This window comes from Ixodes scapularis, unplaced genomic scaffold (genome assembly GCF_016920785.2).
Source record: "Ixodes scapularis isolate PalLabHiFi unplaced genomic scaffold, ASM1692078v2 PGA_scaffold0__279_contigs__length_252992795, whole genome shotgun sequence".
In the NCBI taxonomy this organism is placed as follows: domain Eukaryota; kingdom Metazoa; phylum Arthropoda; class Arachnida; order Ixodida; family Ixodidae; genus Ixodes; species Ixodes scapularis.
In genome coordinates this window covers 112,657,064-112,801,242 of record NW_024609835.1, presented here as the reverse complement: position 1 = coordinate 112,801,242, position 144,179 = coordinate 112,657,064, and the positions used below count along the sequence as shown (strand labels likewise).

At 47.5% G+C, this 144,179-nt stretch overlaps 2 protein-coding genes across 2 annotated transcripts; one reads left to right on the top strand and one right to left on the bottom strand.

Annotated features, from left to right (window-relative positions):
- The first annotated feature begins 20,507 nt into the window (after window positions 1-20,507).
- On the top strand, window positions 20,508-31,760 carry LOC115313546 (putative nuclease HARBI1). The gene is made up of 3 exons (XM_029972552.3): window positions 20,508-21,166; window positions 26,110-26,251; window positions 29,570-31,760. The coding sequence occupies exons 1-3, from the start codon at window positions 20,609-20,611 to the stop codon at window positions 30,040-30,042; spliced, it is 1,173 nt and encodes a 390-aa protein (XP_029828412.2). The 5' UTR covers window positions 20,508-20,608; the 3' UTR covers window positions 30,043-31,760.
- An 18,564-nt stretch (window positions 31,761-50,324) lies between these two features.
- LOC8025065 lies at window positions 50,325-122,201 on the bottom strand. Its single transcript, XM_029972558.4, has 13 exons — window positions 121,609-122,201; window positions 90,946-91,168; window positions 87,136-87,480; window positions 83,785-84,244; window positions 80,907-82,914; window positions 76,305-76,469; window positions 74,712-74,782; window positions 70,237-70,420; window positions 67,113-67,218; window positions 61,431-61,894; window positions 59,444-59,601; window positions 54,194-54,443; window positions 50,325-52,167 (listed from the first exon to the last, which is right to left on the bottom strand). The coding sequence occupies exons 1-12, from the start codon at window positions 121,784-121,786 to the stop codon at window positions 54,195-54,197; spliced, it is 4,611 nt and encodes a 1,536-aa protein (XP_029828418.3). The 5' UTR covers window positions 121,787-122,201; the 3' UTR covers window positions 50,325-52,167; window position 54,194.
- Between the last annotated feature and the right edge of the window lie 21,978 nt (window positions 122,202-144,179).

The window sequence follows — 144,179 nt, the reverse complement described above, 5'->3', positions numbered from 1 at the left end:
TAACAAACATAGAGGCACTTCAAAATCGCGCAATCAGATTCATTTTTGTTTTTTCAGATTACTCACGAGACACCAGCATCACTTCTTTACGAATGAAATCTAACCTTGATCTGCTCTCCCATCCAGAAGAAAATTATCACCTGTCTTTTTTCACAAGATTCACTATCATAACCATGACATCAGAACTTCACTATTATTCCCAGCCACTCGCATATTTCGTCGCATTAATAACGTCTGTAAAGTTCGCCCAATTTTCGCCTCGTCAGTTTCGTTTCTTAACTCCACCTTGCCATTAACAATAACAGACTGGAATAGCCTGCCTAACAGTATCGTGACCCAGACCCGTATAGAGGAGGCTATGCCCAGACAGATCATAACACATTCATACCCTAACTGACCATCCATCTGCATTTGCACTAATAGCAAAGTCAATTCGTGTTTATAGAAATGTTTTATTTGTGCATTTTTCTGTTTAATCAGCTGTTTTTTCTTAAAAATGTTTTGAGTGTTTATTTGTTCCTGTTTTGTTGCTTTATATAACAATGTTCTCCAGCATGTAACCCACTTTCTGTTTGTTCTTTTATATAACGTTTTTTCAGCAGGTGCCCCCACCTTGTGTAATGCCCGTAAGCAAGGAGATTATAAGAACTAGGAGGGCGCCCATTGCGATATTGGTGAAGCCTAGTCATAAAAAGTTTAAACGATGTTGTGGCCAACGTGACCGTAGATCTTGTGAGATGGGTGGTTGATTGTACAAGGTGATTCAAGGAGAGGCAAGGCTCTTTAATTAAGGCTGTGGTCCCACGGCAGCCATCTTGAACAAAGCGTTAGTTCAACCAATAGATGGCGACACGCAACCGTGGGGTGGCGGAAACATTGGTTCACGAAGGGATGGCTCGAGCACCATCACGTTCCCCTCGTGGCCTTGCTCGCGCCGCTGCCAGCTGTGCTCAGCTGGTTCAAGTAGGGTGGCCTATCAAACTCCCCTGTGCGAAAATGTCAGGCTGGGTATAAATGTATAGTTCGGCGGTTGTCACGGGTTTTTATAATAAATCTTACCAAGAAGGAATCACTTCTTTATTGACGTATCAATATCATATTACTGAAAACTTCTGCAGGAATGCACGCTCAGTAGACTCAATCTTCCAAAATATCAGTGGAAGCGGACGTCAAGTAAACTGCTCCGCGATTTAGGGTACTTAACTCACCATTACAATGACGACTGAAAAGTAACATCACAAAATATTGTGTTTCACGGGATCCGGAAGATGTTGTAAAAGTTGTTACATTATAGGGTTCCCAGAAAACAAACGCCGTTCCGATATTTTCGGAAGTACCGACACACATAATGTTGTAAGTACAGCTTAGGAGGATTATGATGAAAACCATCAGAATAAATAGGAAGACGTTTATTTGCAGTAAAGAGGCTATGAATGAACGGCGTTTAGCGACGGCAAGTTATGAGCGTTCGGTAATTTGTAAGTTGCCGTGATTCCTAACTATGGACATGCGGACAATGAAGATCTGTTCTGTCAGGCGATGGAGTAGCGGTGATGACCTGATATCGGACGACTCGTGGCAGACGAACAAGCAAGTTTCTTCTCAGCGAATGGTAAGCGTCCAGTATGAAGCACAGCACGTGGCTACCGACGTTGTCGACTTTTCGAACACTGCTGGCACCTGGACTATTATAACTTTGTGGAAAGACTCGAAGTCTTCCTCAAGTCCAGCGCCATCATAAAAAGTAATTGAAAACGATTCATTATTCAGTCGGTGGGTGGCGAAACGTATCCGCATTTGCGGAGTCATTGTCGACGCGTACTCTAAGTGGTTGGAAGTTTACACGATGCCTGCCACGACGTCCAAAGGCGTCATTGTCATTCTACGCTCTGTTTTTCCTACTTTTGCCCTACCGAAAATACTTTTCTCTGATAAAGCGACAAATCTTGCTTCAAATCAAATAAACAAGTTTTTGAAAAAAAAAAAAGAAGAAAACCGGCATCAGGCATCACCTTAGTGCACCATACCATCCTCCAACTAACGGGCAAGCAGAACAGATGGTGTGCGAAACGAAGAAAGCGCTCTTGAAGCTTACGGCAGAAGCAGTTCAGTGAAGAATCGCCAGGTTCTTTTTCCAGCAACACGCGACGGTCTCATCTTATACCCCTGTTACACGGGCACAGTTAACCGCGGTTAACTCAACTTAACTGCTGTTTCGCGGAACCACAGGTACCGCACTATACTCTCTGACAGCTATATCACAAGAAGTGAAGAGCGCGAGCGCACTGCTTCGATAGATGCTCAAGATGCTCGAGCGCACGTTAGCCCATAGCTTTGACTGCATAGCCGCAGAATGTTGTCCGCAAGTATTGTGCGCTATCTGTGGCTTAGCGTAACTGCAGTTAAATGTGCCCGTGTAACAAGGGTATTACACGGTAAAAACACCCGCCGAAGCAATGTTCGGCGGACGAAGAGCCACACCCCTCGATCTCATGATACTATGGCCTACGAACGAAGATCGAGAGATTCCCAAATCGGGGGTAATGGCAGTTTATTCGGTCGGACAACTCGTCTACCTGAAGAATTTCAGCGGAAGTCGGGCCTTCCATGTAAAACTTGAGTAGAAAAGGTTCTTTGTTGGTTGATCAGAAGGTGTCATCCCTCTGAATACGTTGGATATCAATGTCCTTCATTGTAAATATAAATAAATCACAAACCCTCTTTGTGTATTGTGTAACTGCCCTTGTATTTGGTAGTAGAAGCTATAGTGGTGATTTGAACCTTTCACACCAAGCTCATTTTTCTTATTTTTCGCCTCATACTCCTTTGTGGTTTCAGCAGCCTTCAAGAATCTTTTGGAACGGGGACACTTTACGTCAACGAAGCTATCTGTTCCAAGCAGTCAATCAGGGAGTGCTGCTAGAAATCCGTCTCTCATATTAACAAAAAGCCGCACTTCTGCACAGTGCAGTTTTCCTGTTCCACATACAGTTGTAAAGCAGCATCGTCATTGATTCTACCATATTCTATTGCGGGTAAAGAAAGGTCTTTGGGTACACGATACTTGAAGCAAGTCTATAGCAATGTACGTTGTGGTTCGACACCCACTAATGCCGTCGTCCTTATAGAGCCTCATCATTTAATTATTACCTCGTCACCTCATATTGCTCTTCATCAACAGTAAGTGCAATAGGCTACCGCTTTATTACAATCCAAGAACTAAAAAATTGAGTCGTTCAGTCCTTCAATATGTTTATCGTTTATATAATGTTATTACGTTATATTACCTCGAGACGATCGACGCCCATCGTCGATCTTCAAATACTTCTACCTGTATATAAATTAGACGCACAAGGGGGGGGGGGGGGGGGGGGGGGGGGATCGGTGGCCGAGTGCATGGTCTATACTCTGTTTCACTTTATGATGTACCGCAGTAAAAGGTACAAGCGCGAGCTCCTTGCTCCTCGGCGGCACAAGCTCTCGTATGTTAACAGCAGCTAGCAACGCTATGAGCTCGCGCTTCTAGCCTTCTCTGCGGTACAACATAAGGTGAAATGGAGTATAGATACTTTACACACGCGCCAAATTACAGCCGCCATTGCTGACCTTCTCCTGTCTTACCGAGATGCCGAGCAACTGAAACGGTAGTTGACGATACTCTACAAAGGCCGATGCCTTAGAAAAGGACACAGTTGAATCTAATATGGCAATTACCAGGCCTGCTATGGTAATGATAAAATGAAATAAACGGAATAAGAGGAAACAAAAACTGAAGGTCAGTTATGGCGGCGTCCATGCACAGCTGCTGCAAAGCGTCTATAGCGCACGCCAGCTCAAAGCACGTGGAGCGAAAGCTCGCACTGCAGAACCCTCCCCGCCCCTGCCCGTTTTGATCTGGAAGAGCATCGTACCGGCGTGCGGTCGTGTATCACTACGGCGTGGTGCACGTTAAACACCCCAGGTTTGCGGTTGTACCGCACTGGCTAAATTTTTCATCTACAGCTGAGACACCAGACGCCCACTAAGGCAGACTACCTTCCGGTTGTATAAACATACCCACAACAATTAGCAATTAGACGCACAATCACAAAGAACACAGCATGCCGCCTCTTTTCTTTGGATCGTATTTTTTAAACCAGCGCAAGCTCGCGCGTTCTTTCTTTTGAGACGGTAAGAACGGTTGCACATAAAACCCGCGTTTTTCCTACCCGGCCGCTTCCTCCTCTCATCATGTGTAGTTGGTTATAACTAAATAGGGTATAATAATAGCGTATTATTCATATTTAGTTTCAGTTTCAGTCAGGGGGAAGGAGATTTGAGGGAAGTAGAGCCAATAAATGAGCTGCGCTTAGAGTATCGGCACTCTCTTCCCCGACAGTATTGTGAACGCCGCCATTTTCGTGCTTGAGCAGAGCATGCAGGCGCAACTGCCGATCGTCATAATTCAAAAGTGCGACATCTTCAGCATTAGATTCGGTGTTAGGAAGCTCATGTAATGTGGCTTTGCTTTGTCGCAAACTGTTTAAAGTGGAGGACGGAAAAGCGTTTCTTGTGATTTCAGATAAAGCTTCAAATAACTGGCAACCATGATTTTAAGCCAAAATATGGCAGGTGTCACTACTCTGAAGCGTAGCTTATTTAATGACACTATTCATGCTCTTGTTCAAGAGGCTTGTAATACCTGGAGGGGCCATGGCGTAAGCCCCGTGGATTCCACAAGCCACTACCTTTTGACACCTGCCTCTTCCTCATTGTTCCCGCTTGTGCCAGTTAATTATCTACGGTTCAGAGTAACGACACTTGGCCATATTGTGGCTTAAAATCATGGTGGCCAGTTATCTGAACCTTTATCTAAAATCACAGGAAACGCTTTTCCGTCCCTCACAAATGTTTAAACAACCCGCGATAGAGCATTGCAATATTGCATCAGCTTCCTAGCACCGCATCGAATGCTGAGGAAGTCGTACTTTTGGATCATGATGATCGGCAGTTGCGTTTGCTCTGAACAAGACCCAAAATGGCGGCGCCCAAAACAATTTTGGGGAACAGAATGCCGATACTAGTGCCACTAAATAAGCTACGCTTCAGAGTAACGACACTTGGCCACATTGTGGCTTAAAATCATGGTTGCCAGTTATCTGAAGCTTTATCTGAAATCACAGAAAATGCTTTTCCGCCCTCCACAAATGTTTAAACTGTTCGCGACAGAGCAAAGCGGTATTACATGACCTTCCTAAAACCGAATCTAATGCTGAGGAAGTCGCACTTTTGAATCATGACGATCGGCCGTTGCGTCTGTTCTGCATACGAGCCAAAATGGCGGCGCCCACAACAATGTCTGGGAACGGAGTGCCGATACTCTTAAGCGCAGCTTATTTAGTGGCTCTAGCCGATACTTTAGAGCTCATTTAGTGACTCTAGGCATGAAGTGAACACAGGTGTATTATTTTCTTCTTCGTCTTTATTGTTTATTGATTTCAATCATATCGAATGATGAACACATTATATCACGCTACGCTTGTGTAATTATTTGTATTAGATTTATTAACCTGACCCAGTACATAAACCATTCAAATATCGATAGTAAATCTTCCAATATATTTTTTAAATGTGAAGGTAAAAAGACACGGAGATTGATGATGATACAGACGCCAACGCCGCCCTCGGAAATTTTTTGAACATTAAAAATCAGCAGCTTGTCTGCCATCCGCCAGGTAGCGCAACAAAACACCCAAACAGTTTTTAATTGTTTTTAAAATTAGCTAAGCTCTATACCTATTAAAAAACCAAAGCAAGATTATTCTGAGAATCTAATACATCGCAATGTATATCTATTCCAAACAATAAATGTTATTAGATGCCAATAAATCTGTTTGATGTCCAAAAAAGATATGCGTCAAAATCTGGTAAGCTTGAAGGGCTCCTGGAGCGTTATGACTTTGAAAATGAAAAAAAGCCATCGTCTACCTCTTGGGCAACCATTGTAGATCTAAATGGTATAAAAGATTTTATCGTAGTATAATTATTTCCTCAGCGGCATTTGAAGTACCATGACTCGAAGCACAAAAAAGTGCTGCGTTTGATATAAAATATCTAAACAAAAAAATTTTACACAACATTAAATTTTTTTTTACATATTACCAATTATAAGCACTACATCTGTAGCTAATTTCATTGTCCTAGTTCTTGTCATTAAAAAACTATTTGTGCTGAAAAATGTCAATTTTAGGGCAATATTTGGAGGGATGAAAAAAAAACGAAGTAGTGCAAATACCAAAAAAGTGTATCGTTACATTCTGCTCCGACATCATCTTAACAAAACTGCTATATTGGAACCGTGTTATCTTTAATGGATCGTTCATAAAACATGAACTAGCGGAACAAGTTAGGGTCCGCGCCATCATATTCGCAACGCTACAAATGCGCATGAACAGTAAACCCCAACACACACATAATATCAAATGAAAGAGGATTGCATTGCCTTCCGAATGACATCAATCCCCCAAAACAGTATTTAAAAGGAGATGAGTAATGACCTGCCAAAAAGTACCTAAACTGCCACATTCAGTGGGACCGTGGCCTTAAATTGACCGCGAAATTCGGTTTCTTAACCTATCGCGCTACGACTTTGTGCAGCGTTGCCCACAAATGGTGCATTCTTTTTTTGTAAAATTGGCAAAGAGCGAATTTACCTGAGGAAAAAGTAAAGAAAGGCTTAGCTCCTATGGAAACACAGCAAAGCCACCGGTCTTCAAACAACACGGCGCCGTTTCGCACGGGAGACAAGAGATGGCGCAAGCGGTCGCGACGCCAACTGACACCAACGAACGAGCGTATACGACGCCGAGAGCCGGCGTCTTTAGCAGACAAGGAACTGCAGTTCCTTGTTGTTACCGCGCCTGTTTTTGTTTCTGCGACTGTCGCCACCTGCGGAACGCGCGCCGCTTTTGAGTCGAAAAGATTGTCTGCTAAAGACGCCGGCTCTCGGCGCCGTATGCTCGTTCGTTGGCGTAAAGCCCCTTGATAAAAGCGTTTTTTACAAGTACCGCCAACCATTGTTGTGGAAGCGCGCGAGACACGTGCCATGAGCGGGTGCTCCGCCGCCATTCGCTTCCAAGGCCCACTCGAGACGTGGGTCTCGTGCACTCGCGCATTTGGCGCTACTTGCACGACTAACGCAAACACATCGAGGGGCTTTACGTTGGCGGCGTCCGTTGCGCCATCTCTTGTCTCCCGTGCGAAACGGCGCCGTGTTGTTTGAAGACCGGTGGCTTCGCGGCGTTTCCATAGGAGCTAGGCCTTTTTTCTTTCTTTACTTTTTCCTCGGGTAAATTCGCTCTTTGCAAATTTTACAGAAAAAAAATGCGCCATCTGTGGGCAACGCTGCACAAAGTCGTAGCGCAATAGCCAGCCGGCGATGGCCAGGCGGCGCCAGCAGGGTGAGAGCGCACGGTTATACCCTGTCTCGTTGTAACTTGGCAAAGGGTAAACGATAAGCCCCACATTGCGTGTCGAAGGCTTCCAAATGCGCGACGTATACGAGCGCAACGCGCACGTATTGGAGCATGACGCACCCAAAAGCCTGATACTTCTCCGGAGTTGAGGCGCGCTCCGGTGATAGGCAGTCACGTTCCGATTGGCCCGCCAGGGCCGTAGCTTCTGCTTCACTGGCACGTTACGCGATCACGGCTTCCTGGGATACCCAGTATTTCTTGCTTCAGACACTAGGCTGAGCGGCGCCACCAGAGTAATAGCTCTCGTTTGAAGAATGCAGCCGCCACTCCCAGGGGTACCCAATATTTCTTGTTTCAGTCGCTAGATGGAGCCAAACCAAACAGCATTGCAGGTTGCCTATAGGTTAAAAACCGAATTTTGCGGTCGATTTAAAGGGGCGGTGCAACGATTTTATGATTAAAAGAATTTGCATCTCGTCATTTTTACGTTGTTTATCGTGTCCCGGAGGATAGAGAAAACACCTCCTTCATTAAAAATGTCGCGATTCCGCTGCTTAATCGCAAAGCAAAAGTCGAGCTTTTTCCCCCACCTGCAGCCCCAAGTGGCAGCCGAAGGAACTACGGCGAAAAGGTTACATGACCTCGCTCGGCTCTAAGCTGCAGCATAACGCCCGCTAATGTCAGCAGAGAGAGGGAGAGAAAGTGTCCTCCGAGATAGCACACGGGAACCTACACGGCAGGGCCGTAACCAGGGGGGGGGGGGGGGGGGGGGGGATAGGGGGTTCTGACCCCCCCCCCCCCCCCCCCCCGAAATTTTTTTCTGGGTACGGCCCTGCTACACGGCACTCTGAACGACGTCACTAGGAGGGGGACCAGGTGTGACCCTGAAGGCTGGGAGTGAGTTGAGGGGTGCCTGAAATGCCAATATTTATCTTTTTTCTTTTTTTTTTTTTACGCAACAACTAAGACACGCAGGCGAAATCGCTTTTCTGTTCTTTACTTCAGAAGTGTCAGAGGGCAACTTCCAGAAATCTTTGACCTTGAATCACCCTGTAGAAGGATTCTTTGCAGGCTTGCGCGCGCTCCGTCCGGTAGGTTTTAGTTTTATCAGATCAAAGGCTAGACGAAGTCTAGCTACGGTCACGTGATGTGGTCACGTTGGCCTGATAAGCGAGGAGAGTAAGGAGGAAGATGAGAAAGAGGCGAGGCGTCAAGGGAGCATGGCTCGTGAAGGCTACGCGGGTGACGTTATGCCCTCTCCTACCCTTCTATCCTCCTTGCGCGTAAGGGCCTTCAACAAGGACGTTTAAACAGACAGAACCCGGCATGACGTCAGCCTGAGTGAAGCCGGAAGAGGCGTTTAATCCCAGACTGCCTTGCGCACCCGTTCCGATTAAAGCCCCTCGATATGTTTTCGTTTGGTTCCGATGAGGTAGCGCACCGGCAGTTCGTCTGCTTTTTAATCTGCTCCGGCGTGTGCTTCACGAGGCTAGCTTTCGATGCAGTCGGCGTCCGCCGTGGGCGTCCACGATGCAAATGCTTTGCAGTGTGAGTGTTTATACTTAGTTCCACATTATGTGCGAGCGAAGTCAGGACTGGAAGCGCGAGCCCGTTGTTCTGTGCGCTCCTGGCTTGCATGCGCGCTCGTGCGATCTGCTGCTGCTGTTTATTAAAAAATGCGTTGCGCACCGCAGTCCTTCACGGTGCGTCATCTAGAGCGTCTCAATAGACCCTTCCTAGGGTGCCTTCATGTGCGCTTTGCTTAGGGTGGAGACATCTGGCCATTTTGTCTCACACTTTTATTTTTTGTTCAGAAGCGCGTGAAAGAACGTGTCCTTGCACGCGCTCGTGGCGCTGACTGTGCTACGGCGACATTTTGTTTTCGTCGATTTCTTTGTATTTTACCCGTGAGCGCGTGCTGTCGGCATCGGGTACCACAAGGGGTGGCATCACCCTAAACAGAAGGACATTGAGGCACCCTAACCCTCCCAGGAATTCAGTGCCATCTGGTGTCTCAAACGGCAGTTTATCTTTTACTATACTAATGGCGGCAATGAAACTGTGGTCTGCAGTATTTAATGGGGTACCGTCACTTTCGCAAGTCAACGGTAAACGAGAATGTGCACTTGGCTACAATTCTTTTCCAATCTCGGTTAGTGTCGATGGCGAAACAAATGCAGCCAGTCGGAACGAAGCGCCAACCCACATAGACGTCTTGATAGAGTTATGTGCATCAAGGGGCTCTGAAGCCGAGTGAGTGCTACTAACAAATTGAATGGGACCGAGTTAGAAATGAAGGCTTACGCAGCCCTTGCGTCTAATTCCTGCTTCACGACGCCCTAACATCGAGAATGTATAGGCCTCGAATCATCTGCTTAGGAGCATCTTCAACTTCTTCCTTCATCAGTAAACGGCATATGCCGTTTTTAGATGATGATGATAGTGATAAAAGTGAGACTGAATTCCGGAAAGGGTCTATTCTAGTCACTTACTTTCTGCTGGGCAACCAGGCGTTCGTTTATAATAATCTCATTCAATTCCGACCATACCGGTTTAAAAGTCTGCCGTTAAGCGCTGTTTCAAATAACAGTGTGTGCCGCCATTACTTTCGGTGCACACAGTCGCGTTGCCACGGAAATGTCATCGCAACGCGGTTGTTTGCACTGAAATTAATGGCGGCGCCCACTCACTAGGCTTCCAATTGGTCAAGAAATGCTCGTTGCGGCTTGTGGCCACGCCTACTTCCGTTATACTTCGCTCCATGCATTGGGGATAGGGACGCCACCTCCTGTCCATTATAGACCTTTGTCCGGAAGTGCTCTTTTTAGCCTCGACCGCAAGGAGCAAAAGCGAACAATAATCTCGAACCCAGACGTTCACGGGGAGGGGGGGGCCAGGGGGGCTGCGTCGGCCTGCGCCGCCGCTTCCCGTTGAGGGCTTCTTCGCTGGTGTGCCGACTGCCGTTTCGCCGGCATCGGTCCTGTTTACCACGTGTGTGAGTACAGTGCCCGTAATGTGAGAGCCGTGTGTCCATACGCCACTTTGCCGCTGTTGGTTTCCATTTAGCCGAGCCAGAAAACATCTCGCGACGAGTTGACCGCGCCGCGAGTGACGAAGAAGCAAACATGGCGACGGTTTGTACGATTGCTTTGGTGGCTCCGGTGTTGAGTGTCTTCGACGTCCTCGTGAGAAGGTTCCCCTGCCCTTCGAAGTTATTGCAAGCACCACGAAAGATGTGGAATCATCGTCTCAACTACAAATAAGCAGGCCTTCACGAGCAACAACGGTGCCGAGCAGGCGCTCGGCACAGTTGTGTCAGGCTCACGCAGCCAGCGGCACAGTTGTGTTGGTTGTGTCGTCAGATGTCCAGCGACGCCGAGGTATTTTCATTTATCATTTGGAATGGCTTCAAGAGTGGTAAATTAATCTATTTCGCGGATTGTTAACGCCGAGGCGAGTGCCCTCCGTTGCAGTGCCGTCGTCGCGCAAAGTGCAGAGAAAACCGGGTGGCGATGGCGGCGGTGCTCTTTGATCTTGCGTCGTCGGGTTCATGAAGTTCGGAGTAAGCGTACGTACGTTCGTCTGCTGGATCGGTGTTTTGGACTCCTCAAAACTCTTTCTCATGCGCATTTCCCTTGTGAAGCTTAGTAGCTCATTACACCTCATCGTCGACTGCGCTCATTTGACTACGACGGACGAGCCTGCGTGATGTGAATTTCACTGCCTAAGATCCTTGGTGTGCTGTAACGAGGGCTAATAAAATATCACCGCGAACTTCTGAACAAACGAGTCGAAGTTTCGTCTGCTATCAAAACTGACCGCCTGTCACAATATTAATCAGTAGCGTTCCTAGACTCCGCCCCCACAGGCACCGTGCTTCGTTGCCCGATAGTAAGTGTCTCCTGGTACCTCGTAGAATTCCAGCTCCCACTTCAAGTAGGTACCATCCTTTAGAACTGGCAATTAATAGTTTCGAACCCAGACGCTCGCAGTGTGTGTTTGTGTGTGTGTGTGTGGGGGGGGGGGGGGGGGGGGGGCGTGTGCTAACATACTCGGAGCCCTCGTTTACGCCGCTTCGCAGCGGCAGAAGGCGCCACATTACAAAAGAAAGCTAATCCGAGCTGTCTATGTAACTAGACCCATTCGCTAGTCATTCGATGAAACGTCGTGGTCTCGTTTTCATTCGCTAAAACGGCGTTCGATCAACTGAACGCCTTCCACTTATTTCGGCTCGGCAGAGCCGCGCTGCCGCAGAAAGGCAAGCAGATCGCGAAAATCGGTCTCAAACGTGCCACGAATGTAATGTCGTATACAAGAAGCCAACAATCAAGGATTTGAACGCTACAAGAGAGCGGTAGCGAAATATTTATTACGGAATGAACCCGGACTGAAACGCGGATGTCAAGGGTCAGCAGACACCGAGAACATTTAAGACAAGAAAGGTTTTTTCTTGTTTTCTTGATCGAGATGGGTTCTCGAATGTTCACGACATCTTATCTGTTGAAGAACGGCTCGCGGAGGCTTCTGGTGAAGACATCGTTCACGATGTGCCGGTGCATTCGGACAGCCTGCCGCATCCAGCTCCCCAAAGCAACGCCGCCAACGCAGCCCCCCCCCCCCCCCTCCTGCCTGCCAGTTCTCTCCGCGTGGTGGCGCGAGCGTAGATAAACATGGCGGCGCCCTGGAATTGGCGCGGACAATAAATGATGATGATGATGATGATGACGATGTGCTCGCAAGCCGCGGAGCTTCTCGCGTTCCGTCAAACCAAAACAATACCGGCGCCATGTTGGACGTACGTTGTTGTTACATTTTCTCCGACCGAACAAAAACAACGAACGGGTTCTAGCTTCCAGCGTACATCGGCGGCACGGCGGCACCTGCACCTTGCCCCCGTTCCCCCCTCCCTCTCCTGATACGCGGCGTATCTTCGACAAGACACACCGGAAGTCGAGACCACTGATCTCTATGACAATTGCTGGATCGCGCTTCCCCGCTTGATCGCTGCAGCGCAAGTGAAGCCACCGGACTAGGGTGCCTAGATGTCTGTCTGTCTCAGGGTGAAGACATCCATTGTTGTCCGGAATGTACCAGCGCGTGACGCTCTCGCGCACTCGGTGCGTGACTTGGGCGGTAAGATGGCGCCTATGCATCAGCCAAAGCTACGCGCTCGAGCTGAGTGACATCGGATTGCGCGCACTTCAAAATACATAAAGAAACGATTGGGCGGAAAAATGGCTGAGATGTCACCACTCAAGCAAAAGCGCGCGTGTGTATGAAGGCACTCTACACCGGACTTCACTCGCTTAGGATACGATTTGCCGTTTTTGCTAGCCTTTGCTGCGGTTTTCCAGCGTGCTGTAGACACGTTTTCTACTCGTTCGTCGTCATTCGCCGAAGAAGTTTTTTGAAGACTCTGTGTATTGTTGAGACTTGCCGTTGTGAACACGTGGAAAATTTTACGAAAGTGCAGTGTCGCAGGAAAAAGGCACAACGCGTCGAAAGGAAGGGCTGGCGGCGTGTTCAAAGCTTCCTTGGCACGCCGAAGTGCCGTGTCTCTGTGCCTTCGCACGCTTGGATACCGACCAAGAACCGACGCCGTGTGTATGTGTCTAGCGAGTGCAATGTGCGTGAAGCTGTTCGTGCCTCTGGATCAGCGTCTTTTCCCCTCGCGGTTTAGGAACGAGCTTTATCCAGCGTCCACTAGCGACGGAAGATGGGGGGAAGGTACGTCTTTTTTTTCGCCCTTAGACGATTTACACGATACCGTGCACAACAGCTCCTCATCACTGATCAGTGCTGGCTTTTATCAACCTACTTAATTGCACTTGACGTTTGAGCGCGGCTCGCCTAATTGTAATTGGTCAACAGATTGCACACGACCATATCGGCCGCGCTTTAAAGATTTTCATTCTCGCCGTCTTGTACTTTTGCTTCCGAAAACCCCCCTGGCTCCACAACGTTGCCCTATTCGTGCTCCCACGGAATCTATTAGAGTAGATTTGGGACATAGCCATGGTTAATATAGTACATAAGAACACGTACAGATCTCCCCCTTTTATTGATAGCAACTCACCGGAACAGCTGGACGATCCAGAACTCCGTGGCCGATATATATAAATGATCTAAAGGCATCTACGCGCAACACACGTTCAGAACTTTGGCGCGGCGTCAATTCTTGACCGGTATCCAAGCGTGCGAAGGCACAAAGATGCATCACTCGGCGTGCCAAGGAAGCTTTGATCACGCCGCGACACCGGCGACACGTTTTCGACGAGTTGTACCTTTTGACACGGCTTCACGCACATTGCACTCGCTAAACACATTCACACGGCGTCGGTTCTTAGTCGGTATCCAAGCGCGCGAAGGCACAGAGACACGGCGCTTCGGCGTGCCAAGGAAGCTTTGAACACGCCGCCAGCCCTTCCTTTCGACGCGTTGTGCCTTTTTCCTGCGACACTGCACTTTCGTAAAATTTTCCGTGTTCACAACGGCAAGTCTCAACAATACACAGAGTCTTCAAAAAACTTCTTCGGCGAATGACGACGAACGAGTAGAAAACGTGTCTACAGCACGCTGGAAAACCGCAGCAAAGGCTAGCAAAAACGGGAAATCGTATCCCAGCGGGGTTGCGTCCGGTGGCTTCACTTGCGGGAGCGGCAAGCGCGATCCAGCAATTGTCATTGAGATCAGTGGTCGAGACGCTGCGTACGTCGTTGAACTCCGCAGCCAAGTCAATACAAGAGCAAATCCAAGAGCGAGGGGCAGGGCCACTGATCTCAATGACAATTGCTGGATCGCGCTTGCCGCTCGCGCAAGTGAAGCCACCGGACCCAACCCTGCTGGGATACGATTTCCCGTTTTGCTAGCCTTTTGCTGCGGTTTTCCAGCGTGCTGTAGACACGTTTTCTACTTGTTCGTCGTCATTCGCCGAGGAAGTTTTTGAGACTCTGTGTATTGTTGAGACTTGCCGTCGTGAACACGTGGAAAATTTTACGAAAGCGGAGTGTCGCAGGAAAAAGGCACAACTCGTCGAAAGCAAGGGTCTGGCGGCGTGTTCAAAGCTTCCTTGGCACGCCAAAGTGCCGTGTCTCTGTGCCTTCGCGCGCTTGGATACCGATCAAGAATCGACGCCGTGTGGATGTGTTTTGCGAGTGCAATGTGCGTGAAGCCGTATCAAAAGGTACAACTCGTCGAAAACAAGTGTCACCGGTGTCGCGGCGTGATCAAAGCTTCCTTGGCACGCCGAGTGATGCATCTTTGTGCCTTCGCACGCTTGGATACCGGTCAAGTATTGACGCCGCGCCAAAGTTCTGAACGTGTGTCGCGCGTAGAAGCCTTTAGATCATTTATATATATCGGCCACGGAGTTCTGGATCGTCCAGCTGTTCCGGTGAGTTGCTATCAATAAAAGGGAGAGATCTGTACGTGTTCTTATGTACTATATATTATCCATGGCTATGTCCCAAATCTACTCTAATAGATTCCGTGGGAGCACGAATAGGGCAACGTTGTGGAGCCAGGGGGGTTTTCGAAAGCAAAAGTACAAGACGGCGAGAATGAAAATCTTTGAAGCGCGGCCGATATGGTCGTGTGCAATCTGTTGACCAATTACAATTAGGCGAGCCGCGCTCAAACGTCAAGTGCAATTAAGTAGGCTGATAATAAGCCAGCACTGATCAGTGATGAGGAGCTGTTGTGCACAGTATAGGTTGTATTCGTGAAGCGGTGCATGCTGGGACCAGCGCCATCTTGCCGTCCTCGAGAGCAGACAGCCGCGCGCGCACTCCCGTAGCGCCCAGCGACAGGTGACGGACGCGTTACGCACGCACCGTTGCAGTGCGACGTATTTATGGTGTTTGCTCGCCCGCTAACGTGAAGATGTCTTCTTCAAGTGGTTGTCCACCGCTGGGTTTATACGGCCTAAGTTTAAGCGGACGGGAACGCACACGTTACGAGGAAAAGGTTAAAATGTGCGGCGCGGATCCGTTCGCGCTGCCGCCGATGGACCTAGTCCGGAACAGCAACCTATGGCCGCAGGTAGAAATGGGCGACATACACAACTACCTGATCCTCAAGACAAGTTTCGTGACGCGCAAGCAGCTAAAAGCGTACAAATCATTAGACGCCCATAATTACCTTACGAGCGGATGGGTCCAGGAGCCGGCAATGAAAGCAGCGAACGCGGACAGCGTGATCATCGTCTCGAAGGTGAGCCTAACTTTTCATGTTTTTGCGGACGCGTATCTTCGCTTAATTTCGTTTGAAACGGCGAAACGGTCTGTTTCAGGAGCGTGTAGTAGCCAGTGATAGTGATAGCGCGAAGGAGATGATGGTGGCCTAGCGCGTCTTAGATCGGAGCACGTGGAAAGCTCGTGCTGCAGGACCCAAACATCGTACCGGTGTGCAGTCGTGCATCGCTACTGCGTGGTGCACCTAGTAAAGACTCCAGGCTAGCGGTCGCGCTGCACTGGCGAAATTTCTCAACAGCGTGCGACATTGTCGCCAAAACCAGACAGTCTGGATCTGTCTAAAACAAGGATCTTTTTTGTTTTAATGCCCGAAATTCACTTCGTCATGCGTGCAGCGTCGGCGGATGTGAGGAATGCAATCGTTTTTTTTTTTTTTTTTTTGTTTTGTCGCGTAGTATGTGCGAATCTAACCAAAGCAAGTAGTATGTGCGAATCTAATCAAAGCTTCAGGAAGTTAATGTCAGAGAAAAACAAACTATGCCGACACTCACCCGAGACGAAGTGGCGTGAGCACACCTTGTACTTGTCGAGGTCAGCGTCCAGGTCTTTTCTGTTGATGCGTTTCAACCATTCTCGCTGTCTCCTCGCGGACAGTGTTCGCGTCGTGTCGCATTCACGAGTCCGTACCTTCGGTATTTTAAAGAACCGAGCGTCTGCGACCTTGCACTCTTTCTTCTTCTTTGACGATTGCGTCTTGTTGTGGCAACCTACCACCACACACGACACCATACCCGAGGCAGAAAGCGCGGCTGCGGCTTCGCCTGAAGTTTGAAAAGGTAGGATGCGGTTGTCCGTACGCGACTGTGCGACTGTCTGCTCCCGAGGACGGCAAGATGGCGCTGGTCCCAGCATGCACCGCTTCACGAATACAACCTATTGTGTAAATCGTCTAAGGACGAAACAAAAGACGTACCTTCCCCCCACCTTCCGTCGCTAGTGGACGCTGGATTAAGCTCGTTCCTAAACCGCGAGGGGAAAAGACGCTGATCCAGAGGCACGAACAGCTTCACGCACATTGCACTCGCTAGACACATACACACGGCGTCGGTTCTTGGTCGGTATCCAAGCGTGCGAAGGCACAGAGACACGGCACTTCGGCGTGCCAAGGAAGCTTTGAACACGCCGCCAGCCCTTCCTTTCGACGCGTTGTGCCTTTTTCCTGCGACACTGCACTTTCGTAAAATTTTCCACGTGTTCACAACGGCAAGTCTCAACAATACACAGAGTCTTCAAAAAACTTCTTCGGCTAATGACGACGAACGAGTAGAAAACGTGTCCACAGCACGCTGGAAAACCGCAGCAAAGGCTAGCAAAAACGGCAAATCGTATCTCAAGCGAGTGAAGTCCGGTGGCTTCACTTGGGCTGCAGCGAACAAGCGGGGAAGCGCGATAGAGATCAGTGGGCAGGGCATACTTCTCCGTCCGCACGGGTCGAAAGAGCGGGAGTTTCAAATGAGGAGAGGTTCTGACCAGGGGCGGATCCAAGGGGGAAAGGGGGGGGGGGGGGGGGGGGGGGGCGACAAGGGCGGCCGTTTTTCCTTCCCCCCAAACAAAGTCAAACTCTCTCCCCCCCCCCTCCAAAAAAAAAAAGAAAAAAAAAACGGAGTTCTGGATTTTCCCCTAATTCTGAGTCCTGTGGCGTAAATATTGCTTTAAAAAAAACTTTTTCGCGGAAGGTTTGTTTTGCTTTGACAGAACACTTTTTCTTTCTTTGCAGCTACCCTTTAGAAGGGCGGGAAGAATCATACGTTTGTCTAGTTAGTTAGTTAGTTAGTTGGCGGTACCTAACCCCTTTGAGACAGGGGGGTCAGCAAAAGTTCAAATTGCCGACTAGGTGGCGCAAGCTGCCGCCCATCACAAAAGTTATAGCCGTTAACATCCATCTATTTATTCACGGGCAGAGCCGTATATGTAGAGAGTTTGGCCATTCGTTGGGAAGTATACACCTTTCCAAAAAACACTCGACCCCAGGGGCAACAAACCATTTGTGAGCCCAGTCACTGAGTTTGAGGCTAGACTCTCACCGGCGTCCCTCCTAACCCTAATTGAGTGGACTGTGATTTCAATAGGCGCAGCCTGCGTAGGTGCAGTTTCAAACGCTGCTGGCGGCTAAATTCTCGTCTTTTCCCGCTATATTTTGTGTTTCATGGTACATGTATGTTCCCGAGGACATTGAGAAAGCATTGTGCCGCATTTAAAAAAACAAAAAAAAAGTAAAAAAAAAAATCTAAACTATTTTTGTTGGGTACACGCGCGACAGAACGAATGCGACTGGAATGAATAGTTCGTTATTTGTTTTTTTCTTGCGATAAGTTTTGACCGCACCGCGGGATTCGCCGCATGTGAAACGACAAAGGGCTTAGCTGTCAAAAATAAATTGCAACAGAAGAGGGCCGAACGGCATGCATTTTTCACGCTCACAAATAACGTGTTTACCGATGGACAGGACACGGACATACAATTGAGGAAGTGTTAACATTCGTACGTACCACACGATGCAGCGTTATCCGAAACGAATTTATTTGAGAAAGATCTCAAATAGCACAGTCACAGTCGACGACAGTCACATCTTGACGATCGGACGGAATCCGGGATGACTTCGTTTTGGGGCACGTCTTGGGGAGAGCTTCCTTTTTTCACAACCGCACCAAGGCAAAGAAACAAACGCGACTGACCCGTTTCTCACCCCAACCCGGACGACTGTTTTTGGAGATGGCTGAGGATTTTACGCGGATTATATCTGGGAGGTGGGAGAACAATGTTCGCAAAATCGCGTCGAGGGTCGTTCGACGTCCTTCACGTCTTTCGTTTCCCGTGAATGTCGAGCAGAAAAGCTTGAATGGCAGGCACTTACCAGCCTTATTTCTCACAATCGAAGATAACACAGAAAGGGTACGCAGCACGCATAAAAAAAATTAAGTGGAAACTTTCAAGAGGGGCGAGAAAACGTTGAATGCAGAACCGCAAAAACGTAGGTAGAGAACCGCGCTGAGCGGGAGTCGCACCAACCGCATCAGCATCAGCAACATGGCGGCGGCCTAGGAGCGGTTTTTGGAAAGGTGTATAGGAGACAAATGAGGACGCGCCATTGGCCAGGGGGGTAAAGGTGGGTGAGGAGGAGTGGCAAATCCCGTGCGCCGACATCCTGGGTCCCGAGTGAACGATCGCAAAAGAGAGCGACAGAACACGAGAGAAAGAAAGCAACGTTGCCATGGTAAACACGAAGAGTGAAAACTCTCAGCAATATAAACAGTGATAATTTAACGTTGTAAACTAAATTCTGAGCTATTCTAACGCTTATAAAAAGCAATAAAGTCATTACGCTGCATTAACTTCCCTTCCGTCGAAATCTCGGAAAGGTGGTGGTTGCGCAGTTTCGTATTCCTCAACCGCGCCCAGCCGCGCCCCACCAGCGAAGCCGGGTATATGGTTTAGTTTAGCGTTAACGCGAGGCCGTACATCTGCGCGCTATGCAAAAAGAAACCTTCGAAAAGAACGCGAGTATCTTTCCACCGGTAAGTTCGTGGATTGTTGAAGTTCACGAAACTGCTCTGCTGATGTAACCGTGTTTGGGACCCAGAGGGTCTGCCTGCATGGTCCGCCGCTTGCGGCAGCCAGAATGTATGGGAAAATGGCGGACCTTTTCCTCTAGATTTAGTATATGATCTCTATGCCATTGGCCGAAAGCGGGCTGGGCGTGTTCCAGGGCGTCTTCAGAAATTCGAATGTGACCAACCAGAAGCCGGAAATAGTACCCTGGCGGTGGTCGCGAGAAACAAACCTGATAACTGCATTAGAGTAACTCTTGATGGCTGAAAATATGATACACGTGATGTACCAATCACGCTCATCAAAAATGATGAGCGTGATTGCCCCACCGTGAGTGAGGCAAATGTCACGTCTGGCAAACAATACAACCAACCAACCAACCAACCGATGGTGGAAGAGTGCGACTAGCGGAACGATCGACATAATCCGTACGCCAAACGCCGAGGGCCGGGAATCTGCCGTCCGAGTGGTCACACTCTGTCCGAGCAAAACAGGGTTGAGCGGCGCATTCGTTTCTTACATCTTTCTGCATCATCATGATCAAAACAATACGTGCACCCTATTTTCAACCACGAAGAGTTACTACACTCCACTCTTACGCACTTATTAGAACCATATACGAACATAGACTTTCGATCAGAACTGTTTCTCGCTACCACCGCTAGGGGATTCTTTTCGGCTTCTGGTTAGTCAAGAGCAGGAGAGTTTGGCCAGTGGGTGTGGCGACGAAGGCGCCGGAGAGGAGAAAAGTAAATGAAAGGGAGGAGAGCGCCGAAGGAGCGAGAGAGAAAGAAGGGAGCAGAGAGGAGACGACCGCCATTTTTTAGCAACGCTGTCGGAGACTGGTCGGAGAAGAGCACTGCTGAGGCTACGCGTCGTCTGCTACCGGCCGACTTCTTTTTCGCCTGAATAAAAGTTTGTGGCCATACGCCCAAAAATCTTCGTTTATTAGCTGTTTAACCCACCGAGGAATAACAGAATGTCATTTTCTTGCCAGAGCCAGCGATATAGAAGGCAATAATCGAGATTTAGATGCCGATCCCACGCATTCCGCCGGGAGAATGATCGAAGATGGCGGCCCTCCCCACTCAGCTGGGAGCAGTCGGGAGTTCACGCGCATGCGCTCATGCCTCTCGCTCTGCGCCGCGTGCTGATTGGCTCACTCGGGAGGAGAGCGTTTCGGCGGCGAGATCGTAGACTGACCAAACTCTCCCTATATACGGCTCTGGTCGAGAGAGCATGCCAAGCCCCCTTTCCGAGTCTGGTGCACGCCCTGGCTCTGCCCGCGCCTCCCATTGACCGAACTCTCTGTTCACGGGTTGAGATATCCATTCATTCGTCAAAACAGCAGAAATGGCGGCCGTGGCGGCTTTTTTTTTGCTTGGCCTGTTTCGTCAGCGACGGCGGTATTTCGAACATGTCAACGCCTTCGACATGCCCAACGAGGAATTCCGGCAGCGTTATCGACTGTCTAAGAACGTAGTACGGTGGCTGTGCAACCAACTTCGAGCAGATCCGGCTCTGAGAAGGCGGCGCCGCGGCCGTACCGTCATGACGGTCGAACAGCAGGTGCTGTGCGCGCTTCACTTCTTCGCCACCGGCAGGTACCAAGGCGAGGTGGCGTGGGACCAGCACTTCGCTGTGCACCAGACGACTGTCAGCGCGGCCATCCGCGCCGTGGCCACGGCAATCGTGAACTGCCTCGGCAGGCAATGGGTGGCCTTCCCGCAGACCGACGAAGAGAAGGCGGCGACCCGGGAGGCCTTCGTTCGACGCGGCTGCCTGCCCGGCGTCGTCGGATGTGTGGACGGCACCTTCGTTGCCATCAAGGCCCCGTCACAGCACGACCGCACAGTGACTAAGGCTCTATATTGGTGTCGTAAACACTACTACGCGCTCAACGTCATGGTGGTAAGTAAAAAAGTCGGACCATTTTCATCGAACGCCCGCGTTCATAATTCGAACGTCAGCGTCTGAACGCCACCGTTCGGCGTTCGAACTTCGCACGCCGTTCCTGCACTAGGAGCAGATGACGCTCTTGCTCGCTCCCTTTGGAAGGTACAGCGGGCAGAGAGAGAAGTCCCTTGTGTTTATTGTCTATTCCCTCTGACGTTCCTGCGCGCTCACATCTCCTTTTCCTCGGTTTCTTTTTGTATTGGCTGTGGCTAGAGTGCCGTCCGACGGCGCTCTTGCGGAGCGTTAAAGTGCCGTCGGAAAGTGTCAAATACAAGTCACGCTTATTCTGACATGCGTTCCATCAGCAGCTCGCCGACAATTTGTTTTACCGTAAAACTCGAGTGAGACAAACGCTGCAGGAGCGAGCAGCATGTTTTCTTATGTATGTTTGTGCCTGCGCTGTACAGGTGCGCGATCTCATCAAGTTTGACGAAGTTGCACTCTCTCGAAGGTTGCGAGTGTGATTTAAAATAAATTTAAGTTCTTCTCGAGTGACGGCAACAACGTTCTCAAGTAACGGCAATACACCTCCCCCTCCCCCTCAAGAAAAAAAAAAAAAAAGGTTCCACTTTTTTTTTTTTTTTTGAGGCAGGCGTACAGACTCCGAAATTTAGTGCCATCTGGTGGCTGAAATGGCGGTTTAACTTTTGCCGTACTAACGGCTGTAATGAACTTGTAGCCTGCAGTATTCTATCGGGCTCTGTCACTTTAGCAAGTCGACGGCTACAAGAATCTGCTCTTCACTGTACAGTTCTTTCTCGATCATTTCTTTCAGTGTTGACTGCCACAAAGATTCAACCAGTCAGAATGAAGCACCAACCCAGATAGACGCCTTGATAAAGTTCTATACATCAAGGGGCTTTCAAGTGGATTCTGGGCTACTAACAGACTGAGTGGGCCCGAGTTATAGAAATGAACGCTTGCGCAGCTCTTGCATTCAATTCCTGCTTCGCAATATGCTAATGCCTCGAATGTATAGGCCTCGAATCCTCAGCTTAGGAGTATCTTCAACATGTTCCTTCCTCGGTAAACAGAAGGCCGCCATTAGTACGACACATATGCCATTTTTTTAGATGATGATGATGATAGTCATCGAAGCGGCCAGACTGAATTTCGGAAAGGAACTATTGAACCTAAACATTTGTGAGACCGGTTACTATTTGTTATGAAAAAAGTTTTATGGAATCTGAGTATAGTCATAATTGGCAAATGTAATACAAGAAAAAAAAAAAAAAGTACTGCTGAGGTGGACAGATTAATTTCGATGATAATGCAATTAAATGCAAAGGCGCATGCGAGCTGGACAAGAGGGAAGAAAATAATCCCGTGGAGAAGGGGGACAAAAAACAAACACAAATCTCTAAACACAGCTAGGTGACTGGTGCACAACCGAAAAAATCCGCCTGGTCCTGGTACCAAATTGGGACATTTCCATTTCCAGTGTAGTGCTCTATGGAGAGGTCCCTCGTTCAATACCAAGACCAGGCGGATTTTTTCGGTCACGCACCAGTCAACTAGCTGCGTTTGTCCTTTGTCTGCCCTGTTCCCCTTCTCCGGAGATTATTTTCGTCATACTAATTTCGGCCACAAAGTGCCAAAACCAAGACATTCTTTGCTAAAGGAAAAGGACGGAATTTGCTCGATAGGGGCATCCTAGGACGGCACTCGAATGTGGGCGCAAAGTGCCGTCGAACAGCGCTTGAACACTCCACAAGAGTGCCGTTAGACGGCACTCTAGACACTGCGTTTTGTATTGGGGGAGGAGATCCGACTGTGGTGCCTTTAGCAGTAAGAGGTTAAGGTCCGCCTGACCGTTGGGAAGTTTGAAGGTATTTAAGCTTATCGAGGAATGCCGTACAGTATTATAAGAGGCACGTTCGGCTTTTGCTTCAATATTTTCAAATCCAATTTTTTCGGCTGCTGGCACTGCATCGAAAAGTCTAAGCAGTCCCTGTTGTGCTACACATATGTGGTAGTACAGGGTTTTTCTTGAAGCCCATCATAATTCCCAGAAAAGGTGTCCTTTTCCTGCATATTTGTAGACACTATGGTTTTTATTTTTTTATTATTTATTTATTTACAGATACTGCATGCAGCAGAGCCGCCCAAGCAGGAGAGGGTTTAATTTTATTTCCATTACTACTAACCCCATTTGGGGTTTGTAGGGTGGTACAGTTTGAAATATTACGAGCAAAAACAATATTCAGCACACATTTTGCAGGTCAATATTCAATGCAAATATGGAAGTCAAGAATGAAAAATTAGTAAATAACTTCAATACAATTGATACATTGCATTTTGAAAAACAGTATAAAATGTAAGTTTTTGATGAAATGTGGGCATCAAAGTAATTGAGAAAGATTTCAATAGAAGAGGAATGAACAACTTTTTGAGGCAGTAGGTTCCATTCGTTAATGGTTTGGAGAAAAGAAGGAGAATTTAAAGCCGTTATTATGAGCAACGTCTTCCTCATAAAGTTTGCCATGGTTGTACCATGTTAATTGTCTGCTTGTGTGGATTAGATAATTTTCTTTTGGTAGGTTAAAATGATTGTTGGCTAATTCGTATAGAAATATAAGTCTAGCCATTTTTGCTCTTTTTTTTCTAGAGAGGAGAAATCCAGTTGGGGGGGGGGGGGGGGGGGGCCTGCAAAGGTCAGAGGGAGAGATGTGCCTACTATATGTATTGCAAATAAACCTCGCTGTCATTTTTTGGCTGTTTCTACCTTATTGATGCCGGAGACTGTGTGGGGGAACCAGACAATGTTGGCGTACTCGAGTTACTACAATTGGGACACTAGCAGACACTCAAGTGATTCAACATTTATGCTTTCAATAAGCAATGGCGGCAAGCAGTTCCACCTTTGAAAAAGTTTAGTTCTGGCAAAATATATGTGTATTACTTTGGTTAATACCCCTGTCAAATGGGCATTTTAAAGGCCTTTAGAACAAGCTTCTTGATAAAATCGGCGAACCAGCTCATGCCGTAGGGCACGTGCTCACTCAACATCGTGAGCAGATTGGACAATTTTATAAAGGAGCTTAGTGAAAAGGATCTTAGAACGCCGTCTGACTTTGGTGTTAGTCTTGTTGATCTGTGCTGATCTGGAAATAAATAGTGTTCACTTCACAGGCCAGAACTGTTATCTGATAGTGAATAGAGAAATTTTAACTTGACGGTGCAGGTGGAGCGGGTTCAGGTCCATCAGTTTAAGCATATTAGTTACGGATGATGATGACCGATAGTCTAATGAAATAAACCTAGCCTCTCAGGATGAGAATGGAATGGAAGTCTTTCAGTTGACCTGCTTCCTACACTTAAACTTCTCACGAGCTTCGACCATGCACGCACAGCAAAAGCATGACAGAAGGCAACGAGCGCGTGCTGGAGTCCGGGCGTCCTATGATAAACGCCCTGCCGTCCTCATCCTGTCTGTGACTATGAAATGTATGCAGTTAACCCTTTGACCACCAAGTTATTTTCGAAAAAAATGTACAATCTTTACCAAATTTTATTTCCACATATTCTTTCTTACGTCGTTCTGATATTGCAAATACATTACTTGATTGGTATTAACACAAAACTTTTAAAAGAAAAAGCTGATTTTTGTGGAAGCTTTCTCTCAGTGCATGTAAGAGTAATAGAATAACACATGCTGAAATGCGCAGTATTTATTTGAACATACGCACTGTAACAAAAGATCAAGTGCCTAGACGTTTCTCCGTACTAGCGCTAACAAATACATCTCAACTTGCGGTTTGCCAACGATTCCTTGCAAAATTATTAGCGCAAGGAACACTATCATCTCTTCGCGGTGCACCGGTTTCCATGAAGAACCCCGCGCTGCTAAATGCGGATCCGCGTGGCGGTTTGTCCCTGTCACAACGAGGTCGACAAGGTCCCAATAAAAAAAAACAACCTCGAACCACCCGAGAATGTCTTTTTTTTCAGTGGGTTGCCGCAGAATCCCAGGCACTGCACAAAACGGGAAACCTCGGAGGCGCAGGTTGTGGGTTTTCAGTGTTTACGCGTTGCCACACTCGAACATTACCCAGCGCGTCGTCTTCTTAGTCACTGTAATCGTCGTCTAAGTCCATTTCGTTTTCAAAATCCATGTCCGACTCACTTCCAGAGGCAAATTCAATGTCTTCATCGTCGCTACTGTTCGAACTGCCGCAAGAGAGAGCCCGTTTCCGAGGGTCGTCACCGGAATCACTCAAGCGTGCTGCCATTTCTGATCACTGTTACAAGGCTAGATACGCGATGGATGGATGGATGGATGGATGGATGGACAGACGAACCTGTCTCGTGTTTGGCAGTGAAAACAAACCCTCATTTTTGGCTGGACGAGTGTGACTAGTCATCGGCGATATTGGTACAACCTTCCATGACGAGTACAGCTCGGGCCGGGTGGTTAAAGGGTTAATGAATATACCAAAATAGAATCGAAAAGTGGCCAAGGAGCCGGCCTGAACGTTTAGTAGCTAGACACGTTCGAAAGTGGCTCGTCGTAGCGATGGAAAAGTCTGGGAATACTTAAGCTCGTCAAGAAAAATTCTACAGTGTCACGAGGGGGGGCATTTATAAAAGTGTATTGAAGAGCATCGATCGATGCCTGCATTGTGTTCAAAGTTGGGGCTGGAACATAGGTGAGGATAACTCCCTCTCTCTTTCTAAATAAAATTAGCGTTAAAAGTAATAAAAAAAAACGCTTGACCTAACGAGAGAAACAGTTTAAATATGGGGGAGGCAGAGTCAGCAAGCCAAAGAGCAAGCTGTTTCTCTCGTTACTTTGATCTCGTCTTCACCTTGGTTTTGGAGTATTTCTTAATAACAACTGCGACCGAGTGCATGACTCTGTTGCCTCCCTCTCAGAGCCGTACCCCTTTTCATTCTAGGTGTGCGACGCCGACATGAGAATCTTGGCCTTCGACCCCTGCATGCCGGGCTCAACGCACGACTCCTTCGTGTGGAGGAGATCTTGGGTGCGCCAAGAGTGCGTCGCCGGCAGACTGCTCGAGGACGGCGAGTACCTGCTCGGTGAGCTTCCTTGAGCTAGTGCTCGAAAGTTCCAGTTGAGGGCAACTTAAATGGGTAGTGCAACGATTTTAATATTGAAAGAATTGACAGTTTGTATTTTTTATATTGTTTATCCAAGCACAAGTGACTAAAAACTCATTGCCTTGCCTTTAAAAAATGCTATTCCGCTGCATAATCGCAAAGAAAAAAACGAATTATTTGCCGATCTGCAACAACAAGTGGCGATTACAGGAACTACGGTGACAGCGTCACTGGGCGATATATCGCAGTCAACAAAAATTTGTCCCCCTCCGCTGCTACACTTGCCGTCAGCCCTGTGGCGAATTGTCTTTTGTGTCAATTGCTCGCCACAATCTTCGACGATGCTAATCCTTTAAAAGTTGACAATCGCGGAGGAAGCGGCTGGGGTCTCTGAAGAGAGAACCCAAGGGGAAACCACCTGGTCCCCCAGAGTACTTCACTCGAAAGGTGACGTGGAGAGTTGAGAGGCACTTTGACCTTTGATTTAATTTCCTAAAATAAAAACTATCACTCGCAAAAAAAAAATCGTTTTCTGTTTTTCATTTTATAGGTGACAGGTGATTAATTTACGCAGTTAATTGGCCGAAGTCTGAAAATCATTGCACCACCTCTTTCACTATCATTCACGCTAACTCAAGTCAAGATTTATTTCCACGTAACCGCCGAAAAGTAGATGGTGCACAAGACACGAACGAGCCAGGTAATGCAGAAAAGCGCGTGGTAGAAAACAGTTCGCCAGTTGGTTCTGCTCTTCTCGGCGCCGAGGAATATTGTGGCGCATGAGGCATCTATTGGCCTCAAGATCGAACTACAGGTGGCGTTGTCGTGCTATCATCATCATCAAAGCGGGGATAGAAGCATGGCCGCCCATAGACCATTCCATTTAGCGCTCTCTGGGCGGCACCATTTTGTTTGAACGCAGCGCCCTCTCCACACATTCGGGAAGTTCAGCGGGTTCGGCGGGTTAAAACGAGAGAGAGGGCACGCGCCCGACTCCGCTAGCAGACAACAAACCGGGAGGTTGCCGTTCTCCATCTTTGGGCTGTATCGGCGGGCTCTACCGAACATCGAACTCTCGCTCGTGGCTGCCGTTGTGAAGTGGTTCGCGTTCTTAGAATAGTTGTGGCTACTCCAAAATCAGCATAGAGCTCTCTGCTGTTCTATTTTGCTAAATGACCAACTAGCTTATCTTTTTTCCGTTGCTTAAATAGCAGTTGAGTCAGCCGGCAGTACTACCCTCAACTACTGCGTGTATTGCGGCAGGAGAGCATGTTTTATTTATTATTTCAGACTTCCACTCATGGTCTCTAAAGTCCTACACCAGTACGAACTTTGTATAGTAAAAAAACGTACAGGAACCGGATTTACTTTTCGACAAAGAAACCGACCAATCTGACACAGTTTTTCCTATTTTTTTTTTTATTTGCACGCAGGTAACAGCGCAATTGGACCCTGTGAGTCTTTTTATCTAGCATAGTATAACACGACAACTGGCATACCAAAATCTGCGCATTCCAAAATGACGCGATTTTAAACAGAGTTTGCACGCCAGCCGGACGCTAGCTACACCCCACTCGGCGGAGCGGACGACACGCGGGGTCTCTTTTACCCTCTCTGCTATGACCCTAATGGAACGGTCTATGGGCTTTCCGCGTTCGCGCGCGAGATGGTGTAGCTCCTTGCATTTATTTTGTTGCACAGTACTGGTGGGAAAACAATTTTAGCGGAAAATGGTGCCGTACCATTCGGTGCTTCAGTGAAGATTGAATCGCGTTACCAGCGTACAACCTAAATTTACATAATGGGTTGTGTGGATGCGCTATCTGCTCTAGGCAAACATTGGGAAGCATAGATCACCACGACGGATGCCTGTCTTTAGGTGAACTGTGCTATGTATGTTAAATATTTGCTTCTTTTAAAATAGGTGAATCGGTTCACCAGCGTGGGAATTCAACAAAACAATAAATTCCAACCTGGATAACATAATAGTGGCACTGTAAGCTTTGAAACAGCAGGTTCTATGCATTTTTGTTTTTGCAACTTTTGGCTTTTGCAGTAATTTAATTATTTAGCATGAAGAGAAGTTAGTGCTGTATCGGAAATTATCGTTCTATTGAATTCTGCTGCAGCCAATGTTTCCCATGGTGTGGGTAAAGTTTTTGGAGTCAGAACAATTCTGCTACGTTGTGATGAAGAGGAAGCGCCTCTTCTAGTTACGATCTGGAAACTGTTGGCAGGACAACTGAAACAAGTGAAACAAACTATTTTAATATATCTGCTACGAGCGGAACAAGCAGGTGTAACTGAGCAACGCGGTAGCATGCGTGTGATTACGGTAGATGTTTTTCTCGATAGTGTGGATTCACTTGCTTCAATTTTCTCAATGAGGGCCGTGGATGTCAAAAGGCTAATATTATAAATTTGAGGCTAAATAATCTTCTATTCATACATAGTAGACTCTGCAACTCCAACAAACGGTCAACCCACACCACAACACAAATGGCGTCGACCGCAGCGAAACTCTTTCACTGATAAGGGCTAGTGACTCTCATGAGACTTGCCGATCACCCTCCGCCCTCACCTAACGCATATTGGGACTGGGAAGTTCATTGATTAACCTTCAGATTATTCAAATAACGCTTTAACTGTGTTTTATTTTATTTTTTTTATATTTGGTATTAGTGTGGGAGAAAGTCAGGAAAAAGTAAGAAAATGCCTGCTTTAATATTTCTGATGTCTTTATTTCTTTTAGGACACAGGCTTGCACGGTAAACCACTTCAGCGTGCTTGTAATTGTCATCAAGGGTGATAATACTGTTCAAATAATGACTTAAGAATTACTTCACTTTAAAAGGCTTCCTGTGTTCATATTTCTGTAGGCATCACAATGTGAAGTTTAATATGGGAATGCAATATGCCATTTGGTTTCAGAGAATTTGGGGTTTTTTTTGGCTTTATTAAAAAGGTATGTGACTCTGCAGCAAAATATTAATTGGGTTGTGTCCTGACACCATATTAAATTGCCTAATAAAAATTTGGGGGGGTGTCAGTGTATCTTTAAAGGCCTCCATCATTCAGTGCATGAGAGCTACAGAAACATAATACACACTTGTAGGTTAGAAATGTTTGTATTACATGGCAAATATTTGATAACGCCCAATTACAGACTAACTGGTTATTGTGGAAACATGCTCACAAAATGAAACATCTGAAGGATGAAGCATAATCAGTAAGGCTGGTGCAAGGCTTAGCGAGTGGTGCACACGTCTAAGAATAGCCTTCCTATTTAATGTGCAGGCGACGAGGCATACCCACTGGAGCCGTGGCTCTTGAGCCCCGTGCCCGGGCGGCCGTCTCTCGACTCCCCGGCCGGGCGTTACAACATCGCCCACGCCTCCACAAGGGCGGTTGTGGAGCGCTGCATCAGGCTGCTGAAGAGCAGGTTCCGGTGCTTGCAGAGGCCCCGGACCCTGTTCCACCACCCGAAGATCGCCGGCACGATTGCGGCAGCCTGCGCGGTGCTCCACAACGTCTGCCTCTGCTCGGAGGAGCCTGAGCCATACCCACCGTCAGACTCAGAGTCCGACAGCAGTTCCGACGACGAGGACGAAACCAGTGACGCAGCTGAGGAGCGGATCTCCGTGCAGTCAAGGTGCCTCTACGCACGGGGGAAGGCTGTGCGAGACCGCCTCGTGCTCACACCCTGCACGAGCCACCTGCGTCGCGTCCGTCGTCGGTTTCATAGCCTTCATCCTCGCCGCCCTCACTAGGGTTGTGGCAGTGGTCTTTTTTTGGAGCCAGTTTTAGACTTCATGAATGTACTGTGATTTGGGCATTCTGCCGGACACTTTTTGGACTCTGTGTGTTCAATGGTATGGTTGGTCTGTGAGAGCCAACTTAAACTCTGTGTGTCTGTGTAGACTTGAATGTTCTGTTAGAGCTGGTTTGGTCTCGTGTGTGTGTGTGTGCGTGTACAGTGACCTGGATGTGTTGCCAGAGCCAGTTTGGACTGTGTGCAAGTGTGTGTTTACAGTGATTTGGATGTTCCGCCAAAGCCAGATTGAACTTTGTATGTGTATGTGTGTGTGCCATGATCTGGATGTGGTGCCAGAGGGAAATTTGAGTATGCACTGTACAGACTCGTGTAGAGTTTTCCAGCATGTTGGAACAATCTTTCTTACCCTGGCCCATAATTGGAGGGTTGCGCAAAGACAGAAGGTTCTTCAGGCTGTCGATAAGCAAACTTCTTGCATGTTTTTCACCTGTCAGTGAAAGTTGAGATATCGGCAGTCATTCTTGGCCAGTACATGAACTTTCGGGCGTTAGACTCGCATTGGTCCAAACCAACACGTCCCTGATTAGTCACTACCTTGTTTTCTTTAAGAAGTACTCCAGTGACCAGTGATCATTCTGCTGTGAACGGCGTCATCTCGCCTTCCACAAGCCTCGGTGATTGCAGGTTGGAAATGACCAACTGGAGAGCAGGATTGCTGGCTGTTGCTAAATGCAAATGGGTTTTTTTCTTTCTTTTTTTTCTGTTTTTTGATGGCAGACAGGGCACCTACCGCATGATCTTCGACGTCTGTCATATCTTCCTCATATGATATGTGAAGTGTGACGCCCAAATATAAAGCTTGTTGCAAAAAATGCATATTCTCACTCACATTTTTCTACAGGGGTCTCAAAGTTAGAAGGAGGCTTTTTTGCAGTCATGTGGGAAAGCCTACTTCTGAACTGTAGCAGACTGCACTCTTCAAAGCAGAACAAAATTCCCTCATGCATCTCTTGATCACTATTATTTAACATGAAGAGAGGGATTCAGGTTTGTTACCCTTCTCATGTTGATGCGACTGTGCCCTGTTGGCAATGCCTAAAGTTACTTTGTTTACTTGTTTCTGATGTCCTTGGTTCTAACATAATGTTATGCGACTCTGGCTTCAGTCATGCAAGTCCACGATAATGGAAGCAGATAGTGCAACCTTGTGCACATCTTTTAGGGTTAATTTTATCACCATGCACTGTGGAGAAAAAATAAAATGACTTCATAGTTCATTAAAGCTTCTTTGCCTGCTCCTTTGTGTTTCGATAGCATATTTCACCCAAAGTATACATCAACTTTTGTGAACAAGCAATCTAGGAATGCAGCCTTCAAAATACAAGTGGCCTCATAACTTAAGATCAGAGTCAATAGTCCAGCACGAGCTTCCCAGTTTCCACACTTTTGCGTCTCATGCAACTTGGGCAGACTCATGATGCCAAAGCATGGCAGAAGGCACAAAGCGCTTGCTGGAGACATTAAAAAAATGCACTGCCGTTTCTATTTCGTCAGTCTATAGCTACTTACCAGCTCGGGACAACTTTGATGGTGCGCAAAGGACACGCTGGAAGCCTGTAATCAACCTGTGCTCAGCAGCAACACCATTCAATTTGGCATTGCCCGTGTAGCCGTCGACAAAAGCAGAATAAATCTTGCTAAGACATCCCCCCATAGTGAGCCTTTCGATGCCTTCAAAGCAGACTTATCTGTGAAACATGGCACTCATGTCCAGTGTCATTGAGATCAATCGCATGGTGGACAACAATTGAAAGAGACGTGTGTTTAAGTGACTGTCTCGATTCGTGTAAACGCATTGCTGGACAGTCGCAATCATGTCCATCACCCACAGCAGAATGGTAAAGTTCTAATGTGGAGATTTGTGCCGGTTAGTTCATTGCAAACAAAAAATAAACAGCGCCGAAAAAACACAGGGTCTTGTCCCGTTTCCCTTCATCTCATGTCCCTGCGTTTTTTCGGCGCTGTTTAATCGTTGGGTAAAGTGGACTAATTGGATTAAAGTCGTGATGTAAGCGAGTTGGTTCATGGTACAATTGGAAAGAAACAGCGTGCAAAAAAATATGGACAAGAATAAGAGGGAACGTGCAAACTATCCAAACAGCGCTTGTGTCGTTTGCATGTTCCCTCTCGTCCTCGAGTGTATTTTTTTGTTGCACGCTATTTATTTCCGATTGGACTATAATTGGTCCATAATTTATAGAGCATGAAGCGCCAAAAATAAAAGCAGACTCTTAGTCTTATTCCTTGTTGTTTTCAGTGCTTTTACTTTTTAAACTATGAACCAACTAGCCCAATTAACCACATTGCTGTAGTGCATTGTGCTGTCGTGCTTCATCACCCACAGCTTCGAGACAGTGTCCGATTGCCACCGTCATGCTGTCATGGTGGACTAATCTTCCAGAACTCTTCTTTGTGTTGTCCAATGTCACACAGGTAGGATTGTAAAGTATGTACGGACGAGTAACTGCAAATAAGTATGTGTTGTAAAATACAAAGCATGCACACACATTGCAACAGGTACCCACCCCTCATTATTGGAGCATTTGAAATTTAAGCGAAGGACGTATCAACCTCCAGCCCCGGCAACCTTCCGGGCCCGTTGAGCTAACTGAGATGCTCTTCCACATCGGCTGCTTCTCCAAGAAGCCGATGTAAAGCAGTGAAGCTTTATCTGTATGCGCCCGTGCAAAGTGGTGAAGCTTGACGCAAGAGCACCACTGCAAAGCAGATTTCACAAGGGTGGTGCACCTGGTTTAAAAATTACGGGTTCCACCAGGTCCCCACACTGCTTCTATGCTGTTTTGTCGGATGAAAAAAAATTCATTCCCATTTTTGTATGATTATCTCCCACTTTGAGTGGGCGCTTGCTTGGAATTTCACAATTGCCTTTTTGCACGCCTAAGATGCAAACCAAGGTCTTATATTTTTTGGTGCCTGTACCTTAAGTACAGTTTCTGGTAAGTTTGTAATTACAAGTTAGTTTTCTATGGGTATTTCTCTGGAATGTAGCAAAACAAGGAAGGGCTCGTACCTGCACAGTAGTAGTGCTATTGTCAGGTTATCCGTTGGGGTTTTGGGAGTTCGTAGATGATCGTAAGTTTAAGGCGTAGACTGGGGTTGATTTAAAATTAACAAGACGTTTATTAACTGGGATTACAATCGGTTACACAAGGTTACAAATTATGTCGGAGGGAAGAGCGGTCGTCCCGTCCGTATCGTACGGCGTCCCGGAGTCGTCTCTGTTGCAAAGGGGCTTCTCCTCGGTGAGACGTAACCCGACGCCTTGCTCCTCTCGCCTCGGAATCCCGCCCGGGTCACGTAAACCGGGGGGCCCGATTCTGGGGGCTCCACGGAGGTGCAATGGGAAAGCCCGGGCTGGACGAAATTTTTGGTCGACTGTCTGGGTCTCTGTCTGGCAGGCAAGGTGGCTCTCCGCGCGGAAGGCGCTTGACGCTGACACGCCCTCCTTTAAATATGATTTGTCCTCAAATCACTCCAACGCGTAATCCGCAAGGTAGGCCGGAGGTCTGCGCGTCCTTGACAGTTGCTGACCTGCAGCGTCATCCTCGACGTTGATGAGTGCTCCGTAGTTTTCTTTATCGCGCGTTGGGGCTTCGGATCCGTCCTCGTCTTCACGTTCATCGCTTTCATCTGCGCCGGAGAGCGCTCGGCCGACGCAGGTGTCGGATAACTCCGGTGCCGCTGGTGTGCGTGTATTGTGTCGGCGGAGTTGCTCGACGTTTGCCTTTCTTTCGTTTTGTCGTCCTTTTATGGATTGCAGCCTTTTGATGACCACGGTGGTTGGGGTTAGAAAGGACTTGATCTCGAACGGGCCCTCGAAGAACGGGTCCATCGTGCTTGACCTCGCTCCGATGCTGCAGTAAACGGAGTCGCCGATTTTAAATCTCGGGGTCTTGCTCCTTGCGTCATACCGGCTTTTGGCCGAAGCTTGAGAGTTTTCCAAGTTGTTTTTCGCGTCGTGCCGCTGTCTTGCCAACCTGTGGAGTCTAGTCGTCTCGTCTAGGTCAGCCTCAACTGTTCCGATGTTGAGCTGTCCGGGAAGTTTCGGGACGTAACCGTGCATGAGTTCGAAGGGGCTGAAGCGTGACGAACTCTGTCGCGAAACGTTGACAGAGAAAACTGCCTCGGGTAGAATCTTCTCCCAATTCTTGTGAGGTTCGATGAGTTTTCGAATTATATTCTTCAGCGTCCCTACCATCCGTTCGACAAGACCGTTGGCCTGAGGCCAGTAGGGTGGTGAGGTCACGTGCGTGATTCCAAGTCGTCTGTACAGAGCGGCAGTCTGTTTGTTGACGAAGCTTTCAGCCTGGTCGGTGACGATTGTCGTGGGCACGCCAAATCTCGGAATCCAACGATTCAAAGTCGACGTAAAAGTGTGCTGCTGTAGATGGCACGGCGACAGCGTCAATGTAGCGAGTCGCGTGGTCGATGCAAACGAGGACATGCCTTTGACCGTTGCTTTCTTCCAGTGGTCCGAAATGGTCGAGAGAGACTGTCGTGTTCGGAGAGTCTGGAACTGCGCGAGGTTGCAGAGCGCCTTCTCGAGTTGTGGTTCGTTGGTTCACGCGTTGGCACGTGTTGCACGATCGAACGTACTCCCGAATGTCTCGCAACATCTGAGGCCACCAGTAGTTCCCCTTGATTTGTTCCGTCGTTCGCTCCACGTCCATGTGTCCAGTCGAGTCATGACATATGTTCATAACAGAATCTCGAAGTGTGGCTGGCACAACGATTCTCTTGAACTTTTCGTCCATTTTTAATAAGATCCCATTCGACCGTCCGTAGTCGTTTCCGGGCAGTGACGCTAGTCGCTGACACAACGGGTCGATCTGTTGCTGTTCCCGTAGGCGGCTGTTCGTGCTCACTTGCGCATTCAAGCAGATGGGGGAGGGGTTGGTCGCTCCGGCGAAAGTGAGAAGAGTCTGGGAGTCTTCCGGGTCGTACTGACGTGAGAGGGCGTCCGCCTTGTTTGATTTACTCGGTCGGTGTACGATTTCGAACTCGTAGTCCGAGAGGTCGAGGATCCACCGTGCAAATCTTCGGTTGGTCAGGCCGTTCTTAACAAGGTATGTGAGGCACATGCTGTCCGTAATGACTGCAAATCGTGGGCCTCCGCGCAAGTATATTGCGAACTTTTCCGTGATGGCCTAGTGTAGCGCCATGCACTCGAGAACGTTAATGTGCAAGGTGCTGTCGTGCGCGTTCAAAGATCTGCTTGCGTATTCGATTACCTTGTCGCACGAGTCGTGTCTCTGCGTCAGGATCGCTCCAAAGCCCGTTTGGCTCGCGTCCACGTGAACCGTGCTGGGGCACTCACTCCGAAAGGTGGCCAGAACCGACGGAGTCTTCAGACAGTGCTTCAGGTCGTCGGCGATCCTTTGATGTTCGTCAGACCACTCGAAGCTCGCGTCCCTCAGCAGTAGCTTACGCAGCGGTGATGATCGTGTTGCGAAGTCCGGGATGAACTTTCGGAAGTGATTTAGGAACTGTAGGAATGAGTAAAGATGCTTTGCATCCCTCTCGGGCTGAAACTTGTCGACTGCAGAAACACGCTGAGGATCGGGTGTTCTGCCTTCCGCCGTGATCACATTCCCGAGAAATTGAACGCTGGTTCGTACGAACTGGCACTTCGCGATATCCATGCGGAGTCCGTTCACAACGATGCGTCGTAGGGCTTCGTCTAGAAGTTCCAGAGCCTCAGCTACGGTTTTTGCGCCTTGGCCAACGTCATCCATGTACGTTGCTGTTCGGGGAAGTCCGTCGAAAGTTCTTCGCATGACCATTTGCATAGTTTGGGGCGCTTTACAGAACCCGAAGGCCATGCGGAGATACTCGTACTTGCCATCTGGAGTGACAAAGGCTGTCTTGTGAACATCTTCCGGCTTCACTCGGATGGTGAGAAATGCGGTCTTGACGTCCATAACAGTAAAGTAACGGGAGCCGTCCCTCATTACATCGTCGAGTGCGTCGTCCATTCGAGGCATGGGGTACGGCGGGTTGACTGTTTTGGCGTTCAATTTTCGGTAGTCGTGAACCATTCGTCTTGGAGTCGAGGGATGGTTCGGCTGGTTTACCACAAGCGTCGGTGCAGCATATTCGCTTTGGCTTTCGCGAACAATTCCACGCTCGCGATAGTCTTCGACCTGTCGTTTGATGAATTCCCGGTCGGCTGGGAAGCATCGATAGGGCCGCGACGCCACGGGGATCTCGTCGCGTAGCTCGATCGAATGCTCGGCGTGTGGGCAGGTACCCAGTTGTTCCTCCACCGTCGTAAACGCAGCGTGGTGTTTTGTGAGTATCCCAAAAAGTCTTTCGCGTTCTTCCGGCGAGGCGTCTTCGGTAATGCTGTCCACAGCCGTGTGGATTCGTTGCATTAGGGCTGCTTCGATGTCATTCCGTGCTGGCTCGAACTTCACGAACATGGCCAGGCGTTCAGCTTGGGGCAGTCTCTCGTGAAAGTTGGACACCAGAGCTTCTCCGGAGATTGTCGTCTTTGGAATCTCGGCGGGCGAATCGTAACGTTTAGGTAGTTCAATGATGGTTATGTCGTTCTAAACGTGAAACGTGACTTCCACGTTAGCGAGTTGACGCCAATCTGATCCGAGAAGTAGGTCAATTGACTTGGGGAGTGGAAGAATGAGTATTTCCGGTACCTTGACCGTCGTTGATCCAACGCTGATCGTCAGAGACGTGCACTTGTCAGGCGTAAGCTTGTTGTCCAAAACGTTGACAAATTCCTCTGCTCGGGACCACGACGATACGCAAGCGTCCTGGGGTAATGCCCTGGGATCGATGATCGATACGTTGGCTCCAGTGTCGATGCACGCCCTCAAAGGACGGTTATCCGTGAAGGCGGTGACGATGGGGAGAGAATCTCCTGTCGTGCGCAAGAAGCAGTGGACATTCTTCTCTTTTGGACCCGCGCCCTTTTGTGCGCGTTTCTCCTCTGCACGGATGGTCGCTGCAGTTTTCGGCTCTGGACAGTCCCTGGAGAAGTGACCGGGCTGGTCGCAATTAAAACAATTGCTCTGCCTCGTGCGTTTGAAGGGTTTCGGTGATGGGGCATTCGCCAAGGTGCTGGTCGGGGCGCCTGTCGTTTGCTGCGTTGATGTCGAATGTTCGTGCGTGCCTTGTTTGCGTGGTTGAGTCTTTTCTCTGGGACGGCGGTGGTCCAAAGTCGTCGCGCAGTCAATCAGCTCGAGGACCGATTTACAGCCTTGGGCTGCCAGGGGATTGGCCCACTTGTCCTCAGTGATTCCGTGTAGGATTAAGGAGATCCGTTTGCTGGCTCCTAGCTCACAGGGAGCTCGCTCGAGCATGGCATTCTTCGCGTAGATGTACTGCACAATGCTCTCGTTGTGGCGGAGCTGTCGGCGGTGTTGGTACTCCAAAAATTGTTGAAGTCCCATTTTTCGTTGGAAGCGTTCCTTGATGGCTTCCTTCCTTCCATACTTCCCAATCGTCGATCCGGGAACCGCATGACTTGTGCCAGTCTCGTGCGGCACCGTGAAGGCGGGTGACGGCGTTGAGCAGAGTGAGGTTTGGTGTCCAGTTTGCGAGGAGAGCCACTCGTTCGATTTCTCGAAGCCACTCAGCGACGTTTTCGTATGACTCCCCCTCGAACGTGGGAATCGCGTGCGAAGTGTCGCTCGTGGAGTGGACATGGAGGGGCCTCGTGGACTGTCGTAGGGTCTCGGCCAGTTGTTGTTGCGTTTGGACGATGACCGACAGCAAATCAACCATTGTTGCGTTGCCGCTCACCTGCGTTGTCGTGCCCAGCGCAGAAGCATCCGTCGTGGTTACTTCTCGTTCTGGTCCGTTTCGGTCCGTCACGTTGACGCCATTTTCTGGGTGTGGCGTTGGAAGTGCGTTGTTGAAGGCCAGGATTAGTTGCTGGAGTTGAATTTTGATATCTTGTATCTCTTGACGCATTATGTCCTGATTGGTAGTTTCCGTTCCCTTGTTGGAGTCCGTGATCAGGGCGTGGTCACCGGTTTCGTTGGATTCTGCGGATCCTGTCGGCTGCGCCATGTCAGGTTATCCGTTGGGGTTTTGGGAGTTCGTAGATGATCGTAAGTTTAAGGCGTAGACTGGGGTTGATTTAAAATTAACAAGACGTTTATTAACTGGGATTACAATCGGTTACACAATGGTTACATTATGTCGGAAGGAAGAGCGGTCGTCCCGTCCGTTTCGTACGGCGTCCCGGAGTCGTCTCTGTTGCGAAGGGGCTTCTCCTCGGTGAGACGTAACCCGACGCCTTGCTCCTCTCGCCTCGGAATCCCGCCCGGGTCACGTAAACCGGGGGGCCCGATTCTGGGGGCTCCACGGAGGTGCAATGGGAAAGCCCGGGCTGGACGAAATTTTTGGTCGACTGTCTGGGTCTCTGTCTGGCAGGCAAGGTGGCTCTCCGCGCGGAAGGCGCTTGACGCTGACACTATTATCTGTGCAACCGTAACAAGACACCATAGCAAACGTTTTAGTCCAAGCATAGTAGCCATTGGCACATGACATATCACAATTCAAATAATTGGTTTACAACATAGCTGGGACACAGCATTTTCATGTGAAGCTTCCTGGGATGGGGTGAAGAACCCAACAGACGCTGAGTGCTGCCATTCAAAAAGACGATTCGCAAAGACCACCTCTTGAATTGCGTTTATCAGGCAACATATCAGTACAGCTGATACACACGGTGTGGCAGCGCAGGTTTGGATTATTATAGTATTCATAAGTAAACTAAAAAAGGTATTTAGTACCCCTCGTAATAATTCATAATTAAGATGTTGCTACGACACTAGCCACACAATTTTTCGTGTACCTTTTTCCTTATTCATTACGTCCAAAAACTGTGGAGGCAAAAAGGTACCTTTCAAAATGCATGAACAAGGTGTATCTGAACACACAGGGTGTTTCTCAAAACACGAGCCAAATCATTACTGCGTAAAGTATGCAAACAAAGCACAGAAAGAAAGTTACTGTCATAGTGGCCTCTGCCAAAGGGCAGCCAGTGTGTTTAGCACCCGGTTCCAGCCATGTATCGAAAGTGGTCCCGAAGAGGCAACAAATGACGTCACAAAACCCGGAGTGTCGCACCGTCGGATGTTGCGATTTGGGCGGTTGGGTGTAGAGGTTCCAGCAAAGAGCACGAGCAAACGCGAGTGTCACTGTTGTAGCAGCGTCCCAACTCGTAGCTCCAGAAACATCCCGGACCGACAAGCTGGAGAACGACCTGCGGCAAACAGGCATCTGCCACATCCACTACGGCCGCGCTCACGCCGCCAGGAGCGTGGTCAGCGACAGCGCGAAACTTTTACGTGCGTCATCAGGCGGAAATGGAGGGACCAGTTTTTTTGGACACAGTGAACACAGGAGTTGGAGACGCATTCCTGGCGCCATATTACGAGAGAGGCTGAGGCGGCAGATGCGCGCCTTGGAAGGCAGGATTACCGGCGCAAAGATGCGCTCAGACAGGAAACCAAGACCAAGAAACGCATCCAAACCGAGCGTTTTTTTTCGAAATGCCATGAAATGCTGCAGGTACCTTATTTGATTATACTTTTTTTTATAAAATGCGTTGGTTTAGCGGTTTTCGGTGATGCCCACAAAGTTTTTAATGGAACCTTCAAATTTACGAGACTTACACGTAATTCAACTATAGGAAAACCTCATTAATTCGGATCTCGTGGGACCGGCAAAAATGTCAGAATTATCCGAAAAATGAAAGGACAAAGAAAACTGCATGAAAACGTTTCCCTATGACATACCTTTATTCTGAAAAGAAATCTGTTATTGCCATTTGCTTTCTGGACGACATTTGGGCGGAGACAAGAACTTTCGTTAGCGCGATCAGGTGATCCACCGCACTCGCGCTGTCGGAGGTGTTGTCGCAAAATTCTTCAAGCACAAGAGCCTCCGCAGCCTCTCGCACAGTGCGACGTGGCGGCGGCTCCTCACACGGTGTCGTGTTGGCTGAGAAAGAAGAAGTTAGGACTGGATGGATTGGGCGGGAGAAAAGGAGGAAGAAGTGTATAGAATAAATGATGTATGTCATGCACAGTGACTAGGCTAATCACTGTCGGTTCATTCTACGGTACAATACAACATATTGGAGCAGTTGACCATGAAACTGGGAACCCCGCTGCCTTTCTTGCCGACTCCCGGCAAACCTACAATTCCATGGACGGAATGGTATCCTCTCTTCGAGACATTCCTGGTGGCGAGCGGCGCTATTTCATACTCAGATGACAGGAAAAAGGCCACCTTACTCAACTGCCTTGGAGTGGAGGGACAGCGAGTATTCCGTTCCCTGCCCACAACCCGAGAGGATTCCCAGCCATCTACTTCGGCGGCTGGAAGTCTTGTTGCCAGATCCCAAGAGGAGTCTATCCCAACTACTTCAGCGGCCAGTACTCCTACTACTCGTGCCTTCGACGCTGCTGTACGTGCACTGAGCAACTTTTTCACGCCTGCCATCAACAAGACCGTGGAGCGATATCGCTTCCGGCAAAGGGCACAACTTCCAGGAGAAACAGCAGAAGAGTATGTTGCCGCGTTGCAAAGTCTGGCCAAGACGTGCAAATTGGATGCACTGACTGAAGATTTAATCTACGACCAGCTTGTGGAGAAAACCAACACCAAGGAAGTGCGGGAGAAGCTTTTACTCGAACCAGAGCTAACGCTTGACGCTGCATTAGTCATCGCCAGGCAAGTGGAACACGCTCTGCGTGAATCTAAGCTGCTAACCCAGGACAATAATGTTTCAAGCACTTCTCAGGTTGTGCCTCTCACAAGATCTACTGCTAAATCTTCAAAACAGGGCCAAAAATGCTACAGATGTGGATCTTCAGCTCACTTGGCGGATGCTACATCATGCCCGGCACGTGCAAAGACCTGTAAAAAATGCGATAAACGTGGCCATTTTGCAGCTGTATGCAGAAAGTCAACAGCAGTGAAGACCACAGCTTCCATCAGCGCCAAAGGACTGATGAACATTCAGGGATTGCCAGACATCCTGTACTGTGAAATGATCATAGCCGGCGTTGCACTCAAGCTACAGGTGGACACTGGCTCACCAGTATCCGTCATATCTTCTGCACTCTACGATGCGCATTTTCGACACATCAAGCTGGAACATTCGAACCTAGAGCTCAGAAATTACTCTAATGGGCTAATCGAGGTGTATGGGATGTTCACAGCCGAGGCATCATTTGCGACCAGACATACTACAGGTACAGCTGCAACGGAAAAAGAGTAGCACAAGAGACCGATGACCGGAGCGGCAAAACCGCGACACGCGGCGCTATTTTCACCGAGCTCGCCGATAGCGAGAGTGCAAGTCATGTTGCATTTTTCAATGTGGGGGTGGCCGGCAGAAAGTTGAGGGATAAGATAGCTTTCAAAATGCAGGCTTTAAAATAAGCTGCTTGCTGCCGGCCGCCCCCGCGTTGAGACATGGAATGTGACTGTCACTCTCGCTATCGGCGCGCTCGGGAACAAGAGCGCCGCGTGTCGCGATTTTGCCGCTCCGGTCATCGGTCACTTGTGCTACTCTTTTTCCGTTGCAGCTGTACATTCCATGTCACATCCGGCAAACCGCTGGTTGGACTAGATGTCCTTAGGGGCTTGCGAATGAGGCTGGATATTGAAAAACATGCGCGTCATTAGCTCTTTACCACAGGTATACAAAATCCTCAGCAGTATACAGAGATGTTTCCACAGCTATTCAAAGAGGGACTGGGACACGTGAAAGATTTCGTTCACAAAGTCAAGACGCGATCATCGGTTGCCCCAGTACAACAAAAACTTCGTCGTCTCCCTCTGACAGTACAAGACAAAGTCTCTGAGGAGTTGCAGAAGTTAGAAACAGCAGGGGTAATTGAGAGAATCGATGCGTCAGAGTGGGTTTCCCCAATCGTCGTGGCCTGGAAGAAAACAGGAGAAATCAGGCTATGCGTAGATCTACGAAGACCAAACGAAGCAACCGTAATTGACGGTCATCCGCTTCCACATCCGGAAGAAATCTTTCACCAGCTGACAGGTATGACGATCTTCTCCAAGCTGGACCTCTCATCAGCTTACCACCAAATGGAACTGGCAGAGGAGAGCAGAGACATTGCAGCGTTTATAATGCATGAAGGTCTTTACCGTTACAAGAGGGTTTGCTTTGGAGTAGCTTCGGCAGCTGCAGCCTTTCAAAAGATGCTGTCAACAGTACTGAAGGGATGCCAAGGCACAGTTCATTACCTTGATGACATCCTTGTCGCAGGGTCATCACAAAAAGACCACGATGAAAACTTGAAGCGAGTCCTATCACGCTTAGAGAAAAGTGGGTTGAAGCTCAACACGCAAAAGTGCACCTTTTCGGTCACGGAGTTGGGATATCTTGGACACCAAATATCCAAAGAAGGTATAAAACCAGCTGAAGGAATGCTCGACGCTATCAACAAAGCGCCATCCCCTACAAATGTCAAGTCCTTGCAATCCTTCCTCGGACTTGCATCGTATTACTTGAAGTTCGTCCCACACTACGCAACAGTGGTTGATCCGCTCCGTGCCTTGCTACGCAAAGGTGTTGCTTTTTTGTGGACAGCTGAACATGAACATGCATTGGAGGAGGTGAAGAGCCTGATAAAGAACTGTGCTACTCTATCCATTTTTGACCCTACACTACAAATGATGGTTACAACAGAAGCTTCCAACTACGGACTGGGAGCTGTCCTACAGCAGCTCCATCCAGAAGGCGTCAGGACAGTGGCGTTCTCGTCAAGGACATTGTCCGAGACCGAACGACGATACTCCGTAGGGGAACAAGAAGCTCTGGCTTGCCTTTGGGCTTGTGAAAGGTGGACAACATTCCACCTAGGAAGACGTTTCATACTGCGTACAAATCACCAGGCCCTTGTGACATTACTTGCCACACAGGAATCGGTAAGGCAACCCATGCGTATCGCTCGCTGGTCTGCAAGGCTACTGCAGTTCAACTACGAAGTGCAGTACCGGCGGGGCGAAGAGAATGTGATTGCAGATGCACTTTCGAGATTTCCAGTTGTCACCAAACAAGACACGTCAAGCGACGCAGAGGACGCCGAAATAATATGCGCAGTTCGAGCCCCCCTGCGAAGCGTCACCTTGGATGAGCTTCAGAAGGAGACTTCGAAAGATGCTACACTAGCAAAAGTGAGCGATATCATCACTTCTTCAAACCCTTCTGAGTTACAGGCACAACCTACCCTGTTACCCTTCTACAAACTTAAGGACGAACTCTCTGCGGTGCAAGGCCTGGTTTTGAGTAATCAGAAGATCATCCCACCGACCATACTTCGTCATCGGATCATGGACATCGCGCTTGAATTTCATCTTGGGATTGTATGAACAAAGCAGAGACTCCGAGACCACTACTGGTGGCCGAGAATAGATGGTGAGGTCAATGACTACATCACAAGCTGCATGGTCTGCCAACAACATGACAAGACCGTAAAAACCACACCTGCTCCGTTGCAGCCAGTTCCTTTTCCAACAGGTGCATGGAAGCAGATAGGAATAGACTTCGTCGGGCCATTTACTAGTTTCCCAGGAAACTGCCGATATGCCATCACCGCTGTCAATTACTTCAGCAAGTGGCCGGAGGTCGAATTCTGTACACACCTAACGACGGATGCTGTAATAAGCTTCCTACAAAAAATCTTCAGTAGGGAAGGCTACCCCGAAGTACTGGTGTCCGACCACGGTTCACAGTTCATGTCCTTGCAGTTCAAAAACTTTCTGCAAGACAGAGGAATCATACACTCGAAATCGTCTATCTACTACCCACAGGCGAATGGACAAGTAGAGCGTTTCAACAGGGTGCTCAAAGACTACATACAAAGCATCTTGTTGGAGAAAGGCAACATCCAGACCAGGGATGGGCAGTATTTCAAATACAAGTATTTGAAATACGTATTTCAAATACTTTGTGTATTTTGCATTTGTATTTAATTACAAATTGGGTAATGTATTTGACGTGTGTATTTAAATACTAAAATGTGGGTATTTCAAATACAATTGTAATTAAATACAATTTTGTGGGCGAAAATACATCCCTCAAATTTATTGTCACTGTCCAGAGCAGAAAGAAAACTACGTTCTGCATCGAATGCAGTGTCTCTCAATCAAGCACAAGCGTTTTGTGACATTGTGATTACGGTGCTAGTCCAGGGCAAGAATAGGGACGAAATCGACGTTCACAGGCAGACTGGCTAAATAAGTGCCTGTGACAACTTGTGATGCTTTCCAGCCCGATTTCCATCCATATTTTTTCCTGGAACATTCTAAATGCGCGGGTCGTCCAGGTTTTCGCAACTGGTGCGAGTTGCAACGATAAAAAAATTTCTAGCTAGTGCTGCGCGTCTTGGTCGTCTCGGTTCTTTGTTATTGGTCTATACCAAAATGTAATCGACCAAAAAAAGCTGCTTGAAGCTCTGTACTTTTTCTACCCATTACGTCCAAGCTGATTACATTTTTTTGTGATTATATTTCTATTATGTTACTATCGCACACTAGCTCCCGTGTGTGCAATGCAAAATTAAAATGAGATACCCAGAAACCCGTTGCAGGTGCCCTGAAGTCGCTGACGCAAATTTTGAGGAATGTATTTGGAAAAGTATTTGGAGGAGACCAAATACATTTGGTTGTATTTGTATCTTGTACTTAAATGCTTTTTTGGAAATGTAATTAGATTTGTAATTAAATACAATATTGACTAAGTATTTTGTATTCGTATTTCGATACATATTTGCATGTATTTTGCCCATCCCTGATCCAGACTGACCTGGCAGATTTTAGGGAGTTTATCAGTGTACACCGCAAGCAGCTACAACTCTGTCACCCTCTATGTTACTACATGGACGACCAATGCGAACGAGACTGGACATTGTGGGGCTCCTGCATCCAGATATTTCAGAAGATGCTCGGAGGGCGATAAATGGACTTCGTGACAGGGTGAAGAAATATCAGAATAACTTCAAAAACTACGCTGACCAACGCCGAGGGGTAAAGAATCCAAAGTTCAAAGGAGGAGACTACGTATGTGTCCGACTTCCGGGACACGCAACAAAAGGTTCTTCATCATTCAGTTCTGCAGTGAGGATTAAGGAGTCCCTCAGACCTGCAACCTTTCTAACAGAAGAGGGAAACTGCTGGAACGCTTCTAAGTTAACAAGAGCTGTTGCACCAGCAGTTCCCGCCGCAACAACAATTATACCGGAAGCTGAAGCATCCGTCCGGTCCAGGCTTAAGAGAAATAAGCGGCCACCAGATCGTTACTCTCCGTAACACATAATTTTACCTTGTGGGGGAGTATGCCGTGTTGGCTGAGAAAGAAAAAGTGAAAGCCGTTTACAACTCCCTGTAACGCCGAATTGGAGCGCAGCTCTTGAGGAGGAGGAGGGAAGGGTACTGAGGGGAGGGTAGACCCCTCCTCCTCCTTCTCCTCCCCTCATTCTTTACTATGCTCCGGGGGGTCACCTGACCTCGGGGGGAGGGGGTCACGTGACCTCGGGGAGGGGGCCACGTGACCTGGGGGGCCACGTGATCTCGGGGGTCACGACACCTTGGGGGTCACGTGACCTTGGGAGGATCACGTGACCTTAGGGGTCACAAGACCTTGGGGGTCACGTGACCTGGGAGGTCACGTGACCGGGGGAGTCACGTGACTTGGGAGGTCACGTGACCGGGGAGTCACGTGACTTGGGTGGTCACGTGACCGGGGGATTCACATGACCGGGGGAGTCACGTGACCTGGGGGTCACGTGACCGGGGGAGTCACGTGACTTGGGGGTCACGTGACCTTGGGGTGACCTTGAGAGGGGTCACGTGACCTTGGAAGGTCACGTGTCCTGGGGGTCACGTGACCTTGGGGTAACCTTGGTTACGCCGACGGCGACGCCGCTGAAGCCGGAAACGGGCCCCTAAGAGCTGCGCTCTAAAAGTTAGGACTGGATGGATTGGGCGGGAAAAAAGGAGGAAGAAGTGGATAGAATAAATGATGTACGTCACGCACAGTGACTGGGCTAATCACGGTCGGTTCATTCTACGGTACAATACAACACACGGACAGCCTTCATCTTCATCCGAAGCACACCTGTCATCACATAGGGCATCCCTGATTATCTCACCGTCCCTCGGCTGACCGGCCACAACAAACACCGTCATGAATCGCAAGGTAGTCAGCAAGTTGCACTTGGGCAGGAAGCACACCGTCGAAACGGCCATTGTCGTCTTCAGCGACGTCTGGAGTCTCCACGACCTGGCAAGCTTCAAACCGGACAAAGCCGCGGTGCTTAAAACAGTTTGCAAAAAACTCAGTGGGCGTGTTGTTCCACACGTACGACAAAATGAGAATCACACTGAGGAGCGAAACTTCGTATTCCTTTACAGCCTCGATGCACAGCAACATTCGCCCCAATACATGCTACCTGTGATTGCTTTTCACGTACTGAATTATCCCTTGATCCATGGGTTGAAGGGCAGCAGTCGTGCTCAGAGGCAAAAACACGACCTGAATGCACTCCAGTCCCGACACGTTGGAGTGGGTGCTGCAATTACAGTCGAACCCGGATATATCGAATTCAAAGAGGATCAAAGAATAATTTAATATATCAATAATTTGATATACTAAAATATGTTAAATAAAGCTCGAGTTCAAAGTTCCTGCCGTTTCTGCTAATACCAAAAGTTGCGACAAACGGGAGCTTACCAAATGGAGCTTACCAAATATATGCCGTACTAATGGCGCTTTTCTGTTTACTGATGAAGGAACATGTTCAAGATATTTCTAAGCTGAGGATTTGAGGCCTATACATTTGAGGTATCAGCACGTTGCAAAGCAGGAATTGAATGGAAAAGCTGCGTAAGCGTTCATTTCTAACTCGCGCCCAGTCAATCTGTTAGTCGCCCAAAATAAACTTGAACGCTTGTTGATGTATAGAACTTTATCAAGGCGTTTATCTGGGGTGGCACATCACCCCGATTGCTTGCATCTTTGTGGCCATTGACACTGAAAGAGATGACCGAGAAAGAATTGCACAGTCTCGCTTGCCGTTGACTAGCGTAAGTGACAATGCCCGATAGAATATTGCAGGCTACAGGTTCATTGCAGCCATTAGAGTGGCAAAAGTTAACCATCATTTCAGCCGCCAGATGGCACTGCATTTCGAAAAGGGTATATTACAGTAGCTTACTTTAAACACTTTTAATGCAAAAGCATTAAATGCCCCATGGAGTGAACCGACTTCATCAGCTTTTGAAGGCGCGCTAAACGGCACGTTCTTTTGTCCCAGTGAAGCGAAGCCTGTCGTCTGTGGCAGAAATTTGAAGGATAGGCTCCTATTGGCTGGCGCACATCATAATTTCAAGAAATGAGGCTCCTATCGGCTCCTGTGCGGCGTAGTTCCAAGGAATGCCACCACAAAAGCCCTCTCCATGGCAGCACAGCACATGCGGCGGTCCGGCCACCGATAACAGGTGCGGGCCGCACACGTCAGGTCAAGACATTCCAGGGAGAAGGCTATTTTCTGAGGTCCTGACTGACAGTTGGAACCAGACACGTAACGCGAAGGTGCGTCTAGAAGTGTGTATTCAGGTGGGACTGAGTAAATGCGGGATTAGCGTTGGAGGCTAGCGTTTTCGTCGTGTTCCCCGAAAAAGAGAAGTGAGTGCATTTAAAAATAGGGCTTGTTCTCCTCCCCAACCCCCATAGACACTCTCGCCCATTACGTAGACACATCCTCACCCAAAGAGGGCAACAAAGTTAGGCATCTGCTCTGAATCTTGTGGGCACGGTGCTCTTCAATCTTGCACTATGCAACAAGCGTCATTTCCATTGTTTTGTGGTGTACTTGAAGAATAGCGTGCTCTTTTTTTTTCTTTTTCTCTTTGGTGATCGAGTTAGGAAAAAGGCGGACTGGGTACACCTTTATTAGAAAATGAAAGTTCAAGAAAGATTTGGCCGATAGCGGGAAAAGGAGGGACACCCGAGTAAACAAGCTGGTACCCGCGCAGGTGAGCCAGGTGATTTCTTTACACTGACCTATTTTAGCACAGCTCGAGGGGTTTCAAAGATTGTTCGAGAAACCTTAGGAATTCTTCAAATTTTTACATAAAAGATAATAAACAATCAAACACAATGTCTGCAAAATTACGCTCATAAAAAAGCAAAACCTCAAAGTGCAAACATCATATAGCTGCACTGTACGTCTAAAAAGAGGTGTCAATTTGTGCGTCATCAAACAAAAATTTTTGAAAAGATTAATCCAGAAGGACCCACAGAGGCAGAACCTTCAGGCAGCTACTTTTTACGGCGATAGCTGTTTTTCACTCTTCCTACCACTGGAAATGACATCTGCTCTTGATGTTGTAGTCGACGTAGTAGGGCGTCCGTTGTTGATGCTGCCAAATCCTCGAAAAAAACCACCCGCTGCCAGCTGCTGAACTACAAAGCGTTAACAACCCGCTTTATACTTGGGGTTCCTGTAATACCCACTGCATGTGCTCCCTGGTAAAAAAAATGGCTGATAACAAAATGCTGTTGTAGCACTGTCAATGCCAACAGCTTGTGCCGGAAGACACAATTTCATGTGCCCCGGAACAAAAAAGAAACAAAAGCATTCGGAGCAAAATGGTCAGATCTGTATTTTGTTCCAAACACTTTTGTCCATGGTGCGTGAACGCGACACCGATACCCAACAACTTCACTGTGACGTTTCACAGCTATCTCTCTGACTGTACTATGGACGAACAGAGGAGTGCTCAATTTTCAATCGACAAAAACTTTTTTTTCCTACCATAAAGAATATAAAAAGTAACTTTGAAAGTAATTTGTTACTTTTTTACGGTAGCATAGCCTACTAATTACTTTAGAATTGAGTAATTTCTTTCCCTACTCAAATTACTTTTGATGAAGACACTGCTCTATCGCTTTTGCTTTCACAGCAAAAGCAGAGGCCAACCTCGTTCCTTTCAACAGAGACTGATCTTGGGGAATAGGAAAAAGTCGGAAGGGTGCAGGTCAGGTGAGTATAGTGGGTGGTCCAACACGGTGATGCTAAGCTGAGCCAGGAACGACACGACTGACAAGTGGTGGCACATTGTCTTAATGAAAAATCCCTGAATTGTTCCTCCACATTCCAGGCCATGTTGCTCCTTGCTCAGCATAGCATCACAGTGATAAAGCATCTGCCATACCTGCCTGACTTGGCCCAATCTGACTTTTTCCCATTCCTCAAGGTCAAATCTGGGTTGAAAGGAACGAGGTTCGACTCTGTTGATGCTGCGAAGTCAAGAGCAACAGAGTTCATGAAGGGCTTATTACTCGACGACCTGCAGCACCCCGTTCAGCAATGGAAGCTTCACATGGAGTGGTGTAGGGACAGGAGAGAGAAGGTACAAAAAAGAAATTTTTTTAATACTTTTCTTTTAAGGACGACTTCTGTTACTTAATATATACACCACATATGTGCCTTAGGCACATTTTAGCATAAGTAACTAACCATATATCTTAAATGTTTAGACAATTTTCAAACCTGCAGGCAAATAAATATGTTTGCTGCGTCGCAGTCATTTTGTACCATTCCATTAGTGAAAAATTTCGCCACCATCTTTTTCATTTGAAACCGATACTGCAAAGCAGATGATGCACAGCGGTATTTCTAGAGAAATATTTGCAAGAGAGGAGGGACTTGAAACAGGTGCATACAACTCGACTGCTTCCCCTGAATTCTTAACTTACCACTGGTTGCAGACATTTATATCCATCAGAGCTGTCTCATTTCCACACTGTCGGTCTAAACAACCTGGACAGTGAGCGTATATATACCAGAAAGAGGCCACGAAAATTGGCCGACACTTGTTGGAAAAAGGGAAAACTGCATGCCCTTTTTGGGCCAATTACAATTTCACAAGTCCGAGTTTCCGGACTAAATCCGAATCCTAAGAACATTTACTGGCAAAAGTTTGCTGAATTCCTCGATTTACGTATGCATAAACACAGACGTCTAGTTTAACTTACTGGCCCTTGCCAGTTTAAACAAACCGCTTAAAGCAGTTTATACCAAATTTGGGTCAAGTGTACCATGCGTACCAGCTGCAGATGCGGCAGGTGCAAAACACGTCACCCCCCTCCTGTCATTGTAAATTAGAATGCCATTGAAGAAGGCGACATCTGTTTCGTAGACACTTTATTTTTAATATGCACTTTTGTTACAAAGGAAACTGAATTTGTGCAATAAACACTTGGGGAGACTCGGAACTCATAAACTTTACAACCGAGAAAATTGCACATAGCCGTAACTGCTTCATGCAGATGGTGAGGGGGAAAAGGTTTACTACACACTGTTTATGTTACAGGCCATTGGGAATTTAAAAATAACTGCTCAGATTAGAGGCGCGCAAAACCGCCTTTCAATACATTGCACGGGAAACAAACTACAAACTACTTCACAAGAAAACCGTGGTTATTAGGAATGTAGAGTTCCTAAGCCCATTCAAAGCTTATACATCCTGTGTAATACATGCAAACTGATAACCAGCTCATATACATTTATATCCCCGCTTATTTACAAAAACTTAATCGCTCAATAATAATAATGTTAATAGCAATAATAGCCACAGTTTGATTATCATAAGACCATAAACCATTTAATCGAGTTAATTAGTTTCACGCCAACAGCATTTCTGAAGAGTAACAAAAGAGACAAGATGTTAGAGGAACAAGAGGCGGGTTAAAAAAATGTGAACAAAATGAAGCCTCAGGCCTCAAGTTCCCTTGAACCTAGGGTCCAAAGCCGCACTCCTGAGAAGGAACGTTCTCGTGACAAAAACGCTTTCTAGTCGAGGCCCAGAGCATCTCGCTACATTCCACCAACTCTGGTGACCGTGCAAAAAAACTCCATTCGGGAGAGAGCTAAGACCACACGACCGTACCACACTTCGCGAGAAGCGTAGACCGAAGCAGAAAAGCTCAGGCACATCATCCTTCGTCTGCTTGCAAAACCAAGATGACAAGAAAGAGGTAAGTGGGAGGGAGCCCCAACGTACCCCACCGAAACTTTTGAAACCAATGTATGAATGCACGCTTGTGTTTGGAACCCTCTCCGATAGGGAGGGCCATCATCGACAAGGGCACAAGCTTTCGCTAATGTCGGGCTCTCGATTAGTGGGTACCCAGTTCGCCCACTGGCTTCTTATATTTGTGCGACGGTACAATTCAGGCAAATGTGAGGTATGATATTTCGAGGGTACATAGAATAACAAAATATACATACAAGAAAACTTCATCACAATTTCACGGCTTTAAATGTTGCCATGCAACTACTTCTAAAGCGGCTAATGTTGTTAGCGCTTCTTTGTAACTACCATAAATGATAATCTAGCCTTTTTTTCGCAGAAAAAATACATATGACCAAATAGATATGACCAAACACCCATCTTCCTCCTCCGTAAACCTTCTCCGGTGAAGTGATCACCGATAATAATGAAGGAAGCACTGTAAATAAAAAGAATGTCGGTTTTGGCAACTAGCTCTAAGGTAGTACTCTAACTCTCCTTCCTTCAAAACAAAAAGAAAAAAAAAAACACATAAACTTTCCAAAATACAACAAATGCCTCCATTAAAACCCGATTCTTCAGAACAATCACAATCTGATGGGTTATATTTTCTTTCCATCGATTGATAAAGACAGACAACTGTCAAACAGTATGACTAGACAACTTGCACATAAAAAATTCTCCCCTGGAATAAAGAAACCAAACCAATCGGTGCAAATAACCAAACTCGATAAAGAACCATGAAAAAAAAACAAAAAAAACATTGAGGCTGAGCTCTATGCATGGAAACCAAAACTGCAACTCCCAAATGCAAATGATATTGAAGGGCCCACTTAGGTTATCCTCTGGCTTACGCAGCATCATCAGGTTGGAAAGCAAGACCTAACCGCTGAAGGTCGACCAAACTTGACAGGCAAAACGTCCCTCGCCGACTTCACTCTTCCCTCTAGCATCCGAGCTGCAACAAAGCCAACAGCACTTTTAGAAAACAAACACAATCTTCGAACACAGATCAAGTAGGGATTACCATCAAGGAAATATCCATTGTACTTTAAGATAAAAACTCTATAAAATGTCACTATAGTAACAGAAAGTACACTCGCCGACCAATTTTTCGGATGCCGATAATTTAGACTTTTTCTATATTTCGGACTTAAAGGAGGAACCGTGACCTACCCGATAGAAATAGTGCATACTCACAACCAATGTTTCAGACAGCTTGAAGTCCGAAAGTTCGATTTTTCGGACAAAATCGTCACGAGCGTTCAGCGGGAAACACCACCGAGAAGCGGCCATTTTGGATTCTACGCTGGCTGCACGTGGATTGGCTTGGTTTGGCAGTGCTATTTGAATACTGCTAAGTCTTACCGCTATGTGACGCTTTATGGCCTTTTTTTCCTCTAGCTGCATGTCATTATCATAGTCATGGTTGTTACCATTTTGCTTTGCTCATTCGCCATCGCAGTCAGGGACTTGCATCTCTCATCTCAATCTCGTATCGGTGAATCATGTTTTTGAACTACGCTGGCTTGGATGTCATTGCCCCATCTATTTTTCCACCGCCACGATATGTGGCTAAGAAGTGCAGAAAGTATTCAACCGTAACGCTAGAAAAGAAGGCAGTGATTTTTTAGCTAATAAAAGGTTGCCGAACGCAAACAGAGGCGTAGCATGAAACAAGGCGTGCAGGCGTAAGCTGAAACAAGGCACTATTGACGGCTTTTTTTTAAGCCCACTTAGACGTAATAAAGGCAAGTTTTTTAATCTGTCGAGTTTTCGGAATGCTTTATTATTCTGACATTTTTGCGGTCCCTGTGGAGTCCAAAAAATCGGTCGGCAACCGTATTGGGTGTATGTGTGCTTTGCAGGAAGGTGAATGCACAAAACTTGCTCACACATGGCACATCCATTTTGAGTAAATCTGGTATACGTGTCACATCTGCTAGGAGTGTTAGCTGTTTGGTCGTCTAGGGGCACAAGGCGCTAGTGACTCTGGAGGAAATATTGGTGCTGCTCGATCGGGTAACAGAAACAACTGGCACCATTTTGAGTTATTGCGCGGTCTCCAGGTAACAATTAGGTTTATACATATTTCCAGAGTCCGAGGAGATTCCTAAAGTGGGGCTTTTGGGGACCACCACATGTTGCACAAATTAAGACTAGAAATCAGCGACTACCGTATTTTCCTGTGTATAAGACACACTTTTTTTCCAAAATTTTCAGCAGTGCGTCTTATACACTGGTGCGTCTTAGTATATAACTTTTACTTAGAAACTTGCGAAAAATGGGGGTGCGCCTTATACACCAGAAAATATGGTATACCTCCTGTAGCACTGCCAGAGATGTATGCCGTCCAACACGAATAAGTGCTGAGGCGGCAGAAGTCATTGTTGCTGGTGTTGGGAACTTACTCGTGTAACATACTGCACACGGCAAGAGCCAAAGCAGTCTGCTAAAACTTTCCAATAACTCTCGTGAAGGCAGAGGGCCAAACACAGCATCTGCTGCAGAAGTGACCTCACACTCTGCCAACACAAAAAGTCAGCTTGCACACGGGCTTCATGGTGTTTCCTTTTCTCGCCCGGGCACAGCCGAAAATTGTTTTTTGCACCCCTTCCGCACGGAGATTTTCGAGTGCTTGTGCACTCGAAAATCTTTGCGCGGAAGGGGTGTGAAAAACCCCAATTCCCCTTTGCTGTCCTAGGAAAGATCAGCAAAGGCCACCCACCGAAGGCCAGCACAGGACACAGGTTGGATGCTGGGTTGGCACTTGGCCAGGACAATGTGTCCAATCGGCAAAAACACGAGTCCCGGCAGAACGCTAACGCAGTCCTCGTGTCCAATGTTCACACGAGCCTTCTGCCAGCATCTTTGAAAATCGAGGTGACCTCGAAAATCAAGTGGAAAGGTGTAGGAGGTGCTCTTTTGGACTTCCCACGACGACCCAAGAGTTTCCCCCTTTTGAAAAAGGCCCGCCTCCTCACCTCACTTGCTGCCGTCGGCTGTGGTGCCCTGCTTCCCCTTCCTCCAGCCCCTGTGGACCGGAATGAGCGAGCGGCGAGTCTGGGGTGCCTGCCGGTTGCTGCTGGGGGGACCGGCACCGCCCTGCGGGAGGTTGGGGCTCGGGGTGCGAGAGTCCGGGGTGCGAGGCCGCAGCTGGCGCCGGTTGCCTTCCGCGGCCGACGCGCCCTTCTTGGTCGCCCCGCCGCTCTGCTGTTGGCCCGCCCTGTGCATCTGAAAGGGGACGGGCGAATGAGCGGGAGTCAGGGCGAGGAACACTGCACATGACACGCGAGCGTAGCAAGTGGCTTGCGGAACAGCCCAACTACAATTACGGTTCCGTGCCTTGGCATACCAGGTATTTCAACAAAGACTTTAGAAAATTCCTACCAATGGGAAAACACAGACAACATTTTTATTGTTCACGTTTTTGCGTCGCCAACCTCGTGCCTGCTGCACGAGTGGTAACTTCAGTGCAACCCCACGCTTTACGCTTGCTTTAAGTATTCCTAAAATTCCCCGATAGAAGGGTTTTAGATGTCGCTCGGCAAGTTTCTAATTGGTACCGCGTCTACTTTCGCTAATTAAAAAGTTGGCAAGTTTTAGTCAATTTTTAACTACTCGACGCGTTTCTTGTAGTGGTGTGCGAATATTCTAATATACGAATTCGAATCGAATAACAAGTTTCCGAATAATTCGATTTGCGAATCGAATTCCTAGTTGGTTGCTCGAATATTCAATATATTCGGCCAAAGATGCGCGGTCGGTGCAGAGCTGACAAAAGAGTCTTTTTTTCTCTCAATGTTAGCACCGTGATGTTAGACAGACCATGCGAGAAACACCACTTGGTCCTATCATTCCACAAAAATCTAACAGGCAGGTTAGAAAGAAGAAAAGTAACAAACACCACAAACTTTATAGCACGCAGATTTACTCATGATCGTGACACAAACTAACCTTGAATCATAACCGAAACATCCCGTTTGCGCCGCTTCCAGAGACAAATTGTTGGGAGGCCGAAATTCCAAGCCATGCCTAATTCTTTTCACGAGTAAAGCCCCTTGTTTTAAATTGAAGCTCCGATGTAGAACACACTTGTCACACTCACAGAAATTGGCGACTGGAAGATCACAAAAAGAAAACCACGTTAACCACGCCGATGAAACCAGCCGAGCTGTCGTTGTCATTCTTTTCGAACGGCAAGCCGCAAATTCTGATTCGGAACGAAACAGAACGGAAAAATTGTGTGCCTACATTTTAGAATGTTTCCGACCATTCGATAGCCGTGTTTGAATTACGAATTGCGAGAAGGTGATGAAAAGACGAAAGTAAGTATTTGACGAAAGCGTTGATCAGGCAGGCGTCGTCGCTCTTTCGTTTGCTCACCTTCTCTCCACGCGACGACACAACAGATGCGCACTTACGACCAATATGTGCAGGAGCCATCTCGGGGGTTTCAGTTTCGTTTGCTCCCTCTTTTAAATCTAGGCTCTCTAAAACTAGATAAATGGACGGAAGAATGGATGTATAGCAGCAGTTGGACGGTAACTTGCGCCACCTAACCACGTTTTTTTTCTTATTTCAGATTATATTGTTTAAGCCTGTTTACTCAGATTTAGCAGCTATCTGTTTATTTATATAAAATAAAATCCCGGGTGCCCTTTTCCTACCTTAAAATTGAGACCAAATATTGCAAAATGCCCATTTTTGAGACAGGCACGTAGCCACGAGTTTGTTTCGGGGGGGGCCAACCCATGACAAAATGCTGTATGTGGGGGAGGGGGGGAGAGGAGGTCCCAGCAAAAGAATATGTTTTTTTCTGGATGGGGGGGGGGGGGGGGGGGCTTGGGCTTCTTGGTTGCCGCCGCATCAAAAATTGGTGAAAAAAAAAATGTTTGCACAGTCGACAGGATTCGAACCTGTGCGGGGAGACCCCACTGGATTTCTAGTCCATCGCCTTAACCACTCGGCCACGACCGCGGGACGAGTAGGGGGCTCTGAGATGTGGCAGTAACTCAAGAGCTGGGGATGCCATGGATGAAACGTTGCATGGGGGCGCTCAACGGCTATAGACCTTTTCATTTCAGTAGTTGCCTGACCGGCGGGGAGAGGGCGCTGGCGCACTCGCCGCCATTAGGTTGCTTCAATTTGGACGGTTTCGGTTTCAACGTGCACGCGATTGTGACGCTGTTTCATGCCCCTTTCGATTAATTTTGCGATATAAAGTTCTTTCTTGTCGCACACAGCGAATGAAGCAATAGTATTGAACCACTTGGCAAACCACAAAGTGGTTTCGAGCCTAAATTGCGATCTTTCTTGACGAACACTATATGCGTCTGATTCCGTCCATCGTTAATTTCGGCCAGGTTTGGCGGTGAAACAACTGCGCTGATGCACAGGGAGGAGTACCATAGTCCACGGCCGTTCCTGCGGACACTAATTTCCACAAAAACAAAATGAAAAATAAAGAGCAGGGCAAGGCTCCGCCTGCAGCGTGCGCTCGTTGCCTGCAGCCGTGATTTGGCTGTGCGTGCACCGAGCGGTACGGAAGGTAGGTAGCTCGCGCTCAAGTCAGATATTGAACTGATCATCTTATATTGCAACAGACTATATTGCATGAGTGCTTAGTGAAAAAGCAGGTCGACAACATGATTAACAATCTGCTGAATCACCAAAAACAGATGAACTGACAAGTTTACTGTTCGATGTTTGGTTTCCGTACACCAACCTTTTCTAACTTCGAGACTAGAAACGTCTTTTATAATGACCAGAAACGTTTCATATAATCACGTAGATAATATAAAAAAGTGATATTGTCCCTGTCTGTTTTATTTAAAGAAATTAAGCGCTCGAGAAATATTTTGAAAGACCAGCCTAGGCTGACTAGAAAATTTCTTTAACTAAAGTATTCATTAACAGCATTTCAAAATATTGGCCTTATGAAATAGACTTTTTGTTATATGGACATCTGCTTACGACGTTCTGAAGTATGAGAATGGTGAGATGAGTGAACGCCAGACTTCAAATAAAGTCTGATATACATCTTCCATAAAATATGCCGAATGAAATTGAAGAGCGCAAAAGAAATGATCTCCAATAAGCTTGGCTGAAGTCGAACGCCAATCTCCACCGAACGGACGAAAGCTATTCACTGATTTGAAACTATGCGCTTTGCGCATTTTGACCTCGCCAGCTACTGAAAGTAACTCCCTATTCGCCGTCGACAATCGGCTGCACTCAGGTGATTTTCATGCAGAAAGATTCTTCTCGGCGTCACATTTTGTGAATCATAGGCACTATCAAGCTCTCTGTGGCCGTATCTTACGCGGGATGTCCAGATATTTGTGTTGAAATAAATTAATTGCAACTGCATGGTTATATTTAAAAAAAAAATGACTGAAGCAACTGAAAGATTATGGACATGGGACCAAGCAGGATATACAATTTCGTAAAGCTCATAAATAAACCGATAAAGCGAATGCTTATATCACACACGCGATTAAGAACGTAAAACAGATATAGGTGTGATGTTGCGAACAAACAAGTTCCCTAATGTTCAGGTACCATTATTTCTAGCATAAAAAGTAATTCAAACAAAACGTCTTGTCAAAAGAAACTGTTTTCGATCTGTTGTAACATACAAAGCACCATGCTTTCAGGAAAAACACGTGGCTAATTACGCAAAGTGTTTTTCTCTCCTCCCTTGACACCGATGCGCACTCATATATATATAATAACATGGGGCTTCCTATCGCAAATGTTCAATGTGCGCAAGTGCTAACGCTGATTCCTGTTCCCATAAAGCCTTCTCACACGTATCCCGCACGCCGATGGTAAAAAAAAATATTCAAAACGTGTTACAAAATTAACTATAAAAGTTGCGCGCTCAATGATGTAATGCAATTGCATTGTAAGTATAAGTGTCGGACGACACTTTACGGAGCAAGGCAAGAGACGCGGTGAAACGCGACGAAAAACACGAGTTCAACGCATCCGCCAAGGCGCGGGCGGGAGAGCGGAGCAACAAGTTGAAGCAACCTAATGGCGGCCGCATCACGTGATTCCAAGATGGCAGCGCCCATGCGGAGGAGGGTGAAAAGGTCTATACAGGAGAGGGCACTGCGGTCAAATGCGCATATAATCGCATTAAACTTTGCATGCATTGGCTCAACGTTTAGCAGACAAGAGGGTGCTGCGGTCAAATGCTCAAATGCTTATATTACCACGTTCCATACCACACATTCTCTTTCTGACATGAATGAAAACGAACGAAAAGCTCGGCATGCTGCGGCTCAGCGTCTACGCAGACAAGCACCACCAGAGCTTCGCCCCAATCAACATCATTCACCACGTGGAGATGCGGTCAATGTTTTTATGATGCATAGGGTATATAGATTACCGTAAAATCCCGTAAGGACGCCCACCTAAAATGAAGAGATAAATGGTGAAAACATGGGGTGGGCTATCTTTGGGGATGCCACAGCAAAACTTTATCAAAAGTTGATGATAAGCACCAGGGCACCCCCTACAAACCACGTGACGCGGGAACTGATACCGCAGATCGAAGACACGACAAATTCGCGTTTCACGATGCGATAAATCTGCGGGAATTCGCAACAATTTTACAATTTAGCATTACGGAGAATTATAAAGGTCTTTAATTTCTTTGTTCTGCAACACAACGAAAATAAAACCTTACTGAATTGGCACCCCTCCGAAGTTAGCATGCTCAACCCCGCTCTCCCTCCATTTGTTTGACAACGTGCTAACTTGCTGCCAGGTAATGATTGCGACGTGCTTTCGAAAAGCAAAAAAGGCAACGGGTCTCAACGTGTTTTCTTTTTATGATTTCTGCACGCTCCGTCGTTCACTCGCCCTTAAATAACGACGTGTTGTACCCCAAAAAAGTAAACCACCTTACAAAAATATTGTTATGCTATACTACTCCGTTTCACGTTAAATCCGATTGCAGCCAATTGTAGCCAGCCGATTACAGCTGATGAACCCAATCGAGCAGCGTGAAAAGTATCTCGTTGTGGAGCACGAAAAAAGCGTGATTTCGCGCTTTTTCTCTGCGCACAACAGGTTGAGCCGGCGACGGCGAATTAACAAGGAGGATAAGCGCTACGTTTTTTGGTGTTTCTTGATTGGCTTCGTTGGATTGCAGCGTTGACTGCGGCCCGACCCGACATGAAACAGAGTGTGGTGGCGGCTCGACCAGATGGGATCATTACCGTTTTGGTGGGCGACGGCAGCTTGGTGGGCGAAGTGATCTTGGTAGGCTTGGGGCTGTCGGCAACGCTGGCTGCTTCCCCTGAGGCCACGTGGGACATCTGCTCCCAGTGATTGCGCAGTTGCTGAAAGCGCTGTACCTCCTCTTCGGTGCCTTGGACTGCCGGACACAAGAGGGAGAGAATGCCCTCAGCAGCACTTCACAAATGCAATACTAAACTGGACACGGCAACCACAAGCATGAAGTTGAGGCTACTCGTCTCTTTTCCAGGCATGTTCGGCAGAAATTAGGGGACACCGACAGGTGAAGTCGTGGAGACACTGCTAACAACCTTAGAAAATTCCTTAAGTGGAAAGAAAATCATGAGTACAACATGGGCTTGCATTACCCATGAAACTGCAGAAAAACAATTTCAATATTTGCAAAGCAATATTATATCATTTTACTGCTCCGAGATACCAGCAAGTGCTCGCACATTAGAATGATGTAGATGGCATTGTTTCTAAGGGTGCCAAACTCTCCACATCATATTTTGTCTTTCTCTCTCTCTCTCTTATACATTAAAGTTGAAATACAAAAGTGAATTTCAGTCGACAACATGGTGACTTAATGGTGATGCATTGTGTTAATTAAATGGATACTAAATCAAAACTTAACATATACAAAAAATACATTAGGAAATCAGTCAAATAGGAACAGCTGACCCTGCAAATGATAATCACATGCTTGTATTTTTGAGTAGATGGCTATATTTTTCGTTTTAACCGAGTGCTTCAAAATCGGCCATTGAAGAACGCGATGCATCCCGGGAGATCCGACACGCCCTTGACGTCGTCGTGTCATGCAGGGCCAAGCATTACCATAGTTACGAGCTTTGCCACTTGGAGGCATCAACGCACTGCAATCTCGTATAGTCAAAGTACCCAGAGGGCTGCAGCACATCACACAGGGATCGCGGACCCGGCGGAGCTGCCTCGTGCATGTGATGGTCGACCAACGCGACGAATGGAGGGTATGATGACATTAATGAGGACGGAGACGCTGCCACATCACTAGTGACCATGATGGTCGAGAGGCGAGTCAGCTTAGAGCCGTACAATGGAAACCCTATTATACGACTCTTGTGGGACAGCGCGAAATCGTCGTATAATCCGCGAGTCGCCGTCATCAAGGTGTCCCAGCTAACATCTGCCGAAGCTTTCGCGGACTATTACGCTGGACTGTCAACACACGTATGCCGTTTCCATTTTCGCCACCTGACAGCTGCCAGAATTTTGGCAGCTGGGCAGCAAACAGCACGACGTTATCGGTTGGAAATCGAGAAAGTGCAAACAAGGACGCAGTAAACAGCCTCTGTTGCAGGTTAAGAAACCCGGGCAAGCTCCTCCCGCACATCTCTTCACTCTTTTCACTGCAGCAGAGTGAATGCTGGAGAGGTGAGAGAGGAGGAGAGTTCACTTGAATCTTCAGCATCCACTCTGCTAGAATGGAAAGAGTGGACGGCTTTGCGGGACAGCTTGCCCCGCTTCGCTGAAGCCCCAAACACACGAGCAATGAACACGGGCGTCGCACGGCAGTTCCCATAGCAACTACCCCGAATGATGCAAAATGGCGGCATGGTTTGCGGAGCAAAGGTGTCAGTTTCTCATACAGGGGTTGCGATGATGTCAGAATGCCGAGCTCTTATTGGCTGTTTGAAAAACAAATAGTCAATAGACCTCGAGGCATCCAGCATTGAGGTCTACCCACTATCCTTTCAATCAAAGCCAATCAGAGCTCGGCGTCATTCTGACGTCACCATAACTCTCGCGCAAGCAGCGGACAACTTGCTCTCCACATAGGTCTACATATCAGCGTCTGTGGCAGTTGCTGTGGTAACCGCCGCACAACGTTCATTTTCGTTACTCGCGAGTTTGGGGGTTTTGCCTGCAATGGGGCAGCATGCCGTCGTCCCTCCCCCAGCCAAGGTCCGCTCCCTGGACACTCACTTTTCTGCATGGCAGGGTAGAGGACCTTCGCGCCGTCCATCGGGGACGCACCACCTTTCAGCTTCCTCTGCAGCTCAAGGACGCGTGACGAGTTGTCCAGGGTCTCCTCCAAGGACGAGGAGTCCACCAGGCTCTGGCAGGTGGCCGTGCGCAGGTCATCGCTGTCCTCTCCGGGGCTCTCACCGTAGTTTGTCGCGGGGGGACAAGCGCAGGGGGAGCGGGCGGGAAACGGGGCGGCAGGGTGGCGCTTCAGGCTCTGGGCTTCGGCGGCCAGGGCGAAGCTCAGGCTAAAGCTGAATGGGAGCTCCGAGAGGGAGCGCAGGCTGCATGCCAGCTCCTCCCGCAGGAAGAACAGGCTCGGGTGCGACAGGAGGGCCACGAAAGCCGCGGACGTCTGGTAGTGCTTTTGCAGGATCTGGGGGCTCGACAGCAACGTCAGGAACCAAGTGTCCAGGCAGCCCAGGCTGGGGGGAGCAAGGGGAATGCATACCCCTTTAGGAACTGTTGTCCAAACTCTCGCGTCAATGAGCGTGAGCGAAATTTGCGAGACAAAATGAAGCACATCCAAACTCCTACTGTGTCGAGACGAAAGAAGCAAGAGCCAGATCCTAGCTTGGGAAAACACTTTCGCAAGGATCTCTCGTGTTCTTGTAAGTCGTGCTTTCAAACATAAATACTTCACAATTGCAGTTAAAAAAGCTAGGGTCTCCGAGTCAGTCTCAAAACTCATTCTCGTGATTCAGATGTCGCTTCTCGATTTCTCCCATTAATGGATAAACTGAAAATCTGGGGTAAATGTAACGTGAAAAGGAGCATTCTGAAAAACCTCAGACTGAGAACAAACATTTCGTCAGTCTCGGGCTTCCCAGGAAGCTTCTGGTTCTCCCCACCAGCTTCTACAACATTCATGCTTCGAGGTAATTTAATAACCGGTAGTTTTCCCAAAATCCTGGAAATGTGGGTTAGAAGCCTGCCTTTTAATAAATAAACTTGCAATGTTTAACCCATCTATGAATGTACACTGCAATTAACTTAAAACTATAACGAGAAAACCTAAAGAAATTGTTGTATCTGGACTAGAAACTGGGCATTTCTAGTTTAGAAACTCTAAAAACTGATCATTATAAGAAGTACATTGTTATTTGTGATATTATTATAAAAGGATTGCACAGTACTACATTAACTGGGCAGAACACTTCTTGCACGTGCTGCAACACCATGATGAATGCCACATATGAGTAAAGTATGTAGATGCACTTAATTGCTTAAAAAACCCTGAAAAGAAAAAAAAGTTTTTTTTAAAACAATCTCGTACGCGTGTCAAAAAACTAATTTTACGCGAAAAAAAGCTTTTTTTCTTTTTAGAACAATATTGACAGCGAGATTTTGTTTTAAATCCTGCGCACAAAGTCCATGACGTCACGGTATGACGTCACGGTATGGTCATTCGCTTTTTCGATCTCAACGAGATGGTCATTTACTCTTTCCACCTCAATGTGAGCGCCAAACCGATCCACCTCTCCTCCACGCGCCAAAAGTGCTGAGAGAAAAAAAGTGGAACAGAAGTGACTACCGACTAAATTGCATCTCGCGCCGTATATATTGCTCTAAAAAATTTTTTTTCTGCGTTAAGTTTTTTTTTTTTTTTTTTTTTTTACATGCGTGTCCCAGTCAAACTGTTTAAATTTTTTTTTTTTTTTTGGGGGGGGGGGGGGGGGGGGGTTTAAAGGGACATTTACAGTGTATTTATGCACGACAAGGTTTTTGATTTGTGCATGACATATGAGAGCCCAACTACCCAGAACACAATTTGTGGCTCGAAATTTGGTTTCTTTCCTCCCAAAAATTGCCCATCGAGAACTGGCTGCTTTGAGTCACGCTCACTCTCTTCTCCATGGTCACGAGCCGTTTTCAATGGTTTAGACCCAACCACCAAATATAATCTAAGTCGTGGGTCATCGAAAACACACACTCAATATTAATATTAGAAAAGAAATATGATACCCATTTTTTGTGGCTTCTAAAAAGGTGCAAATATGTTGATTGAAAAAAAAAAAAAGTTGTACAGCCACGTTACCTCCGCCCAGGGCCGTAACCAGGGGGGGGGGTTAGGGGGTTCTGACCCCCCCCCGAAATTTTTTTCTGGGTACGGCCCTGGTCGGTGCACTTGCAGCCAGCCGATTTTAATCTCCACCTCTGCGCACGCGCAGTGGCACCGGTCGGCTACCGGGTACCAAACCGGGACCGGTTTTCCGGTTTGCTGCAACTCTCCATTATATGCCACCGATGCACATGATTCATAGGCGAAAATAAGACAATAGACACTTTCAAAATGGCCGCCGTTGTCCCCAAAAACCCCCCCCGAAATTTTTTTCTGGGTACGGCCCTGCCTCCGCCAACTTTCTCTTCCTCTATATTTCTTCTTCCTCCCCAGTTCAGTTTTGATTTCGAGCAGTTGCATTTTTTTACTTTATTAAAAATATATTAGCAAAATATTGATTGGGTAGTCTTCTGACACCATGGTGAATCGCCTGGCAAAAAATAAGACAAAAAGTTTGGGGGGTGTCAGTGTCCCTAAGATTTCACTACAGCTGAGGCTGTCATATCAGTTCAAAAGTTATACGAGCAAATGGTGTCAAATGTATTTGCATAGATGTTGTGCGACATATGGTGTCTGGCATCAAATTCCCAGAGTTGAGAAACGAGATGATAGATCAGGGGTGGCCCAGCTGATTCGGCCTAAGAGCTGCGAACAAAACCACGAAACCTCCAAGAGCCGCCTCAAAGAGGAAGGGAAGAAGAAGTAGGAGGGGGGAAGGGGGGGGGCAAACTTTTGTCCACAGAAATAAACGAAACTTGAACTACTTTCGATCGATCCAAGTCAAAAGTAGTCCAACTGTACGTAGGGTAGCAGTACCACAAGACAACCAAACTGCAACCTGTCTTTCGATATAAAACGCATTCCATTTCTCTTTTCGGGGAAGTGCTTGTGTGACCGGGAGGGGAGGGGGAAGGGGGGGGGGGGGGGGGGGGGCAGGTTTACAAGGGAGCCGCGAACCATACTTTAGCACGCAAAGAGCCGCAGCTTGGCCACCCCTATGATAGATCATAGCCTCCTTTATACTGAGAATGCCTGCCCAATGGTTTCTTTGTCGTCATCGCGCCTACTTCACATATTTGCTACTAGGGGCGCCCAAACCCCATACAGAAAAGCAGACGACGTTTGTCCGCTGTCTGCTAGTACAGTTCACTGTAGCTAGCCTAAGCTACGTTAAGCTATGTGATGACGTACGTTTTCCGTGCTAGGTGACGCGGTAACGTGACCTTACGTGTTCAAATAGGTCATGTGATCATGTAATGTTTTCGTGACACGAGTAACTTCTTTCGGTCGTAATTCGACTTGCAGAGCTCTAGAGCGCTTAGCCATAGCCAATAGCTCAATAGCACGAGGCTGTCTGCGGCTCCTGGCACGCGCACCGTGAAGTTACACGGTGTGCGTGTGGCGTCACGTAGTAGTAGGTGGATATTTGGCAAGGGTGGTGAAGGAACGTGTCAACTGCTGCGACTGCTTTCTACTGGTCATTAAGCACGCTTCTAGGCTCACAATGATTCCCTCATCAGGCACCAGGACAAGGGAGAACTATATTATACATCAGAGAAGCTAGTGAGGGTGCTGCATGCGCTGAAGAACTTCGTAGAGGTTTTACTAAAAAACTAAATATGCTGAAAAAGCCTTTGCATGCAGCTGTTGAGACTGCGGTAGATACACTTATGCTCCATGGGGCTCTGAAATGCGCAAAGGCAGATAAAGATGTCAACGATTACAAAGATTTCCTGCAAATTCTGTGTACTAAGTATTTCAGGCCAAATTTCACAAACTACTCTGCATCCGTGAATCACAAGCATGACCTCAAGAAGATCTTCAACAAGCCACTATCTAAGAAATTGTTAAAGATCTTGAACTGCATTCGTGAAAAACAGTGCGGACCAGAAGAAACCGGTCAAAAACATATAAAAAAAACTCTGAGCTTAAAAAAAAATTTAAAAAAAAATTTTAAATGTATTTTAAGATTTTTGTCAAAGCGTTGCCGACGGGTGCGCAGGATTTCGGTTAGCGAAGGCTTGTTCGCGGTCCTGAGAAAAATCCCTTGACTGCCGCATGTAGTCCGCGGGCCATATGTTTTCTGGCTCCAGCTCCAGAAGCAATAAAAACGCTAAGTGGTTGCTGTTGAAACGTCATGAACGTTGGCCAGCCTGTCTGTTTCCTTTTTATTTTGGATTGACTATTACTGTGGCAAGCACCAGAGGTCTGGTAACATTTCAGCATAAAAACAAAACCAAGAAGTGAAAGCTAAAAGAAAGGTTGACTTTTTTAATATATGTAAATCATACTGACGGTGCCCTGCGCTAGCTATGTAGCACGGGTTACGAATGTATTCAATTCACAAATGGTGTCACAGTGGACTGTAGCAGCGGGCAGCGGAAAAGCGTCGTCTGCATTTTTGTATGGGGTTTTGGCGCCTCTAGTAGCAAATATGTGAAGCAGGCGCAACGACGACGAAGCATGGGGAAGCCAACCATTGGGCAGGCATTATCAGTATAAAGGAGGCTATGGATAGATGTATACAACACGATTCACCAAGACTACTGTTTATACCTTTAAAGGGATACTTCGACGAAATTTGAAATATTCCCGTTGTGTTCAAAAATAGGTTGAATATGATCCACAATATCCGTAAATGACAATCGCATGTTTGTATTTTGAGCCCGGTGGCTGTATTTTTCGTTATAAACGGCCCACTCTGGCAAGCGCTCGGAGAAGGCCCAGCTTAGAGCACGTGACACCCAACGCAATCGTGACGTAGGTCGTCTCAAGACGAGCAAAGCTACGGCGAGGCTGACGTCGAGAGGATGGCCTAGTCGTTCCAGCCACCGAAGCGGCTGCTTTTGTACGAATTTTGAGTGACGGGTTAATCTTCTATAATCTTCTAGGGGGACAATAGCGACTTCTGCGACATACAAAAGGGATTCTCGGGAAGAGGGGAGTCCCTCCTTCCCCCCTTCTCTCGTCGTGGCCAGAGACAAGACAACCTCCGTCACTAGCTGTCAAGGTTCCTAGACGAGCATTACAAACGAGGCGTAAGCGACATCCACCAGGTGCTCTTTGCTAATCGTTTAATTCGTTTTAAAATTCCCTTTCGAGACTTTTTCTAACAAGATATTGGCATGTTCCATGTGATACTGCTCTTTTGAACACATATAGACCGAAAAATGAGCGCCGAAATTTCGTTGTAGTATCCCTTTAAGGTGTATTATGTTTACTGGAGTTGCAAAGTTAACGAGTAAGGTTGACACATTTAATTTGCTGCACAGCATGCAAATAGCCAATCATCCCAATCTATAAAACAAGCATTGCACAGTGATAGGAAACACAAAACTTTTGCCCCCAGAAATGCAATCCGCACTGGATTCCGGACACATGAAATGTCACACTTAGAGGAAAAGAACTAATAGCATTTTTGCATAATAATTTGCCTCATCATTTGTTTGCCTCTTTTCTAAGATCGCACTAATTACCCATCAATACGCTTTGGGAAAAAGTGCCTCCTCCGTAAAAAGTATGGCTAACGCGCAAGTAAACTTGGTACCCAGGAAGTTCATAGACTCCGAGAAAGGACGTACTTGAGTAGGCCAAGCAAGCAGGCGCTGAACTTCTCTCCGTCGGCACAGAAGTTGTCCGTCTGCCCAATGTATTCCACCAGCTCTTGCATCTCTTTGCGTCCCTCTTCTGCAAAGGAGAGCAGCAACAAGGCGGGTAACATCAAATCATGTCCGAAGAGATCCCACCCAAAGCGAGACTCTTCACGTAACACGGCTGCATGTTGTATTCTAGCTCATAGATAGGATTCCATAATTTCGATATAGAATCCCCGAAAAGCGACCCCCAAGACAGTTTAATTGAAATCTGGGATAACCGAAAAAACCCCACTTGGAGCCGTCCTTGAATACGAAAAACCCATGTCTCGCGGAAAGAAATCTTCATCTACAGCTTCATTTTTTGTCCACCGGAAACGCAGCCTGAAGTGAACTGTCTGCGAGACTGTTTTCTTCTCTGAAAACTGCACTGCTTGTCTTGCTTCCTTCTCTTATCGGTAGAGGGATGTTTTCCAAGTATTTGGGCCAAGTGCATGTTCCCTGAAGATTGGGAAACGCCACACTTCTTTTTTTCAACCTAACCCAGATAAACGCCTATTTTTGTTGTCTAACACCGAAAAGAGACACTGGAAAACACTGAATCTGTGGAAAGACATAAACCCCGATAAAACAAACCCGATTTCAAAGAAGATTAAATGCCAAAAACAGAGATAACACAAAACATACCCACCCCACAAGACACTTTTTGCGATTATAATATTAAAGGAACACTGAGAGGGTATTTAATACGCCTCGCAAGTGGGCTCATTTTCGTCTTCTGCGCATGAGAAAGGAAGTAGCTGTGACGTCAGAACGCCGAGCCCTGATTGGCTGATCGCGACCCCCTATCTGAGCGTCGTCTGCTCCTTTGCAACGTCGTCTGCTCGCAACGTCGTCTGTGTCTGTCTTACCTTTCCTGCGACTTTCGGAAGTGCACTCGAGCGAGCTCGACTTCGCCTTTCAGAGAGGGCAGACGAAATAACTCGAGCGGTACATTGTTTTTGTCTAACAACTAGCAGGCGTGCATCAAGGAGAGAACTCGAAAAACTCACTGGCGAGGTGTCCCGAGGCGCCGAGGTTTGTTTGCTAAGAACCGAGAGGGTGAGCGTGTTAGTGTCCGCAAGTTTCCTCCCAAATACTTTCTCCCTCCTTTCCTGTGCGGTGAGACCCCTCATTCTTTAACGCCGTCGACCGGTTGGCGCAGTTAACGTCGTCTGCTTTACGTCTGCTAGTCAAAGCGATGGCTGGTTTACCTTTCCTGCGTCTGTCGGAGATTCACCGCTTTTTCACCAGCGAGAGTCACCGTTGCCTCGGGAAGCAAGGAGATAAGAAGAGGAAAAAAATGACCTCTTAATTTAAAATTGAGGTCAGCGATCAAAGTATAATACGGGAAGGGTTCACAAGGGTCGCGCGGGCTTATTCCATTCAGCACGCCAGCCGGTCGTGGGCAGACAGTCGCCGAGTCGCGGAGTGCCTGCTAGGCCTAACTGCAAAGGTCGCTTGGTCGCGTTCGGTGGAACCGTGGACGTTGGAGCTTTTCCCAGGTGTATGTGGATCCAGCGTTCTTGTTCTTCGTGGTGTGTTTCAAGTACTTTTTACTTTTTTCTTGCTGTTTGAAGTTGGGACGCGTGAGAAGCGCACGTAGAAAAATAAACGACCGCTGGTCGTCGCGACCATGACGCTGTCGGCCATGCTGATTTGATCATAAGAAGTGCGTAAGACAGCTTCGGAGCTGTCGTAGGATTTCAGCATAACCTGCGCAAAACTTACGAAAATTTCGTTTCGTGAATACGAATTTGTTCTTAAGTTTTGTCTTACGCACATTTTTGCCGTAAGATCGTTTCGTGAATCTGGCCTCTGCAGTTCCGAAAGCAGCAGGAAAGGTAAGACTGACGCAGACGACGTTGAAAAGGAGCAGACGACGCTCAGATAGGGGGTCGCGATCAGCCAATCAGGGCTCGGCGTTCTGACGTCACCGCTACCCCCTGCGCAAGAAGCAGACGAACTTGCCCTCCGCATACTATTTATGCTTGCCAAGGTTTTTATTTGTAAATGACATATGAAAGCCCAACTACCCAGAACACAATTTGCGGCTTGAAATTAGTTTTCTTTACACCTGAAAACTACAGATCGAGAACTGGCCGGTTTGAGTCGCGCTCACTCTCTTTTCCGTGGTCATGCGCCATTTTCTATGGTTTAGACACAACCACCAAATATAATCGAAGTTATGGGTCATTGAAGGCACACACTCAATAATAAAAATAGAAAAAGAAATATGATACCCATTTTTTCTAACTTGCAAATACGTTGACTGAAAAAAAAAAAAAAGAGTCGCTTAGTTATATGATTTTTGGCCAACGCTCTCCTCTATATCTCTTCTTACTCCCCAGTCCAGTGTTGGTTTCGGTTTCGAGCAATTGCGTTTTTTTTACTTTATTGAAAATATATGCAACACTGTAGCCAAGTAATAATTGGGTGGTCTTCTGACACCAATATTAATCGCCTGGTAAAAAATAAAAAAACATTTTTTGGGGGGTGTTACTGTCCCTTAAGACCCCTAAACAACATCTGCGCAGCTCGTCAAATTTATGAATGCGCACCCGACAGAGCCATTAGGGAATGTCGTATTTAGGCGTTTCCAACGCGAGCCCAGTTATTATTCCCAAGAGTAATGCTTCTAATGTGCATCAGATTTCGGTTTGGTATACAAATCTAACGCAGAGGCAGTTTCTAGGTATATTTTTTTCACAAAATCTGTACGTTAGAATCGGTTAAAGGCTGACATACACCATATCCTTTACTCTTTTCAATGCTCTCTCCTTTCCCACGTCCTCTCCACCTTTCAACTTGCCTCAACACGGCTCCCCTCGCAGTTATGAAAAGGAAGGTGCCAAGAGGTTCATCTTCATTCGAAAAAAATCTAGGTTTCTACGTCGGCCTTGAAGTATGGCCCTTTTATCTCCTTTCCCACCCGGCACGCGCAAACGAAGACGCCAAAGCGTAACGGCCGGACATAGCAGCAACGCAATGCTGAGAGACTGTCAAGGAACGGCCAGAGAGCGAAGACGGGGACGGCCCGGGAAGCAAGCGACCCTGGCCCGGGCGCACTCACTGGTCTGGCTGAGGGAGTGGGCCAGGTGCCAGAGGGAGTTGGGCAGGCGGCCGAACACACCCCTCACGTGGGGCAACAGCCCATCCGAGAGGAGCTCCCGCAGGGTGGGCACCAGGCACTCCGTGGCCAGGCGTCCGCAAGCACTTTGCTCCGTCAGGCACGGCTCCGGGGCACCCACGTATGGCTGGTGAGGGAAAGCAGGGACGCGCGTTGAGCTTGAGGTTGCATGGCGTATTCGGGTGTCGCTTGATATGCCGCACGTAAGGGCTACTTCGCACGTGTGCGCTTGACTGCGAGTGCATGTCACAATCTCTCGTAAATACTTACAACAAGAGGACATGCCATGGATCAATGGAATGCACTGGCATACTAACGCCATCCGCTAAGTATCCCTCAAACTGCGTGCTACTACAATAAATTGGTGTTCGCGTTTAAACGGCTCAAGGTCAGTCTGCCTTTGAGGTATGGCGACATAGATTTACACCGTAGATGAGAAATTTAGCCAGTGCAGTACTACTGCCAGCCTGAGATCTTTAACGTGAGTCGCAAAGTGGCGATGCACAACCACATGCCGGTACGATGCCCGTCCAGATGGACACGGGTAGGGGTGGGGGGTGAGCCCAGGCTCCCCGAAATCTGGCAAGTGCGAGCTCTCGCTCCACCTGCTGTGAGCTACGGTGCACTAACACGCACAACCACCGATCCCCCTGTGCACACTACTAGACCGAAGGTTTAGTAGCTTTTGAGAGATTGAATCTATGCACTAATTATAAGAAATGGCAGACATTCTTAAACACCATTAAAAAGTATTTTAAGCCCAAGGCAAAAGAATGATGCGTAAAATAATTAGGCAATCAACGCAACTTAGAAGTGTTCCAGAAACACCCGATGGATGGCGCCAGAGTGGTTTCTCGCCGTATGAGACCACTCGGTCACGGTCGAATGCAAATGCGTTAACCAGCCTTATTATTGCTTAATATTATTATTATTATTATTATTATTATTATTATTATTATTATTATTATTATTATTATTTGCAAAAGCCTACAGATCTCCTGCAAAATCGAAGCGATCCTAGTGGTGTAGTGCCGTGCAAAGCATCTTGGGACCCCTTCGCCACGGTTTCATTATCTACTTGCCTAACTCTCTTCCCGACATCCCGTCAGAACCCAATGTGGTGCATTGCATTTTCGAATATGTGACGTTCCTTAAATTTATAATACTGTAGGTGTTGCCTACCAATGCAAATAAAGTGCTGGGGCATGTTTCCTCTTTTCAACGCGATAGCATTAAGGAGCTCGTGTCACAGAAAAGTCGGCGTCGGTGGTATTGCGACCGGAAAATCCTGATTGGTCAATAGGGTCATGACGTCACAGCCACATGACCTCGCGGGGGAATTTCAAACAACCCACAACGGTCACGTGAAACGCAACGTCACGCATGGAATGTACGGACTGTAAGTGATTAAAAAACATGACATGTAATGCGAACTAAAGATCGCTGCACGTCTCAAATGGATTCACTTTACAAAGTAACTCATTTGCCTTAAAAAAAATTTTGAAGAGTTTCAGGCGGGATACGGACCCAGGACAATTCGGTTGCTAGCCAGACACGCTATTGACTAGGCCACGCAAGGCACGCTTGCATGGCTTGGGAACGTGCGGGAGTTTATATGTTTCACTATTGCGTTCCACTCTTAAAGGGATACTACAACGAAATTTCGGCGCTCATTTTTTGGTCTATATGTGTTCAAAAGAGCAGTATCACATGGAACATACCAATATCTTGTTAAAAAAGTCTCGAAAAGGAATTTTAAAGCGAAATAAACGATTAGCAAAAAGCACCTGGTGGATGTCGCTAACGCCTCGTTTGTAATGCTCGTCTAGGAACCTTGACAGCTAGTGACGGAGGTTGTCTCGTCTCCGGCCACGACGAGAGAAGGGGGGAAGGAGGAACTCCCCTCTTCCCGAGAATCCCTTTTGTGTGTCGCAGAAGTCGCTATTGTCCCCCTAGAAGATTATAGAAGATTAACCCGTCACTCAAAATTCGTACAAAAGCAGCCGCTTCGGTGGCTGGAACGACTAGGCCATCCTCTCGACGTCAGCCTCGCCGTAGCTTTGCTCGTCTTGAGACGACCTACATCACGATTGCGTTGGATGTCACGTGCTCCAAGCTGGGCCTTCTCCGAGCGCTTGCCAGAGTGGGCCGTTTATAACGAAAAATACAGCCACCAGGATCAAAATACAAACGTGCGATTGTCATTTACGGATATTGTGGATCATATTCAACCTATTTTTGAACATGACGGGAATATTTCAAATTTTTTTAAGTATCCCTTTAAAGCTGAAGGTTAAACGTCCACCTGTAATTTTACACTTCAACTTCAAAGCGAATAAATAAAATCGCACATGCCAGTGAATCGACACAGTTAACCAAACTTTCATTTTTTTATTCTTTATTTTCTGACTTCCGACGTACCGGGGTTTGTGTGCATGTAAACAGGTCTATGAAGGCACATGAAAGAAGAGTACTGGGCCGGTCATCCTGTTCCACCCTCTCCTCAATGGGCGTCTTAATTTATCCGTGAGCCGGGAGGGCAGTACTGCACTCTGTAGTAGTATCCAGACCGCTGAAAAGGCATGGGACGCGGTTGGTCGTACTCCCATTCCTCGCTAAGCCTAGGCAGGTTCTTACGGCCACCAGAGGTTCGTGTTTCAACGGGGGCTCTCGCAAAGATTAATGGGTGCAATGTAAGTGAGCCCCAACTTAATTTTCATGTTGTGCTGAGATGTACTACTTTGTCAACGGGCAATCGAAATTGAAACCATGCCACCTCTCTCCATAGCCAAAGAGGTCCCATAATGAAATCCGTGCAATGTTGCATGCAGAGATTTTCGAAAGTAGTCTATTCAGACATTTGTGTTCGAGTATGAATGACCACACGACGACTCCTTGCATTTCACTACGGAGCATTGCGTGGGCCTTAGTTGCCATAGCAACCACCTCGTCCTAAGCAGTCGCAAGCAGTCGCAAGCAGTCGTAATGCAGTCGCAGATGAATGTCGATGTCCGTACCATCATTAGAGGAACAATGAATACTCAGCAATTTTTCTTAAACACTTCAGAGTTTTGTGCCTAAACTATATTGTATTTTCGTTAATGAATAAACATAAAAAGTTAGTTTACATCTAAGCTAAGTCAACTGAACCAATTAGGCTATACCGTAGTTGATGTGCCATACATACATTCAGTGCTCTTGACACTGGCAACCATATACCGTATATACGCGTGTAATGGCCGCAGGTATTTTTTTATGATTTCGGGCAAAAACTATGGGGTGCAATTCGGTTGCTAGCCATGTTTTCTTTTAAAAATGACTTAAGGTGGAAGTTTTCGCCCGTCTGCTGTGATACAAAGCATGACTGTACATTGCTGTCTCTTGGCACCCGTTGTGAGGACATGGACGCTCTTGGTACCTTTCGCCTCTACCGTCGCGTTTTCTGGTACGTCAAACCAAACCGGTGTTTGGTCTGCGCTGCCTATCTGCAACGGTATGTAGCCATGGTATTCCCACATCTTGATAACAAAGTCTGGAACGCAAGCAGCTTTTCTTCATACTCTTCTGATAGACGTTGACATATCATTGTCCGACGGCAGATGGACAGGTTCTTTCTATTCATGAAACGCAGAATCCACCCAATGCTGGCTTTGAACAAAGTCGCCGGTATCTCCTTCCTCCGTGCAATGTTGAGCGCTTTCATGCGCAGCATCTCCGTCAAAACCGCGTAACCATTGCTCCGGATGCTCGTTACAAATTGAAGGAGCAAATCTTCAACTTCGGCAAACAGGCTCTGCTTGCCTCGGAAAACGCGCTTTGTTGTCTTGGTCTTCCTTAGTTTGTCTTCTTGGAAGCACCACCGGCGTACACATTTGTTGCCGACACCAAACTTTCGCCAGGCTGCTCTTTTGCTGTTGTCTTGAGCAAAGTCAACAACTTTGAATTTAAAGCCAGCCGTGTAACTCGCATACTTACTCATCCAGAAGCCTGAAGCGGATGACAGCGGGAAACCGGGGGTACTCACAAATACAAGAGATGCACTGCGTCTGGTTCGAGATAAAGCAAGAGGCACAAACAGACAGGATAGAGTGCCTCAATGTCGTTGGCTGCCGCAGCCGGGTGGGCACCATCTATCGAAAGTACTTGAAAAAAAATATTAAAAATACATCCTCGAGTTCTTGCGCTGCGAACTAGAAGCGCTTCCAGCCATTCTAAAATCGTAAGTGTGGCCTATACAAGGTAATTTTTTTAATATATTTTTTCTGCTTTTTTTTTGTTTAAAGTAAAGGGTGCAGCTATTATGTGAGTGCGGCCATTACACGCGTATATACGGCATACTTTTTTTTCTTTTTTTTTGTTGAGTATTTTAGATATTTAAAACTGGCTATGTGCCAGAAGTTTCTTGAACTCTCACTCACCTGAGACTCTTTTTCAGTGACGTAGCAGTCAACTACTTGTTTCGCCGATCGTAGCATACCATCAAGGAGACCTATGGAAGAGAACTTCATCGGTATTCTCTACAAAGTTGATGTATTTTTCATTAGCAGTGACAAGCAAGCTCCAAATTAAAATACAGTGGAATCTCGTTAATTCAAACCCTCTTAATTCAAACTTGCGGACAATTCAAACTAACATGCAGGTCCCATCCTATGCGTCTCTATGGGAGGAAACTCCCGGTAATTCAAACTTTGCTTTATTCAAACAAATTTTTGGTCCCCCTCGAGTTTGAATTAACGAGATTCGACTGTACCTATTGAAATCCTATTCCTCCCAAAGACCCTCCGAAGAGCCCATATGATAAATGAAATGCCGTAATTGCTTACAAAAAGCTCCAGAAACAGTCTTGTGCCCCAAGAATTCAACATGACAAAGAAAGACAGAAGACGTTAAGCGAGACAACACATGTCCTAATAAAACTAATTATAGCATGAAACTAACATGTCTCTTTACAAAAAAGAAATTTAGCAAATTAATAGTAACAAGTATTGTATTACAGCAGCAAATAGTTATCTTAGGGCTTCTAAACTCGTCAGACACAAAGTTGGGGCCGAAGTTGACGGATCGCACGATTGGCCTATCACGACGATGACTTTGCGCTTTTTTGGCCGACGTCCAATCGGCGCGCTACTGAGACGTTCGGCTCCAACTTTGTGTTTCACGAGTTTAGGGCCCCAAATATTAGTATCTTTCATGTTGCATGACCCCTTTAATAGAATCTTTAATGCCACATACTCCTTGAAAATTATCTTTAAGAGTTTTTTTATGCCATGATAAGACCGGTACCCTTCACCGAAAGCCCATATCAATTTAATGTTTACCCACAATAACAGGATAACAGTTCAGAAGCCAAAAGAAAAAGAGAACTGAATTTTGTTCAGTTACGCTTGATAGAATGAGCTTCTCGTGTAAAAGCTCAGATTTCCAAAATTAATAGACCAGTCTCACCAATCGCTCGGCGCATGCATGACGTCGCCATAACTTTAGTTCTCAGAAGCAGGCTGCAGTGCATGAGGCGGTTCATGCCGTCTCATGCTCTACACGCGCAGAGCTCCATCGAGGTTGTCACTCGCTCAGAAAGACTTAAGTTCCCTCGATGCATTGTGGCAGCGGTGGCGTAGTCAAGCCGGCTGCTGAGATCGGTCCACTATAGTCTGCTGTAAGATAGATCTGCAGTAGAAGCTCTGCCTAGAGCGCGAGCTCTCTACCTTCGATGACAGTTTGGCACACATGCAGCCCAACACAACGGAAGGCAACAAGTAAACGCTGGGAACAAACCTTCTCTTGCATATCTACCATTGCAACAGACCATACTTACCTAGTTCAGCCCATTGGGAGAGTTCCAGTGCCCATTTTTTTTTTTTTGGAAGCAGGCAGACTGATCTTACTGCGACCGGCAATCCCGTTTCACATGGGCATTAACGTACCAAGCAGTGGCCAACGTTCCAAACATTCCATAACATTCCGAGCTGGACCCACACAGGCAATGCCCCCGGGACACAAATGCGACATACCCCTTTTCTGCTCTACCAGCTCCCTCTGGCTCCTGGAGAGGGGGGACAGGCCCCAAGACGGGGACAGGCCCTTGGGGGACACGCCAAATTCGTGTGGGGGATGCTGGTCCTCCTGGGAGCTGCCAAACAGCAGAGTCATGTTCCTGTTGGGCCGCTCCAGGGACCCTGCAAGAGAGACCGGCAGGCTCTCAAGTGTGCTCCACTGCTCTACTCTGAAGTCCCTTCGCGTGTCTGCAATTGTCCCACAAACATCAAATGCACCAACACACGAGGCCTGTACGGGCTTTTGGAGAGCGAACGGCCGAGGTTACAACTATGTTATCTACAACAGTTTTGACTGGGTAATGTGCCACTAACAATTTTCACAACATACTTGGTGATTGGTTAGAGTCATTTCAAAATGTTTTCTGGACCAGAAAAAAAAATATATAACTTTTGGAGAAAAAGCATGTACTTTGTTCCTATTCATTTCACAGCAAACACTAACATATGCTAAGACCTGTCCAACTAAAAGCTGGCTCACACATTTGCGCCTGCTTTCAATCAAATGTGCTATGATCTCTTCTGACCACTCAAGATGAGAGGATACACTGGCGCCATCTATCGGTTAGCCTGGAACGCTTCCACCGTGCCACAGCCTCCGAGACTCTCGGTGCACGAAACTCTCCTCCGCCCCTTCCAAACGCTCCTTTGCCCAGCAGAAGGAGCATATAGCGCAGCTTCTTCAGGGTTCCACAAGACAGCGCTGATACACAGCCGTTCATGATGCTGATACTGGCATTGTGGACAACGATTACAACAATGACGGGAAGGTATAGGCTTCTTGCACCCGACGTCACTTACGGTTAGCCTGGAAATCGAAACCAACATTGCCATCCGCCATCAGTGCCTTGGCACCACGTTGGAGGCATTCGGCGTCTTATTGCGATGCTTCCCCGATCGCTCCCCCCGCCGTTTGCTTCACTCGCGTTTGATGATAAAATAAATTGGTGGCGAACAGCCAATGAAACGCAGGTCAGAATAATGGTGCGTCTACACCTGCAAATAAATCGCTGCCGCCGGAGTGGAGTCTGCGGCAACGGAGAGTCAGAGGTGTTTACATCTATTTCTGCCACTAGCAGCAACTTTCTTGCTTGCTCTCCAAGAGTTGTGTTCTCGACAAGAAAGCGCAGGATATCTGGTCATCTGCTGCTCTCGGCCAGTCTCGGCAAGCTCTCGGATTCGCTCTGAGAGTTCAGTCTGAGTGAAAACAGCATCACTCAGACTTCAACCAACCACTTCTTGAAAAAGTACTAATGTTTGCTGTGATGTAAAGCAACGAGTATACTTTGGGTCCTCAGGCAAACAAGAACCTTTTCAACCGGGCAGCTAGCTAAGCAAGCTCTATGATGACGATTTCCTGCCCCGTACCTAGCGCCACAACGCAATAGAAACATTCTCGAGCCATTATTTTTTCTTTATCTCAGTCTTTCCCAACCAATGGAATGGCCGGAGAAGAGCTCTATGCGCCAAGTGTATCGGAGGCCACGGCTGTGCATATATTTCCTAGTATTTTACGCATCATTCTTTTCCCACGAGTTCGAAATAATTCTGTTGATGCTATCAGTAGGGTAATCGTTTTTGTTTTATTTTTATTTTCAAGTCTGTAGCATTATTTTCTGAACAGGGAGTTTTTTTTGTTTTTTTTTCATATTGATGTCATTTAATACAGAAATTTTTTCTTAATTGTTGTATGCTATGACTTTAAATGGAAAAGCACACAAAAGAAAATCAAAGTTAAGTCGGATGGCCCCAACAGAGAAATGGACTAAACTGATTGAAAACTTTGGGAGCTTTGAACCTCTAAACTGAGGGCATAAAAGAGGAAGGTCAACCCTAAACGAGGACACACAAAGGACAATGGGGACACAACCCTCAGAACAAGACAAAACTTAACTTGTCAACGACTGTTTAAACAGTCGTTGACAAAAATATAACCTCAAAAACGAAGAACCCTAGCTATAATTCAGGAGTCAGTGACCTGTGGCCCACGTGGCAATTCCACGAGGCTCCCAGCACAACGCCAGAAAAGCACCCTCCTTCCCTGCCGCTTCCTCACACAGATTCAAGAACCACATGGCAGTTTTGACCTCCGATTGGGTCAGATGGGAACAAGTAGCACTTCCAGTTGGAATACCCCAGCAAACCCATACTTGGGCAGGGAACATCTTAAAGGGATACTACAACGAAATTTCGGCGCTCATTTTTTGGTCTATATGTGTTCAAAGGAGCAGCATCACATCGAACATACCAATATCTTGTTAAAAAAGTCACGAAAAGGAATTTTAAAACGAATTAAACAATTAGCAAAGAGCACCTGGTGGATGTCCTAACGCCTCGCTTGTAATGCCCGTCTAGGAACCTTGACAGCTAGTGACAAAGGTTGTCTCGCTTTCGGCCACGACATGAAAAGAGGGGAAGGAGGAACTCCCCTCTTTCCGAGAGTGCCTTTTTTGTGTCGCAGAGACGCTATCGTCCCCCTACAACATTATAGAAGATTAACCCGTCAGTCAAAATTCGTACAAAAGCAGCCACTTCGGTGGCTGGAACGACTAGGCCATCCTCTCGACGTCAGCCTCGCCGTAGCTTTGCTCGTCCCAAGACGACCTACGTCACGATTGCGTTGGATGTCACGTGGTCTACGCTGGGCCTTCCCGGAGCACTTGCCAGAGTGGGCCGTTTATAACAAAAAATACAGCCACCAGGCTCAAAATACAAACGTGCGATTGTCATTTACGGATATTGTGGATCATATTCAACCTATTTTTGAACACGACGGGAATATTTCAAATATTGTTGAAGTATCCCTTTAACTTCCTTTTTACCTTTTCTTTGCCTGCCGTGCCTGCCCCGGCCCCTGCCTATGTCCATGCCCACACCCGCCCGCCTGCTTACGTCCCATCAGAATTTTGATACCTGGCTGCTAATTTAGGTTTAAACAGTTTTGAGTCATAAGGCACACTATACATCTTTAAGAAGAAGAAAAAAAAAGCAACACAACAAAAATTGGCATTGGAACGACCTAAAGTGCCAAAAAATTAATAAAAATATTGTAGAGCCCTTCCATTTCACATGAAGATGGAGGACCAGCGAAGCTGTGATTTTTACGACGTCTAGGACGACGCCTAGAGGACGACGTCTAGGACGATGCCTAGAGGACGTCGTCTAGGACGACCTCAAAGACAACTTCTAGGACAGCCTCGAAGACACCACCCAGAGGACGACATCTAGGACAACCTCAAGGAAGACTTCAAGGATGACTTCTAGGACGACCTCGAGGACGACGCCCAGAGGACAACACCTAGGACGACCTCGAAAACGATGCCTAGAGATGATAACAAGGGATGAGGACCTCACTATCTAAAGGCTTATTCACACAATGCATCTTTTCAACGCGCCACAGTTAAGCGAAATCAAGATTTCACGAAATCGGCCTGTTCACACGTGGAGTTTGTCGCACGAAACCTGTGACGTATTGACTCACGAGAATTTCGCCAAACCTTGTCATCTGCACCGGGAATACCAAGCGTTTCTCACCAAAATGATATGAAGTACGCACAGTGTGAAGAGAGTCTGTTTTATTAATACCACTCAATGAACTTCGTCAGAATCGGCTCACTGAGTTTACTAGTCCTGCCAAACCCGGGAAAGACCGCGAACGTCAAAGAACAGGCACATGATCTCGAAGCATTTCGGACATTTTCGCACCGCTAATAAAGAAAGTTATTCCCAGTCACCCGGTTTATATCCGGTACTTGCACTCGTCGCGACTATTGATGAATCTGTACCACGCCACCAACCCATACTGTAGGCGCCGTTCACACACCTGACGCCGAGTAGGACGTCGCCTGTACGCACCGCTTCTCCGCTTGTAACTTGCCATGTTTCTTCATTTTCTTTCGGCTTTGGCTTGGATACGGAATCGGCCGAAAATCAGACTCCTCCAAAAGCTCGCTCCTCCTCGAAGGTCAGACGCCATAGCAAAGTCGAGCGGCCATTAACAGCGCCCGCGTTTCTCCTTCGGGTGATTGAGAGGCCTCGGTGAGGTTTCAGCGAAAAATTGCTCCAGAAGCGAGGAAGACGCGCCACTTTTTTCGGAGGCACGCTACTTTTTCGGTTGCGTTCAGACGGGGAATCTGTTTCCCAAAACCTAGTTTCGCGACACAAGATTCGCCAACAAGATGCATAGTGTGAATTCGTTTATAATGCCAAGGAAGGCTGCCTCACGCTGGTTGCCCCCTTTTTTGGTTTTTCTTTATTCATACTTGATCCCTTTTTGTTTTTATTTATTCATACTTGCAGGACCAATGGGGAGCTTTTGCCGACATGTGAGGACACATTTTTTTCCCAGACCCTAGCATATAACACCTTCACTGTAAAATGATCTTCACATATGAGTCCCTATACAAAGCATGTGCAACATCAATATAAAACCAATAACACAAAGAGGAAAAATATATGTGGGCACGAGGAACCCAGGGCAACACACAGGAAACCCCCAAAGTTCTCAGAAATGCAGCCATAGAGTCCATAATTCGAGCCAGAGCATGCACCGACACTCACCGAAGGCGGCCATGGGGCTTCCTCCACACGAGCAACCGTAGGGGGAGCCCCGCACAGCCCTTGCGTCGCTCGTCCTCACGTTGAGGTCCTCGCTGAAGCTCACGGCCTTCTTGGCTCGACAGGAAACACACGTGCCGCCTGCCGTCGCGTGCCGCGTGCCCCTGCCGCCGTTACGGCGCCATGAGCCCTCCGAGTTTGTCCGCGACAGTGGGAGCGGGTCACGCTGGTGGAGCCCCCCCACACTGCACACCAGGTTGCCACACGGCGGGAGCAGCCCGTCCAGGTCCGGAAGCCCCTTGAGGAGTCGCCGGTAATCCTGGAGCGAGTGGCGCCGGTTCGGCACCTCCAGCGAGCCGGGGGCGCCCGGCGTGCCGTCGCACTGACTTCGCGGCCGGCGCGGCTCGTCGGGCAACTTTCTCAAGATCCCGCGCTGCTGAGACTCCGTCGGTGCAGGATTTGGAGGGGCGGCGTTTCGGAATCTGGACACCATGGCCTTCACGTCGTCGGGGAGCAGCACGCTGAGGGAGTCCCAGTCCTGGATGTGACTCAGGTTGCGCCTCGACAGGTCCTCGAAATCTGTGCACGACTTGGGGCGCCTCCAGTGGGGTTCACTGCTGTGCGTGCGCCGGTGCGGGACTGGCGGCGGAGCGGCTGTCGTGTTCACGCACGCGAACGCGGCGGGAGCAACTGTTGCCGCGGCCTCGTCGGGGGGGCAAGGTAGCCGGTGCTGCGTGGGCCTCAGGACCAGTTCCGGCTTGTCCTCCGCCTCTGCAAGCTCCTTGAGGAAGCTCAGGTCGGGGAGAGAGTAGTTGGGGTAGCAGACGTATATGGATCGCTTGGGCTCTCCGTCTGAACCGGCGCTCTCTCTCTGCGCCTGGAGCGTGGCGTTAAAGCTGCGCTGCCCCGGCAAAGCGGCGGCCGAGGAGTCGTCCACGGTGTAGAGCCAGTTGGAGCTCTCTGAAACCGCGCCTTCCACCGACGTCTGGATGCCCCGGTCGCGAATGTGAACGGGCACCTGCGTGCTGGAGTGGCGCACCCCCGCGATGGCAGTCAAAGGTGGCTTCCTCCGGTTTCCTCCCGCGCTCAGCAGGAAAGTCTGCCGGTGGATCTGGTCCACTGAGTTCTGGCGGCTCACGTAGCCGCTTGACGTGAGGCTCGACGAGCGTGCATTGCGCCCGTCCTCGCTGCCTCCACTGTCGGTGGACACCTTCTGCATACCCGAGGCGCCACCGTCCCCGCCATTGAAGCGTTTGGTCTGCGTCCCACGGTTCAGCTGCGAGTCCTCCTCGGCCTCCGCTGACGCGTTGCTGCACTTGTTGCCCGTCGGAAACACATTCTTTATCCTCTCCTTCCCCAGGGAGAGCAGCTGGCCGCTGCTCTTGGCATTGCAGCGCAGTGGGGAGTTTACGTCGTTGTTCCGCCGCTCGACAACACCGCCGCCCCCTTCCGAAGAGGCGCCTCCGTCGCTGCTCGCCAGCAGGTCACGGCTGTCCTTCATGGTCTCATCTCCGCTCGACTCGAACGGCTCCTCTTCTTCGCGGATGGGACTCCTCGCGTTCGTCTGCGGCTTCGTGCGCAACTGCGCGGCTTCGACTAGGCTGTCCTCAAAGTACTGAGACGTTGACGTCTCCTCCTCGCTCTCCGACGTCAACATTCTCAACCGCTCGTTGTCGTTGGCCCTAGTCGTTGCCGAGGTGTCCTCGTCGCTGCTGCTGTTGTTGTTGTTGTTGTTGTTATTGGCTTCCGCTACGATTTGCTTAACTCTAGGTTTGCACTTAAGGAACCTTTCACCGACGTCGCTCTTCGAGTCCATGGAACCGCTCGACTCTTCCGTCGACGACTGCAAGTGGTACGCCGTTGCCGCATCCCTCGGAGACGTCTCGGAATCTGAATTTTCCGACCTGCTGCTTGAGAGAGAGCCCCCACTGCCAGTCTTGCTTTGCATGAAGAGCCGCAGCAGCGAGACGGACCTCGCGTCGCCGGAACCGACGCTTCCGTGAGTCGAAGCCTGCAATCAAACGTCAGTCGTGATTCCACCTCGCTACTCGTTCTCCATCGACAGGCTCGTTCTCCATCGAGTACTGTTGGCTTAAATCGAGCCAGAATGCTTACTTCTGAATTATACCACGTTTAAGCAAACGGGTGCGACCACCACAAAATAGAATGCCTAGGAGGCTATCTGGACACTAGTCAGTACCAACCAGTGCAATATTTTTGGTAGGGCTGCGGGTGTCCCTTCTGTTGTGCATCGAAAGGAAGGAAAAGCCTCTTCTACTCAAACTTCGGGAGGAAGGGCAACATTATCCGCAATAGGCCACACTTCAAAATTTACTTAAGTCTCACAGTAGAATAATGGCTTTGTAAATCTTGGCGTTCAAAAACCTACCCGCATCCAGCGTTGCTCTATCTGTGTAGTCACGTGACATGACCCGCCACGGTAACTCGGATCCATTCGAGCAAGATTTGAAACACAGCCAAAGGAGAGATCTTGAATTCGACTTACCCAATGTGATCATTGGGGGGAAAATAAAACTGGAATACAGCTGGTTTTGACATATAAGTTCCTACCAACTTCCGCAAAAAAAGAAAAAATCAAGACTGCAAAATGGATTTTAAATGAGCCAGTTTCCACATAAAATCATGAGCTACATTAAAGTAATTGGACAGATACACCCCGATGAAAGGAGCAGCCGGTCGCCCACACTGCTGCATGTTCGATTCCTCCTTTGACAGCGGCGTGCCGGGTACCACTAGCTCATTTCGTGCGTGCGTTCATACGCTTGCATTGGCCTTAACGACGGAAATCCAGTCTCCAACTAAAGAAACGTCTATCGCCGTCCGGTGCCCCTTTCATGGTCCCACTCCCTCCCCCACCTACCTGGAGCGAGTAGAGTGGCAGGCAGCCGTCGTTGCCGCGCCCCGCCACAGCGGCCGACCTCCTGAGCAGATTGGGCAGGCTCTGGCTCTTTCCCCCGTCCGACGGTTGGAGCCGCACCCCGGACGACCGCAGCCGGTGCCAGGTGGTGAAGGAGAGCTCCGAGCGGGCCATCTGGGACGGCTGCTGCTCCGAGCGGGAGCCGTCCGAGAGGTCGTCTGAGAAGTGGGTGCCGCTCTGCTGAAAGGCGATGGTGTAGTTGTCCTTGTTGGCCTGGCAGGTCAGCACCAGGTCGTGGTCCTCCAACGAGCTGCAGTCCAGGCTGTCCGTCGACAGGGCGCCACCCGCGCCCCCTGGCCGCCCGCCCTGCCCCACGGGGTGGCACTCCTTGACCGGCGAGAACAGGGGCTCGTCCCGGCAAATGGACATCTCGTTGGAGTCGTCCCCGCTGCTCTCCTTGGTGCTGCGGTAACGAGTCAGACAAATAAGAAAGACCGCCTCCTCAAGGGAATATCTAGACGAGCCATCTTGGAATGCTCGTCCCTAGGCAGGGGGTCCCCAAATGTTTTGGCCGGAAAATACTTAAGATAATATAAATGAGAAAATACTAAATAAGTAAGCCTAAATAAGCATTTAATTAAAAAAATTTAAATGTGAGCCAACATTAAAAAAAAAATGTAAGGTGAATGAATATACAAATAATTTATTTTTAAATGTATTTGAATGTAATGTGTCACTAATTATGACATTAGAAAATAATTATAACCAGGAGAACTCACCAGGCATAATTGCATAGGTACTTTGGCATATTCACGCAGGGCGGAAGACTAATAATAGATCTGACGATGACAATATGCAGGAGTTGTAGCACAAGACACTGAGCATGATATAAATGAGAGTGCATATATCATAGTTATATAGACATAAAGCAGGAAACTACAAGAGTAATGCTGGTGATGACAATGTAGAATAAATGACGCGGAGAGAGATCCCACATTTTGAAGCCGTTTTTCCTCACTTTCTGATATCTTCATTTGCACTCTTGGTGTACGTCGCGGTGCTATTTTTTTATGCGAGCTTATTGCGTTTGTAGCAGCGGTCCATGGTCTAGGCGTCACTGAAAAGACCGCGGCCATCCGCGGGCCGACCAGAACGTCTTCACGGGCCAGGGTCTGGAAACCCCTGCTCTAGCCCAATCAATCAATCTATATTTGTGCAAGATTCGATCAAGTGTAATGAAGAAGTTCCTAAACAACCGCTACAAGGAGAGCGGGGCAGGTTAAGCAGTGCGTTAACAATTTCCCCTTCCTGCCTTCGTGCACAGGAATGCCATTGATCGAGTGTGCTACGACGCCAAACCAAAAGTTATGCCCGCACCCCGTCGCCGACACTCTCAACCTGGCCTTGCTGTGGCCCAACCAACACCAACTCCAACACTAGCAACTAAGGTCCATGCAGGATTCCCATATAAAACGAAAGGGTGAACACAGGAGGCATGCGAGGCTAACAGAAAGGTCACAAAACATGCATGCTCAAGCGCCGGAAAGCTAACCTCCCGTCATTATCATTGATTATCACAAATCATAAATTTATATGAAACGCACCCAAGTCAGACGGTTATGTCTGGGAAAGCGTTCCTCTCGCAGAACTCGACATAGTGTTCCTCTCATTCTTAAATAAAAACCATAGGCAATCATGCACAGAGTTAAACTGGCCTGCCTTCAAAGAACTATTAGCTACAATGATACTAAACAATGTTGTTAATGCTGCTACCACAGACAAATTCCTGCTTTTGTTGGGGCAGTTCAATTGAAAGTCAAGAAAGCTGAACAACCCAGTTGACTTCCTACCTAAAACTACAACACTTTTTAAAAAACCTCTAAAAAAACAAATTTTTTTTAAACAGTTTGGTTTGGACATGCGTGTCGAGAAATAAATTTTGCGCAAAAAAGACATTTTTTGGAGCAATATTGACGACGAGATATTTATTTAAAATTCTGACCGCAAAGTCCATATTTCGAAATAAATAGTGCGAAGGTCAAGAACAAACTGACGGTACAAGCGCTTGTACCGTCAGTTTGTTCTTGACCTTCGCGCTATTTATTTCGAAATATGCATATCCAACTAGCCCACCTTAATATTTTAGCAAAGTCCATAACGTCACGAAATGGTCATTTGCTCAACGAGATGGTAATTCACTCTTTCCACCTCAATGTGATGGCCAGGCCGATCCACCTCTGCTCCATGCACCCGAAATGCCGAGAGAAAACAAGTGGAAAGGAAATGACTAACAATTAAATCGAGTCTCCCGCCATTAATATTGCTCTAAAATATTTTTGTTCCACGTAAAATTGATTTTTTGACATGCATGTCCCAACCAGACTGTTTAAAAAAACTTTGTTTTTCTTTTCAAGATCTCTTTAACAGTGTAGCTCAAAAAGAAAGCTTAAAAAAACGAACAGATTCTATTAAAGTAAATTGACAATGTTCGCTTAAAGGGGCACTGACACCCCAAAGGTTGTATTTTTTTTTATTGTCTAAAACGATGCAAGTTGCAGTCATAAACACGCAAAAAAAAAAACGCATCGTGAAAAAAAACTTTTCTGCACGCGCGCTTTTATTTTTGGCGTTTGAATCTCCCGCCTCTCGCCTCCTCGCTTCTTTTGATTCGTGACGTCAAGAATCATGAAATTTAGAAGCCTTGTCGGCGACATCTCTATAACATTTAATAACGGAAATCCGAAAACATGTTTTTTAACGCAATCGCGACCGCACTACGGCCCTTCTTTTTGAAATACCAAAAATCGGGAGTTCGTTGTGGTGCCATCTCCTGGATTTCTATCCTCCCACGGAAAACAGTCGACACCGCTCAAAACAGTCCGCCACAACACCGGCGCTCGCTCCTTTCCTCCTCGCTTTGGGTCGCCATGGCAACAACAGGGAGTCGTGAAAGAAAGTGGACTCTCAGAACTCCGCAATATTTGACCTCAACGCACCGGCGCGGATCGCGCGGGAACTTCGAATTCGGCATTGGGAAATTGTTTTTTTACTTCACAAAAACTGAATTCCCAAATTTCAAATTTTGAGGGTAATGTCCCGGCATCGTTTTCAATCGTTTCGGATAATAAAGAAAAAATGATTTTGATGTGTCAGTGCCCCTTCAAAATTCTAAAGAAGCAAAGTTTCTTGTAAAAAGAAACCAAATTGCCCCAATGTACCCCCAACCTTAAGCTCCGTGATTAGACCTCGTTTCCTTATTTAACGTCTCGTTCATCAGATATGTACAATTTCCTAGTGCCCACGATGCTCCGGCGACCAAGAGGTGCAGGAAGATGGCAGGAAGGCACCACTCACTTGGCCAGGGAAGAGGACGCGTCAAGGGGCAGCGCCTCAAGAAAGGAGCCCGAGACTGAGGCACACTGTTCCCCGCGACTAGCCGACTGGAAGTCCCCACCGTAGAGCGCCGGCAGTGTCAGGATGGCATGGATGTCCTCCGAGCGGAAGGTCTCCATGTCGATCTCCGCCAGGTTGGCATCAAAGTTCTTGGAGAGGTCCTCGTAGGACAGGTCCACCCCTCCAAGGCCTCCCTCGTCCACCCCCAGGTCTCCCGCTGCACCCCCGGCCACCTCCAAGATGCTCCGGCGAAGCAGTCGGCCCGACGAGCTCATCGACGATGAGCACAGGTGCCTCTGGAACTCCCTGGAACCAAGTATATACGCGAGAGGGGTAAGAGTACCTCAGTCGCAACATTACCCCAAAAAGTCAAATTTGAAGGTTTTATCTGTCAAACCAAAGAGGGATCAAATTTGAAGATTTAAAATGCCAAACCAACAAAGGGAATTTGGCACATCCCAGCAGAGGACTGAGGATTCATTTCAACAACTTGGAAATCTTTTGACGTGCTATTGAAATCTCCGACTTCTCCACAATAGGCTTCTGTCTGCCACTTACAATTATCCAAATACTGGAAACAAGATCCAACCATCGCACCTTTAAGGCCCGTTCACGCACTTGCAACTCCTTAGAACAGGGTGCCTTAAAGCTTCTTTCAATCTCTTACAACAGGAGAACAAACTGACATGCTGGCACCACCTATGCGGTGACCCTGGAACTGCATTTCACTGAAGCGAAGGTTTGGCGCTATTTGTGAGGTCAAATATACATACTACATATGAGAAATGGTTGTTTATAACATTGGCAAAAGTTTTTCGAGCCAAGAAAGAAAAAATGATGCATGAAAGAAATTGAAAATATACAGGACCACCCAGTGTTCCACTGCTACCCAATAGGCGGTGCTAGTGTGGCCTCTCGCCATAAAAGATCTTAAGAGGTTTCAAGGCACTGGCTCTAAGAAGTCACAAGAGTGTCAACGGGTCTTTAGTGGCTAAGGCAAGGACGACACCTAAAGGGGAAACAACAACTTGTATCATTTGTTTGAGTTTTTGACACAGCACTGTGCTGACATTGACGAACAATGAGTCAGCGTCAGGCTGGGACTCTTCTTCAATTGGTGAAGCACCAACTCAATGCGCATCCCAATCGAATTTGTGACGCAGCGCTTGTGTCCTCTCTGCACACTTGATCAAAGATGACTTAAAGAATTCTGTCCACTGGCCTGGTGTTGGGTAAACACCGAGCTATGTGAAAAAGAAGCTATACGAAGCGCCCTCTAAGGTTTGATCGCATCAATAATTTGTGAAAAGCCAGTTGATGCCAGCTAGACAAAGTCAAGAGCTTTATACACAAAAAGGAGGCTTGTTTGTGGGTGCGTTTTATTGCACCTATTCTTCCTATACAATATGTTTTGGAGTCAACAATGAAAATAAAAATGCAGAGAAACTTGTGCTTTCTCCACTATGTTCTTTTTAATTTAAAGTCTTACACTGGTATGAAGCTGGGGCATTAAAGGGCAACTCCACTCCATTTTTACGCTTTTTGGGTTATGATCTGATTAGTCGAAGTCGGCGACCCTGAATCACGAGATATAATTTGTTTTTCGGTAGTGTGTATAGTTTTGTAGATATCGCGAATCTAAATATCGTTCCGGCGGCACGGCGAAACCGAAACTACCGGCTGAAGCAGCTTGGCAACACTGATATTAGTGGCGCGTCGTCGGCATGACCTAGTTCTGGTCCCGCGCTTCTGAGCCGACGCACCGACAATGTCGGCTCAGTCCCACGTGGAGTTTCAAAACAGAAGTTAAGTTGCACATTTTCTTTTTTTGCCGCTTCACTTTGTTAATATGCACCAAAAGTAGTAAGTTTGAGAGTGTATTTATAAATTTTCCGGCTGAAAAGCGAATCCGACTGCCATAAATATGACGCGGTCAGTGCCGGCGCAGCGTGACTGTATTTGTTTCTTGCTCGCGGACCGAGAGAAAAAGAAATAAAGGGAGATAGATGGACGGATGTATCCACAAGCGGTCTAAGTTGTTAAAGCTAAGGTTCCTTTATGTGCACGCTAGTTAGATCAGCCGCGACCTGCTGCGTCCGGCCAATCGTGCCGGAGCAGCCGGCGGACGGTACGCAAACAGCGACGGCACTGCATCGTTCTTCAAAGACGCACGTTTCGTGGAGAAACCCGCAACAGTCAGCAGCCGCAGATCCCGTGTAGATGTCTCATGTAAAGTGCTGGGAGCAAAGCTTCGCGTTGGAGCTCGGAGTCGGCGGTCTTCTGAAGTCTATCCGGCGAACCGCACCGACCCACACCTTGTGTCTCTTCCGGTCTCTTGGGAACTGGTGGAACCGCAGCTCCGGGTTGCGCACCGGATTGTCGGTGCAACCCGCAGTACTACAAGTCGTGCTCGACATTGCACAACGCGAGTCCGGCGAGTCTCTCCGGCTCCACGACACGCGCGCGAGCGAGCAGCGCCGCTTCGCTCTCTTCCGTGCTGTCACGGAAGCAATGCTGGAGTTAAATGAACTGCCTGGACGCTAATAAAAATAAGAGAACATGGGATAATGTGGTAAGCACTCTTGCCGTCAGCAGAATCGCAGAATGCCACGGAAACGAAGCGTCTGCGGCATCCGTACGAGAGCGTAGGACTAGACCTACGTCACTGCCCAGTGTTGCTTCACTAGCTCAACCGGGGCCAGCATTGCTCACCCGCTTTCGGGCCGCTAACCGAGCCGGGAGAACGTTTTTAATATTGGTTTTAATCGGTAATGCGGTGTCGGTTTGACGTGATATTTTGAGTATGACCGTATTTCGACCCCCTAAAGCGATATCAGTCATTTAGATACGGCCGACTTTTTGAGTGGAGTTGCCCTTTAAGTTGCTGTGTAAGACTTAATTCTCAAAAGGACATAATTCTTTGCAAATTCCGCAATAAAAAGATATTGCAAAAATCTTTCCATACGAATACATTCCCCCACATTGCATGGTACCCCCAGTTGCAAATTTTTTTTGCACGTGAAATATTAACAAAACCTACAATTAACGAAATTTGTGAAATATCCAGCCCCTGAAAGTTAAGTAGTTTACGATAATTGCGACAACACTTCCACAACTGTTTCCGAGCCCACAATATGATATAATCGACTCAACTTCTGGTACGTCCTCTGCAACGCTGAGAACACCCACCACTCCAAGATCATACTGACCGAAAATGAACAGAGCCTTGTGTTTTAAATGAGACAATCCACAGTGTGTGTGGACAACAACCATGTCCTGTAAACCTGCGCTTACAGATCAGAAACAAATGTCCTTTAGCTGTAGCATCATGACAAAAGGAAAACAAACAAAAGCCCAAAATGCAGGTTCAAATCAAGAAACTGCCGCGTGCGTGGCACAGTTGGCAATGCACATGGCTGCCAAGCAGAGGTATGGGATTCGAGCCCTGCTCGGCCCGGTACCTTCTTTTCTCAACATTTGTTCTTTTGGAAGGTTCCAGACCATTCTAGGCTGTCATTGTGCACCCTGGTTCGGGCCATTCCTCATTGTATTGCGTAGCGTGCCTTTGGGACAGTAAGAACATTCTTGTCACCATTGCAGCACCTACGGTACTTGGCTTTAGTTTGGGCACAAATTCACCTCGTTAAATGTTTGTCCTCAGTTTTACATTTGCCTACGATTTTTCACCTGTGACAATACTACTTTGCTCAACCTCTTTTGTGCTTGGCACAGGCGGACAAAATAGGGGGCACAAACAACCGCCTCACCCACCTGTTGAAGGGGTAGTCTGCGCACCACTGCAGCTCGTCACCGGGATCCTGCAGCAGCACAGAGTCAGTGCAGGACGACGTCTGACTCGGCGGAGTGTCCCTGCGCAGCACCCGCTGGCCCAGGCCATTGTTGTTGTTGTAGTTGAGCTGGGACAGACTCAGCCCGGCATACTGCTGCTGCTGAGCCAGGGCAGCCTCCATCATCCCCGAAAGGTGCCCCGCCCCTGGAGACAGAGGGGAAGGAACGGACATTCGGTTTAAAGTGGCAACGAAGCGACATTTAATGTGCATTGCTGCATGCAGCAGAGATTATAGAAGCAACCCTGACAAAAATTGAATTCAGATGGTTCCTTCCCCCCCATATTGATGAACGGTCGGCGAACCAATCACACCAAACGATAATGTGCACAGAGAAGGAAAATGTGTGTGATGCATAGTTGTCTGTGCTGAATTTGGCTGTGATGTGGTTTTCGTTAAAAAAAAAAAAAGAAACCATTAGTATGAAGGTGCCAAGTAAAATAGGGCAACAAAACAAGGTTGTCTATGAGAAAAAAGATGTGAGATCGTCTTCAGGATTTCTTGAAGGCATATAGAACACTCTAAATAAAATCTCCTGGTCTGTATTTTCACCCAAAAAGTGCCGTCCGACAAGACCTTTATTATAGCCATTTTCTGACGTATAAATCAAGGTTTTTTCCTAAATGTTTACAAACAAACAGGAGCGCATGTTTACCGGAGCACATGTTTACAAACAAACCGGAGCGCCCGGAGCGCTCCTAGCGGACGCCACCGGCGCCGCACATGCGCGATGGTGGTGTGGGCAGGAAGCATGCCGTCGCCCATAAACAAACCATTGAAATGCGATGTTATCAGCGTAAGTGAGAGCCCCTTGCCGTTTATGGCTTTCAAATTGTTTATTCTATGTCTTCCTGGCAATGTCTGACTACATGAGCGGCGTCAGCGAAATTAACGAGGCTCGTTACACCGCTGAACTTTGCGTGAATAATCTGACATGCGGCGATTCATTCCGCGTGGACGCCGCAGAATGTACGCTAAAGCCTGATTCACATGATGAGATTTCGCCCGCAATTTTCAGTAGCGACGTCACTCAGGCTGCAAAAGCGTGCACCGTAGCTGAGATGGTCGACGTCGATACTGAAAATCGCAAGCAGAATCGGAACAAGTGAATCAGGCATAACAAGTCGGTGATGGCCACTGGTAACAATGATCAACATCTCCTTGTATCTACTGTTTACATCCAGCCTGCTTACCAACCTTCAAACTAAAGTCTTTTGAGGCCTGCCCTTAATTCTTATCGCAAGTACCGGGCCCAGGTTTGGTCTACGGGCCGGTGTCATCTAAAAAAGCAGACAAGAAGCAGAAACATTTGAAAGAGCAGACGACAGTTCGAACGATCAGGCGGCCGTTTGAACTTAAAGACGCACTGAACGTAGTCCGCAGGTGGTCCGTACAACTTGACAGTTTTCCGGCGCTCATGTTGGAACAAAACAAATAAATCTGATGACCACAAGTATCCATGAATTCAACCCAAAGTGCCTCCTGCCCAAGCAATCATGGTCTGACGGCGTCTGGTTTTTCTTTTTCACGGCACATAATCACGTTCTCGGACGAATTGAGCACATGAAAACTGACCTTCAAACCTTTCTCGACTCTTTTGGTACAGCCCCAGTCACGGCGTTTTGACAAGAAGGCAGGTTTTTGTCCGGTTTTTCCAAAGTAACACAGGAATGCACGTGCCCCATGGCGACTTCCGCCCACAGCCCCAGACCGGAAGTGCGCCCGATGCGCCACCACCGCGCCGCGACGTAACAGAGGTGAGTTTGTGTATAAGAAGGTGAGACTCATATGTTTCTTTATATCACTACGGCCGTCAACTAAGCAAATTTGTCAGAGGATTCTATTTCTCATTTTTTTCGTTGGTTTGGGATATTGAAACTGGCCCCCGCTTGCACATATATTTCTATCACAACACACATGTGCGGGCTTATCAATGCAGTTTCGTCACGCCTACCATACAAATATATTAGTGCGACTTGCATAAAAACTTTCTGGCGAAAATACCAGTTTATAGACCGTTTTATTAGGGTCATAGCAGAGAGGGTAAAAAAAGAAAAGAATGCCCTCCCCCTCTCGACCGTATGTCGTCTGCTCCGCCGAGTGGGCAGTACCTAGCATCCCGCCGGCGTACTAACTCTGTTTAAAATCGCGTCATTTTGGGAATTCCAAGCGCAGATGCACAGATTTTGGTATGCCAGTTATCGTGTATTACTATGCTAGATAAAAAAGACTAACAGAGTCCAATTGTGCTGTTATCTGCGTGCAAATAAAAAAAAATAGGGAAAACTGTGTCAGACTGGCCGGTCTCTCCGGCGAAAAGTAAATACGGTGGCTGTACCTTTTTTACTATACAAAGTTTGTACTGGTGTAGGCCTTTAGCGACCATGAGTGGATGTCTGAAATAATAAATAAAAACGTGCTCTCCTGCCGCAATACACGCAGTAGTTGAAGGTAGTACTGCTGGCTAACTCAACTGCTATTTAAGTAACGGAAAAAAGATATGTCAGTTGATCATTTACCGAAATAGAACAACAGAGAGCTCTAGGCTGATTTTGGAGTAGCCATAACTATTCTAAAAACGCGAACCACTTCACAACGGCAGTCACGAGCGAGAGTTCGATGTTCCATACAGCCCGCCGATACAGTCCAAAGATGGAGAGTGGCAACCTCCCAGTTTGTCGTCTGCTAGCGGAGTCGGGCGCGTGCCCTCTCTCTCGTTTTACCCCGCCGAACCCGCTGAATTTCCTGGATGTATGGAGAGGGCGCTGCTGTCGAAGAAAATGGTGCCGCCCAGAGAGCACTAAATGGAATAGTCTATAGGGGCATAAAACTTAGACCCTTTAGATAAAAGAACGCCATCTACAGCACACAAAAACCAACTAGCCCCCGCCGCCATCTTGAAAAACACCGCATCGCTCATGCCACTCTGCAAACGTTTCAACGTTGCGATATCAATCACAATTCACTCCCGTTCTGTTGTGTAAAGCAGAGTGTCGAACTAAAATTTTTATTGGTTCAGTTCAAGTTAGGGTTCACGGCTCTCGGTTCAGTTCCGGTTCAGTTCCGGGGAGCAAAAAATAGTGGTTCAAACCGGTTCGAACAGGTTTGAACTGCTAAATTGAGAGTATACTTTCCGCGTTTTTCTGGCAATGGGCACTATTTACGCCGTGAAATGATTAACTAGTATATAGTTTTTTCTATCGCTCGTGCAATCCACTTTTATTTTCAGGTACCTAAAATATATTAGGTTATTTAATACCGACAGAACACTGAATAAAAAACAACATTAACATTGTGGGGACCGTTGGTCGCCCTTCCCCGATGGCCGGTATAACGGCCGTGGTTCGGGACGCGCGGCCTGGTTGCCGTGAGTTCGAACCTGTTCGTGAAGCGTAGGAGAGCTGCCTGGCTTGGGGGGCTCTCCTCCTCACTCTCTCCCGGGGGGACCTTTTTCCGTCCCCCTGCTCATCCGGGACCTGGTTGTTTTGGGTGAGGACGACGCCCGCGGAGGGAGGAGGTCGACGCACGTTCCCGACATCGGGAACGTGGGGGACTCCTCCCGCGGATGCGATAGAGATCGGACGTGTCGCGAAGGACTTCCTTTGCCCACTCCGGACTGCGCTCTCGGGACGGTGTCGACAGGGTGAGCCTTTCATCTGACCTTGTCGGCGCGGGGGTTTTGGGGACAGTGTGTCTTTTGGTGTTCCAATAAACACCGTTGGACCCAGTCCTATTGTGGTACGTGCTCCTCCTTTTTAGAGAAGCGATCAGTTGTGCGGCCGACGTTCGGACCCGCCCGTAGCGGTGTTCTCGAGAGAAAGCTGCGGGCTGTGGGAGTAGGCTTGGCGTCTCCCGATTAGAGACCGCTGCTGAACCCTTCGGTTACCACCACCCGTGACCATCCCACAACATACAAAACATTGTGTTTATATGACTCAACATCCCTTCGTTTACCAGAGTCACATATATTGTACTGAATCAAAATGTTTTCGCGAAGTGAGGTAGGTCGCCTAAACTACCCGTGATTGGTACAACTTTGCGTCGCAGCATTAGAAGTTGAATCGTGGTAGTGCCCTTGAACTAAAGAATTAATTACAGTGCATAAAATCATAAAATTTTCAAAATGTCACGAAGGTTTTAGGACAAGCCCTTCCAGTCAATCTTCTATAGAAACACTCAGCGGCAATCACAATGGTCATTTTTCTAACCAATATTTTTAAACTGAGCACCGTGATGCAGGAAATTGTTTACTCTAATTTATAAGAACCTTCGTACTAAGATCGAATCTGGCCTAAAATAGTGCTTACCCAAATGAACATTTTCTTATACAGGATAAACTGGCATAACCTGGATGTTGAGGTTTGTTCTTGACAAGATGCCGATCAATTTAATTTGCAAATAAGCATCACCCTGGCTAATTGATAATTTTTTTTTAATGGAACAAAGTGGTATTTCATGCTCTACTCGACATGGCAGCTACTTAATTAGACACTTTCTGACGGTTTGCATGCGAAATCGTCATAGTTCCACCACGCGTCCTTATGTATTTTGTTTTTGTCCAACCCACAGATACATAAAAGTTGTGTTCATCACATAAAAGAAACAATAACAGACTTCTATATGTTTGAAAAGTTATATATGTGTCACAAACACAGTTATTTAAATCAGCTTAAAAATCAAAAATTTATTTAAGGCCTTCCCAAGTCACTTCTAATGTGTCTATTGAGGATAAAAATGCCGGAAAAGATTTGCAGAGCATCCGAGATAATTTGGGGGTGCATTTACTTATATATCTTGCAAAAATACTCCAAAAGCCGGGAGACGCCATAATTAAAATAAGAGCACCGTTGCCAAATCTTCAGTCAGTAATTATATATTTTTATTATCATCGATAAATTTGACGCTTGAGACCGACACGGGATGACGATACTTGAAAGTAAGCCAGCTGTTGAGTCTGCGGAAACATGCTTTTAATCTGTTTTGCAGTAGAAAATACCGGGTTGCAGAGTATGCCAAAAAGTGCTTTGTGCTCACATGAGAGATCGGAAGGCAAATACACTAAATATGCAAAAAGAAGGACATAAATGGCACGTTTTCTAAATAATATCTTACAGAATGCCTTACTACAAAAAGAGATGCATAGAAATGCATGCAATGATATTCCTAATTAAACATAAATTGTGCAAAGGCGAGACGAAGATTCTTAGAATCCTAACATAAATCACATTTTGGCATCAGCTTGCCTGAGCTCGAAACTTCACGAGATACTGCCTCGTGAGGCTAACGTTATATTCGGTTTTACGTGCACTTGTTTTGGGCCCTCATTTTACCACTCTGTTCTTTATCAGTCATGTGCTCTAACATTTCATTAGCCTGCCATATATCATGGCGAGACTGCTATAAATACTGCACAACTTTACAACTTGGACATGTATTGCCAGTGTTGCCACGTCGCAATTCACCAGAAAGCTTAACAGTCTAACATGGTTTGCATGTTAATCAGTTTCACATGGTTTAACCCCTAAGTGCCCCCGGAAAGTGGCCAACGAGCTGAGCTCGTCGGCCACTTTCTGGCTAAAAATGCCGTGGACGAGCTCAGCTCGCCCAGTGGTTTTTTTGGTAGCCCTCAATTCCACGGACGAGCTAGGCCCGTCCAAGTAGTTTTGCGGCGCTGATCATAGATGGCAGCACTCGTTTTAGTTGGCAAATATTTTTTTCGCCTCCACTGATTTTTGCGTAATAAACTTTTCAAATTTTATGTGTAATACTAGAGGAATAACAATTCAAAATAAAAAAATGGCATTTTTAGGTTACTTTTGGAAACAAAAAATTTGGCATTTAAAGGGACACTGACAGGGTATTTATGCTCGCTGAGGTTTATAGTTGTACATGACATATGAAAGCCCGACTACCCAGAACACAATTTGAGGCTCCAAATTCGGTTTCTTTCCGCCCGAAAAACCGCCGATCAAGAACTGGCCGGTTTGAGTCTCGCTCACTCACTTTTCCGTGGTCACGGGACGTTTTGTAAGGTTTCAACGCAACCACCGAATTCAATCAAAGTCATTAATCACTGAAGGCACACACTCAATATTAAAAAATAGAAAAAAAAAATATGAAACCCATTTTTTATGGCTTCTAGAAAGCTGTAAATACTTTGATTGAAAAAAAATTTGCACAGAGAACCGGAAGCATTCTGTGCGTGCATAGTTTCGCGTATCGTGGGACTCGCAAAGACAGCAATGACAGCGGACGACGGGCATGAGACCTCTACCTCACAACTGTCGTTTGAGGCACGGGCGAATTCTGTCTGCCTTTAAAAAAGAAATTTGGGAGTGATCAAAAGAATTGGTATTCATCCCGTACGACACGCCCGACCACCAAGCTGATTCGCACAAAGACGTCGCCGAGCCGTCGATCCCTCCTCGTGGCTGAAGACATCGCTCGCGCAAACGTCAAGCACCAAGTTGAATATGCACGCGTACGATTTCTTTACTAGGTGCAAACGTCGCCAATGCGTGGTGCTTCAATTTTGACCCGGGAGTGCTTTTGCTGGAGGAAAATCGGCAGCAAACTTTCCAACTTACAGTTAACTGGCTGTATTATTACTGAGGAGAGAGTTCTGCCAGTAGCTCAGTGGAAAGACGTCCACTTCACACGTGGCAGGACCGGGTTCGATCCCCAGTGAAACCATACCTTTTTTATTTTTACGACATTTTGCTATGTTTACATCGCTTTTTTTTACAATTATCACTGAAGAAACAAACAAAAAATAACAAACAAATGTGGACGAAACGTTGCTGAATTAAATGGTATGGGATTTCCTTTTTGACACCTGCGAACTCAATGTAATCACTTTCCACAAAATGCAAGGAGCATATAAATCAGGTAGTGTCCGCTTCCCAAGGTGCCCGTAAATGTTCTACAGGAATTGCAGCCAGCCATTGGTCCCAATCCCGCTGATCTATTGGAAACTCTGTCGCACAATGCCACTATTATTTTTTAACGCAGGACATGCGAGCCAGCTCTTCACGCAACATCTTGGGTGTATTCTTTTCGGGGCCAATCACGGAAATTCACTACGGGCACTCACTACTCATCTCTAACTCCTCAATGTACAAAAAAAACTCATCTTGAAGTACAGAACAGCGAGCAGAACATACATAACTGCAAAAGAATCGCATGGCAAACAGTTCCCGCTACGCCGCCACGCATGTCGTCTGCTACGCAGAGGGAAAAAAAAAAAAAGCGCACGGTCGGGTGTAGTTACGTGACTTCCGCCACTCACTCTCTCCTCTCCACTTCTCCGACCTCCGTGCGCGGGTTTGGGTTTGGGTTTTGAGCAGTTGCGTCTTTTGGCTTTATTAAAAATATACGCTACTCTGCTGCAAAATATTAATAGGGTAGTCCTCCGACACCATAATAAAGCGCCTGGCAAAAAATTTCAAACAAATTTTGGGGGGTGTCAGTGTCCCTTTAAAGGACAGATGCAAAGCAAAAACAACTTTTTTTTAAACAGGCTAGATGAAAAAAGATTATAAAACGAATTTACAACGAATAAAAAAAATTAGAGCTATATTTACAGCGCAAAACGAATTTGTAGTTGGCAACCGCGGGAGCCGCCGCTGGTCACGTGGTAGGCCCGCGCGCCGCCGCGCTGCGTCGCCGCCGCCGCAGCAAAGTCACGTCGCCGCCGCACGCTGAGCGTTGTGCGACGCCGCTTCAACGGATTTCTCCACGCCGCCGTCGCCGCCGCCGCACAAGTTCGTCCGCTTCGGGGCGCCGCCGCCGTCATTTGACTAAGGCCCCTGTACATCTGACCGGTGCACAGGTCTATCACGTCTACTTGCGCTTTTTCAGGAGTTTCCTTTGGGCTCTAAAAGTTACTTATTAATCTTAGTTTTTTGTTATAATTTAAACAAAGATGAATAAGTTACTTTTAGAGGCCATAGGAAGCTTCCGAGAGGGCGCAAGCGCCACGTGATAAATAAGGGCCAGTCACGTGATAAATAAAAGCCACTTTTCCGCGGCGCCCGCGGGCGCCATCTGCAAATTCGTATAGCGCCGTAAATAAAGCTCTAAAGTTTTTTCTTCGTTGTAAAATTGATTTATGACATCCTTTTTCCATCTAAACTGTTCAAAAAATGTTTTTTTTCCTTTGCATGTGTCCTTTAAGGGGTTAATTGTGGTCATTGCGAGTTTTTCGTGCGGAGAAAATCAAATCCGGTGGGCAAAATGCACGCTGCAAAAGGTTCGCGCTCAGCGTAAGTCACGTATGCGAGACATAAATTATTATTCTTAGTGCAATTCCGTTAGGCACAGCGCGAGCGTCTGGCATGACAAAAACATGCCTTCTGGCAACAGTGTTTTTGCAAACAAAGCAGTACCAGCTAGCTCAACTGTCACTATAGTTTCTGGGGCCACGCTTTCTGGTCTGCGCCAAAGATGCAGGGCAGAGGAACCTTTACGACACAGCATGTTTTTAAAAGCTAACCCCCCCCCCCCCCCCCCCCCCCCCCCCCCCCCCCACTTCTCTTTTCTGTTTTTACGTTGCTCCTCAGAGAAAACTTTTTGTTCCTGAGGGACTGCCTCTTCCATTTTGAGGGGTGTTCATTCAACAATTATATTCGTGTCACTTGTTAACAGTAATTCTCTATTGCTTTTACTTTGACACAACTGTGCTGTGTAAACAAAATACAAAAGGTGGTCGAAACTTGGATAAGAACTTGAGAACGACACTTCTGTGAAACTTAGAGCGGTTGAAACGTTCGGCTTGTCCCCCTGAGGCCACGAAGATCTTTCTTCTCAGGCATCCCTCCCGTACACACTTATAGTTCCATATAACGTCGGATTAATAAGTCACATTTAGTCCTTTCAATACTTCTATTCTCGGGGACAACTTTCTGAGGCAGTTTAGCAACAACGAAAACATGTTTGGGTGTCTCAAGTATGTGTATACATTTAAAATGGGTCATGCAATATTTTTGTACCTTCAGTACATACCGCTAAAATGTAATCCCTGTTGCTGATAACTTGCAAAAAAAAACATCCATTCGTTTTCCCCTCCGCGCAATGGCAGACGCAGACAAAAGAAAGAAAAGAAACAGCTTCCCCTTCAACTCGCAATTAGCATAATCAGTCAACTCGCAATTAAAAAATCAGCCACGTGATATAATGCTAATATACAGGGTGTTTCAGAGAACTCAGGCCAAATCGCTCCTGCGAAAACTACTTATCGAAACAAAAAAGGCTTCTGTCGTTTTGGTCGTGGGCCAGGGGCCCATTTAGGAAAATTATTAAAGTCCGGGATAATTAAGTTGTAAATTATTTTTGCGTAATTCACTTTTTTAATATTGTGTTTAAGGGCAAGGTTTAAATTAGAAAATTGCTCAGCATCATCGAAAAACGTTAGATCAACAAAATTGCAGAACGATAGAAGGCACGCGAAGCATTTTACGGTTTTCTGAAAAATCGCACAAATTCGCTGGGTTTTTAAGTTTCGGTTTACTACCGTTGCCGCCCCGGCGCCGTTGCCGCGCCCCGTGGAGAAATAGTGCAACCAACCTCTGCTGCGCTGTCATCGCGCGACGCAGCAGAGGCTGGTTGCACTATCTCTCCACGGGGCGCGGTGCCGCCCGCGCCGAGGTGCGCTCCGATAGTAAACCGAAACTTAAAAACCCAGCGAATTCGTGCGGTTTTTCAGAAAGCCGTAAAATGCTTCGCGTGCCTTCCATCGTTCTGATATTTGTTGATTTAGTGTTTTTCGATGATGCTGAGCAATTTTCTAATTTAAACCTTGCCCTTAAACACAATATTAAAAAATTTAATTACGCAAAAATTAACAACTTAATTATCCCGGACTTTAACAATTTTCCTAAAAGGGCCCCTGGCCAACGACCAAAACGCCACAAGCTTTTTTTCGTTGCGATGAGTAGTTTTCGCAGGAGCGATTCGGCCTGCGTTCTCTGAAACACCCTGTATATACCGTCAGTGTTCATCATAGTCGTACACAGGGTTGGCAAAGCATAGAGCTTGGGGTGATCCTCAGGTATTGTTTTAGTTGGGCTATTATCATCTTTAATGGAACACGAGCCATTACCCGAATGTTTGGCGAAGCTGGTTGTCATGGACCCGAGCATTCGACTCAGGGTCATGAAAATCGCGTAAGTCACGGTGTCACGTGACTCTCAGTGCGAAGTCATGATGTCATGTTAAGTCACGGTGTCCACAATGTTAATAGATCTAGTGACGTTCTCAATTTAAATCGACTTAACGCAGTGAGTCACGCGACGTCACAGGGTCACGTGACGTGGCATTACTTGACAGCATGTCTTGACACCATGACGTCACGTGACCAAGTAACACATGGTTAATCATAGTGCCAATACAAAAGTGCCACGAGAACTCACAATTTATTATACATTGAAATTCTGTATATGACGATTTCATCAAGACATAGAAATACAGGTGCCAATTTTCTATTGCCAAATATACAATTTGTAATACTAACAAAAAAGAAAAAAATACCGTGAACCGTTTTGAACCGGTTATCGTTATATCTTTTTCCTGTTCAGTTCCGGTTCAGATCCAAGATGGCGGCAAAGATTTCTGTTTGGTTTCGTTCCAGTTCGACTAAAAATAAAGGTTCGGTTCCGGTTTTCGGTTCGGTTAGACACCCTGGAATAAAGTTAGATGGAGAGTGGTTTGATTGCACAAATTAAAGAAGACGCTTTTTTTTTTTCTGGTATTGTTGTGATGTTTAGATTAAAAGTCAGCCAAGATGGGGGTGGCGATTGCCCGTTTGACGTGTCCAGGCCCGTTTGACGCACAGATAAGTCAGCCTGTGGTACACTACAGATAGAGTACTCTTATTCAAGGAAAGTGTGCGGCTATCGGTTTTGAATACGGCTTTATTTGTGTGGGAAGTTATATTCATAGACGCGGAAGATAGGAAAAACTATAGCCTCGCGTGGCTTGTCTGGCAGGTTTAAAACAGCTGAGTAATTGCAGTGTTCAGACTGCTAAGTACAATTCTAAGTGACAATATCACAATGTTTGCAACCTGCTAGCGAGTTTAGCAGTCAGAGGACTTGCAAGTGACTAGCAATTGGCGGGGTCACTGGGCCTCCGACAACTGTGTACTGCTTGTTAAATAACAGGATCATGCAGCCGCAGCATTTCTACTCCCGTAGCCACAAACACTCACCAACCTTTCACAAAAAGGAGGGCGCGAGTGCATCACAAAAATACAAAAGAATTTTCAAGAAATAAGAAATTATTCAATACTCGGGCTCGTGTTCTTACTTGGAGCAAAAAAATAAAAAAAATGCCTCAGCGCGCGAAAAAAAAAAAAAAAAAAAAAGAAAACCACAAAACTTGTGTTAGAGAGACGTTAACAAACGGGGAGCATCCTTCAAGATGGTGTCTGCTGTCCAGTGTACCCAGCCAAATCTAGCTTTTTTCCACCGTTGTCAGACTTTTTGAAAGGGGTCTGTATAACGGTGCAACTTCTAGCCCCAAGAAATATAGTATGTGGTCAAGTTGCAAGCTTCCAGCAAGTGTCAAAGACAATCTTTCCTCATAACACTACTTTACATCCAGGAACAAATGCTCCTAGATAGAACCCGAAAAAGAAAAAAAAATATCATTATGGCTGGAGGTCTCATTTGCTCTCAGAAATAACAACATGGTGAAAATCTAGCTTTGACTTGCCGATATACCTCCTCATTGCTTACCAACAAATTTATTTTCTCACTCAGCTGTGACTGTGAGCACTACACATGTGTAGGAACAAGCTTTTTCTTTTTTTAAAAAAGCGAAGCATTTGCGCATGCCCCGTGCCGCAGTTAGTACTACGACGTTGGGCTGATGCATAAATTGCTTTTTATCATTCTCACAGATTATGCGTTATATCAGGTCTAGAGGCAACACATATAGTAACTTGTACAGCACAGTAAACCCCCAATGTGTGCATAGAATATTCCACAGGGGCTGTGGTCCAGTCATTAAAGAGACATTGACACCCCCAATTTTTTTTATTATTATTTGCCAAGCGATTTATTATGGCGTCAAAAGACTACCCAATCAATATTTTGCTTCAGCGTGATATAGATTTCTAATAAAGTAAAAAAAAGGCAACCACTCGAAACAGAAACCGAATGTGGACTGGCGAGGAAGAAGAAATTTAGAGGAGGAAAGAGGTGGGGAAGTCACGTGGCTGTGATACTTTTTTTCCCCAAACAACGCACATTTGCAGTTTTTTAGAAGCCACAAAAATTGGGTATCATATTTTTTTTTTTTTTATTTTTAATATTGTGTGTGTGCCTTGGATGACCTACGGCTTTGATTATATTTGGTAATTCTGTGTAAACCATAGAAAGCTGCACGTGGCCACGGAAGAGAGTGAGCACGACTCAAACTGGCCAGTTCTCGATCGGCTGTTTTCGGTCGGAAATAAAACGAATTTCGAGCCGCGAACTGTTTTCTGGGTAGTTGGGCTCATATGTCATGTACAAATAAAAACCTTGGCGAGAATAAATACCCTGTCAGTGTCCATTTAAAACATAACTATGAGGCCTGAATGGAGAAATACCTTAAAAAGAACAATATAGCCACTAGAGGACTCATTCCAACTCATTTCTATAAGTTGGCTCTTCACCAAAAATGAACACATTCCACTTTCTGCCAAGTTTTCGTCAATAAATTCTTAGTGGATAGCAGAAACCGTGAATAAAGTTATGTGCAAGGCACACACGGCTATAAACAGCCTTCTTCCCTTATAGTAGGGAAGTGTGGTGGTGAACCACCCAGAGACAGAGTCTCATCCTGTTAGAGATGTGCTGCCAGCAGGCTTAACACCAATTCGAGTGCTAGAGCCACATGAGCCACATTTTATTAAGAAATATTCGGGAAGCTGCACCTTGAAGAAGGAAGTGCACTACAGCTACTTTACTCACTAGCGCTTAAATTGGACAAGCCGCAAACAAAACAAATGATTTGTAGCAACGACAAAACTTTTCTTTCTGTCTGGTACCCTCTTTCCCAGATTTCAGTTCTGTTTAGTGATGACCAAAGCTCGTCGAGTAAAGAAAACAGAAAACAAGACTCCGAAAACATGGAGCAAGCAGCTTAATTTTAGAGCGGGGCCGACGAAAAGGAGGCATTCCTCGCCGACACATTCCAGTTGTCTCGCCGCCAAGAAAAGCAATCCATGGGGAACGACTAACAGCCCACAAAGCGAAGAAGTGGGCTTCAGAAAAAGCAGATGCCATCCCAGAGAGAACTGCCACAGTTACAACCCTTACGGGCAAACAATCACGTTCCAGAGGGAGAACCACAACAGCTGCAGCTGCACCGAGCTCCACGAGGGTCACAAACCCCTGCATCCGGAAGTGAACCCCAAATTACGGCGGCTGCGACAACGTTTAAAGTAGATGTAGTCAAAAGCCTCCCTCAGAGTCAGTCATCGAGTGTGACTAACGCCAGATGCTTGCTAAAGATAGAACTGGCACTCCTCACCACCACGCTTCTCCCAGATTGGAACTCTGGTGTCCTGCCCGTGCTTGAAATAGACATCTAGATTATGGGCATACGCAGCATCTGTCTCTGTCAACTTCGAAAATAAGTTGCTTGCTGGTTGCATGAAAAGTTTGCGTCTTGAAAACATTTATTTTGTCAAAAAAATAAAATCGCTTCTTTTGTAAATTGAACATACCAAACGTTCAAAGGAATAACAATCAAAGTTTATAAAGTGTGTCAAAAAGGGGCCAAAGGAGTGTTTCTGCTATGCTTTTGTATATTTATGTTGTAGCAGTCAAAAATAATGCAATTAATTCTTTTGAAAGCAATGACGAGAGTATGACCTATAATTTTGTGAGCACGTCAGAAATCCAAACCTTAAACTAAAAATCAATAATTTTTGTTTTTTTTGTTTCTTGTTTTTTTTTTTTTTAGTGCGGGGGATTAAATTATTTCTCTAAGTGTCAAAATACGGTGTCGGACAAAAAATTTAACTTTATAGGGACTAATGTTTAATTAAGAAACTAGGACACGGGCATGGGATTGCCCAACTTGCATGACCCGTTATGGATAAGAGAAAGATACAAGAGGGAAAGGGGGTTCCAAGAAAAAGCATTTTCGCACAGTTCAGTGGGGGTTCTGGCTCAAAGCTGTAGGATTTTCTACCCATAAAGCTCGGGTTTTTCTTCTTTAGGGGCTGGTCTAACTCGTCATTTTGGGGGTTTTCCCGTTTTTGACTAAATTTGGTCGAGGGGGCTGGGGGGGGGGGGGGGGGGGGGGGACAGCCCAGACAAACAAACATCTGACACCCAGTGATGGAAGCGGCATTTGACATTTTGTAGCAGGTTCTGTAGCAGTCAAAACACTAGTTTGGAGCAGTTACTGATCTTTTTGGAGCAGATGCCAAAATCTGTTAACACATCAATTGAAAAAAAAAAGTGTTGCATTGTTAAACGAGTTTATCTTTGATAACGACTGTCGGTTCCTCTGATACTGGAGCATATGCCCTATTACCTTTTCTAATAACTCAATAAGGATAGGACGCCAAAGGAATACTGAACATAATTTTTAGAAATAAGGCTCTAGTCAGAGAAGGTTCCATTTAGAATGGGTACTAAAAATCTATGAAAAGATGAGACGTTTACAAATCTCTGCAATGCAAAATTAGAGCGCAGCTCTTGAGGAGGAGGAGAATGGGAGGGTATGCACCTCCTTCTTTTACCTCCATTCCTCCTCCTCCCCTAGGCCTCTGCTCCTCCTCCCCCATAGTTTCCCCACTAAATTTAGCGGAGAAATTGATGCCATGTGACCTCAACAGCAAATCAAATTGCCCGCTAAATTTAGCGGGGAAAATGACGTCACATGACTTGGTGTCACATTAGCTATGAACAAATTCAGTTTCTCCGCTAGATTTAGCGGGAAATTGACGTCACGTGACATCAACAGGAATTCGATTCCCCACTAAATTTAGCAAGGAAGTGAACTGCTGTTGAGGTCACGTGACGTCAATTCCCCGCTAAATTTAGCGTGGGACTGAATTGGTGTTGAGGTCACGTAACGTCAATTTTCCCGCTAAATTTACCACGGTTACGCCGACGGCGACGCTGCGAAACACGGAAACGGACGCCTAAGAGCTGAGCTCTAAAATGAAAGACGTTTACAAATCTCTGTAACGCGAAATTAGAGCGCGGCTTTTGAGGAGGAGGAGGAGGGGCGGGTATATACCCCTCCTCTTCCTCCATACCCTCCCCTCCTCCCTCTCTTTCCTCCTCCTTCCCTCCTCTTCCTCCTGCATACCCTTCCCCCTCCTCCTTTGTACCCTCCTCTTTTCCTCCTCCACACCCTCCCCTCTTTCCACGGTTTCCCCGCTAAATTTAGCTGGAAAATTGAAGCCAGCGACCTTAACACCAATTCAGTTTCCCCGCTAAATTTGGCGGGGAAATGACGTCACATGACATCGTGTCACGTCACCCATGAACAAATTCAGTTCCTCCCCTAGATTTAGCGGAAAAATTGACATCACAAAACCTCACCACCAATTCCTTCAGTTACGCCAACGGCGACGCCGCGAAACGCAGAAATGGGCGCCTAAGAACTGCGCTCTAAAATTAATCATAGCAGAACATTTCAGCTGGGATAAAGCTTCTCTTCTCTCGCACTCTTACAGCCGGTAATTTATTTAGCCTCTGTACGTATCAGTCCCGTAAGATGCCCGCAAAAACCAGCTCATTTGTCAACAAAATAGAGCATCGAAGTTTTATGAACATACCAAACTCGAGACTAATATTACGAACTGCCAAAAGAACCACCTCAAATATTATGAAAACCTACACTTGTGTAAGTGGCACTGTCCCTTAGCGCCGTTGGAACCAGAGTGAAGACATCGTTTGCTGTTCTTTCGATTGACAGCTGAGCGGGAACAACCTTGACAGCCAGTTATTCAAATATAGACCCGGACTCTTTTTTTCTCGGCGCAGATTTTTTTTTTATTTAGAGATCAACCTACCGCAAAAACAAAGAAAAAAGGTAGAGCTTGAAAAGTACTGAGCGCAATTACTGAGCCTGTCGCGCTAACCCAGGCACTCATTTATGTCAGTCACTGATGAAGCTCGCCACGCGCGAGCTGGTGAGAGGCACGGCGGCATGCAACAGACACGATAATTAAGTCATCTCATCGGGAGTACGAAACCCTAGATCTGTCTTATCACAGTATCCGCCATCCTGCAATTTGGCAATGTTCTCTCGCAACTTTCAGCTCCTCATATCGCCGACATCGTCTGGAAATTTAGACAATGTCCGCGATCAATACGCCAGCGCATCGACCAACTGACTGCAGTGCGGTGTTCGAGCCTTCAACTGTACTCTGACCTAAGATAAAACAAACTATGAGGTGAGTAGAGACGCTCTGAAATACATATTTGTACCATTTTCTTTTCCTCCTACTTCTCAAAATATTAAAATCAACCAATGATTTTTTTTTTTTTTTTGCCCATTTTGGAGCAGCTGCGGGGGAATTCCTAGCGAAAATAGCACTTTGGCGCAAGATGTGGCAGTCTTTCGTTCATGGCACAATTTGGCACAAATGATGCAGCACACCAGTGGCGCCACAAGGGGGGAGGCACCGCCCTGGGCGCAGCGCTCAGGGGGGTGCAGCTGGGCAGTGAAAAGGGGGGTAGGGGGGGGGGGGGGGGGGGGGGGGGAGTCGCGGCAGGCCACCGCCTTCGGTGCACGGTGCTTCATGCTGTACAAATATGAATGCTTATCCCGAGCTCCAGAAAACCAAAGTAACAAGATTGTTTCACAATTCCTCGGATAAGAAGCAGAAAATAATGTTTTATCAACACGAAAGAACGATCATCGAAAAAAAATTATTGGTACTCACAAAAACGAAGCTCCGTCTAAATGCATTATAGACCTTTGTACATCTAACTTTGAACCAAATGTTTATTTCTTGCGTTTGTTTTTTTATATTAATATTATTAGTCAAGGTGCAAATTCGGGCTTATCCCTCCACCATATCACAAAGTTGTCTTCCGTGTCTATCAAAGTCTACCGTACAGATGCGAACCGCGACGGGACCGCAGTTCGCATCGCAAGGACATAAAAACACAAGGAATGAGCGAGGGTCCAGAAAAAAGTGGCAGCGAACTTTACTCATGAAATGCTGCGTTTAAAAAGGGATCTTTTATCTATTTGTTTCTTTCATTTCAAACCGGATGTGTGCACAGGTCATGTGACGTCAGGTCACGCGACATCAATTTTCCCTTCAAATTTAGCGGGGAAGCTGAGTTAGTGCATAGATCATGTGACGTAAATTTTCACGCTAAATTTAGCGGAAAACTGAATTGGATTGTAGGTCCCGTGAGGTCAGGTCACGCGAGATCAATTTTCCCACTAAGCTTGGTGGGAAAACTGAACTCGTGTGGAGGTCACATGACATCGATTTCCCCGCTAAATTTAGCGGGAAATGCACGATTCGACGGACGGATTAACAAAATTTTGGGAGGGGGTGGGGGTAGAGTTAAAAGTATTTCGTGCTTTAATAAAATGCGTTGTTGCGAACGTTGTTACTGCATCTCCCGAGTGCTTCGTGCACTAAAATCACATTCAACACCAAAAAGCCGTCGCAATCCACAAAACCGCCCACACTTCGGGGTAGAAATCGGGTCTCGGTCTTTGTAAAACGTTCCGAGAATTTCAAACACATCTGTCGCGTAGGTAAGCCTAGGCTGCCTTCACGTGTGCTTTGCCTTGGGTGATGACATCTAACCATTTTAATACAAACTCTTATTGTTATTCTTTTTGGAGCGTGTGAGAGAGCGTCTCCCTGCACGCCTTCGTGGCGTTCACTGTGCTACGGCGGCATTTTGTTTTCGCCGATTTCTTCGTATTTTCCCCGTGCGCCCGCGCTGTCGGCATTGGCTAGTACAAAGGATGACGTCACCCTAAACAGAAGGACATTGAGGAACTCCAGGTAAGCCGAGAGCACTAACGAGCTTTCAAACCTCAACCTAAAAAATTAAGAAAAAAATGGCAGCGACTTTCACCTTTGAACTCCTATCATGCACAATTATAGAGAATTGGAGTCATGTGGCGTATATTTTCCCGCTAAATTTAGCGGGGAAACTGAATGGTTGTATAGATCATGTGCCGTCGATTTCACCAAGGTCACGTGGCGCCACTTTCTTCGTTAAATGTAGCGGAAAATGCACTGAGGGACGGACAAAATTTTGGGATTGGGGGTAGCGGGAAAAAGCATTTCATATGCCTTAAAGGGGCGGTGCAACGATTTTATGATTAAAATAATTTGCATCTCGTCATTTTTACCTTGTTTATCGTGTCCCGAAGGATAGAGAAAACACTTCCTTCACTAAAAATGTCGCGATTCCACTGCCTAACGGCAAAGCAAAAGTCGAGCTTTTTCCCCCACCTGCAGCCCCAAGTGGCAGCCAAAGGAACTACGGCGGAAAGATTACGTGACCTCGCTCGGCTCTAAGCTGCAGCATAACGCCCGCTAATGTACGCAGAGAGAGGGAAGGGAAGCGTCCTCCGACATAGCGCACGGGAAGCTACACGGCACTCCGAATGACGTCACTGAAAGTGCGACCAGGTGTGACCCTGAAGACTGGGAGTGAGTTGAGGGGTGCCCAAAATGCCAATATTTTTTTTTTTTTTTTTTTTTTTTTACGCAACAACTAGGACACGCAGACGAAATCGGTTTTCTGTTCTTTACATCAGAAGTGTCGGGGGGCAATCGATTTCTAACCCCAGGCTGAGCCCAAGACCCCACAGATTGGGCGCGTTCAGTAGCGGCCCCGGAGTCAAGGAGTCACTGACTCCTTCCACTGGACGGCCAAAAGTCACTTCCGGTGCACGTAACTCCGGGGCTTCGGAGTCAAGCTCCGAAGCACCGAGTCCGGAGACGGTGCACGTAGAGTCAAAGGAGCTAAAATGACGTCATTTCCTGACTGGTGACGATTTCCGGCGCTAAAAGAGGAAAAAACAAACAATATGGCGGGATAAGCTGCTTCGGTTCTGTCGCGGGTGCGCGGTTTGCTCGCTTTTGTTAATGAAAAGTGCTCAAGGTAAGACGAATAACGCGTTCGAATATCTTTTTGAGGTAAGGCTTTTTCGGAAAATGCATTGGACCGTATTTTGTTTGGTTTGAATATGCTAATATAACAACGCAAACGTTCATTTGACGCGCCGTGTCTTGATCGCCGTTGCACGGAAACTCGGTAATATTGACGATAGTCCTGTCCGCGCGCAACAGAGAAAAACAGGGTATGAACGCGACTTTGGAAGCCGGTTGGACACTCACGCAGAGCATGATACCGATTAATGTTTTGTTTGCGTAGCTAAATCGGGGTGCACGTTGGCTGAGGCTCGCTTCGGCCGACAAAACCTTGATCGCCGAGCGCGGCCGAACTTCCCGTGTGTATACAAATACATTTTATAGGAAGTTCGTTACGAAGGGCAGAACAAACTTATGGCCGTATAAAAGTATCGCAACCGGCGGGGTAGATTCGCTGAGCTTTGTATTTTGCGTGTACTGACGACGATTGTTGTCGGCTTTTATAACAGTAGCTGCCTTTGCACAGCCAAGCGAAGGGCTCGATCGCGTTGCATCGCTTCGAACAGCAGCGCTGATGTGTACAATCACCCGCTTTTTCTTCAATGACCTTGTAAAGACTTCTTCAATACCGGCGTAAAATAAAAGCGATCGTGCTCGCCATCGTCTGCTTCCAGTTTATTCGGAGACCGTCTGGCACAAGGGAGGAAGCGGAAGTTGCGTAGAAGCAGGTTTGGAGCCGCGGTTTTTTTTTGCCGTTCAGTAGGCGCTCCGATGACTCCGACTCGAGGCACTCCGTTCGGAGGCAAGGGAGGCGCTACTGAACGCGCCCATTGGGAATCCCGAATAAACCCCTGGCCACAACTCCATCCGTAATCAAGTCCCGCGGCCTGCGAGACGAGCTGAATCGCAGCATCATCACCGACGGGACCAATCACTGGCAAGGACCCGTGAACGAGAACACCGCTGACAGAGGGCTGGAACCGGGCGTGAGACGAATTACGCCCGGCGCGGAGCTGGCGGAGCAGCAAAGCGGAAAAAAAAAAAAAAAAAAGAGGAAAAACAAAACAAGGAAAATGTAAGTGGCTCTTTTCCTCCCTCACACCACGCGATAGAAGTGAAAGGGCAGGTCGGCCATCTTGAAAGGCGGTCGATGCTGACAGAGAGAGCAGGCAGCCAACGCCGCTCCACGACCTACGCCGCAGGCAGGGGTGCCTTCTACAATGAGCACCACCGAGGGTGCCGTGCTTCTCGTCTTCTGCCACCTAGCCCTCCCTTATTTCTTTCACCCACCGAACTCACCGGTGGCAATCAGTTCATCGAACGACGTTTCATCGACACGCGATGTTTCATAGACAGATTGTTTTATCGACAGCTCAGATTAGCCTTTTTCTGTGATAAGCTGGATGACACTGTCTCGGCGAAGCGGCGTGTACGGGTCGGTCCGGTCGGTTAACGTTTCTGTAATGAACCGCCGGGGGGGGGGGGGGGGGGGGGGGGGGGGGTGGTTTAAGCAGTTTAGTAATGCACGCGTGACGCAATGTCCCTACAGCGTGCAATTCGCATAACGAGTGTCCACGAAACGTTTGTCCATGAAACGTGTGCCCATGAAACGATCTACTCGCATCGAACGACGCGCTCTTTCGCGTGTCATACGCTGCGTTAAAACGGCGCCACTTCAGGGAAACAAAAGCATCGACGAGCGGAGAAAGGGGAAGATTTTCGTGAGTTTTGGTTCCTTTACGTGACACCGCCAAAATTACTGCAGTGGCTCCACTCAAAAACAAGTTCGGTCACTCCCACTGAACTAATAATACCTTGGTCCTGTCGACAAAAGGATTATTGACCCGGCACAACTATGGATCAAGAATAGTGCGGTGTTTCGGCTTTGGCATAAGCGAACAGTACCTATGACGTCGTTTTAGCGAACAGCGGTCATTTAAATCGACGTTTTAGCGAATTACTGAAGCGCGTGTTGACCCCCGACCCAACCTCCCCGCCCCTGCGTTCACGCCGCTCTAAGGCGGCTCATGACAAAAATGTGAACCCACCTGGCTAAAAAGCCTAAACCGCGAAACACGTGTACGACGAAACCGTCCGATCCGACGTCCGGCCGCGCAATACGACGGTCGAAGGCGAGGGTTTTCAACGCTCTCCGATGCTACGAAAACCCTCTCTTCTCTCTCTCTCTCTTTCTCTCTCTCTCTCTCTCTCTCTCTCTCTCTCTCTCTCTCTCTCTCTCTCCTCTCTCTCTCTCTCTCTCTCTCCCCCCCCCCCCCCTTTCAAGGTCATTCCGGCAGTCCGCACGTCGGATCGGAAGGTTTCGTCGTACATCTGTTTCGCGCTTAAAGGGGCGGTGCAACGATTTTCGGACTTCGGTCAAAGATTTCTAAAAGTTGCCCCCTGACACTTCTGAAGTAAAGAACAGAAAACCGATTTCGCCTGCGTGTCCTAGATGTTGCGTAAAAAAAAGGTAAATATTGGCATTTCGGGTACCCCTCAACTCACTCCCAATCTTCAGGGTCACACCTGGTCGCACTCCCAGTGACGTCATTCGGAGTGTCGTGTAGCTTCCCGTGTGCTATCTCGGAGGACGCTTCCCCTCCCTCTCTCTGTGTACATTAGCGGGCGCTATGCTGCAGCTTAGAGCCGAGCGAGGTCACGTAATCCTTTCGCCGTAGTTCCTTCGGCTGCCACTTGGGGCTGCAGGTGGGGAAAAAAGCTCGACTTTTGCTTTGCGATTATGCAGCGGAATCGCGACATTTTTAATGAAGGAGGTGTTTTCTCTATCCTCTGGGACACGATAAACAACGTAAAAATGACGAGATGCAAATTCTTTTAATCATAAAATCGTTGCACCGCCCCTTTAAAGCGACCAGACGGCCCGATTTAGGCGGGACAAGTCCCGCTACACGTGAAGTGAGAGAATACGCGGTTAGTCCGAGAGAGACATCGTGCTCGGCCACCCCTTACAGCATATCTTACCAGCTACAATGGAGGCGCGAGTGCACATTATAAATTACAGTATTTTAACCATGCCAGATAAGCAAAAAAGAAAAAAAAATGAGGCTCTCCGTTCAGGTTAACTCTCACGAAACGGCACCTTAAAGCAGATAAAAAAAAAAAAAAAAGCAGGGGCTGAAACGCTTCGTTATTGTATGAAATACTTTTTGCTGCATTTTGAACAGATGTGGTTAACCTTGAGTTCCAAGATTCCAGTTTCAACGGAAGGTCGTTCTCAAACAAGAAGCAAGAAGACACCAAATCGAAGCATCCGATATCAATATCAAAGTACCAAAACTCCAGTGTTCGAGCCCAAGCATCCAGGCCCAATTGTCGAAACCCCGGTGGCGAGAGTTTCACAGACATGAAAGCGAACAAATCTAACGAAGGCACTCCCACAATTCTAAAACACCCGACTGCCGCTAACAATGACAGGTGAGACGAGCACGAAGTCACCGAGACAAAAAATGTGCGCCATTCGTTCGGCGAGCAACGAATGAAGAGAAAGCACAAATACAACCTTGATCAAGCAAGGACTTGGAGAATAGAAACGATCGCAGAAACTATTCATCGCACGACAAATGAGAGGAGACAGCGTCACGTGGGCGCTGCGTGCCTGCACATTGACAGAATAAAAACAAAAATAAAACCAGTGTCGAAGGGAGAGGAGGCGGCTGACGGTAAATTGACCAATCACGAGGGTTGCGAGGGCCATAAAGCGACCGACTTTGTCCGCTGGCCAGAGCCGACGGAGTCGGTTCCAAATTATTATTATTATTATTACGACTACTACGATGATTCCTTACGCGTGCTAGAGAGGAGGAAGAGCGGAATACCGCAGTGCCAAAGGTCAGTCATCACCGTGAGAGAGATCAGTGTCTCTCCGCGCCGCTTATAGGACATACAAGAGCATGTTGAGAGAGAAACAAGCAAGACAAACAACAAACGCGCTCCACGACAGACACGTACGGGCGATCTCGGAGATCATCGCAATAGACTGGCAGAGCGACAGTTAGAGAGAGAGGGGAACAAAAACGAAACCATCAAAGAAAAAGAAGAAAAAAATACCAAGCAGACGATCGCCTTGGCTGGAGACTAAAAGGCCACCAAGGCCGCAACCGAAAAGACAAAAAGAAACGCGTGGCCAGCCGCGCCGTGCAGGGAAAGGCCGTTACGGATATACCGCCGAGAGGCGCCACCATTTGATGGCTGACCGACGCCTCTGCTTCGTTCACCCCCCAGCTGACAGTGGCGTGGAAGCATATGTGCTCGCTGGACCAGTCATACGTCTATGTTTGAACACTGGACCGCACTCGTCCTCCCCCTCCTCCCTCCTCCTCCTCCCCTTGCAACCAAGAACAGAGAGCGGACCCCACGGCCGGGCTGAACGGAGTTTTGCTGTGGTGCTCCCCTAAACGCGGCGCCACGACGCGACGCCAATGGCCTTCTCACGTCGCCGAAACTAAAAGCGAGGCGGAGTAGCTGGAGAAGGAGCTATACACGACACGGAGCAGAGACCGAAAAATGTGTTCCGAGGAAAGTATGCAAATGCAAACGTTCCCGTCGATGGAATCCACTCTCCGACGGGACTAGAAATTCTGCCCACACGCCCCACTTCCCACACTAGCGCGCCCAATAAACGGACGCGAACCATATAACCACTAGAACACTAACGATAAAGCAAAAATGTCAAACGAACTGGAAAGAAAGAGCGACACGGCGCCAATAATTCTTTTCCGGGCAGTGGGCGCTGCCTATGAGATGGTAAGCCAACTCTACCTGAACGCGAGTAAGTGGGGCGGGAAAGCAGCACCCTGCTCTCGAAGGGGACCCGTATGTATTTGTGTCGGCGCCTGAGTGGGGTGTCATCGCTTCGAACTCAAAAAAAAAAAATAAAAAAAAAAACGTAACTTCCAAACAATAACAAATAATAAATTGAGACGATAAAAAAAAAAAAAAAAGTCGACAACCTAATGGCAGTTTAACCTTTGAACGCAAGGCAGGAGACAAAGACGAAACGAATAACGAAACAAGCACACTTACGTAGGACGAGAGTGGTGTTAAAGGTACCGAGTATAAGGAAGGGACAACAACGAAGCACACTTGTTTGTGTCCACAAACATTCTCGTTTGTGTCCTGCAGCCTCCGGATCAAGATGTTACATTAAAACGCTTACACAGTGATTAAAAGGTCACTTACCCACATTACCGTCTTCCGAAAAACCATATTTTTTTGTTTACGTTAATTTTGCAGTAAAATGGACAGCTGGGCTAGTTGGTACATGTTAAACTAGTGAAGCGCCTAAAAACGAGGACACGAGGAAGAGACAGGACCAAGCGCTAACTTATAACTGAACGGTTACTGAAACACACTTACTATATGTACGTAAACTCAGACTCCCGACACAAAAAGGAAAACTCCCTGTCAGTTAAGTGCACTGAAGGTGCACTTACGCAGCTATCCTCGCCCTTTACTCTGATGCAGTAGGCCTCAAACAATTCTCTATCCAGTTTTGTTCTCTAGTTTTACAACTATTTTTGTTTTGTCAAGATGCCCTTTGATGCCTGCATGGCTGTCTTACGTAATGTTAATGTTACTAAAAAAAAAAAAAAAAGCATCACGTGGATTAGCAGTCATAGATCGGTCTTTTGTCAGTGTACAGTCGGGGACAAAAGTCTCCAGGACACGCGAGCTGCGACTGAAACACATGGCTCTGCCATCTGCCGGTGGGTCGCCTGGTTTCGAGATCACAGAAAAGCGCATGCGCGTCCTACTGTGCCTGCCAACATGTGCGCTTACCCGCTCTTCTGCGGCGCGGCGCCTAACTCGGAATCGGGCGCGTGGTACCGCCTCGGAGATAGCGCTTACTGACATGGCACATATCAAGCAAGAAGTCACGGCATCTCAACTGAGCGATAAGCTCAACTGGGTATAAAGCGAGGTGCGCTGACACGGCGAAATGCCGCGAAATGCCCCAGGCGGTATCTCGAGTTTCGGAATGTGTAGCAGACGCTCGTCAGCCGCAAGCGCTATCTCGGAGGCGGTATCCACGCGCCCGATTCCGAGTTAAGCACTGTGCCGCAGAAGAGCGGGAAAACAGACATGTTTGCAGGCAGAGTAGGACGCGCATGCGCTTTTGTATGATCTCGAAACCAGGTGACCCGCCGGCAGATGGCAGAGCGATGCGTTTCAGCCGCAGCTCGCACGTCCTGGAGACTTTTGTCCCCGACTGTACATATCATAGTCAGCGAGCCTGAGAACGGCAGGGCGTCTCTGTCCGGCCTCCAGCAGGCACTCGTCGCCTACCGCCGTGATTTGGCTGCGCCTGCACGCTCGAGATTCACGAGACGCCGAAACGTTATCAAAGCGACTCGCGCTGGAGGGGGGGCCTCTCCGCCGTTCTTATTCTGTCAGTACATATTGTGTCCTACCATAGCCTCCTATATGCTGACAAAGTCTGGCACATCGCCACGAGAAGCGGCCGTCGGATTGGAAAAGGTGGAGCGGCAGACAATGGACGAGGGGAGAGCCACGTAACTGGCGCCCCGCTGCGGCGAGAAGCCCAAACACACTTCTTACGAGCGAACAAGCGTGTTTCGGGTCCTCGCCGCCTCAAAAGCTGTGCGCTGACGTCCAGATTCCCCGAGAAATGGCTCGTTGCTGATCTGTGCTACCAGATCCTCGCGCTCCAAATCTGCAACCGCGCACTCTATGGCTCCATCGTCGAACTGCCAGGCTTTGTAAGTGTGCCCATAGTAACGATGCGACCACGCGACTCGCAGTCCCATGGGCGTCGGCTCCTCCAGCCCAAGGCTGGATGATTGACGCCGCGACGCGCTCGAGGAATTCTCCCAGCGCGCCGTGTTATCTCCGGGCGACGCATTGGTTGAGGCCGGATGCGGCCATGCACGGTCAAGGACGACCGCGGCGTCGGCTTCCCGCCCCGTCGTCTGCTGCCGCTCAGCAAATGCAGTGGAGACACGCAAGACATGCAGGCAGGCATCGAGAGAGAGAGGGCTCTTTACACCTTGTTTTGCTGGAGTCGAGTGGCACCACCGGCGGCCATAACTCGACACCAGCTAAAGCAAGGGACTCTATGGGGGAAACGAGAAAAAGTGCCGTCCCCCCCGTTCCCCATCTTAAGCTGTTGTCGGCAGAGCCACTTTTTGGCTGCTTTTCGCGAAACCTGTCAAACACCCTGGGCACAAAGATTAAAACTGACAGCATTTGCGGTTCTTATAAATAAATGTTTTGTGGTGAAGACAGACTTCGCTGGGCGAAAAAAAGGGTTGGGTTTAGCAGACGACAAGCTTAAATACTTTGCTACGCGGAGTTCGCTCACTCCCGGAAAGCCGCTGTCAAGATGGAACTTTTTCGACATTCATCAACTTCTGGGCTTCCCGAGGACGGACCTATTGACGGCAAGTTCCTTTGTCCACTAGGGAGCAAGCTTGCCGGCTCAACCGTGGGGGCTCCGATACGTCTGACAAATGCCGATTCGATCTCTAAACACCCGATATAGAATCGCAGCCCATCCTAAGATACTCGCCTTTGAGCACCGCTTAGAAGCTTCAATATTCCTACTTTGTGTGTTTCTCCGTAGACTTGCGTATATTGCCTGGTGTATAGAGGCAACGGCGGTGGTGCCGCCGACGGGCCCCCGATCCGCGATCCAGCCTACTACAATAGAGATCGGTGCTCTACACCCTGCCACCGGCACCCCATCGTGCGTCTTCTAAGGCTGTATCATTCTACAAAAAAAAAAAGGGAAGACAGTTATACTGTTTTTTGTTTCTTGTTCGAATTACTGTTGACTGGAATGTGCACCGACGGAAGAAGCTGTTTATATGGCCGACGCTAATCGTTTTTATGGTATATTAGATTCACTATGATCGATGTGGTGAACCATGTAACTATGAGGTAGTGAATAATGTTTTTTGTTTGTTTGTGTGTATGTGTTTTTTTAAGGTTTACACTCATGTACTCCCCCCCCCCCCCCCCCCCCCCCCCCAATTATGCCTTAGAGCGCGCAGACGGTATGCGTGTAAATAAATAAAAAGAAATGTCCTACGTACAGGTGAGCTTCACTGCAACACGCATCATGCCACGCTTCTCGATGCAAACCGATAAACGTCAGCCTGCTATTCCCATAAACTCCTCCTGCGCGCTGCCATACCGGGCTGTACAAAATCGGTTCAACGCCGGGTGACTTGATGACCCGAAACAGCGAGCGATGTTTCACTGCATTCAAGGCTGCATATTACGTCCGCTGCGAGTCCCTGGACGATGCGTCGTGAACGTACGCTGTTGTTGTTCAGCGAACAATATAGACCGCTAATTGCGGTTTATATTTGGAAGCCGGTGGAAAATATCAATAGTGAAACTAAACAAAAATAATCGCGACTCCAGCAAAACGGACGCCATCAAGCGGGAAAACCGGGAACCAGCCGGTCCAGGTCGCTCCGCGCCCCTCCGCGTCTCTGGTGGCTTTCGCGGACACGTGTTGTCGGCGCGATGGTGAACAGTGTAATTTCACGAAGGTCCGAAAATTTCCTAAGTTTGCCTGAATGTTCATTAGTGTAGTGAAGCCTCAGTAGACTGTTTCCTTCCATCACGTGTTTTCGATTTCTTGGATAGGGAGGAATCGCGGAAAAACGTTTTGATGTCTTGTCTGTCTCGAATCACATTCAAAGTGACGACTACTTGGTAACTGATAAGGGGTTTCTTTATAAGGATGTAGAACAGTGGGAGGACGACAGACGAGGCATTTCACAGGAGGGAACACCAATGTTGTAGTGTGTGAATGGGAAGGTTCGATAGCTGCTTTTCTTGAGTTTGGTTGTGTTCGATTAGCTTCAAGTTTGAGCCAACCACTTCGGTCAGTGCGTTGGCTATTCATCTTGGCTGCTTTTCGCCGAAAAAGCCTCTGGACCACTCTGAAGGAGTTGGGCTGATTTCGCAATTACTTGATTCAGGAAAACCTGCTCGCTGCGAATGACGAATGAGGGAAATTATCTGTTTTCAAAAGATGGGGGACGCGTCTCGCAACGTTAGAAGCTGTCACGGCATTATGATCTATCGCGCCTCCAATATTTATATTATACCCCCGTCGAATTAAGCCAGCAGCAATATACGTTTACATTGCTCAGGTTGACCGGCCACAAAAATTCTCATTTTATCCGTTCAGGATTCGAAGTCAAGTTTAATGCAGAGAGGTTCTGCGTCAATCTCTAATGAAGACTCTCTTCAGTTTGTCCGGATTCGTCTCCGTGCTACCGGAATAGAACCATGTGGCTAAGTTTAACTTAGTATCTCTCTGTCTGTCAAATATACTTTTATTCAGCAGTTCACCTAATAGCTAGTTAACTAAGCTCATATTTCAACCCGAAGAATATACTAATATCGCTTTAGTGGGACATAGTACGTCATACGATACATAACCTGCTCGTCAAAATGACTTCTCGATTGGTACTAAAACCTGAATTGAAATACGAGTATCAGCTGCTTGGTGGGGTGCCGGCGGGTTAACAGGCTCCTTCGCTTAAGAAGCTCTTCCTTAATTTTCGTAATTTTCCTGCAGCCTGTGTTGTTGACCGAGCAGACGACTGAAGCTGTTTCTTAAACGCGGATACGCACAAAAGCTCGATTTCGCGGACAGATAAGTCGCATGGTCGAGGCATGCGAGTTGGATGAAAATTACTGTCGGTGGAAGAATTCTGCAGTCATTGCCGCTTTCCTTAGATGATCAAAACGGATTAGTATATTACCGTCTCTCTAGAGCCCATAGATTCGGTTTTGAACGAAATCTCCAAAACGAAAGTTTGACGTGAAAAGAACAAAAAACACCGGGAAAACGAAACTATGCTCTGCAAGTTTATGTGCACCGGCTACGCTTAACCGTCTCAGTTCAAATACCTATAAAATTGGGCATTAAACAAAAGAAAATGTGTTAAATTGAACGCGCCACCTGTTCAGGCGGCCCGGCCGAGCCGACGCGACCTGGACTCAGCCGCCATGTTTGTTTGGTGGTGGCGCCCCCTATAGGTCGCTGGAGTCGCGAATAGCCACAGCACTGGTGAAGGCGAGCGGGTTGAAGATGAGTAGATAGAATTGAAAGAATAAAACACGGAGGACAAGCACAGGACAACCACTTTCTTTGTGAAAGAAAGTGGTTGTCCTGTGCTTGTCCTCCGTGTTTTATTCTTTCAATTTTCACTCGGAAATAAACACCGCAAAATTGGCAATGGGTATCGAGCAATGCCGAGAAGGAAGTAACTTATAAAGGGCGTACCGGTCATCGAGGTACGAATATTCATTTACCAGCAGGGTAAAATATGCCCTGCCTAAACATGGCTCGCACGTGAAGTCATATGCCATAGTGCTGGGGGTGATTCTCACTTGTTCTTGCCGATCAAAACAAATTCGGTAGTGGGAAATGATACGCAGCGGAAGGGTCGCGCTCGGCAGAGCAAGGCCACCCCGATGGCCGCTGACGTGACGTTCATGTATGTCACGTGTAAATTAATGCACTCGGAAGAAAAGCAGCAGGGTCAAAATACACGATAGATACCCCCCCCCCCCCCCCCTCCAAATAATTTCTTTAGAAGAGAAAAAAGAGCAGGAAAGGGAAACTGGTGTGATACGCAACCTCAATAAACTCTGCAAAGGTTTTACCAACTTGCCTTCGGCGTGCTTTGTCGAGCGATGAGATTGACGACCTGTCACTGCGTTTCGTTCCTTCGATCGCAACATGCATAAAAAATCGCATTTATAAAAAAAAATCGATTACATCGATTGATAGTTACTGTGTCCAAGCAAAGCGACGCACGTCATTATGTAAGCACGGCACAGAGCTACACTGTAGGAACTGACGTTGGCTTTGTCGCCCCTCCTCCGCGCAGCACCTGACAAACACATCCCGGGAGACACATCACGAGCTGTCAGGTCCAGCAGAGAGCCCTGCCAACAACAGCTCCGACCTCAACCGGGGAACACTTGGCAGCCGGTCGCGAGCGCAAAAGAAGGCTGCCGCCGCCATGGCTGCCAGCCCACCACTGGCCCAGATCGACAGCCAAACGATTGAGGGTACACCCCAACAACATATGGGGGAACGACGGAAGACGGGCACGTCTGCGCCATGCAGTTCATCGTTCGAACGTACACCGCACTGTTTGAAAAATGTTTCATAGTTCCTGCTCCTTTTACTTGCGTGCAATATATATATATATATATATATATATATATATATATATATATATATATATATATATATATATATATATATATATTCTACGTCATTGAATTTTTGGTGAACCAAAATACGGAAGTCAAATTTCGAATGCAGATTCGTCGGCGGCGACAACCGTCGTCCCACCGGATACGGTACAATTGTACGCCGACATGACCACAAACGAGGTCAGCACGCAGTGACCCCAGCGCACGGGAGCGACTCGGAAGAAGCGCGGGAGAAAGGGAAGAGAGCGTCCATCTCACCGAGGTAAGAGGCGATGGGCGACGCTGCCACGACGTTGTCGTCGTCGTACCGGTCCGAGCACGAGCTCCCCGTCCGCCCGACGTCCGCGCCGAAGAGCCTGCCATGGCTCGGCACCGCCGGCCGCTGCTGTTGCCGCAGCGGCGGTGGCTGCTGCTCCGAACCGCGGTCTCCCTTCATCGCATGCTAGGCCTTTCTCCGCCGATGCTCCGCTCTCATCCGACCGGCGCGGAGCACGGAAGATGCTCACACCACAAAGAGCACAACAAGCCGCGAGCAGCACTTCTCGACGAGTAGGATCCGAGGTGACACCGACAGATGTCGACTCAAGGGCGGAAATAAACCGGGGGCAGCGTAGGCGACTCGGAAACAGACTCCGTCGCTCCGTCGACGTCCCGAGAGGCGCCGGGTGATGCGCGACGTTCCCGACAAAGAAGGCCAATGAAGGCAGGCAGTCTTCTTTCGGCGGAGATTCGGGCCGTCGTCTTCCCCGTCGTTATCGCATTCCCTTCTCGGACGACGTTGTTGATATTTTGCTCGCCTCCGGAGTCTGGGACGACGCGGTTCGCGATGCGGAGGACTGCTCTATCGAGTCTCTATCCCCGGTTTGTTCCCGAGGCTGCTCCTTGGAGGCGCCACCGCGCTCGGTGCCTCGGTAGTGTGCCCAGATTTGAGTGCGTTCTGAACTCCCCGATCCCAGTCGCGTGGTTTACGGGCCGCATTTGCAACGTAAGCTGCGAGGAGGCGTCGATCGTTTGCAAGCGCCTCCAGGCTTTTGTCAGCCTCCCGCTCGCTGTCCTCCTCGCCACGCGTTGAGGCACGCCTTGGGAACGCGCGCGCACGAGCAACCAATCTGCGCGGGAGGTATCCGTCATTAAACTCCAAAGGTCCTCCGTGGTTTGCGTTGCTCCCTCTGTCAAATCTAGGCGCCCTATTTGGCTGCCTCTGGTTGCTTCGGCGCCGGCCGTGACGTCAGGCGTCGTCTCTGCACGCCCTCGTCTTCCGCCCTTTCGGGTCCAACCCCGCGCTGCCTCGCCGCCGCGACCCACACCCATCGCCCGCTCTCCGCGAAGCTCGAGCTGCTTTTGTTGAACTATTGCTTTGTTTACGTCGCGTTTCTTTCTCCGAGTACTTTCTATTTTTCGTTGGGAATAAGGAAAAAAAAAAAAAAAGAAAAAGAGAGGGCCAATTAAATTGTGACGTTCACTCGATTCGAAGCGATTCAAAATTTTGCGTTCCACGCTCCCATTTCCGAGGCGCCGCATTCTTACATTTGGCTATATTCAGGATAACCAGTAGCTACCATATGGGTTAGCGTAATAAAAGTTAAGATACAAGAAATATACCGTATTTAATTTGTTTACATTCGCCGAATATTCCTATACTCTGGGACAGGTTTCTGAGTCATTTACGACGCGAGAGCAGCTTTAATCGGCGTTCGAGCACGCGCCCCCGTACCTTTGACTGCAAAGTCACAAAAAGATCGTGGGAGAGCTGAAAAAGTTAGCTACATGCGCTACCCACGGAGCGAGTTAGGCTAAACGTCTACGGATTTCACGGGACCATATTAATAAAACACGCATTAATGAATTACCGCAAAGAAACGAGCGCAAATAATGCTGCAATGTAAAAAAAAAAACAAAAAAAAAACGACGAGTTGATTTTTTTTTAGGACTTTATGACTAGAATACTAATGTTTAGCAGAAGAAAAAAAATATATATATATAGGCAGTCACTGATTCGTTCATACTTATTTGTTTTGCTTAATAATCCAACCCATACTGAAAGTTCAATTCAGAGATTACGTACTTGCTAATACACTAAACGTACTACGTCCCATTCTGAAAAGCAACAAAGCAGGTCTCCAAACAACAGCTGCAAACCATTACAAACAAACAAAAAACACATAAAAAATGAACACGCGCGTGTTTTTCCCTTGTCTGCTTTCGTTTAATTGAAAAAAAAAAAAAAACTTACGAAAGGCTTTAAACCTGGGTTTACGGCTCCTAGCCGGCATAAAAGAAACGAGGCCGATGGAAACAGAACGCAAACAGTTGCCAAAACAAGCGGAAGCCAACGAAGACCAAACGACAAAAGCTTCGCTTATTGAAACTTTAAAGGTCGGACTCATATCCGGCCGCGGTTACTGCCAGGGTGCGACGACCCGAGTTTGGCGCCACCAATACGGGGCGCGAAAACATCGTACGCAAACCGAGGCACGAGTATGTTCACCCACGGACGACATCAGACAACACGCGATCCGGACGTTTGCTGCGCCTACAGTTGCCACGAGCATCATTATCTCTGAAATCGTTCGAGAGTTCAAAGATTGACATCTAAAAGCTTCTTCGCGGTCCATGTCAAGTTTGAACCAAAGTTTCTGTGAGCGAAACTTCGATAGTCGCTGATCTGTCCCAAAATGCCGAAGAAGCATGGAGGGCTGTTTCAGCTCGTGGTTCTTCGGCATTTTGCGAGCTACCCTACGAGAGGCGACTCCTATCTCTTCGCTGGTTCAGACTGGATAAGCTGTGAGTGTTCTTTAGGCGCTGCCCCACCCCTGATGGTCACTTGAGGAGGTCAAGGCGTGATCCCTAGACACCCCAGCAGCGATTTGCTCGCACCATCAGTGCCTCTGCCTCCCTTTGTTCAAGCGCCTGGCCTATGGAAGTTGGAATCCCATGCCAAACGATGCTCGCCAGATCCCTAGTGTAGACCAATTCAAAGATCTTGTGAAGAATCACCAGTAGCCTAATGCTGAACGCCGGACGCCGGCGTTCAGCATTCTAATGCGTTCGACGTGTGCCCTAGAGACAAAGGCAGCTCTAGCTTTCGGTCCACCCACTAATTTATCGAATCAGAGCTCGGCGTTCTGACGTCCCAGCGCGCTCTCGTCTCCTACTCTCCCCTAGTGCCTCTGCGCAGAGTACGTTTTTCGCGCATTCGATTACAATGGTCTTTCGGTTATATGGGCACCGCCGTTCTCCCCCAAAAGGCGCCCAGTCGTTCGTAAAAAAGAAGAAAGATACGTGTATTTACCCAGTTCGTTCCCGCAAATGTTGTTTACATAGCGGGTATACATATTAACGGGATTTTTGCGAACACGCCATTATAATTTACAAACGAGCGTTTATCAACGGTCCTTCACGCAGCGGAACTGTCGGAGAGAGACACGGGGGCTCGCTTGCCGGTTTTCGTTCCAGTTTCGTGCTTGCGCAACCGCTCCTACCATGCCGATGGTCCCGTCGCAAGACAGCGCACGCAGCCGCGAGGGAAGCCGCCAACACTCGGCAAAGGGGCCGTGAGCTATACGGCCCCCGTTAGCCAATTAGAAGGACGGAGTCAACCACATTACAGTTTTTCACGTAGAAAGTGCACGCCAACGTTATGTCGGTGCAGGTGCCTCGCACAGGCGCTGATTGGATCGCTGGGGGAGGCAGCTTTCGCCGTTTGCCGAGTTGCGTTCGAACGCAAGCTCCCACAGAGCACGGGCCAGGCATCTGGGACGTGCGTGGGTGATCCGAGCCCTCCATCCACAACGAGCACGACCCGAACCGCCCAAAAAAAGTACTCGCTCTGATTTGGAGCGCGGCAGTTTTCAAGTCTCCAGAAGCAAAGAAAAAGCAAAATAAAAAGCAGTCGCCACTCGGGGGTGTTTAGCAGTTAAACGATACACGAATCTCCATATAGACGCGGTTGCCAATCGCGTCTATATGACGCGGTTGGCAACCGCGTCATACATGTGCTCTAGAATGCTGACGTCATCAGAGTGAGATCGAGCGAAGGCACTGATTGGATACGAGTGCTGCGTCAGTGCTCGGCAGGGTCTCGTGTCCAATCGGGTTGAACTGCTGAGTTGACGCCACCCGACTTCGATGACGTTCCATGGGGAGGAAGAGGAGGTCGTCGGCGTGGCTAGATTATTCTAGGTGGAGTTGGTTTACGCGTGGGGTCGCCATGCATGAAGCTCTAACGAACCAAATATCGCTTATGTTTAACGAAATACGCGAAGATTGTGAAGGACCGTTCCGAATTATACTCCGCTTCACTCGAGAGGGTCAGCGCGCATCCGTTGCTACTTATCGCTACCGAGTCGACGGGGCCGATCGAGCAACGCCAAAATCACGAGTTGACGACGTCCATCATGCCTCTGCGCCATCATCGGCAACGCTAAAGCAATCACGCTCGACGACGTGAACCTCTTCGATGTCTGCGTGTTTTCTAGACATCGCTCTCATTTACACTGAAACGCGCATTTTGCAACTCTCGTGCTGGTTCACACTTTGACCACAATTCGCGCATTCCGTCAAAACAGCGCCGCTTTTCCGTGGACACGTATGAGCCTCGAGATTAGCGAGTTTTAGCGCGGCGCTAGCCTTGCCTGTAGAGTCCAGGATCTCGTAGCGGGTTCCTGAGAACGATGCGGGACAGCGCGAACCATCTACGAAAACTCCCTAACCTCTCGGCATGTCGCACGCCCGCTCTTCAACGCTGCCGGAGTTGGCCGTAGCGAGCGTGTCCTCCTCTCCCCCTGGGTTTGAATCAAAAGCTTGGAACGGCCATCTCTCGTCATCGCGCTCGGATGGCGTCAGCTCGACGAGAACCGGCCGGCTGACGCGCCCAATGTGTGTCTGCGCTCGATCTGACTGCGACGACGTCGAACGGATTAATCTTGTCAGCAACGGGCCGCCGAAACCGAGCAAGTGTTGCTTGATTGATCGGTCACGCCGACGCTGTCCAAAAACGTTCGGACGCCACGCCCCACAAATAATGAGACGGTCACCCCCACAGGAAAGAAGCTATCCACAAGAAGACACCATCCAGGAAATGTACAACCGCCGGTGGTTGGACGGACGGTCGCCGCTATCCGCAGCATGCTTTTATATATTTAAAAAAAAAAAAACGGTTAATCGGAAGCTAGTCAACTTTCTCGCCGATATTTCACTGAAAATTAGACGTAGCAACAAACCAAAAAGACCAAACCGGCTCCGCCGGCGTTGAACCGGTATAGCCTCATTTATCAAAAACCTGTCCCCCCCAGAAAACAAAAACAAACATAGCAAGGGATAGGAAGTTGGAAATCTTTGAGAATAACCGCGCCATCATTTAATTCTCTCGGACCAGCCATTTAAGCTCGTGTACAGGTCGTCGCCATTCCCGTTGGTCCGCCACATCTAGAGGGCAACCATTAATGCGGTAAGAGTGAGGCACATCAACGAATGCCTCTAAAGATACACATTTTTGGTTTACAAGATATATGAAAGAATGGGCCGAAACCACGACCGCCGCCACGCCAAGTCTCGAAGAAATGTGTCACCATTTCGCGCAGCGGTTAAACATATCATAGCATTTTATTGAAAAACCCGAGACTGAGGTAATGACAGACGACGACAAGGAAGAGAAGCAGAACGTCTCTTCCTCGTCGTCGTCTACATGTCATTACCTCAGTCTCGGGTTTTTCAATAAAATGTTTAATACACACCGGCTCACTTGAGCCCTTACGTTCTGCTCATATCATAGCATGGTGAATGCAGCCTCTCAGCACTTTTCCCCGGGGTGAACATTCCCGAAACCCCTCCTATCCCTGGTGCAGGAAGATCAAGTCACTTAGCGCGCGCATGAAGGGCGTGCGCGCGATGCTCGGAAAAGGACAGAGCCATCTCGTTGTTGGGTATACAGACGCGACGACACCGTGCGCTTACGACCCGATGACGTGGCAAGACGACTGCGTGTCAAGAACGGCGTGGCAGGCCGAAGAACGGAACCGCAGCCTATGTGCGTCCACAGGTCTCCAAAGCCGATGGCAGGAGCTTCAGGGCGTCCAAAGCGCGCACCCGGGGAGGGGGACACGCGGGCTTCAGTGAAACACATGTGAACTCTTCCCGCATGAACCTCATGTTGGGGAACAGCCTGTTTCCCGTCCCTTGGTCGTTGTCCGAGGAATGTGTTTTTCGTGCAAGCTGGCTGTAGCTTGAACGGTGTCGTACGCGGCTGCTCGTCGTAAGCTGACGCTCGTTCTCGTCGATTAAATATGCTGTTCCCTTTCACATAAAAGACAAATAAACGAGATAACCTTTTCTTGTCGGGTGCATACTTTTTTTTTTTTTTTTAATTTCTTGAGAAGATTGTTTTTTCGCAGAAGGGACGAAATTCGAAACGCATAGACACGGGTCGAAACCGCAACCATATTGGGCAGCTAAGCGCCATCTCGCTAAAGGCGCGAGCGACAGTCCGCTCTGCAACCGGCAGCGGAGAAAACGCTCACACGTCTACAAAACGCCGTTCGATCATGGGTTTTGTCCGCGGAGCAGTGAGAATGTCAAACGACTGATCAGACCCTAGCGAGTCGTCGCATCGGACCCAAAAATAGCGCCGGGCTTCCGAGCCCATTCATTCCAAATATCTAGTCAAACTGCGCATTTACAAATCCATCTCAATCAGGCAATGAATGCGAACGGAATGCTTATTTTACACGTTTTACGGTATTTCTTCATCTTCGACGGCGTTGTATTTCCCACGGCCTCGACGTGAACCTGCGGAGATTCACGCCTGCGAAGCTTTCGGGCTTGCGACAGTCCGGCACGCAACAACAGCTTCGACGTTTGAATACCAAAAACGCACGAACCAACAGTTTCAAAGTGATGCGTGAAGAGCCCCACGAGCGAGCAGGTTGGCGAAAGGGCCTTCTTTTGAGCCAGATGGCGCGACGTGTCACACCAAGCTTGACTGCCCCGAGGCTGACCAGTGTTACTTAAAGTCCCATACACACGCAGCCGCTGATGGGACGTGATCATATGCCAGGTGAGATGTACTCAGAACAAAATACGGAATTCAGATGAAGACACTCCCTTATGTCTCAATATTTAATTGATGAGTCGCAAATATTTCAAAAGAGGTCACGCCAGCACAATAGGCAAGGCTGACCTCAGTGTGTAGGCATTCTATCACTCCAAGTTCGCTCGAAGCTGAACCGATACCACTATCTCGCTCCGCCTGTCGTCCGCAAATGTATCAGGGAGAAGCTAACGTTCTGCCGTATAAACATGTGCATACGACCTCTCTGAGAACGTATTGGACACCAGAGCCGCGTTTTGCGTTCAATGTATAGTTCAAATGTATTGGACACGTCAGCGTTCACGATCGAATCACACGCTTCGCTCTGGATCCCGAGGTGGCGAGTTCGAATCCCGGCCCGTGTGCCCGCAAATCGGACAGCCCGAGGGACATCACCTCACCTCTGGCTGGCAGACTCGCTTGAACCCTTCCCGAACCTTCGATCAACGGTGCTTGCGACGTTGAGAAGACCGCGTCGTCCCCCCCCCCCTGCTACACATCCCCTCCTAATCACCATCCGCGGGCTTTTATGATACGGGCTGTCGCCTTTACGCGGTGCCACGGCTCTCCTGAGCCAATAAAGATTATTAATAATACTATTATTATCATTACTATTATTGCAGACAAGGCACCGTGTGACCGAGATTTCGGATGCACGTCGAAACGTTCCCGGGTGGTTCAAATTAATCCGCAGCCCTCCCCTGGGGGGCGCCAGATGCTCTTCGTTGGTTTGGCAGGTAAAACCGCACCCGAAATTTTGGAAGCAAATAACCAAAATACGACGACTGACAATGTTGCTCGATGGGGGTTTTGTGTTGCGCGCGAAAATTCACCCTGTAGCCTGTAGGATTTCATACGGACGCAAGCTGGAGTCGGCCGAGTTCTATACCATGTTAGACACGTGAACGGAAAAAGCAAATTAGCCAACGATAAGAGGAACCCAAGAGGAAGGTTAGGGGGCGTAAAGTGGCCGCGAAAGAAGAACACGCATCTGCGCAGGTGCGTTCCTCGGCGCGTCGCCCAAGAACAAAGCGTTCAAATATTGACGAGGGCGCGCATTACGAGACGCGGCAGAAACAAGGGCGCCCCACTTCTTGCCTAGCCGTTGCCGTTCGGAGCCGCGCAATCGGCCACATGATGCAGCAGCAGACAGGGGGACCACAGCCGTCGCCGCAAAGCAGCAACCGGACGCGTAGCGAGTGCGCGCTCTCGGTCGGGCAGTCCCGTTCGCCCTTGCGCAATCGACCATCTCCCAAAGTTCTAGTTCACCCTAATCGGAGCAGAGGTCGGGCACGGGCCGCGTCGCCACCGCGGGAAAGGAGAACAGTCAAACAAAGCAGTTAATTTAGTCGATGAGTGAAAAGAAAAAGGAAGGCAAAAAGAAAAAAAAAACGTTTCCCGACACGGAAATGGCGCGAGCAAAATATAGGCGCCATTTGTCGCGATTTTGGCGACCCAGAAAAGTGGTTCGGCGGAGACTTCAGAGAAGCGCAAAACTATTTTTCCCCCTTTCGTTTGTGGGCTGGTTTTTATTTACGTTTTGTCTTTAAGAAGCAGCAAAACTTGTAGAGCCGCCACTTCAAATCGCATTAATCGAACGTTATATCGCTCTTTTGTCTCTTTCTCTCTTGTGTCCGTGTTTTTGCGCCTTGTAACATGAATACCAACGTTTACCAACTAGTTATATCGCTCGGTGGATGGATTTGGTTTCGCTTTAAATGGCAGAAAGGGTCACGATTAAAATCCCAATGGTGTTTTTTTCGAGGCGATTTGTCGGTCATGACTAAAACGAAATACCACGAAATTAACAAGTATATATAAAAAAAAAACGCAACTTTTTTTTTTTTTTTTTTCCGGTTACCTTGTTTTATCGGGCAGAGTCAGTGTTAAGCCAACACGCTGCCACGCCGTGTAATGCCGAGAACCATTTTTTTTTCTTCTGCCAATAAAATAATACATTTGAGAGCTAAACCTATGACGTGCCGACCGTCATTGCGTGCGTGTACCGTTATTTTATTTCTCTACAACCTAAAACGAACGGGAAAATAGGTCCGACGCTCGGTACATCCCTTTCTCCCCACGGAAGAAACGTCAAGCGCGACGTGGAGTGCGCTCAAACAGCGCAACCTCAATGAAACAAAAATGTCGGCCCCCACCGCGCATGCGCGTTCCGCCGTGACGTCAGGGCGGCCTAGCCTTGACAGCGCGTCACGCGGCTGCTGCCGGCAGCATCTCGAATGCGTCAGCTGCGACCCGATCGAGCTCGGTCGACGATCTCCATCCCGCACACCCGATCGAATTAAAAGACAAAAACCCCGCGCATCGGCTTCCCAGCGACTCGGGAGCAGAGCCAGGTGCGACCCAGGCAACAATCCCGACGCCGCGAAGCCCGCGGTAATGCATTTGTCAAAGACGCGCTTTGCACAGAGCAACACGGCCAGCCCGCGGTTTTCAATGTTTGTAGAGCACATATGGGGTTCGTTCTGGAGAGTGTAAACCAGCCACGACGGAATATTTTACGACCTTACCGACGCGCCTCATGATACATAAAGATTGTTTTTATTTAACGATATTTTATCGTTATCGCTAAGAGATCAGTACTTTTTTACAACCCTACCGATGTGTCTCAGAATACCAGGGATAATCTTTTTTTTTTTTTTTAATTTAGCAATACTGTATTGCTTTTTTTTAAACAGTTATCAGTTATTTTTTACAACTTGATCGATGCGCCTCGTAGACCCGCGACAAGTTTCTTTTTTTTTTTTTTCTTTTTTAATTGAAGGATACTTTAGTTGGCGATGTTCCTGGTCTAAAGTTGGTGAAAAGATACGCATGTGCGGCCTCATCTTTGTGGGCTGGCAATACGCGAAATAAATAAATAAATGGTGTCAGTGATACGAAAAAGACTTACGCTAACTCTATGGGTCTCGGCCATACAGATGAGAAAACGAAGACTACAGATCGTCCCTACGTCGAATACGCATTGCTGTTTTATAGCAACCACCTTCACCGCTCGAGCGTTTTCGACCGCTCAGACAAAAAACGCGTTAGTCCCAATAGCCAGTCAACAGAGGGTCCCGCGTAAGATAACACTAGTCGGTCGAGTTATGTCAAATCGTGCTCCGCGGGTAAGCAGGCCCTAAGTGCGCCGCGGGCAGGATCCCCGAGCCGACAGGTATTCGCAGCAGGACCAGCTCGAGACGGGACCCTCTGCTCCTGTTCGGTGACGGCGTATGCAAATGCACAACCCGTTCTCTTGGCGCGCTTATAAAGGCAAGAGCAGATTAAGAGACGCGTTGGCGCGTGGACGTCGCCATACACACGTCGCCTCGAGTCGCCCGGGGACGCGACGAGGAAAACTCGGCCTTGTTTTCTTCTTCTGCAACCCGCAGCAACGGAACAAATGTTGACACGGAGACTGCGTTCTACATCTTAGGTCCCTCCAAAAAAAGGCCGCATAAGTAGACCACGTGACAGCGTGAACCGCGGAGGACGCTATGCGGGCCCTCGAAGCCAATCCAATGGTGGGTAAAAGTCACGTGACTCCTTGGTATTTCTTTGGGGGCGCGGAGGGGGTAGTCACGTGACATATTCGCAGGCATTGGATTGGCCGGGATGGCTCGCAGCGTCCACCGCGGTTCATCGTCAGGCGAGACGGAGCGTAGTAGCTAAGGTAGAGAGCTAGGTCGTGGTTAAATAACAGCGAGATAAGAAGAGCCGCTCACCGAGCGCTGCGCGTTTTGCATTCCGACGTGCACTGGTCGGGTCCTTAGCCCTTCTGGGCTAAGATACTCGTGCGTTCTCGCGTGTTTTTAAAACATTTTTTTTTTTCCCAGAAGTATAAAGTTTTATTCCGTGGCGCCATGATTCAGTAGAGACTTTTGTTTTGCTCGTGACATTTTGCTCAGTGAAAACCCCAGCTGTGGCTGCAGGAGGCGACAAGTGTTTTCTGTCGCGAAACAGCGTATAGGGGTCATGAATAACCCAGTATTGTGTTTGCCCCATAAAAGGACAAACCGCAACGGAGCCCATTTTCGAAACATGAAAGGGGCTGGACAACCGGGCTCCCCTGTCAAAACGCTCGCGTCACATATGCGGCTGTCGATCGGTGTTCTTATACGGGGCTAATGCTGAAATATCATTGGTTGCAGAGCCACGATGAGACGTCCGGGACTCGCCCTGCCCCGCGTTTCTTTTATATACGCTGTCAGTGACAACCAACACCGAGTTCTGTTCACCGGCGGCTCTTGATCCCGCACACCGCTGAATCACATGCAAGCGTGCTTCTGGGTAACCAACTAACAACGCTCAAATTTAAAAAAGAAAAAAAAAACATTTTGACTTGTACGCGAGTCGTGGTTGTTGGAACAGCGACCGCCTCCCGATATGCCAAAACGAGCCGGAACGAGTGAACGACTATCTTCTGTGAGCTCAAAAAGAACACTCGCGGTATTCTTCTACGACAGCCGACTCCGCGATAAACCATAACAACCGCACATTGCGCGAAAATATTTACCGGGATTTCGTAGCACGCGTGTCCAAAAGACCGGAACTTTCGCGACGATAGGGAGTTTGAGTAGATCGTTCCGATGTCTCCAATAACAATACCCGATACTCCGGCGACAACTTTGTGCGTGGATCGCATCGTTATCTAGCATCGCTTAGAATTTTTTTTTTTTTTTTTTTTTTTTTGAACATGGTAAAGATTTCCGTTCGACAACGTTTGCGGCAAGAAGCAAACAGAAATCATAAATCCCGTTACGGACTAATTAGTTAGCAAAAAGTTTACCGTATTCTGCCCATCTCCTCTTCGAAAGCGGTGAAGGGTTGTCGAGAATGCTCGTGGGTTCGGAGTGTCGGGCCGCGCGGAGATTTCCAGACGTCACTCGGTGCGTCAGCGGCGAGTACCTCGCGCCTCGCGTACTCGTTCACCTGACTGCGCGAGCTGACCTTCCGAGAGCTTCGCTTTGACGCCCGCTCGGGAAGTCGAATATCCGCTCGGGCTCGCGTTTGTCGATCGCGTCGCTGCCAACCTCGCTGGGTATTGCCGGGGCGACACGAGTGCACGAGGCACCGCATTTACCGAGAGCGCGTCGACCGTTAGATTTGCGAGGAGAAAAAAAAAAGAAAGGTTAATGAAGCATATACAGGGTGTCACAAAAAGAAAATTTACACGGTCTTTTTTACCGCAAAAATAAACTAGGCATCGCCGAACGCTCATTCTCCGCCCAAAGGTACGGCTAAAGGTCACAACCAGATGCCAAAGTTTCAGCCCGATCCGATTACTTAATCAAAAGTTATAAGTGATTTTCTGAAAATTTCAATGGGAAAATAGAGCCCATTTTTGCCCGTTTTCGGTTTCTGTTGCCATAGAGCCCCATCTGCTGGAAAACTCCGTCGGCCGCCATTTTCCCATTGAAATTTTCAAAAAATCAGTTAAAACTTTTGATTAAGTTATCGGATCGGGCTGAAACTTTGGCATCTGGTTGTAACCTTTAGCCATACCTTTGGGCGGAGAATGAGCGTTTGGCGATGCCTAGTTTATTTTTGCGGTAAAACAAAGACCGTGTAAATTTTCTTTTGTGACACCCTGTATATATACAATGACGGTTGAGAGACGGACCTCGTATAACGGCAGAACTTAAATTCTTAAATTGCTAGTTGTAGACGAGGGACCTGACATTCGAACCCAGCCTTGATCTCCGCGCGACCCGCGGCGGAAACGAGCAAATACGCACGCGCAGAAAACGGACAGTATCGAAAGACAAAATTAAAAATAAAATAAACACGAACGCATGCGCGAGTATCCATCGAAATGCAGGACCACCATCGCCTATAGCGTTAAAGTCTTTATTTAGGAAGACATAAAAGGGCGAGGTAATTCTTCTCTACTGATTAGAAAGCGCATCCATTACGTCTTTACAAAGCTCCCCACCAAGTTACCGTGTTTCCTAAATAAAACATAAACGAAAGTTATATTAAAACGGAAGAGGCAATGCTCCATCGCTAGATCTGGGCTGACGAGCACAGGCAGGAACGTTAAACGCTTCCGAAACCCAGCAAAAGTGCCTCCGATCTTTCGTTCCTCCCTCCGCCGCCTGCTCGTACGGATATTCTTCAAACGGTTTCGACTGCGTCGCGAAAAACACGCGCAGCAAAGACGGGCGAGGTCATCAGGTCGCCGATTGTGCACATTGGCCTCTCGTTGATTCGAAGTTCCACACTATAGCGCTCCCGCCCGAAAAGAGCATATCGGCTTCCCCGAACGCGTTATTCAGAGGCGCGCATAATTTAGCAGAGGCACCCGCATATTTGAGCAGGCTGCACCTAAACCCTTAGTCCACCTCAGATTGCGAACCGCAATACAAAACAAAAAGGCAACGTGCACTACTACGTGGTGCACGTTAAACACCCCCAGGCGTTTCCTGTGCAGTCGTACTGCACAGGATAAAATGCTCATCTACAGTGGGTAACATTGTCGTCATGTTCTGGCAGACTTAACTCCTGCTGTATAAAAAAAAAAACTTTTTTTTTTTTTTTTTTTTGCAGAGGGTGCGAGGCCAGCAACAAGGCAGCCACAAAGCTCGATGGTGTAACGCCAGTGCAAGCCATGCATAGTCAACGCATGTCTGAGGAACTATCTGTCTCGGGCCTTCGGGGCGAGTGGACTGCCCTGTCGAATCAGTCTATTGCCTCGTCGTCCATATTGGGATTTCTGTTTGCGACAAAACCAGAACTTCCTATCCCAAGGACGTTGCGCCCCTGACTTCCTCGAACCAGTATAGAGAAACCAACCGAGCAAGGCGAAGTGGTGATCAGTCAAGCGTGCAAACCATCCCGCTGTCCACTCGCTTCGTAATTCGAAGAAAAAAAAAATAATAATAATAAAGGGAATGCTTTGCAGGTTCGAAGAGCGAGCCACGAGATGGCATTTTAACTGATTTCGTTTTTCTCAATGCTGTTATGAAGTTAGTTTCAACTACAGTTATGCTAACCTCAGCCGCGTCCAAACGTAGAAGCAAACATTCACAAGAAATGCAGTGATATGTCTTCGAAAAAAAAAAAATTAGACTGAAAATGTTGATGGGATATAAAAGATACAAAGCTAAACACCTCTATCCCGCATTTAAAAAAATAATAATAAAAAAAGAACATGTTTAACAAAGAAATTTTCAGTTGATCAGTCATCTAAGCTGCCATCTGTCTTGACACCAATAATTTTGCCAAACACTGCCCTTTGCAAGCCTCAACATTTCATCAAAGAAGCCCATTTGTCAGTACAAGTACAGCTACTTCAGAATTCCTCTAGCCATTTGCACAAGTATTCAACACGTAAGCATAAGTGTCAAAACAAACTTCTAAAAGCTGCAATAAAAAAAATAAAAAAACTTATGAAGGTGTTTGCTAATAGTTTGCACCATTCAAAGCTCAAATCCAAACGTTATGCATGAATATTTCTTTTTACTTAGGTTGTACTGCCAGCGATCTACTGGCCAAGGCAGATATGGGTAGAAATTAGGAGAAAAAAAGTCATAATCCATCACAATCATAACAACCGGAAACAGGTCTTCGTGTTAAATAAATAATACACAGTAAGACATTACAACATTAAATTTTGGCCAAGGTTTAGTTTAAATGAAGATGTGCTTAGACAAGTTCACTTTTTTTCAACTCTCACTCAGGGGTTCTAAAACGTTTGAAACCTTGGGAACCCCTGGCCACCTTTAAAATAAAAAAAAAAAGCTAAAGAACTTCCAATGAAACAGTTCACCCTAGGAGAAAGCTGGGAGTATTTGCCCTATAAAGAACAACCACTGGATGAACACACAAAAAAAAGCAATTTATTTAAAAAGAGGAAACAAATATGGCTGCTCATGTAACCCCTGTGTTCTCATAAACGAAGTTTGAGGACACTTCTCCAAATACATGCATGTTCTGACCATACGTTTTGGACACCTGCTCTCACCGATTCCCATTGTTCAAAGACACAATTGAATGTGCATTGATTGGAAAACTTTTCTCTCAAAACGATAACAGTGAGTACAATATTATCTTTGCCTACGAGAAATCCAGGCAGGCAAATGTCATACTGGAGTACCACACACAAAAGATTTGACATTAAAAAAAAAGAAAAGAACCATCCACTGTGCAAGCAATGTCAGGTGACAGGTGTTCACTGTGGTAAATCAGCGAACACCTGTCCCTGATTTACCACCCTTGTGAAAGCGTTCCTCGCAGGCAGTTTTGCGAGCTGACACAGTAGGTGGATGTGGATAGTGTGGACGTCGTTCGTTTTGCTAGATTTTGCACCTTGCTCTTTTCGCAGCACTTTGGTGGTGTTCCTTTCACATAATTCAGCTGATGAGTGTCAGCACATATTTAGCCACGCCGTTACAGAAAGGGCTGTTGGGAGAAAGTATCTGAAACTGAATGTCAGATTAACTACATAAAATATTCATTCTCCCTCACGGACCACAATGAAATAAAAGAGCCTGGCTCATAGAGTGCACCAGTGACTAGCAAAAAACGTGAACATGCAGTCCTTTCTGATGCGATAGTATGGTCTATTTGCTCACAAAGGTTATGCATACCAAATACACACACAAACGCAAGAGGTCCTCTTTGCCTTTCCAGCAACAACATTCAACTAAAAGCTTGTTCTGCGGTCCTTTCACCGGGGCGATCGAAAACGCTCATCCTCGAAAAGACAGGACAAGCATCTGCGGCCATATGTCTATCTGTCAATATAATCAATACAAAATTCACATTGGTTCTCGTTCTGCCTGTTTCAATTGGATTTCAGTTTGAAGCCCATTGGGTGCTAGAGTTCAGGCACGCTGGTATAAGTCGGACATGATTGTAAAGGGTAGGAAAATGAAAATGCAACGGAAGACAGAAAAAAGAAACCCCTTTCTGTCTTCCTTTGTGTTTTACCTTTCCTACGCCAGTCTCAGGGTTACAATCGTGTTGAATATTTAGATACTCATCTGTTTTTGTATGTATTAACATGCTTGTAACGAACTCCCCTGATTTCCCGTCTCTGTACTGCAGGCAATACTGAGAATAAGGCACAAAATAATCATTAAGCCACCCAATAACAATTGATTCCTCGTGTATGAAATACAGCGGGATCACCACGCACATGCATACTAAAGCCGGAAATGAGTTGGCGTCGAAAATAGTTCCCCCTCAAAACCGGCAGTAAAAATTCACTCGCGATAGCAAGCTGAGAGGCTGGCCGGTCGGCCGTCAAACATTTCAACTCACGCCGACACACACAGATAAAACCTGCGACTCAAATGATAGGCCCGACACGAATATCATGCAAAACCATCGCACCAGACCGGGGAAAAGAAGATTGTAGGTCCGAATAAAAATAAAATAGTGGTAGCAAACAACAAGAGGCAGCTGGCAAGATGTGGAGAGAAAAAGAGCGACTGCGACGACAGAATACTCAGCTAATGACTACCGCCAACTATTGAGCGTAGAAAAGTGCAGCAGGAAGGTACACAACAACCGATAAGGTCAATGTGTTTGAAGAAAAAAAAAAAGTCAAACAAAGGTAGGAGATGCAGAGGATAATGCAGTGGGGTGGACCCACACAAAAATCAATACTCCAGCGAATCGGTCAGCCTAACACTCAACCAGAGCACCGTTCGTGACAGAAGTTCAAACTCTTCGGACTGGAATCAGTTCTGACCCCAGATGCGAGCCATTTCCATTCATATTTACACGTATATATCGCCGGAGAAGGCCGTAACTTCCCGGAATGAAGAAGGGAGACAAGCACAAGAAAAGCAAAACAGGAGGGGCCGACGCTTATGACTCACCCACAGTCGGAAAGCAGTCACATCTTTCGGGCAGCACCGGCGACCAGCGTGCGCGGGAATTTGGCACGGCACCAAGGAACGGTATTTCTACGCGACGGGAATGTAATTACGGCACGATAACCTATTAAGCGGCCACCCGAAGCCGAGATCGCTTGGCGTATTCGTAACCCTAAAATAAGCCCTGCCGCAGCTTCGCTCTTCTCTGGGCGGCTCCTCCTCTCAGGTCTTCTCGCGCGACGCGAGACTCTGCGATGTTGCGGCGAGATCTCTTCGCTCCTTTTCGCCCTCGCACAATTCTGGTTTCAGTTTCGGTTTCCGTTTGGCGTAATCGCGGTGCAATCGGGCTGGTGTAAATTTAAGTGTACGTTTGGAGGAAAAAAAAAAAAAAAAACAGCGGGAAAGACAAAAAAAAGCTTATCAAAAATTTTTTAAAATATATATATATATATACAGGCAAGCTGGTTAGACAAAAATATATTCCGGAGAAGGGGGGCAAGGGGCAGGCACAAATCTCCAAACACAGCTAGCTGGTGCGCGGCCGAAAAATTCCGTCTGGTCCTGGTATCGAACCAGCAACCTTTCCATTGGAAATGGAGAGATTCCTGGTTCGATACCTGGGCTAAACGGAATCTCTCCATTTCCAATGGAAATGTTCCTGGTTCCTATTAACGAGCTAACCAGGAGTCACACGTCAGTAGAGCAAACGGGTTTTATCAGCTGCCACCAGTCTAACACTAACAAGGGTGGACGGCCTACATTTTAAGGTTATAATGATAATGCAAATAATGCCAAGGTTCAAGCGAGCTGTACAAGAGTTACGAAAATAATCCCTGGAGAAGGGTAACAAGGGGGACCAAGGACAAACACAAATCTCCAAACACACCTAAGTGACTAATGCGCGACCGAAAAAATCCGTCTGCTCCTGGTATCGAACCACGGTACCTATACATTTCCAGAGGAGCGCTCTACCAACTGAGCTAACTAGGAGTTAGACGACAGTAGAGCAAATGGGTTTTATCAGCTGCCACGAGTCTAACACTAACAAGGGTGAACTGCCTCCATTTTAAGGTTATGATCGTCGGCGTACTAACCGGGGAGTCATGGGGGCGCATGCCCCTCAGTTCTCAGAGTGTGTGTGTGTGTGTGGGGAGGGGGGGGAGGGGCAAGGCATGTGTTTTGCCCCCCCCCCCCCCCCCCCCCCCCTGAAACAGTCGCCACTGGGCAGGGCAAACAGTAGCCGGCGGCGCCACAGGTATACCAAGGGCCCCGCCCCCGGCCCTGGGGCGGGGCCCTTGGTAGTTGGTACGCCACTGGTTATGATGATAAGGCAATTACTGCAAAGGTGCAAGTGAGCTGGACAAGAATGGCTAAAATAATCCCTAGAGAAGGGCGATAGACTGGTGGCAGTTTATAAAAGCCGTTTGCTTTAGTGACGTCCAACTCCTGGTTAGCTCAGTTGGTAGTGCGCTCCACTAAAAATGGAGAGGCCCTTGGTGGATCAGAAGGATTTTTTCGGTCGCGTACCAGTCGCCTAACTGTGTTGGGAGATTTGTGTTTGTTTTTGTCCCCCTTGTTACCCTTCTCCAGGGATTATTTCCGTCATTTTTGTCCAGCTCGCTTGTACCTTTGCATTAATTGTATTACTATCATAAGCTGGTTAGGGTTATTTTATTGCACCTTGTCTCAACATATTCAATTTGCGTGTGTGTGTGTGTGGGGGGGGGGGGGGGGGGGGGGGGGGGGGGGTTTCTGTGTTGTTTTTTTTTTTCGCCACCCCAGTCTCGTGTCTGATCATTATGATAATTTCAAATATTGTCGGTTTAACAGGAGTTGTGACGGGTGTGCTTAAAATACAAGAAAAAATTTAAAAAAAAAAATTTTTTTACCGCAAAAGTAATTACGCATCGCCAAACGCTTATTCTCCTTCCAAATGCAGCGCTAGTGGTTCGAACCACATGCCAAAGTTTCAGAATTAACCGTTATCTCATCCAGAAATTGTAAGTAGGGATTTCGTGTATAGGTAGTTTTCACTGACGTAATTTTGTCCCCCATTTTGTTGTTTTGAGCTATTTACCGTGTGCAGAAGGCAAGCATTCCAAGGATTTCCATGACCCCTTAAATGCGTAGAGCACAGAAGATACAAGTCTTACCACGCTGACATCTCCTCGACAGGTTGCGATGTAATCCTTCATATTAGTGAATTTGTTTGAAAAAATAAACTAACAACAAAATGGCGATTGACGTCATATGAAAACAACCTATTCGGAGCTCATTTTCGTGAAATTCCAAGGCCGTTTTTCGGGTTTATTTTTTGTTGAAAATTCAGACTTCATTGGGCCTTTTTTTAATGTTAAATTCTCAATTCTCTGAAATTCAGAGTTTATTTTACTGTGTCCCCCCTTCTTAAAATTCAAAAACAAAAGGAATAAAAATCGTGTACCATGACCGGTCAAGGTTCCCTCGAGTGTTCTGAAGGAACCTTGAGGAGCTAAAAGGCGAACTCCTTTTTTCAGTAGTTCGAGATTGCGAAAGAAACTGAAGTGTCATTTCCTTAGGACCACTGACCCTGTATATTTCAACGCTTACATACATATTATACAGGGTGTTTCACGAAAAGTGGACAGATTCGATATTGCGAAAACTACGCGTCGCAACAAAAAAAGGCTTGTGTCGTTTTGGTCTGGGCCGGGGGCTTTTTTAGGGAAATTATTAGAGTCCGGGATAATTATGTTGTTGATTATTTTTTGCGCAATTAACTTTTTTAATATTGTGTTTAAGGGCATGGTTTCAATTAGAAATTTGTTCAGCACCATCGAAAAATACTAAATCAATAAATTGCAGCACGATAGAAGGCACTCGAAGTATTTTACGGATTTCTGAAAAACCGCACAAATTCGACGGTTTTTAAGTTTCGGTTTGCAATCGGAGCGCATCTCGGCCCCGACGGTACCGCTCCCCGTGGAGAAATAGTGCAACCAACCTCTGCTGCGCTGTCCTCGCTCAAAGTAGCAGAGGCTGGTTGCACTATTTCTCCACGGGGCCGAGATGCACTCCGATTGCAAACTGAAGCTTAAAAACCCGTCGAATTTTTGCGGTTTTTCATATAGCCGTAAAATGCTTCGCGTGCCTTCTATCGCTCTGCAATTTGGTGATTTAGTATTTTTCGATGGTGCTGAACAATTTTCTAATTGAAAACACGCCCTTAAATACAATATTAAAAAAGTTAATTGCGCAAAAATAATTAACAACTTAATTATCCCGGAGTTTAATAATTTTCCTAAATAGGCCCCCGGCCCAGAACCAAAACAACACAAGCCTTTTTTTTTTTTTTTTTTTTTTTTTTGCGACGCGTAATTTTGCATTTCGAATTCGTCCACTGTAAGCGTTGATATAGGCATATTTCAATGCTTATATAGATACATACATGTTTCAACGCTTACATACTGATCCTGTGCTTCTATGTAGTTGATTTGTAAAACACCTTCTTTTCTTTCCTTAATCATTTTGTCGTCGTGATGCTTTTGGCTTTTGATGCTTTTGGCGTTTAAAATGTGTGCGTCTTGATAAAATAACGCAAAGTTAATCCAGGGACGAAGGGGAAAATTTTTAATGTTCCACAAAAACCCGACTTTTTTAAAGTTTTATTATTACGGTTCTTGCGTGAACCCGCGATCCTACTGCTTCTCGCTCTTCGCCACTCTTACGAAGAGCACATCGTGCAACAGGGTCAGTGCTGGCGGTGCGAGATAAACCTATCATCGCGTTTTCGCACACCCAGCCTTACGCCTGCTGCACGAGGGGTAACGCTAGCGCACCACCGCGCTTCTAACGTGCTCTAAGTACCTCTCAAATGTACCAATTTAGAGTCGCTTCCGATAAAGCGAAGCAAGTTTCTAATTAGAACGACTTTTTTTATTTTCATTAATATTTCACAAATGTTTATTATTCGACTTTTCGAGGAGATTAGCCCCCTATATTATTCCCTCTGCTAAGATTACCTTGCATATGAAACAGTCTGTACTATCAACCCTGTATAAAATTACGACGTCTACTGATTTTCGCTGCCCACCCTGCAGTGCTCTGACTGCAGCATCGTAGAAGAACAGATATATGTCTACGTTATAAAATATCAAATTAAAAAAAAAAACAGTGCCGTGGCTTGGGTTACAGACAGTGTTCTTGGGTAGGTAGGCGCGTCACGAACCTGCCGAAGTAGCAGCGCCGCACCCATCTAGTCAAGCCGCCTATCCAAGCAACGTATCCAAGCAACGTTGTATGCCAAGCTCAGAGCCGTTCATAGAGATCATATACTAAATCTAGAGGAAAAGGTCCGCCATTCTCCCATACATTCTGGCTGCCGCAAGCGGCGCACCATGCAGGCAGACCCTCTGGGTCCCAAACACGGTTACATCATCAGAGCAGTTTCGTGAACTTCAACAATCCACGAACTTACCGGTGGAAAAATACTCTCGTTCTTTTCGAAGGTTTCTTTTTGCATAGCGCGCAGATGTACGGCCTCGCGTTAACGCTAAACTAAACCATATACCCGGCTTCGCTGGTGGGGCGCGGCTGGGCGCGGTTGAGGAATACGAAACTGCGCAACCACCAGATTTCGAGATTTCGACAGAAGGGAAGTTAATGCAGCGTAATGACTTTATTGCTTTTTATAAGCGTTAGAATAGCTCAGAATTTAGTCTAGAACGTTAAATTAGCACTGTTTATATTGCTGAGAGTTTTCACTCTCCGTGTTTACCATGGCAACGTTGCTTTCTTTCTCTCGTGTTCTGTCGCTCTCTTTTGCGATCGTTCACTCGGGACCCAGGATGTCGGCGCACGGGATTTGCCACTCCTCCTCACCCACCTTTACCCCCCTGGAGCCGTTAGCCATGTGGCGCCATCTGGCATAAGAGTAGCTAACTCTGAAACTAATTTCATAACCTCCGAGATCCCGAAGCGCGCGCGCGAAGCGTTCGCGCGCTTCGGGATCTCGGAGGCCGTGCTAGTTTTCATGGCCTCCGAGATCCCGAAGCGCGAGAACGGTTCTCCGGCCGTGTGATGCAAAAGTTGCTGGCGAGCACTTGTACGGCACCGTGCGCACCAGGTCGAAGTGATTGTTGTTGTTTTGCAGTGGTGTTTTCCTCCTCACACATCGAGTCCCATTCATGGAGAATAGAAGGGTAGGAGAGGGCATGACGTCAGCCGCGTAACCTCCACAAGCCATGCTCCCTTGACGCCTCGCCTCTTTCTCATTTTCCTCCTTACTCTCCTCACTTACCATGCCAACGTGACCACATCACGTGACCGTAGCTAGCTTTCGTCTTGCTATGGAGTACTAGAATACACCACAGTCTAGCCTTCGATCTGATAAAACCTGCCGGACGGAGCGCGCGCAAGCCTGCAAGGAGTCCTTCTACAATCAACCATCTATCTCACACGTGACTTGTCACGCGCACCAATCGCCAGACAGATCTGCGGTCACGCTGGGCACAAAATCGTTAAAACTTTTTATGACTAGGCTTCACCAATATTGCAACGTGCCCCCTCCTAGTACTTATAACCTCCTTGGTCCCATTCGTGCGGAGAGGGCGTAATCGAAAAAAAGAGAAGGAGGCGGCGTGTCACCGCGGGGAGGCGCTCCCAACCCAGTCATCGACAGCATGGCGTGAGGCAGAAGAGTTCAAGAAAAAGTCGTGTTACGTCGAGTTACTGCAACTTATACTTACATTTTTTTGTGTATTTGGTAGAACGGTGAACAGCTGCTCTGGGGACGTAGATAGAAAATTTGTGATGCTTATTTAATATTTTAATTTGAGATATTCATCTGGACATGTGGCGGCTAGCGCTACAAGCGCGCCTTTTAATATATTTGATTGCAATCTGTAGCTCGTAAAAACAAAAAAAAAACAACAAAA

What these genes read in the sequence shown, in the direction of transcription:
- LOC8025065 (XM_029972558.4), bottom strand. Translation starts at nt 121,786, where the DNA reads ATGAAGGGAGACCGCGGTTCGGAGCAGCAGCCACCGCCGCTGCGGCAA. An exon ending in TCACTGAAAAAGAGTCTCAG is followed by an intron (nt 70,421 to 74,711) that starts GTGAGTGAGAGT and finishes TTCCCTCACCAG; the next exon opens with CCATACGTGGGTGCCCCGGA. An exon ending in TGCTTGCTTGGCCTACTCAA is followed by an intron (nt 61,895 to 67,112) that starts GTACGTCCTTTC and finishes TGCTCCCCCCAG; the next exon opens with CCTGGGCTGCCTGGACACTT.
- LOC115313546 (XM_029972552.3), top strand. Translation starts at nt 20,609, where the DNA reads ATGGCGGCCGTGGCGGCTTTTTTTTTGCTTGGCCTGTTTCGTCAGCGA. An exon ending in ACGCGCTCAACGTCATGGTG is followed by an intron (nt 21,167 to 26,109) that starts GTAAGTAAAAAA and finishes TTTTCATTCTAG; the next exon opens with GTGTGCGACGCCGACATGAG. An exon ending in GGACGGCGAGTACCTGCTCG is followed by an intron (nt 26,252 to 29,569) that starts GTGAGCTTCCTT and finishes TTTAATGTGCAG; the next exon opens with GCGACGAGGCATACCCACTG.